At 33.0% G+C, this 144,179-nt stretch overlaps 1 protein-coding gene, 1 long non-coding RNA gene and 1 pseudogene across 2 annotated transcripts in view; 1 reads left to right on the top strand and 2 right to left on the bottom strand.

The window, feature by feature from the left end:
• Positions 1–11,900: 11,900 nt before the first annotated feature.
• On the bottom strand, positions 11,901–41,243 carry LOC127724864 (uncharacterized; annotated as a pseudogene).
• Positions 41,244–58,144: 16,901 nt separating this feature from the next.
• LOC127724014 (uncharacterized) lies at positions 58,145–62,627 on the bottom strand. The gene is made up of 4 exons (XR_007992296.1): positions 62,611–62,627; positions 60,469–60,615; positions 59,482–59,629; positions 58,145–58,225 (listed from the first exon to the last, which is right to left on the bottom strand). It is a non-coding gene; the product is annotated as an uncharacterized LOC127724014 (long non-coding RNA).
• Positions 62,628–137,255: 74,628 nt separating this feature from the next.
• The window catches only part of LOC127724006 (uncharacterized), a 9,471-nt gene continuing 2,547 nt past the window's right edge, over positions 137,256–144,179 (top strand). Inside the window, exon 1 of the mRNA XM_052230741.1 lies at positions 137,256–137,398. The gene's annotated coding sequence lies outside the window, so the exon portion shown is untranslated. The remainder of the gene's footprint in view (positions 137,399–144,179) is intronic.

Here is a 144,179-nt window from a genome sequence, read left to right on the forward strand (position 1 = left end):
CCTTGGAGTTCGGTATTTTTGTTATTTTACTTTTGTTCAGGGGAGACAACTTTTAACACGATAATTAACATTCAATCTTTCAGGGGTAGAATTATATAGGTTAACTTTGTATACTTGAGAGTCGAAACAGTAATTTGATCATATTTAATATTTCTTTTCAAGCTTTGAATAATTTCAATTATATAGTTGAATATTAAAACTCAGTCACCAAAATTAACATATAATATAATATTTTCCCATGGATGCATTGATTCCTCTTTTCATGGAAAATGTGCCACTGATTTCTTTTAATGTGTTTATGTTTAAAAAACCAAACTGGTAATTTTTAAGTTAATCATTTGTAGTAAAGAATTAAACAGGTGAAGAGTGCGATTACTGTATTAGTTATGTGCCTTAACGTCATTAAGGGAGGACAATTTAGAAAGACTTAAAAATATCCAAAACTACCAGCTCTGTACTTTAAGCATGATGAAATTGAAAGCGGATCATACGGTACAATCCCATGAGTGAGTGTTATTTTCTTAAAGTCCAGTGACAAATATTTCATGCATGTTTTCAGGACGGAATGTCCGCTAATAGAGGCAATCCTTTATGAAGTTGGGGACATTTTGGACTTCCACTGGCAAATGTGGGTGTTTTGGACGCCCCATTTAGGCAAGATTTTAACTCCCGGTCGAAAAAGGAACAAAAATTATGAAGAACATTAATGCATTGTTCGTGTTTTACTTACAATATGCAAAAATTTTAATCCTTTCTTAAACTTGTAAATAACAATATTCATCAAGATGTCTAATATCTTTTTACCATCCTACAAAACAAAAGGAATATCATATAGTATAATTAATAAATTCCCAATTCAATAATATAAGTTAAAGACAAGTGAGATTACTTCAGTTATTATGTAGAGTCTGAATGGATTTACAGAATAAAGATTAATAGATAAAATATGGAAAGTTAGTGGCAAAAAATAAAGAATAATTGGGTGCTAGAATATAAAGAACAGAGAATGAAAAGAGAATAATTGGGTGCTAGAATATAAAGAACAGAGAATGAACCCCCTTCCATCCAGACTCTCATTATAAAATCAACCGTATGGTAGTGATCGACAACATCTGATTTATATATTACACACTTATTCAAAGTTTTTTTCTCTCAACAAAATCGTCCTGTATACATAATCAAGTTTTTTTTTACATTCGTTTGACTCTATACATTAGTATTAATTTTTCAGAAAGCAAGAAGAAAGTGCAAGAAAATGAAATGAAAATCTCCTTTTCTTTATTTTTGAAATGTTCCAAAATGAGTTTATCGACAAGAAAGGTCGTCATCAGCTGATGTGGCAATCGTACCTATACTTTTGGGATTACTTGTTTGGTAATTGCGCAACAAAGGCTCGTATGGCCGAGAACGAGGAACAATATTATGATTATTGCGACTTTGACAGTGATTTTGATGAGAAATTTTACTAGCTTGTGTGCATGTGTTCGGTTGGTGTAAAATTCTTGTTTTTTTAGTTTGTATATGTAGATATGGGTGTGTGCATGTTTGTTCTTGCTTGAAAAAAAATAAAGCAATAGGTTTGTGATTTTTCCAGACACAAAAAGAGAGGCGTAAGATACAAAAGGGATAGTCAGACTCTCAGGTAATAAGGCAATGCCAGGGCAAATTACGCAAAAACGACCAAAAGACAAACAACATCCCAAAAAACACAAAATAGAAAACTAAAGACTGAGCAACAGGAACCCACCAAAAATCGGAGGTGAACTACGTGCTCCGAGAGGGTAAGCAGATCATGCCCCACCCGTATCGTTACTCCTATGAAATACGCTGATAAGTTATATCAAGTGAATAGGCATCACTTAATAGCTATGGTAAATTTTTGTATTCTTGTCTTTCATTTTTTGCTAATGTGCCTTGTCTATATGCCTTTTTGTGTTTCTTTGTTAAATATGACGTGGTTCTGTACTTATACATCCCGTCATTGTGTTATTGTGCTATGGTAAAATTTTGTATTCTTGTCTTTCATTTTTGGTAATGTGCTTTGTCAATATGCCTTTTTGTGTTTCTTTGTTACATATGATGTGGCTCTGTACTTATACATCCCATCATTGTGTTATGTTAATTTGTGTATATGTGCTTTGTTTATATTCCTTTTTGTGATTCTTTGTTACATATTTGTTTGTTTTTATAGTGATTAAGATTATAACACAATGTTGACTGCTATACTCCCATTTTTTGACATTTTTACCTATTGTGTGTGTTTGTTTTGTTCACACATCGTTGTCAATATAGTGGAATTTTATGCGACTGTCATACAAGTGCGAGGTGCTTGCTATAAAACCAGGTTTAATCCACCATTTTCTACATAAGAAAATGTCTGTACCAAGTCAGGAATATGACAGTTGTTATCCATTCGTTTGATGTGTTTGAGCTTTTGATTTTGCCATTTGATTAGAGGCTTTCCGTTTTGAATTTTCATCGGAGTTCGGCATTTTTGTGATTTTACTTTTTGGTATTAATCTGACTCTTATCAAACCCCAAGACATATCCAAGTTAACAAACCATAGGTTATGTACATTTTTAACCTGGAAACACGTGTTTCATAACAAAATATAGAAAAGACTGTTACCGGTATTAATAACACAGACATCGAAAAATTAAAATTACAAATCTAAAGCAGGAGCAACATGAACCACTATTTAACAAAATGGGTCATCTCAGGTGCTCCGAAAGTGTAAGAAGATCCTATCCGCAGGTGGCACCCCTCGTGTTGCTCATGCAAGTGCGAACCCGGTGATAAGTCCAGTTCGGTATGTCACATTCGTGGAGAAGTGGACGGGATTGTGATTAAAACGTTTTTTTAATAAATGCAAAAGTGTTGTTAGTTGTCATCATGAGATTCAGATAGATGACAAAGTTATAACCATTGTAATTAATGAATGCCACATATATAGCTACGATTGATGATTGTTAATTTTATGGTTAACTGAACGTCATACATTTGAAATAGAATACCAAACAATCCAATGCCATAGATTTTCTTTTGCATACAAAAATTTTCACACTGCAAAAAATAATATTTGATATTTATCTAGGCATCAATAATGTTTTAAAAAGTTCTTTTTAAGTACATGCCAGCACATATCAACATCATCATAGTACACCTCTTAAACAACTGATGACCCTATATATAAATCATTTTAACATCCTTATAAAAATAAGACAAAACAATGAACGAAAAATAAATTTTATATACAGCATCAAACGACAACCACTGACTTGGGACCAGCACATACAGAATGTGTCGGGGTTAAACTGGTATGCTGGAGCCAAACCCTCCCCTAATCCGAGACAGTGCAGTGGTGTATCGGTACAGCATAAGAAACTATAAACATCAGTTGAAATTGGCTGAAATCATCAGATCTATACAAAGCAGAAACACATCTAACAAAACCACAGACTGGGCGTCGCAGGGTATTTATACATCCCCACAAAAAAAAAAAAAAAAAATGAGCCCAAGTACAGATCTGAGAGTACTCGCAATTACTGACAGCTAGTTCAAAGCCAATAACAACTAATAAAACAATCCTGCATCTAAGACTATTTCAAGATTTCCCTTTAGTTTTGGCATTACTAGCTTCAAGGCTTATTCCTTTTCAATTTTCGCTTACAATAAGCTTTAAATCAATGATTAAGATGCCGCCTGTTCTAACATGTCATTGTAAATCAGTCTCCATAGTACCATTGCAGTACACCACTTAGGAGTTGTTGGATCAAATTCATTTGGTGTTGGCCTAACTGGCTTTAATTCTTATTTCAATCAATGTTGGTTTTTTTTTCATACCACGCAAGCATCAAAAGCGTGATTTTTTTTTTCAAATCTCAACGCATTGACATTTATAAAAAAATTTACATTATCTGTATGAAATACCTATGTCCTTTTTTTCAGACTGACACTGTGCAAAAATTATTACACGAGGCAACATTCGAACACGCATGTGGCATCGAGAAGGGTGACAGGTTTTTGAAGATTACAGCGTAGTGCGATTTACATAGATATTGAACACTCCAAACGAGTTTGAAGCGTCCCGATAGATTTACATTTCAAAACCTACTAAAATTGATTGTAAGTTATACAGAAATGTTTATCAATTACGAGTGTTTTAGTCGTAAAATGAGTGTATTACACCTTATCGCTATTTGGAAATCTGCGCCGGTTGACCATAGAATATGCACAACTTTAACTTTTGACGTCATACAACAATCACTTTTCCATTGGGGCGTCAGATATTTTCTATTGTGACGTAAAACTTTTACGCGAACCTGTGTGATGTCCAGTAATAGCGATAAGGTGTATACCATCACTGGAGCCTCACTTGCGTTAAATACGGTATTTTATAGGAACAATTTAGTTCGACTTGAATAAAAAAAATACTACTTTCAATAATATAGGACAATTTGAAATATATTTTTTGAAACTCAATGCTTTAAAAGCATTTTAATTTTTTTATTCTGCATCATTTTTTTAGAATTTGTTTTAAAGAATGTGTGGCTTTCGATCATGAAGTTCAGGATTGACAATTGCACGTTAAAACGCGCGACTGAGTTGCAATGACTGGAACAAGACTGACTGAAAAATAAATATAGTTTTGAGTATCAAAGAACTCTGTCCATCAATGTTATTACATACATGGTTCAAGCTGAAAAGTCTCTTCTTCTTCTTCTGTTTCTTCTCATTTTAGGATGTACGAGCCCCCATCTTTATTTATAGTTGCTCTGCAGTTATGGTCTTGAGCATCTCTGGGTCTACAATATAAGGGTTATAACATATGTTTAATACAACTAATATGAGGTGGTTTATCTGTGAAAGAGGATGAAGTCCTTTAATATTAATCTCATGGTACTATTATGGTAATCAGATATAAAATTTGCAGGAAATCAGATGCTTTATAGTCAACAGAAGTATGTTCAAATTCATATGCTGTATGTCGTATGTGAAGTTAATCAAAGTTACATAAAATATCTTTGAATTAGTTTAAAATTAATAACACTTGAATACTAGTATTGGATTAAAAAAAACCAATCATATGGGATCTCTTGAACTTGGCAAACAGTATTGTCAACAAATGTGTGTATCGGTTGTTTTGAGGGTGAAGGTATATGTATTATTTGTTACAAAAAATGTTAGACACAATAAAAAAATATCATGTATAATAATAAAAAAAGTAATTAAAAGCTGTCACAAACATGGTCTATTTTTTCTCAAATGCAATTAAAAACAAGTCTTAAATGCATCAAATATTTGTCAAATCTTTTTTATCTCTCCATGAAATAGCATGTCAAAAATATATGATAGGGTACTATGTACTTTTTGTGTTTTAAAATATATGATAAGGGTTGAGCACTGGATGTCTCAGCTGGTCACTCCTAAAATTAAAGGATTGAAGTGGCCCCAGAGAAATAAGTTAAATGGTGGTTCTCTAAGGCTTATAAAAATACTTGTGGTTCCGCTATTCATATCCTAACTTCTAATGCCTTATTAACATGTATTATTCTCAAAAGTTTAAGGTCATTTTTGGACTAGCACTATTAAAGTCAGACTATTTATCCTGTTTCAACCAGTCAAAATATTTATTTTCTCCATGATAGAAAAAACACAGGTATAATTTTTTAGGATCTTATACATGTATTGTCTGGTGAAAGGTTCTCAATAAACATGTATCGTGCTCATGAAATCGGTATCATACATGTAAGTTTGGCCCCAGGGTTTTATTTACTTTTAGGCTGAGGGTTAGTTTAGTATAGCTGTATATGGGTTGGAACCGTAAAATAAAAGAAAACCAGTATATCACAGTCCGAAATAAGTCTTTCATAAACTATCCTTAGATAAATATGGCTTGTGCATCTTTTTTTTCAGGGCAACTTTACTGGTTTATCGTCAAGATATTGTCGCCTACCCAGTTTTCATATCCAGCAATAAATCCCAATTAAGAGGGCCGTCCGTTTGGATATGCGGGATGGACAAATACACAATCGTCCGGTCAAAATGAGGACGTGAAATCTGATGCATCATGTTGAGGAGTGTCATTGACATTGAACGTATAGAACTCTTGCATCAAATCTAAGAGTGGTCCGAAGGTGTCCTGTTTCCAGACGAAATGTCTGCTAAAATCAAACATACCTTTAATGTCCAGTTGCAGTCGTAATTATCGTCCTATGTGTAGGATCTACCTTCTTCTGGATATATTGTAAATGTGTTGCTCCGAGAATGCATGTTATATTTTCCAATGGATGTTGGCAAATAAATATTAATTTATGTTGCAGAGTGTTATCTTTCTTCATACGAAAATACACCCAGGTGTCATGGAATTTTGCGACGCTTAAATGTACGTGGTTAAGTTTACGAATTGATCATACGTTAAAAAAAACAGAACTTTCTTTACTTAATTAACAGACAATTTAGACTAACTGGACAGGTAGTATCATATACTCATGAAATCTGTTCAATTCCAATGTTGGTTGATTTTGTCAGCATTTATGTACGAACTTAACTAATAACCAAATAGAGAAAAGTCTTTTAATCGTTATAAATCAAGTGTCCATTGTAATGTTTTTTTTTGCGTCCGGAAACCGTAAATATCGACATCTCGGTTTACGATGTGAGTTTCTTAAATGAAGTTTAATGTTTTCTGCATCCAGATACTATAAATTATCAGTCAAGTAACGATATGCAATACAATAAATTATCAGCCGAGTACCGATACGAAATTTTCTCATATTTTACTTTATGTTCTAAATCAGATATTGTTAGTAACAAAGAAGGACCATCGGAAGACGATACATAATAAATGGGCTCTATGATGACGCATTGTTTGAAAATATAATTAAAATCAGACTGTCAGTAAATTTAACATGAGATGAGAGCGTAGATGTCGTATAGTGATTACGGTTCCTCTAAAATTAGATGTTTGTCAATTGTTTGCAACTCGAAACTATTTAGGTCAAAATGTTTTAGTGACTTTTTATAGTTTTCTTCCCTAATATTATTTCTAAACCATTCATTTAAGAGACATTGGGTCTTTTTGTTTGAGATCCAGAACTCTGATCTAGAACCCCCCAAGGGTGACTGGGGTATAGACATTGGTTACTCTTGGTCTTCTTCCGATCGACAGTAAAACCCTTGCCAAAGTGTAGCGTCCGTTTGGCTGTGCGGGATGCACAAGTACGCAGTCAGAATGGGGACGTTAATCCGATGCCTCGTGTAAAGAGAGTGCTACGCTAATAACGCCTATTACAACTGTCTAGGGGGTCCGTAGGTGGCCTATTGCAAGCAAAATTTCTGCCCCTATCCAATATACTCTCATTTTCTAGTGGCAGTCAAAATTTTACCGACCTTTATCCCGCACGGCCTCTATTAAAGGACCTACCAATTGTATTAATTATTAATTTGTTCTCGTCTTGAACATGCATGAATTATTAGCACCTGGACGTTAAGAAACCAACAATAAATCAATCAATTGATTTCGAGGTTTAAGTAAAAGGTCAATTTGATGTCCCAGATTTTGACTCTCTCTTGAAACTATAACATATAGCTATAAAAAAATTAATGCACTATGATCAAGTGTGAAAGCAATGACTTATTAATGGAGTAATTACCCCCGAAATATTTAATTTTAAGGTAAAATATAAAAGAGAAGAGAACCCAACACCTTTAAAAAAGAGGCGAAAGATACCAAGGGGACATTCAAAACTATAGTCGGGAGGGAAGCTGACAACGGTAAGCAGATCCTGCTCTACTAGTGTTACCCGTCTTGTTGCTTATAGGTAGCTCAAATTCGGTAATAAATCTCATTCGATGATGTCACAATTAAAGAAAGGAGGACTGGTAGCAATAATAGAAGTCTGTCCCGAGCACTGTTTTATCTATGTTGTCAACATCGCGATGTCTACTGTATCGTGTCATTATTGTGTTTACAAAGTAGACATTGCTATGTTGACAAAAAGTGAGTCAACATCGTGTTTATATTGTTTAAAAAGTCTATACCATTAGTTTTACATTGTAGACATCTCGATGTTGACAATAGCCATCGTGTTCATACCAAGTGTACACTTTAGTGTACATCGTTCACATCGCGATGTTGACATTGGAGGCAGAAACGGTTTTATCTTGATTCGTTTTGTCACCTTCCTGTCTCAATCGGCAATGTGTTATTAGTTGTTCGAAATCGACAGAGAACAATAGCATCATTAAAGCCCAAAATATTAAAATATTCCTCAAATTCCCAGTCTTTCTTAAAAATTTTGTAGTTAATACCTTTTGACGAATTTTGGATAAGCGAATTCCAATTCTGAAGAAACTGGTCTAACAATCTTTGCCGTTTCCAAAACGGCAGTAAAACCCACTGAAAAGGAACGTCTATATGGCTATTCGGGATGTATAAATACGTAGCCACGTCCGGTTAGAATAGAGTTTGAAACGATCACTGAAAGTTATAAAAGCCATGGAACATTTCTTAATTGTAACCCGAAGATGACTCGTTTCAAGGCGAAACTTTTGAGATACAAATGAATAATGGCCTATTTGTTACTAGTTTGATCTACTAAAAAAATGTCATAACGATATTGATTTGAAATTAAGCAGTAACCTATATTAAAAAAAAAACATGTTATACCACATACCACATCTTCCTATATCTATTCATAGACAATATAGCGGTAAGTCTTAATAACAAAAACTGTATGCAAAGGGAATTAACTGTTACTGTTCTAAATTGACTCAAACTTTTTTTTTGTATGCTCATTCAATTATATTTCCTTAAAAAGCTTGATGCATAAGTTGAAACTTATATGTAATAACACATTGTAATAATTTTTTTTCAACTCCTTAATTTTATATTGTGTTTATTTTCAGGTTTAATATGATGACTGCAATTGTTCAAATACAACACGAACCTAAATAGCCTAAATTAGAAGTCATTTTCTCTCCTTTTAGAAAATACTCATTTTGGGTCCGGTTTGTACGCCCTTGTTCGTCCGAAAATTTGTTTCCGTTTTCTAACTATAGTTTGCCTCAACCAAATGTTATGAAACTTATACACAATGCTTATTACCTCAAAACACAGATCAAGTTCGAATTGGGTGGCGTCAATTATACCGTTCTCGAGTTATGCCCCTTATAACGTTATATACAAGCGGGGAAATCATCTGTGTTAAATTGTCACACTCTCCATTTATTTAATCAGGCGAAACTCATTTTACTTATGTTTATATAAAATAGTTTGATAAACAGTTGAATGGTACATAAAGGTTTAGGCTGTTTTGAGCAATATTTGCATACCTATGTTATCTTATCATGCTGATGACATGCTACGATTATTCTTTTTAGTATTTCCTATATGATTTTCACGTTTCGTACCAAAAATATTATTAGATGTAGCTAATTGACCGTCTTTGTGTACCACGTAACACACATTACCTCTCTAAACGACGCAACGCAAGTTAGATTAAGGTCAGGAATTTAAGCAGGTTTATTATCTCCCGTTATTGTCCTCTGGCCGTAGTTGAAGTTTTATTATTCGTTTTGTCTAACAGGTTTATATTTCAAGTAAAAGGGATAACCTTGACAAGTATTTGTTACGTACATAACGTTGATTGTCGTTGAACTGTTGAGAAATTATTTAACTTTTAAGTCGTTTTGGAATTATTCTTCCTATTTAAATCTTCTGGATGCTTGTTTAAACGTTGTTTGAATATGACATTTTTGTTAAATTCATCGCTCTGTGTTGTATAGCTTGTAATTTAAGCCAAGCATACACATTATTTTGGTCAAAAGCACAAATGGTGACGTCGTTCATCATAGTTTACTGGCAGTAAATCAGATTGCATGTCGTGATTCATTATTGATTAGCAAGTGCGTTGCTACTTATTATGAATAGACTCACCACAGAAACCAGGAGCATAAATAAACGCATTACAGAAACTAGGAGCATAAATAAATTCATCACAGAACTTAGGAGCATAAATAAATTCATCACAGAAACAAGGAGCATAAATAAATTCATAACAGAAACCAGGATTACAATTTTATACGCCAGACGCGCGTTTCGTCTACAAAAGACTTATTAGTGACTCTCGAATAAAAAAAACTTTTAAAAGGCCAAATAAAGTACGAGGTTGAAGAGCATTGAGTACCCAAAATTCCGAAGGGTTATGCAAATTACAGCTGAGGTTATCTATTCCTGGGGTAGAAAATCTTTTATATTTCACAAGTTCTAATTTTTGTAAACATTCAATAGAGAAGATGTTAATTTGTCTTTAGTCATGATCAGACTCTCGATGTACACAGTATACTCGACAAAAACATCTTCAAGATGCTTTGGATAATCAATTAATTCACTAAATGTAGCTGTTATGGGGTTCATATAAACAGCAATTATTGGCATATTACATGTATTAATACTGCATTTACTGCCTCGATTGTCTTATGTGTTGCTACACTGTGTTATGTTAAAAGCATGTTAAAAATCATGCTTATTGTGTGGGTCTTATACAAAGCAGGTTTCATATTCATATTACAATAACATGTTCTAGCCCTAATATGAATGTAATGTTTGCCACTTGACGTTAAATACCATACCATAAAGCTAAGAAATTTTCAAATTTGTTTGAACTTCAAAAATATATATATTACAAAAGTACCTGATACATAACTTACTTATCTTAAATACATTGTATGTTATAAGAAATAAGTTGAGTAAACACATGTAGTATGTTTAAAATTCAGATCATTCAGTGATTGGTTTTTCTCTAATTTCTTAGGTCGCTAAGTGACCAATAGCTACTTACATCCATGTCATTTTGATCAATTAAAGATAGTTGTATCATTGGCAATCATACCCCATCTCCCTATGTTTATAACTTTAGTAGGTTTGATGACATTTGGTATAATTATTTTGTATCAAGGCTTGAAGCTAGAAATAACATCCGAGAACTAACATTTGGTGCAATGGACATTAAAGTAGTACATTCCACAGTGGTTAAGCAGCTTTTGTGCAATCTCTTTGTCAGCTAACAGATTCACCCTGTTCTTTCCATCAACTTTTGTTGTCTCTTCTTTCAGGGTAAAATATTTCTTGCTGACCTGAATCTGTAGCCTAGAGAAAGATTGATCAAAAACCGATAAAAAGGATTTATGACCGTTTTGTTTATCTTCAATTCCCTGTACTTAATGCAGTCATCCACATCTGATGGGCCAAGAAGTTGAACAACCATGTCGAATGTCGTCTTCTTTTTACATGATGCTGAAGCATAAAAAGGGTATATATTTTAAAGAGTTTTTTCACTCTTGCTCTCACTGTGATTTTTCGATTTTATTTTAACTCCTTCAAACTAAAAGAAATTGCTACAAGAAAATTTATGTTTTATTACCAAAATAACAGACGCTGCATGCAGTAGGTAACTGCAAGCGTATGATAATAATTATAATCTTTGAAAATTGCACAAAATAATATTGATTAAAAACATGCATTATATAAATATTGTATATACAATGACATATTTGATTTAAATATAACACTTCTGAAATTTCATTTCACATCTTATTTTGCTCTAATGAATTAGAACAAAAGTTCAGCCAATAATTCTAATACTTACCAATTTCTTGTTTTGTAACTTCAGACTCGAATAGTTTCCTTTTGCATGTAAGTGGCTTCTTTACACTGTTAGCTCAAATCAAAAGTTTTGTTTTGAAAAAGGAGTAATGAATAGTAAATAACAACACAGAGAAGAAGAATTTGGCTTCTGTATATTCGATCAATATTAAGAATGAGAATCTGAAGATTGTGTTAATACCTGGTATTTTTTTTAGTTTGGTGATCAGACTTTCATGGACATCAATGTTGCTAGGTTGTACAGCCCATCTCAAAACTGAAATAAAAACACATTTACATCAGTATAATGTGTAAACCTGTTGTATTAGATGTAATGGTCAACATATCGTTAAATGTTGTTTTTATGGTAAAATATAACATGGAGTGTGTGCATAATGATAACGACTCTTTCCAGATGAGCTCGCAGAAAGGCTGGTTGTTTTGAGACGATATGACCGAATTGGTAGAATTTGGACATGTAGCCAGAAGGCGAGCTTGTTTTCTAATTACAGATTCCTGCATGGTGAAGTAGTCTGATCTTGTAACTTGCTGACTGTTGAAACGATGCATAGCATTGTCACAGATGAATAGGGCTTGCCTGTTGGTGGTATTTTCTGAAATTTTTCGCAAGTCCCCATAAATGCGTTCTTCTTGTTTAGTTAAAATTGATATCAAATTAAAAATTCTCAAATATTCAGGTAGATGGAAGGTTACACTTTTCGTTTTGTCATTTTAGGGCGAGACTGAATTCCGCTAACAATCCTGCAAGTAACGGCAAATATGAAACATTGATTAATAGTCTAAGAACCTGTTTTGGTGAACGACATTCGTATTTTGAATAGCAAATATTAGTTATTTCAACTAGGGATTCAATCATCTGGATGATGTTTTAATAATCTTCTTTTGTTCATATAGATTTGCTGCCAATTTTGATAATTTTAACGAGATACAGGCGTGTATCTGAACATTTTACTTGATTCTTATCTCCAATTGTTATTTGGGATAAATTTTGGAACTCTTTTTGTGCTTCTTTATCCTTGGTATGGTAGTGAAGTTCTGTTATGTTCTGGATAACATTGGTCAGGTCATGTAAAGGTTCAGAACGCTAAATTTCGGGAATTGGGTTGTTGATATTTTCAGTTGGCAGATGAGGTTCGGGTATTTTTAAAGCTTGTGGTCTGCATGGAGTAGTTGAGTAAGGTCCACTATTAGTTGTTTACGGTTTTTCTCTGTTGTTTCTATGTTCCTTGCTTTTAATTCATTTACCAGATCTGCTTTTTCAAGATTTTGAAAAGGGTTTAGAATGCTTTCAACTTTCGAAGACTTGTGTTTGAATTAGATAGTTTGCATCGTTCGTGTAGACTCAGAGTTTTCATATGAAAGCATCTCATATAATTGCCATGTTCTGCTGGTGGAATGCCACATAGACGAGAAAAATTACCCCTCCCCACTTTGTTGACCCTAATGCTTGGACATCTAAAGGATTTTTGTCGGGATGTTTTAGTTTAAACTCTTGGTCGGTATAGAAGATATCATAGAGAAAAGAGAAGGTAAAGCAAATGTAGTTGTGGTTCAGAATATCGCTATGGTCCTGCCAAACTTTCTAGTTCTCTCCGTTGTTTTCAAATGATCTTGTCTGGTCTGCAGATTCAGGTGGTGTAACACCCACTTTGTCATATTCTTCGTCAGTTCTGTACTTAAATAGACCTTGAAACTGGTCTTTAAGGGATTGTTCTCGGATGTACGATAATGGCATTTTTCTAGCAAAAGTCGTATGGGTTTTTGTATCAGCTCACCTGCTGGACTGTTGTTATTTTGGTTTTCTCTGCTATCTGGACGCCGATGTAAAGTTCTCCAGATTGTAACTTTCTTCTAACATCCTTTTGGATGGCTTTACCTGTTCTTTTGTTGGCAGACTGTGCTTTTTGTTCCTCAAGTGAATTGTATTTTTGGCCCTTCTGATTCTTCGGAGATAGTCTTGTGAGCTTACCTTTATTCTGTATTATAAATCTGTGTGTCGATACCCTGCTTCCTTACATATTCTAATACGACTTGACAAGCATTCACAGGAAAGTTACCGTTGATTTTCTAGTTGAATTTGCCATTAGGGTTCAGTTGATTTCATTTCATAAAGAAAACCTGTTCAGTCGAAGGAGTAGTTTTAAAAATTTCCATGGTGCTGTTTTGATTTCTTCTTACCTGATGATTCTTGACAGATTAACTTCTCGGTCCTCTCCTCTGCTCTTACTTTCGATTCATAGAATCTGGCCATTCTGTCCTGATAATATTGGTTAAAAGATTTTCCAGATGAAAGAAAATTGATCACATCATTTCCATCATCCTTCATCACTTCCTCCAATTTCCTTTAGCTTACCGTGACTGTTTCCTTAATTTCCTGCCGATGTTCTGCTGCTGTAACCGCTAAATGGAGATAACGAGTCAGCTAGTTTATGGTTGAATTTCATGTCGACTTTCTCTTCTATGAATGGTTGAACGATACTGATGATAGACTTGACGATTTTTACTCCTTTCTCCTGTGTCATTGATGTTGGGCATACGGTATTTATTATATGGTCGGTAGCTGTCTAGCATGTTTCAATAATTTGGCGGGAGTCTTTGACAAGAGATTTGTTCAAATAAGACATATCTATATTGGTTGATTTATAAGGATTGCAATTTTCAAGAGTATGTTTTTGTTTTTTCTAATTTTTGAAGGTTGTAAGCCAAAAATTATCCAGAAATAAATTTCGTTTTTCATATTTCCACCACTTTTCCAATATTTCTTCTCTGTCAGATATGATTGAAGTCGACTTATCCTTTTTTGAAGAAATCATGTTCCACATGCATACTTGGATATCCATCCCTTAACATCATATAATTCTGGTGTCTTTCCATTCAAACAGGAAATGTTCTAAAACTCTAGCCTAGAGTCTGGTTGGATGAAATTTTTTAACTTTTGAATTACAAAAAAAAACCTTGCCCCCACCACACACACACACAAACAAAAAAATGATAGGTGTTTAATGGCAGTGGAATAAAGGTTTTAAAAGGTGTATTTCCACCAGGGCAAACGTTATTCCATCGAGTCAATGTTCCTAGACCAGAAGGTTCATTTAATTATCATCACAGACAAAGAAAATAAAGAATACAAATGATATGAGTTTCTTAGAAAAGTAAGAAAACTCGAAATGGGACCATTTATACTTGCCGAGATAAGGGGATAACCATTTTGTTATCGAGGGCTTGGTGTGGCGGGCAGGATTTCTAAAATGAATAACTTTGCTTGGTAAGAACAGAAAATAAAAGTAAAAAACTTTGCACCAGGCTGCATGAAATGAATATTCTGCAACACAAAATTCAGGAAACAAATGCGTTCAAGATGGAAAATATAAATTTTTTTTTGGCAAAGCCGCGGGAAATGATAAGCATGCATAACAAAATAAAAATAGATGATCAGTTTGGAAAAATCCTCCTGGCCTTCACCTGAATGTCAAAACGTCGTCGCTTAAACTGAATACAAGTCCACAAAATATAGAAAACTAAAGAATGAGCAACCGATACCAAGTAAGTCTTACGATTGTGTGTTATAATGCACAATGAGTTGATAATTAAAAATCTTTCATAAATTGTGGTGTAGATATGCAGTGTAAAATATTCTGTAGGCAAGTATCGATAGATTTTCACAAACAATAAAATTGTATGGTAAAATATTGGTGGTTTAAAATTTTGCATAGATAACATTTAAACTACCTACAATCTTTATCTTCTTCAGAACAATGAAGGAATGGTCTACAATGGGGGCAATGCACCAATTTACATTGCGGCAACTGATTTACATAGGACAAACTTCACTGGTGCTAGCCATTTCTTACGGTATATGGCCTACAATTTGGAAAGACCAAGAATAATAGTGATTTTTTTAATTTTATTTTTAAAAGATCACACTACACCTCATTAAAATTAAAACCGGTTACAAAAAGCGTCCTTAACATGCATGAAATATTTGCCACTGGACGTTAAGCAACCAACAAACAATCATTACAAAAAGTGCCTTTTTTAATCGAAAAAATAAGATGACTTAATTCAAGGCATCGTTTAAGAGAGATCTTGTATTTTCGCACTATTGAAATTTCCCACTAATTAGACTTTTTCTCCCGCAGTAAAGTACGGAAATTTTACGTAGTCATTCCGTACATCGATCCTGTTACAACTGGGTCATTTGAACGTTTATCCTTCCACCATTTATGTAATTCTGAAACGAGAATGCAAAGATGCATTTAATAATTTGAAAAGGGCAGGTGCAAGAGCCATACCAAATTTCTTCATTTAGGTATAGACGGAAAGAAGACATTACGAAATTTCAGACAAGTGCTGTGCATAGTTATAATATGAGGCAGGTGAAACCTGTGAATGGGGACGGTCAACAAACCAGTTACCTATAGAATACTTTACAATATCCGTTTTCAACAAATTTATATATATAACATGTATTGTAATCGTAACTTACAGTTGTAGATGATCCAAGTTGTCACCAGGTTCTGTGATTCAGGTATAATTTCTCTCAGCATTCCAATGATTTTATGTAAGTTAATTCCCTGTTGATACACATAAAACCGGCAAGTTATTTTGTGTCTACAAATTGAAATATGTTTAAAAAGGAATGTCTTCTATTTGTTTATATTCACACAGGGACTTAAAAATACATATGCCACATATCTATTTAACTGATATTTAATGATACCCTGTTAATTTTATTGATAAAGTTTTAAGTTAATTTAATGATTGACTCCATCGTACAGATTTTGGAAGTTAAATCGATATTTTTTGTTTCTTCTGATTTTTATGTTTGAAATTGTTTTGTCGCATCTGATGTTTGAAACCCCCTTTCTGGTTGATGTAGTATGTACCGAGTTCAAGCTCTCTCTGCATCAGGTCAATTTCAACATCTGAAAACACACTGCGCCTCAGTCTGTACTGCTGTTTCTTGTATTCAAATTGATTGAAGTTGAAATCCCCATATTTTTAATGCAAGTTCGAACAATTGAAACAAAGTGAACTGGTATTTTATTCTCTGAGAAATCGGAATAATTTTTTTAGCTCAGAGACAATATTGACAACATTGCTGTTGTCTCTTGAATATGTCAACTCTGTACCATTTTCATGATTAACCTTTTCTGTAAGGTTGCACAGTCCAGCTGCTAATACAACCCTAATGTTTGTATGTTTAATGGAAGAAATTTCTTTCTTGATATCTGGAATTAGATTTATCCCCCCCCCCCTGGTCTCACAAGTACATGGGATATAAAACGTGTCCCAAAGGACATGTGTTGATCCATAAAATCCTTTAAACACCCCCCTCGCCCTCCTCTCCCTAGACATACAACCAAAAACTATGTTTCCAAGTTCAGTCATGATATGTAACCTGTAAGAAAGTATAAAAAATCATTACTAATACTGAAATTAAATAATTTTTACAATACATAAACATTATTTTTCTGTGGGATCATTTCCCATCTCCAGCTACTAAGCTAAGGTGATTTATCTTAGTTGAGTAGATTCAGAACATAATGATGTCATTAGCCAACGCAATTGAAGTTGCCTAGTGATAAACAAATATAATCTTGTGTCTTTCAATTATATAAATCCCTTCTTGTTTTCAGAGCAAAGAATATTCTAAGAGTGGTCTTTCAAATGGAGGAAGTTTCTTGGCTACATATCTCATCTCATGGCTTATAATTGCCCTTTAAAATGTAGATGGAAACTCCCTCTCCTTTTAAATATACCAACAATATACATTCAGCATATGTTTTTTTTCTCAAAATAGCTATTTGATGAGTAAAAGTTTTGTTCTCCGTTAAATATATTACTCCTGCTGAAGCTTTAAAAACACAAACATGTTGTAATCTGTTAAAGAATAGTATATCCCCCTATGAATAGGCTGTTGCATAACACAATAGTAGATTTTAATTCCAATTAGATTTTAGTTTACTGGTATGTCCCTGAGCAAAACTGGTATTGTTCGTTAGAGACTGCCCCTTTCACTGGCATGTTGGATAAGCAAAATTATCGTTTTGGTTAGGGACTGGTATGTCTACCACTGCATTGTTGGATGAGCAAATATATTGGTTTGGTTAGAGACGGGTATGTCTCCTACCACTGGCATGTTGGATGAGGAAAAATATTGTTTTGGTTAGATAATGGTATGTCCCCTACCACTGGCATGTCGGATGAGCAAAAATATTGTTTTGTTAGAGACTGGTACGTCCCCTACCACTGACATGTTGGATGAGCAAAAATATTGTTTTGCTTAGAGACTCGTATGTCCCCTACCACTGACATGTTGGATGAGCAAAAATATTGTTTTTGGTTAGAGACTGGTATGTCCCCTACCACTGGCATGTTGGATGAGCAAAAATATTGTTTTGGTTAGAAACTCGTATGTCCCCTACCACAGGAATTTTGGATTAGCAAAAATATTTATTTTGATCAGAAAAGTTTTATACTGTATTTATTCTTCATGTTGATCATTTCCCTGAATTTTTGTAAAATTTTACTGTTAATTATATATGAGTATTTTGAAAAAGTTTCACTAGATAAATTTTTGATTCGTTTCTCTTGCTCTAGTTGTAGGAGTGTCAACTTTGTGACATAATCTGTCTTGATTGACTAAGACTGCAGGGTGCCAGGCAAAGTCTGGTGGTGTTCTATCGCCCCCTGCAGTCTTAGCGCGTGACAGTGCTACAAGTAAAGCTCCAGGGGTAAGTGATTCAAATTTCCTTGTGCCCGGATTAATAACAATATATCTGCATGATTCACATTCTCCTATAGTCATACCTTGGCATCTGTGTATTGTAGTGCCACAGCCAAACCCGAGTGGTATTTGTGTTATAGAACAGGATTAGCAAAAACAATCAACTTTTCGTTTAATAGGTGTAAACGGTACAAAAGGTGGTCCAGTATATTTTTGAAACTTAACCATGACACAAACCGGTTGACAATCTTTTGGAGTTTTGCCTTCTGGGTAAATAATTTCGACAACCGTCCCAGTTGAACCATTGCAGAGGCCACATTTCACATTAAAGTTTGTTTTCAACATAACTTTACAACATATGCATAAATAAACAGTAGGAAGTAAGCCTTTAGCATTTGCTTTTAAAATATTTGTTTTATTATGAAGCCATTCTTCGTGATGGGTAGGAAAACCAATAAGACTATTTTTATTCATGTCGTCTATAAATGGTTGACCATGTGACTTAAGAAGGTCCCTCCATTAGAATTTTTGCAGCCAGGTTGCATGTTCTTGAGTTAGTTATATTCTCTCAAAGCACCAAGGACATTTTTGAAATAAGTTTGATCCTCTGCTTGACGGAAAACAGTTTTTAATAAAACTGCATCATTAAATTCCTTCCAAACAATTGCACCATGCATACCTGCTGGGCTTTTTGAATATCCTTTATATACAGGAGTATCTAGATCTGGGGGCAATTGCACATCGTCAGCAAGAAAAAAATACAACAGGGAGACCTCCCCATGAATTAGAAGCATTTTTTTTTTAACTGCACATCTACACATGAACTCCACCAACCTAAAGTTGTATACTCAATTAATGAACGCTCATTCACTATAAGAACTTTTAAACCTTCAGTTTTTTTGTAAAATTTCACCAGTAGAACCATCAGGAGCTTTCATTTCTTTGTACTTGTATGTTGTAGGAATTTCAAAAAATATGAATGTTTACACCAACTATCAAGTTAGCACTGTTACAGAGAACTTGTACACATTTATTTGATTTAAAAAACATTTCACTGCTTTTACCAAGCACTTAATTAAATATGTTTTGCCACCTACAATCAGTCTTTAGGGAGTAAAATTAATTGAGTTATTTTGAAAATCAAATAAAGCTTTCATAACTAAATTGAAGGCAAACATTTGGTCTTCATTTTAAGATGAAATATTGATATCAGTTCATCAACAGAATTGCTTTCATCAATTTTCAAGTTTATTTATAAATTTAACTCCCAAGTCTGCAGGATATTTATACTTTGTGACAGACAGTTATAATCTGGTCCCCCATCATCAAACTTAAATTCTGAATTGTCGGTGAAATCTGCATTAGGTTTTACAACTTGGATCTAATCTGGCTGAGACATGTTTTCAAAATCAGAATTATCATCGTCTGACTCGTCTTCCAAAAGTCCATTTTGTGCCGCATTTCTTGCTCGTTCAACGTCTGCCTTAACAAAGTTGGACAATAGCCAGTCAATAAAAAATGCATGAATAAGTCATCTTTAATGTCTGAAAATTTTATACAGTCATGCCAATAAAGAATAAGGATATTTTTACAATAGTCATCTGTAAGGGGACATGTTGCTCTGAGACTTCCACCTGATATAACAGGGACTTTGCCAGTTTTGCAAATAAAATTTCACCACGAACAGTGATCAGTTTCTGGATAAATATTTATCTGAAAGGGTCTGTTTTGTAGCAGTGGATCCATTTTTTTTCTCATATCCGTGCACCAGTTAAACTTATATTTTGAAACGCATGACTTGATCTATAGAGAAGCAGAAAGTTCAAAAGAGGTTTCAACAGCCGAAATATCTCTTTTAACAGTTCCCATTAATAATTTTTGTACAAAGTGACTAGGTAGTAGAACCTGTGATTTCATCAGCACTACTTACCATATCATTAATTAAATCTGCCACAGCCCCTGTAGGTTCATTGCCTTTACATGCATAACCACTGACATATTTTTCTACTGTAATAATTTCATTAACAGAGAGATTTTCGGGTCCACTCTTTGAAAGAATCAGAGATATATCCCCATTTGCTCTCCATACCTGTTTATATATTTGAGAATGTTGGACCAGATTAGGGTGGTCCCTTTCCATCTCTAAACGTAAGGGTCAATTTTTGTCTTTTACAATTGCTGGACAATCTCTAAGGGTTTTACCTGGATTTAATGATGTGCCAAACTCCATACGACACTGTTTTACAGAAGATTGTTTATTTCTAGGGGCGCAAAAACAATAATCAGAGCACCTATGCAGATTTATTCGGTTACATAGAAGTAAATGATCTTCCAATATATTTTCTTGTGATTCACTTACATCCATGAATAATTTAATTAGTGGATTTTTTTTTCGTCAGGAGGGGTTGGGTCAGTGCCTTCTGATGGAGGCCAAAGATTTTTTTCCTCTAACCTTGCAGGATTGTTTGCAGTCATTTTATATTGTAGTATAGCCCAGTCAGAGAGAAGTTTTGCACATTCATCATCTGTTTTTCCATCAATAAAAGCCTGGTGCATAATGTTGTGAGGTTCTTTGTCAAATCGCCAAACCAAAACAAGCCAGTGTATCATAATAATTGACTTTGAAAATTCTTGCCTATACCAAAAACTATTTACTACAAAGGCAGGTCCCATATTCTCTTTAAAATAGCTTTGAGTTCGTTTATCAAAATAATCACCAACACTATGTGTATTATCTCGTACAGCTTTGAACATGTTGTTGTGGTCATTTAAATCAATTTCATTGCCAGTTGTTTATTTTTTAAAAATAGAAAGTATTCGTTTCAGCGGTTTAAAGTAAAATTCTGCACAACTGCCAGTGGTAAAAAAAGATGGCAATACCTGACCTTCATTTATTTTATACTGAACAATGGCTCTTATTTCTTTCGATCTTTGATTCCAATACTGAGAAGTGCCTCTAAGGTTTGCACTGATATAAAGAATTTTTTCAGCTACAGATTTTTCTCCATTTTGTTATTTAGCTTTCAGATCTAAAAGTGTTAACATAATTTCACCTAGTTTTTGTTGAATTATACTATTATCTAGCACACGTTTTCTATTTATTATATTGTGAACAATAAATTAAAAAAAAAATGCTTTGCAAAGCGGCCATCTTTATACCAGATTAAATGGTTTGCCCAGTCTGACATTGAAGAACATTTAATGGGCGATTCATATGAAAGTCGGAACAAGCATTAGGAAATAAACATGGAAAGGCTAGCGTGAAAAAATGTCTTGTAGTGAACTCAGAAAGTGGTATCTTACCACGGGTTGGCCAAGGAATTGATGATCTGACCTTTTTTATTAATTGAAATATTAGTATTTTCTTCTTTAGCAATTTCCTCTACAACATCTTGATTTTTTTGTTTAATTTTAACACATGGTTCTGGAAGCAAAACACTTGAGATAGTTTCTCCTTCAACATTACCTGGATCAGTTTGCTTTGGTGCTGGACCGTGATCATTTAAATGTCCAACATCAGAGTTATACTCTAATATATTGATGTTTTATATTTGCCCATCCACTGGTAATAACTTTAAGCGGTCTTCACTGATTTCAATGTCAGAATAAGTATGATTATTTTTTTGTAACCATACAAGGGTTATTTGTACTTTTTGGTGACTGGCATTGAATTCTTTTGATATATCACTTTTTCCTTTTTGCCTAAATCTGATTATATTAACTTCTGAAGGAAGTTTAGGTAAAATTCATTTACCTCCTGAGGAAATGCCACACAGTGGCCATTTGCAGCAATACCCCCATGTTTTAACATGTGAATATGTATGCAAGGTGAAATTCGTGAAATTAATTGCTCTTCAACAACAGATAAGGTTGCTAGTTTAAGGGATACTTTTCCAGGATTCATATTATTTTCAGCTGAGAACATTTTGAATATAGATTTATCTTTAAAACACCATTCGCATACACCATTTTTTAGTTTTAAGTTTATTTTTCTTTCAAAACAAACTGAACAAACAACAATTGTATATGATATATCTTGCAATTCAAAAGAACGATTGCAGTTCACTGCCTTATTAAAATGCTCATCATCGGCAAATGGGGGTGGACCTGGTATTGTCTCAAAATTTATATTGAGTTTAATAAGTTTGTATTTAATTTCATTGTAAATTTTCAAGCATCTTTTTTTATACTCATCTGGAGTTTCATTTTCAACCGGTGGGTCATATGTTAAACCCAGTTTTCTGCATTTAGTGTTGAGATCTATATTTTTTTTCTGTTTGATTGTTATTCAAATTGATTTATTATGGGTTTCAAGTACTTGATTATCAGAAATTGTATGTGATGACAAAGTGTTTTGGCTATTTTGAGAAACTTCAGTGATTAAATGTTCATTGTTATCAGGTGTTTAAGGGACTTGTATTTGATTTTTTTTATTAAGGATGTATCCGATCATATTTTTAATTTTCTTGTATCTTTTTTTATATTCTTCTACAGGCTCATTTACAATTGGAGGCTTATATAAATTGATACCTTGCTCTATACATTTGACCTGCAGTTGTTGATCTCGATGGATTGTTTTTAATGACTTTTTATCATTCAACTTTGTAATTGGCATTTCTTTGAATTGTTCACAAATTGGATTTTCTGAAAAAGACATTTGGTAGAAAATCAGTTTTTTGCTTTTTTTAGGAATAGTTAACTTTTTAAAATCAACTTTCCTCTTACTGGCCTTATTATCTTAATTTTATATTGCAGATTTGTTTTGGTTAAATTGTGACCAATTAACGGTTGTGGAATTTCTCTCAAGAGTTGAAAATGATTATGGTTAAGTAAAAGGTCTAGTGTTCTACTCTGAAGAGAGTGGTCATATTGCTCTTTTGTAAAAACTGTTTCATTTGCCAGGTTTGTCCTTTGTATCCAGATATTAATATTACTTTAAGTAATGTTTGATGCTATTGATATCTCGCAAGAGGTTGCTTATCCTCTTCCATTGACCATTGTCTGTAAATAAATATCCCTAGTGATATTGTTATAATGTGATAGCCTTAATGTATCCTCCTAGATATGAAAAGGGTTGTACATTTCTGAGCATGATAATGAACGATAAATCTGTTTTTTTGGAAAATCCCCATTTATGGCTAAACTAAGCGATGAGAAAAAACAGTTCCCATCTCCAGGAACATCATATGTTAAAAAAATATGGTTTTCAATAGCTATCAGTCCTTTGTGGGGCACATTTAAAACAGATGGTTTCTGCAAAGATTTTAATTGCACTGAATGTTTTGTGTCATTTTTGTTAAGGCATTCTGTAAAACACTCTTCAGCTTCAGATTTAAAACCTGAAACTAATTTAGAAGAAATGTATTTAGTGTTTACACTTTTGGACTTGACAACATCTGCGTATGTTTGCGCACTATTTTGTGAAGACCTTGAAGCATAAACATGTGTAGAAGTTGGAGTTAAAACTTGTATGATTTCATTCTTGACAGTGGTTTTCTTCGGGACAGATTTGACAACATCAACAAAAGATAAATGGGGAACTAAATATGAAATAACCATACTAACACTGTCAGGGTAATTTGATTCTCTTTGCAATAATAACGATCTAAATTTATAACTGCACTGTCAAAGAGGATTGATTCTCTTAAAATATCAGTTTTGTTTTGCAATAATAATCATCTAAATTAATAACAACAATGTTAGGATTGGTTGATTTTCTTGAAACATCATCAGTTTTGCAATAATAATGGTCTAAATTCATGTGTTTTGTATCAAAAGAATGACCATTGGCTGATGCATAACTCATATAAGAATATGAATGATCACTGGATCTGGTAATTTTCTGCATTTTAACCTTGTTTTCCTTCTTAAAATAGAAGATAAGTATGGTGTCAACTATTGATTCAATTCACACTTACACGAAGTACGTACGTTGTTAATAATATATTCTGGTCTGTTTGTCTTGAAACGTCAGGGGGTGTTTGCGAGACGACTTACACGAAGTACGTTGTTAATAATATATTCTGGTCTGTTTGTCTTGAATGTCAGGGGGTGTTTGCGAGCCGATAGTCGTCTGCTTACAAACGTGCAGCCGAATTTTTTGTGAGATTTAGAAAAAGGTTCATGGCAAGTTTAAAAGCAGAACGAAGTGGCCATGTACTATTAAAATCTTAATTTAAAAAAATGTATATTTTAATGGTGACAGAAAACTCTGTTATTTTAATGTTAACAAGAAGACGTGTTTCTATGAAGCATCGGCAATTTTTCAAGTTGTCAAGGAGCGGATCTGCATCATAACCGACAAGTGTTAAAATAATCCTTTATCATGGCGGTCACTAATTGACAAATATTATATGACTTCATACAACTTTGAATCTTCATGTCGTTTTGTTAAATGTCAAACACAAAACAAAATTGCATTAAAACAAAGTTTACCGTAAATTTAAAAAGGACATGAGCCACGTCCACTCTGTGTTTTTGTTAGATGTATTTCTATTTGTATCCGTCTGATGAGTTAAGCCTTTTTCAACTGATTTTTATAGTTCGTTCTTATGTTGTACTGCACCACCACTGTTTCAGGTTAGAGGGAGGGTTGGGATCCCGCTAACATGTTTAACCCCGCCACATTCTGTATGTATGTGCCTGTCCCAAGTCAGGAGCCTGTAATTCAGTGGTTGTCGTTTGTTGCTGTGTTACATATTTGTTTTTCGTTCATTTTTTGTACATTGATTAGGCCGTTAGTTTTCTCGTTTGAATTGGTTTACATTTGTGATTTCGGGGCCTTTTATAGCTGACTATGCGGTATGGGCTTTGCTCGTTGTTGAAGACCGTACGGTGACCTATAGCTGTTAATTTCTGTGTCATTTGGTCTCTTGTGAAGAGTTGTCTCATTGGCAATCATTCCACACCTAATTTTTTATATGAAAAGAATACAAATTTTATTTTTATTGCCTTGTTGTCTATATTATTTTTGGTAATCATATATATATAAATTTTGGGTAAATCGTATGACTTGCATGGCATCGTCCAACAACAGAACCGGAACAGGGCAAATGCAACTGTTAGAAAAAGTTAGAAAAAAAGTTTACGAATATGATTTCATTAGTATATTGATTTTTAGTTTTATTGATTTGCTTACTGTTATAAGGGACGTCCCCATAACATTTTACTCAAATTCCGAGCTAAACGATGCCGGAAAAGATTTCTGCGCAGATGCGGGAAACTAAAAAAAAAGCCTGGAAAAAAAAGTTAACGATTTTGATTTAATAGAGGATTGATGCACATTCACCGATTTTTATCTTCAAAGTATCAACATAAAAACTAGGCACAGCACTTTTTCAGTCCGGTTAGTTTTTCCAAAGACGAGACACAAAAAGTTAAGTCGATCCGAATTCATCTTGCACCTGTCCTACTTTCAGTTTAAAGTCACGTGACTCAAGTGTATTTTATAGTTTCTGTAAAAAAAATGTAAAAAGGCGTTTCAGTATAGTCAATTTAACCACCGTAAACGCTTTTGACATGCATTTAATCAAACAAATTGATAATATTTACCTTGAGACCCATATCATATTTCTTGGGTATTCAAAAGGAAATTTTCTGTTTACTCCATAAATATTCCTGCGGATTTGGAATTCCTGGAATTCTCTCGTTTGGTAAAAAAAGACACTTACAAAAGTGATGCGTCAATTTGGATGTGGGGGAAGTATAATTGGAAGCCCCATCAGGTCGGAATGATGATGTTAAATCAGATGTTGCATGCGAACAAGAATCTTTGTAACAACACTCTGAGGGGTCCGTATATGATGAGAGAATTGAACGATCATGGGTTTAGGAATTTTGTAAGGGCTTGGAGTAAAATAGTGACATTGCCCAGTCCGCTATTCTGTAATGCTTAAACAAGATTAACCCCGCCACATTCTGTATGTGCCTGTCCCAAGTAAGAAGCCTGTAATTCAGTGGTTGTCGTTTGTTGCTGTATATCATATTGGTTTTCGTTCATTATTTTGTTCATAAATCAGGCCATTAGTTTTCTGGTTTGAATTGTTTTACACTTGTCATTTCGGGTCCCTTTATAACTGACTGTGGGTTATGGGTTTTCTCATTGTTGAAGGCCGTACGGTGATCTATAGTTGTTAATTTCTGTGTCATTTAGTCTCTTGTTGAGAGTTATCTCATTGGCAATCACTTAGTAGTAAGAGCAAATGCTGGTTGACTCGGAGACATAAGAATGTTTCGGGGGTAAAGTGAAATGTCTTCCTATGGACTGTTACCTTGTGATCTAGCATATTAAAATTTGTCTTAGCTTATCGGTCTTCTACAAAGCAGGGTCAATATTCATTTCAGCGTTCATCCATGGACGGTAGTAAAAGAGGGACGTCAGTTTGGCGATTCCAGATGTATAAATACGCAGCCACGTCTGATTTGAATTTGGATGTAAACTCCAATGCCTCCTGTAGGGGGAAGGGCCACGGTAACTTTTATTATCCAGTGGCTGTTGTTACCCCCGTCCTAAGTACATGTCAACTAACTGTGCAGAATCTTTTCATTATATTTATTGTTATTTTGTTGTTCTGAATATGCATGTTAAACTGTAAGCATATACCTAGGAAAAGATAAACATATTAAATGTATTAATGATTTATCGTAGATTTTAAGATGGGTGTATCATTCAAATGAATCTGTTTGATATTTGTCTCATTAGCAATCATACCACATCTTCTTATTTTTTATTATGCTGTCCTTTACAAATATCATCTTTTCTTTCACACATGTGGATCTTGGATGAGGAATTAAAAACATTTCTCGGCTAATAGAGGTTATTTAGATTTCTTTCTCAGAAAGGACTGTTTAATTTCCGGAAAAGAAGGTATAGGAAACATTTGCATCTGTTTCTCCTCAATCCCTTTTCATAATATAATTTATTTTGAGAGTTTCCCGAAGCAAATCACGGACTTTGCAAGAGGCTGAGGATACAATATTGTTTGCTTGTAGTACCTCCAGTTTTAAAGTGAAAATATTGGTTATCATGACAACGAGAATTTTAAAAAAATATTTTATACATAAAAACTATGATTACTGAACGCGCTCATTACTTCAACATAACAACTTTATATTGCACTAACCTCAACTATAAATTTTAATTACAGGGTGTTACTCACGAAATTCATGCCTTTTTTGTTTTGCTCACACATTGTTGGAATTCTATGCGACTGTCATACAAGTGAGAGGTTTAATTAGCTATTAAACAAGGTTTAATCCACGATTTTCTCTATAAGGAAATGCCTGTACCAAGTCTGAAATATGACAGTTGTTTTTTTTGTAATTTTACGTTTTATTCGAATAAACATCTTTAAAGGAATGATGCAGTTGCCATCGTACAAGCTATACTGGAGTATCGGTCCCTTTCTAGCAGACCGTGGTATGAGGAGTTTGATGACTGAAAATTGATTTTCCAAACTCTACAAGTATATCCATGTTGACAACAATGAGACAGCTTTACCAAGAAACAATGCAGAATTTGACGTAATGCATCAAGCGTGACCAATGGTTGATATTGTAGATCGTACGTTCAAGGATTATTATAACCAAAATCTGAACCTGACAGTTGATGAAGTCATTGTCAAATATAAAGGAAGATTTATTATTAGAAAGAACATACCAGTTTTATTTTATTTGTAGATATTGCTATACAACCCTTGTTGTCCTTTTATATCGAAAGTTGAATGTTTTTTTTAGCTGAACTGATAACTATATGATGATCGCATGATCTGTACTAATATTTCGTCAATTGATATGCCAAAAGATTAAATTTCATCTGCTATATGTAATATAAAACAATTTATTAACGTTCTAAAATGGATCTCTTAGATGAGTTATTACCTTTTTAATTTTAACATCACTCCAAAACAATTCTTATCGCTTTGGATTAGAGGTTGAAAACACAGGGCCTTAACTTGAAGAAAAGTTTGTTAAATTATTATGCAAAGGCCTGAAATGAAAAGGACACCATATAAATTCAAATATTAAGCATTAATCAACCAACGACATGATATGATAACACGTTAGAATATGCAAAATGAGTAGAATACATGCAAATAGGTCAATGGACATATTTGTCATATTCATGCTATCAGTGAGATGTTGTGATGATTTTTCTCAATCTTTAATAACAATTAACAAAACAATGTGTCAAAAAACAAGTGGATATAGATATTTACATAAAACAAAGTTCAAAGAACAAACAAACTGTGTCAAAACAACGGGCGTACGTTTGGGAGTGCGGGATGCACAAGTACACAGCCACGTCCGGTACTGGACGCTAATCAACCGAATAACTATAATAATCATGTAACTAGCATAGATTTGGTTAATCTCCGGATATACAGTGTGAGAGGAATTTGAATTACTGACTAGTCACTTGTTTACCAATCCTGGCATTGTTGATATATACCTGCGACCGTGCTAGATTTTGTAAATAAAATGTTTCGGTGGACCGACGGGATAAAGCTATGAAAGGCTTTAAATAGAAAAAAAAACAGATGTCGTAACTGGACAGAAAAAAAATACGAGGTTACCAAGAGGGTCCCAAATACACTGGAAGAATGTGATGACAAATTAATGTATTGCACGTACTGCAAGGTAAATAAAAGAACAAACAGCTTTGTTAATGGGTCATCTAAATTTAGACTTGAGGCAGTACAAGCTCATTAACACTCTGAGCAACACAAAACAACCACTCTGATTTCTGAAAGGCCAGCTCCTGAAAAGTCCGAGGCAGCTAAAATTGTAGTAAAATTGGAGGCACAGGAATATTACAGGCTAACTGTTCTGTTTCGCAATGCTCATGCTACAGCAAAATATCCATTTAGCATTTATATTTTACCAAATTCTTTGCCAGCTTGACAGGGCTAAAGGTCCAGACGTCGGCGAAACGTATTTAAATGACAAAAAAGCAAGAGAATTTGTTCATCATATTGCCAATGTGTATAGAAATGACGTTTATCAATTGTTGGATGACTCTTAATATCTTAGTGTTACTTGTAATAGTAAAAAAACTATTCTTCTAAACTTGTGGGGACTTCCAATCTTACTGAGTATTATAGCACTGAAACAAAGGACACATATTGTGGTCATAAGCAGGTGGCACCAGAAGACATCAACTCTTCTGTTGTTGAAGAAGGAGAATTAAAAGCCTACAGACAGCAGCTGCTTATGATAAGGTATTTTATAAGTATCACTATGTTAATTTACATATTTTGTGTTATTCCTTTATTTTCTATCCAGTTGAAACTTTAAATACTAAGTTTTATGATGTTTGTTTATATCAGATGCAAATCTAAAAGTGTATATAAATTTACTAGTTTCACTAACAAGTAATGCCATTTGGAACAGCCATGTTTAAAACAGTTTATAATATAATATTTTAATGATTCCATGATTAGAACTATGAAAGCAAACCCGATAAAACATCTTGCAAAAATAGTATGCATAATCATTATCTATTTTACATGCAAATGTTTCACTTAGGAACAATCATCTTATTTTATTTATACTGTTCTCCACTAATATCATCCTTACTTTCAAACCACTGGATCTGGAATTGGGGTGTAAAGAAAATGTCTAGGCTAGGAGGGGCTATTTAAATTGTTTTCTCAGAACGGACTGTTGGATTATTGGAATTAACATCACGATATGGGTGATGCATAAAAATAATTAACAAAACAATATGTCAATAAAGAGCTGCGCCATGAGCGCATGATACGCCCGTCGCTTTTTCAAAGAATAAAGTTCCATAACTCCTCTATGTTATATTAGAAATTTATAAAAAAAAAAAAGAAGGGAGGTTATTGTAATAGATATAAACCAGACACCAAAGTTTCATGAAAACTGTTCAAAGCACGTTTGGGTTATTGTCCGAAAACTGGAAAAATTCCCCCTTTTTAATGAATAAAATCCCATAACTCGGAAACGTAAAATCTAAAATATATAAAAATTGAAGGTGAGCTTACGTCAATAGATATAAACAATTCACAAAAGTTTCACGAAAACTGCTCAAAGCGTTCTCGAGTTGTCGGAAAACTGGAAAATCTTTTTTAATGAATAAAACCCCATAATTCGGAAAGGTAAAATCGAAAATTTATAAAAATCGACAGGGAGCTCACGTCAATAGATATAAGCAATTCACTAAAGTTTCATGCAAATTGGTTAAAGCGTTTTTGAGTTATTGTCCGACATGTTGATGACAGATGGACAAACGGTATACAATAATACGTCACGTAAACGGGCGTACGTATACAAACTAGATAGTAAATAAAGACATTCACATATAAACGAAGTTCAAAGGACAAACAAAATGTGTTAAAAGTACAGGCGTCTGTGGGATGTACAAGCACAGCCACGTCCGGTACTGGACCTTAACCAAAAATCAATCAATTAATATTAGTTTTATAATGTAACTAGCATAGTTTAGGTTGATAGTCCAGATGTAGGAGAGCAATTTGTATAATTGACTAGTCAGTTTTTTTCTAATCTTTGCATCGTATGGCTGTACGTGTTTTATGCATTTCTTTTTTAAATAAAATATTGTTATAATCATCGATAAAATATACTAATTTTACATTAATTTTCTTATGAATTTCTTTTTTAAATAAAATATTGTTATAATCATTGATAAAATATACTAATTTTACATTAAATTTGAAATTATTTACAACAGTACCACTGTTGAGGTTTTTGGAAAGGAATAGAATATTTTGCTGTGAAAAATAACAAAACACAATATCAGATCCTTCAAGGATGACAAAAGGAGCGAGTATTGCACGTCAGAATGTCAATTTGGTAGCTACAGTATTGCAAGTTAAGAAAATGTAAGTGAATTAAAAAGTAAAATGTAAATGATTAAGTGATAATATTTAACAAATTAATCACTGATGTCATACTAATAAAACAATATGGTTTTAATAAACATGTTAATTTGTGAAAACTGAAAATCAACTTCTTGAAAACAATATGGCTGAAAAAAAATTTAAATATTGAGGTATTTATATATTATTCATGCTTTCTTGCTAAATGATATATATCTTATTGTCACAAAATAATTAAGAACAGCAATCACAAAAAAAATTTCTGTTACTTAGTTTGTTATTGTACTTTAATTGATGACGTTCAAAATATTCAACCAATTTCTTTTCATGTACATGTCCTGTTTACCTACTAAAATCAGATAGGTGATGGCACTAGCTTTAGGAAATCAGAGAATGGCACAAGGATTGACATTTATAGGTCATAACCAGTTGGAGGATATCATAAAAACATAAGAGGAGTAGATAAAAATAATCAGCTTCGTGCAAAAACACCAATTGGAAGACCAGCTAAAAATAGTAATTTGTTATGATTAATTTATGTATCACCAATGCATTAATTGTTATTAATGAATAAGCTAAAGCTTGACACTCAAAGGAAGAAAAAAAACGCTATTCCGTTCTGCATAACCGCATTGAGGTTGCCAATCAACTTATCGATGATTTTACACAAATAAACAGCCACATGCAAAAAGTAAAATCACAAAAATACCAAACTCCGAGGAAAATTCAATCGGAAAGTCCCTAATCACATGGCAAAATCAAATGACAAAACACATCAAACGAATGAACAACAACTGTCATATTCCTGACTTGGTACAGGCATTTTCAAATGTAGAAAATGGTGGATTGAACCTGGTTTTATAGCGCTAAACCAGTGTCACAAAAAAAGTGCGGGTGCATAACTTTGTCTAGTTTTAAGATGACATAAAGGGGAAACCGGGATGACAATAGAGAATGTGATACAGATACCCAGATGCAACAATTAATAAACTTAGTTACATTAGCAGAAGAACAAGCACTATGCTATGTCAATTATATGACCAACATCATCGTTAGATGAAAAATAAATTCTTGATGACCCATAGGTTGTAAATGAGCAATATCATCGATTGACCTGAATCCTGATGACGTCCCTAATGATACAAATTAATTCCCTATTAGAGTTAAAACAAATAGAGACTGCCTCCCAGCATCCGGGTGTGTCGTTCATTACTTGAGAGATGTGTATCCTGAAGAAGTTCGTTTGAATATCATTAAAGAGCTTGTTCTGTATAAAAATTTATACCTTAATGAGGAATATTTATGCCGAGGTCTTGCAAATCTCTGTCTGATTATTTAAAAAAGTTAGGCAAAGTATTCCGACGGGGATGAACATGGAACCGTTCTAAAAGACAGAGTCATTGAAGACAATTATGAACATGAAAGTCAAGAAACCAAAATCGTTTATTGGAATCTGGCAAATGGTTGCCTTTTCAAGTATACTGAAAAGATCGGTATTTTCTGTGTATTAGATAAGAGGAAGTCCTGTTGTTCGCAAGGACCACCACGGGAAAATTGAATAATAAAATGAAGCATTTAACAAACCACTTCATATTATGTGGATAATCACTAGACAGGATATGACCAATGCACAGTAGGTCATCTGTGTGCCTGTTCTTCAGATTCAGCGGTAGACAAATAGTGAACATGTATGAAGTGAGGAAAAAAAACAAATATTACAGAAGAAAAGCAGAAAATTGGCACATTCAGTATTGTATATCCGACAAATAAGCAATATTTAAAATAGATACTGAAGTCACCGCATAGACATATACTAGCAACTATCAAGATGTAAACAACAATGAAAACAAAGTGGCCATAGGCAATGAGATTACAAAGAACACGGATATCGAATATCTATAGAATGAAAAGCACGAAGAAAATACACACGAGAACACAAAAGCTTGTGATACAGGCAAATATGACAGGATTGAGAACAGTATACAGGATCTGAATGATACCTTTGATAACAACTATCAGCAAGAAGACACAAAAGATAAAAAGAAAGAACATGAATTAAGGAAAAACGAAAATAGATTCAATGATGAAGATCATGAACAAGACAAAAGGAAGAATGAAAACAGATTCAGTGAAGATCACAGTGTGTGCTATAAACAGTTTCGTATACAATACTAGGGGTTATTTTCCAACTTAAAATAGCCTTGGAGGGAAATCCCTTTTTACATACATAGTCGGTGAAAAAGGTTCATGTTATTTTTGTATGTGATAGTAAGAATTATTTAGCTAGCTATCAATTAAAACAGGTTGAATGATCAAAATGATTTAAAAAAAATAGAATATTATTCTTGTTTTAACAGGGACAACACTTTCTGGTTTTTTTTTGTAGTGAAAATTGAAAACTTATTTGTAGCTATTATAGCTCTTTCCGGAGCAAACGAAAGTAGTTTTTAAAAGACAGGTAGAGTGGGTGACGCATATTCGCCGCAAAATTCGTTCATTTCCACCTACATTCGAATATTTGAAACTTTTTATGTAGGTTTCAGAAAGTTTACTATATGAAAAAATTGTTTGATAAAGGAATTCTCTTCAAAACATTGGTTAAATGTTTTAAAAATGAACGCAAACTCAAGAGGAAATCAAGTTGTGCTTGTGCCATGGGGGACACATTTTCGCCGCAATGTATGATATGACCATCCTCATTATCCTTGTATATTATAAAAACAATTGTTTGCAATTACATGAATAAGCTTGAGAGATCATTCCTATACGATTTTTCTAACAAATATTTACTTAATGACTGCGCATGCGTGCCATATAAATTTTACATAATTGCCAAAATCGTTCAAAAACACCTGCGTATTTCTTTATATGTGCGAATAACATTGGAAATGGGGTAAAGAGGAATATCAACAGTTTGAAAATTACAAACAGCGTTTAGCATCTATTTAGGCAAGTATTTGGTAAAGGCACACGAAATTTACAGAAAAAATTGCAAAAACGCCGAAAATGTGTCCACGGCGAATATGCGCCACCCACTCTAAACATATTTGAAATTCATACAGTTTTGAATATATGAATGATGCCTATATGGGAAGAAATGTTTTATAATGTTAAAATTATACTCTTTAAATTTATTTCGTTCAAAACTAAAACAAATTCTGATTCCAGTGATATCTAGTTTAAATACAAGTATCTTTATATAAAAAAAACCCACTTAGGGTCACATATGCATGGTCCCTCAAATTATGACGTCATTTAGAAAAAAAACTGTTGATTGCACCCAGTAAATTAGAAACTGAGACATTTTCATTGAAATTTGGACAATAGAATGTAACACAAAATCAACACTTCAACATTTATCTCTTCAAAAAAATCCGGTCAATAATCCACATAACATTTGGAAATGTGTTAGAAATAACCAATATGACATAAAAAAGGCAGAATTCAAATGTAAGCTAGTAACTGGTACCTACATGCTCCAAAGTACTAGGGCAAAATTTAGTAATAATGCTATTCAACCAAATTGCAAGCTATGCAATGAATCTGAAGAAACCTTGGAACATTTCCTACTACATTGCTTAAGCCTATCTGATGTTAGGCAGCGATATATGGATAAATTATTCAAAATGCTACGAGAAATAGAAAGGGGTGGTACAACAAATGTTATTAATAATGAACTATTACTCAAAATTATATTAGACTGCTCAGCACTAGACATAATGAGTAATCAACCAATAGACAAGTTGCTAGATATAGAAAGGAAGACACAAGATTTATGCTACCATTTACACATGAAGCGTACACAACTTTTATGTGATATCAAGTGACATGAAAATATAACTAATATAAAATATAGTCTGAACAGTCTGCATGGGATGCCAAGCTAACTGGTTCAGTCTATAAATATCAGCATAAAAGATAATGCTATATAATTTTAACATTTGCCTTGGCAGGGCACCGATTGACTAGAAATCATTAGGTTGTAAATTTTTTTATTTATTCATATTGGTGAATCAAAGTGCCGTAATTTGTGATGTGTGAATAATATTTTTTTTTTTATTAATATCTTTTAATATATCATCAAAGACATTATAAACTTTTATTTTATTCACTTTAACTAACTAATTTTATTTTTAAATTATATTTTTCATATCGTTAAAATATAAAAATATCCGCTTTTTCGGTTAAGTATTTAAAATTCTAATACTCATTCGATAAGTGGAGTGCTCCGATAAAACGGAGGAATATACCAGAACAGAACAGAACAGAACTGAGACCAAAAGGAAAGTTCAGGGATGTATTTTTCAGGAAACAGTGCATGACATGTGAAATACCCGAGGCATCAAAATGCATTAAGAAATACATAATTATAATAGGCCTCATCCAGGCAATGTTGAAGATGGTGATTCTACGGATCTGTTTGTTGTTTGTATACATAGACATGTTAGAGTGGGTAGAAAGGTGAAGAAAAATGTGTTGTTCTGGAAATGCTGGTATAAACACGACAAGATTCTAGCTAATATTCTAGGACAAAAGAAGATAAAAGATTCAAGCGATAGTTTTGAAGTTGACCCTCTGATCTGGTCGAAGATTTTGACAAACTTTAACTTTTTATTGATTGACCTGGTGAGGTTTGTGTAACAATTTTGGTTACGGAAAAAATTAAACATTCCTAAAAACTCCCAAAACAGAAAGCTAATTTGTGTTAGATGTTAAATATATTACTTTGTGAGTTCAGACTTTTCAAAGATTCACTGTCTTCGTCATTTTAACAGAAATGACAAACATGAACTTTTAAAAAATGAATGGAGATCTCGTCTTGGATGCCACAATTTATCCAATCTGATTTTAGTATCCCTGGAAACACTACCTGTTGATAAATGTCATAAATATGATAAAACAAATAGTTATAAATGCCTAAAGCACTGGAGGGGTTCGAACTAGAAGATCCTTTTATAAAGATGCTCTTAAAGAGGTTTAATGTTTATAATGACATTAATTATAACTTCATAAATAAATCAAATTAAACTTATTTACTTTTTACAGATTTAGAAAATATCACCAATTGAAAAAATGTGACAGCAAAGCAAGACATGCTACCCCAGTCATAGCAGGTAATTTCACTCATGTTTTGTGTCCCCCGCGCACGCTATTGTGGGGGATATAGAAATACCGGGCGTCCGTCAGGTCTTGTTAGCGCTCTCACAAGTACAATTCTTGCCAGATTCTTATAAAACTTATAATATAGGTTAATATCAGCAATATCTCGAACACGTTCTATAATGGTGGCCGATCGACTTTTTAAAAAAGAGTCATATCACTTGGAAATATTACATTTATGGAAAATGGCCTCGTAAGCGCTCTCACGGGTACAATTCTTGCCATATTTCATAAAACTTATACTATAGGTTAATATCAGCAATATCTCGGACAATCAGGGGTTTATCTGAGTATTTTGGGAAAAAGAACCCTGGCCAGCTTTGGGAATTTTTTTACGCGATTTTCATTGAAATTGGGAAAACAACAAGTATACCAGAAGTGAGTTTTAGTGTGTATAATTGATTAGAAATTATCTTTTTTGTGAAAAGAAAGAAAGAAACTACATGATTTTATTTTTCTGTCGTTTTTGTTTTTAAATGTCTCAGGAAGACGATCAAGCTTATCCTCTAACAACTCTGCACTGCAACTGGTGTCCTCTAAACAAATTCTCATAATATATTCTAATGTGCTCTGCCCGAGTCTAGATCTCAGTGGGCTGCATACATCATTCATAGTACTAAAGCTTCTTTCAACTGCCACTATAGATGCTGGAATAATGTTCATTAATTGTACTAAAACCGAAATCCTTGAAACACAATTACGAGGGACATCATCTTTTGTCATATTATTAAGGATGTCTCTTGGAGTTTTAATTCTTCCAGTTTGCCTACAAGGAATATTAATTGGATTCAAAATGAATACTGATACTTAATTGAAGAATGAATGAAGAAAAACTTTGGTGGATAGTTGTCTCATTGGCAATCATACCTCATCTCCTTGTTTTTATTCTGTACATAACTAGTACATATATAAAAAATAATGTCTGATAACTATCAATACTACATGTCTCTGATTAATTTGATTAAATTAATATTGTGTCTAGCTTTTCTTGTTCAGTTCAGAAAATCTGATTCTTGTAATATAATTCTATTATCATAAGAAAACTTGTTCAGTTCAAGTGAAGCTGTTCTTTTTTACTTGTAAAAGTTGTAAGTTTTATCACATCATCAATCTGAAACCTAATTCATTGTAAATGTTGCTATTAACTGGAATAAGCACATTATCTTAGTTAGCTATCCAGACCAAAGTTTACAGAATACACACCTCAGAATAAGCCGTCACTTGGAATCAATGCTTTATGAAAATATACAAAATATATTTAACAATAATCAAAACAGAAAGGTAAATTAAAACTTGATTTTTTTAAACATAAACAGTCTTTTAAAGATATATGATTCAACTATTGAACTAAATCACTACTAAAAATTAAAAGCTATACAACAATGGCTGCCACAGCCCAGGCAAGATGTGAAGAGTATAATTCATTAATTTATTGCCATTAAAACTAGAAATAGTTAAAAGATGAGATTCACTATGCACGATTTACAGCTGGTTTGTATAACAGATCAACAAAAAGTTGAATTTTAAGTATGATAACTTACAACATTATACTTAAAACTCACTGCAAAATTAACACAACAAACGAGACAAATAAAATTTCAAAAATTGTTTAAAATAGTAACTGTTTTATTTAAATTTGTAAACTATTACCTCATCATCATAAACATCTGGTGCTTAAAACCAGCATACTGTGCCCTGGTAACATCAACCATGTCTATTGCTGCATCACACCTGGTCACATGTCTCTTAAATTCATCCACTTTTGGTACAGCATAGTGGTGAAGTAAAATGTCTATTTCACCCTGAAATATAAAGAAGTCATTAAATAATAAAATTTGTGATTGGTGTTCAATAAATTATTTACTATTTATGTTTAATAAAAAATACTTCATACAGAATCTAAAGATAATGAAGAGCAGACCAGCAATCTGGTATAAGCTATTTCAGTCTTTTTATATCATGTAACTTGTTACAGTGTAATAAACTCATACATTCTATTATAAAGAATTGTCTTACTCTTTGATTGAAATTAGTACATGACGTTGTGACATTTCCATGTATTAAAGTCGTTACTGTAATAAACTAAAAGTGTTTCTTAATTATTATTAACAATAAAAATTACTTTTCCATACTCAGTTAATTCTTCTACTGTGTCAGGCAAGCATCTTGGATCTAGAGCTTTAAATGCACTGAAGACGGGATAGCAATGATATGCATCTGTGATTTCATTAATCAAAATGTGAATGAAAGGTATTTCGACATTTTTCAGAAATGCATCCGGGTTTACATTAATATGGTCACCTCGTAACCTCCTTTGCAAATCAGTACGGTCAGTTATTTCATCAAAAATATTATTGATTTAGGTAACGTACAGATCAGGATCCCTTCTTTCAAGCAGAGTTACAAGTTTTGACAACTGATTAGTAGTAGTTTTGACCTTCTCTGATACATCATTAAGACAAATTTCAGAACCCTGCAGATACATACTCAGAATATTTACAATCCTGAGAACATCACAAAGTAATAAAATCATTGCCATATTTTCTTTTTTTGTAACAGCAATACGCAAGCTAAACACCTCAGGTTCTTTCTTCTTGGTATATTTAGCATCTAAGGTATCAAGAATTTGTGTGTATATATCAAGAAATCGCACACAAGCTTTACCATGGGAAAGCCATCGTGTGGTTGCTGCACGAATAATGGTTAAAGTTTGTCACCATAAGCTTCTTGGATGCCTTTCAAAACAGCAAATCTAGAGGGAGAATAGTTAAACAACTTCTAAACAGCTAGAAGAGCAGCATCAACATCTACCAAAACCTCGTACTGAGACTCTTTCATAAGGTGCTTCATGCAAAGTGCTAGTCGGTGATTGCAACAATTAATGTACAGGCACATTGGTGACAAATGTCGCATTCTCCTCTGAAGACCTACAATTATTAGTAATATGAACTGTAATTAATAAGCATCAATATCATAATCCTGCACTTGCCATTATAAAGTATTAATCTCACAGGGCCACTAGTGGAGCAGGGAATGCTTACCTACATCATTCCCACTAGTTGCAGTTGGATTTAATTTTTTTTTTAAATATTTTTTGGTGTGGGTGTGTTACCAAATCTAAGGGTTTTTCTTTGTCGTGTTTAATATGACAGACTTTTTTTTTATCTTATTCAATTGTTGCAATACTTTTTTTTTTAATTAATAACATGACGTTGTATTCATTTTTAATCACATATAATGTCTTCTATCAATTTTATACTAGTAGTATTTTGATTATGGATGTCCCTCCGGAATTATTACATGTATCTGTTAATTCTTAAAAATATTCATAAATTCAATAAAATCATGATATGAATGAAAAATATTATAATCACTTCATTCTTGCTTCTTATATAAACTAGTCCAGACAACAAAGAACAATTAAATTTCAATGTTATTTTGTTAAGTAAAGAATGTTTATGTGATGTCTAAGAATAGTGCTTGAATAGTTGCTGTTCATTGTGAATAAACTACTAAAAAAGTAAAAGAAAAGTTTGATTTTTTTTTTAAAGTCTTCAACAATGAGTCTCGGCCTCCGCTTAAAAAATTTATAAAAGAAGGCAATTGATGTTATGAAAGAGTTACTGATTGAATTGATAATAAAAATGTGTACCTGAAACTTGACCACTCATAGTGTTTGTTCCATCCGGTCCAATATACCGGCACTTTATAACATCAATTTTCTTGCTATCTAAAAATTCCTCCTGTATAGCTATCAGGAGGGATTCACTGTCAAGTTTTTCAACATTAACGAGTCCTAAAAATGATCAACAACATGGATATTTGATGTGTTGGAATCGAGCATTGGCCAACTTGCAAATATGCTCAGTTGTTCTCTGTTTGCTTCATCAGCACTTTCGTCAGCAAGGAGTGAATAAAGTTGGCTGCTTCTCAACAAACTTAACGATTCAACCTCAAAATCATTCCCCAATATTTCAATACTTTCGGTTACAGTGGTGCTAGACAGGTATTTAGCTTGTGGTTGAGCAAATTCTAAGTGATTAATCAAGTCCTGTACACCTAGGGAGGCAATAAATCTGACAAAATCCTAAAAGTTTGACTGGGCCCAATGTTTTTGAACTATGAAGTTTGTGCATTTAAAAAGGTTTTTCATCATACTTCTGTTTAGAGTATATCAACTTTCTCTTTTTCCTCACTGGAACTTTTTATCATTTGTAACACAGATGGCTTACTAGTTGTTTTCTTATGTGCAAAACTGATATTGGCCTGAACACATTTTTCAGATGATTGCTGGTGTTTATTGCTGATCTCATGTTTTTGTATTTGTCTTGTAGGATGATCCCCTAAAACTACCCCCTTAGTACTAAAGTCAGCACTATCAAACGGAAATAACTCAATATAAAAAATAAAACAATATTTGCAAACGTATCCCTCTAAGGAATTTATTATAGTATAACCACTTATATGTCATTTCATATCTCCTTCTTATCAACAAGTCTTCTGTCTGATACATGTACTTTTTTTTAATGTATCACTATCAACAGTTTTCCTGTCAGTAACCAACACATTTATGACATTACTAGGTTTCATTGTTATTGGTATTTCATCATCTGCTTTACAGCTTTGAGTTTGAGCTTTACAAGCTTGATCGTCAGGTTGTATCAGCAGAGAATCGGCATTTGTTTGACTTGGATCATGTAAATTGTTATAAGAAGAAACATAAACAACATCGGTAGCATTTTCAATTGAATCAGATAACGCTGCATCATTACAAGCAGTTGCGACATCAGCGGTTATAGCTCTTGGTTTGAAAAAGCCCATGCTCATGATTTTACGGGATTTGTTGCCGTCGGAATTTTTCAATTTCTTGACATAGTATTTGCTATTGTGAGATGATATGTTTACAATAAAGAAACACGTCAAAAAATATTTTATTTTATTCTCAAAATAACCGGGCTTCTTAAAGCGCACATGTGATAAGAATTTACCGCTTTTTTTAACTTCAAAGTGAAGAGCGTAGTTTCGGTAAGGATATATTCCGGATTTTTCTCGTATGAAATTTTGAGTACGTTTGGGAATTTTCACACCTGAAATTGGGAAAAATGTAGGAGTTTTGCCATTGGGAATGGGTCCGAATACCTGACCTGTGGAATGCTAGAAAAATCCATGCAAGTTCTATAATGGTGGCCGATCGACTCTTTTTAAAAGAGTTATGCCCCGTGGAAATATAAAATTTATGGAAATGGCCTCGTTAGCGCTCTCACGGGTACAATTCTTGCCAGATTTTTATAAAACTTATACTATAGGTTAATATCAGCAATATCTCGGACAAGTTCTATAATGGTGGCCGATCGACTTTTTGTAAAAGAGTTATGCTCCTTAGAAATATTAAATTTATGGAAAATGGCCTCGATAGCGCCCTCACGGGTACAAATTTTGCCAGATTTTTTTTATAAAACTAATAGTTTACTGTAAGTAATGCCCTTGAAGGTCTTTTTGAAATGTAATTTATTTTCCTTAACAAGATAATCAGGCCAAGACCAAAAAAAAAGTGGTTTTTTTTAGTTATTGCCCTTGTACTTTCGATACATAAAATATGTGCAACGCGGGGGACATTGGAACTCTTTAATTCAAATATATTTTATGTGTGTCGAATTAACAAGAAACTTTGATGGAAACAACACATTCTCCACAAAATCATCTGGGTTTCTTGTTACTAATTTGACTTTTACAAAATTCCCTACCAACAGGTATAGATTTAATTAAAACAAGTCTTGGCCATTTTAAATCCATCAGTAAAAGTATTTTTTCCATTCTTATTTTTCAGTACACAACCGTTGATAACATTTTAATGATTGAGGAAGCTGAGATCCCAGAATTTGAGTCTGCTTATAAGCCTGATCAAAATTACTTGTAAAATGGAAAAGACGTTTACATGTGTGCTGGGGAACTGGAAAACGAAGATAAGGAGCTGTGTTACATAACTATATTTGTTCTCTTCTCTCCAATTGAAGTCATACAGCCTTGTCAATCTAGATCTGATAAAACAATAACAAGTGAAACTGCGAGCTACTGCTCACTGATTATACCCCCGCGGCAACTGGATAATTTTAAAAGTGTAAAAATATGCACGTAAACAGGAAGTTGTTGAGTGATGAATCTGAAAAAGCATCACACGGTATAGCTGACTTATATAAACCCTGAAACCAAATTTCAGAAATCCTCATGATGTAGTATCTGATAAAGATGCGACGAAAAATATTCATGGGACGGATGGACGGACGGACGGACGGACGGACAGACAGAGGTTAAACAATATACCCCCACTTTTTAAAGCGGGGGTATAAAAATTAGAATCATTCAACATTTTTTTTATTTTTTCATTATTCTGGAGGAAATATCTATTCCAAAAAGCCCAAAAGCACAAATAGCTCAAATTGCATGATTTTGAATCTCATTTAAAAACAAATCTTTAAGGGCAATGTCCCCAAACCCACTAGCAGGTTCTAGATGCTTCGCGGCCCTATGGACTACCATATTTTAGACTCCGATCCACCTAACGCTACCCTTAACTCCTCGCTCAGCTGTTCAAATTGCAGCTGTAATTCTGCATACTTTTCCCTTAATTTATCATCCCCAATCCCCTTATCTGCCTTACCTCTCCTCTCAGGAGATTTAGGTCTAGTTTCTTAATTTGATAACGGAACCCTCATTTGAACTTCTCCACTTGGTGTGCCTGCTACAAGTTTAAAGGGGTTGAGTTCCAGGTCGTACCAACCCCCGGTATAACTTTGAAACGGCCGAGGCGTTCTGTCTGTTATCTCTCTTTACAAATGTGACTACTCTTTCAGCAGTGTGAATCGCAAAAATAAAAATTAAACAATATATTTATACAGGATATTTTTATTCCACTTTGAAACTGTAGAATCCTGTCGACGACGCCAAATGTAACATATTCGCGAACCTGTGAGAACCTTTTCCTCCAACTAAATCAACCACAAGACAAGACAGACACCAACAGGAACTAATAACTGACCAAAATAATTTAATAGAAAAAACAAAACGCTCAGGATTTCAATAAATCACAATTTTTTAACCCTTTTTCTAGATTATTAAATAGATTAACAGCAATCCAACTATTTAAAACAAACGGACACTTTTAACGACTTCAGGCACCTTTATCCTATTTAAAGTTAAAGTTCATTTTTAACTTTATTCTCAAAACTTAGATATTTAAGAAGACAAGAAAACTATTAAAAATTCTGACTCCGTTGATAACTGGAAACTGGAACAATTAGAGTTCTTTAGAGGAACTGCTATAAATAATTAAATTGCATTTATAACGCAATATTCAGGAACTTTAACCTTCTGTATTAGAGAAACTGTACCTTCAAATTTAGAAAAAAGCAGACACGTCAATATTTATTAGCTGCGAACAGGCGATAGGGACAAGCTGGATCTGAAGTAAACTACTATTAAACTTACGCTTTTGTTTTGTATTTCGCGCATGAAATTCCAAATAAGGTTAAAATGTATGACCAAATAAGAAAACCTTAACTTCAAAGTATATGACGTTATTCCAACCCTATAACCGCAAAAAGGTGCGCAACGTCTGTGCAAAAATAGATCATATAGAGTATTTTCTCTTATTTTAATAAAACTCCATTCTACATAAATTTTACATAAAATACTGTTCAAAAAACATACACAAATATAACTTCAGTAGTCTAAAAATTATACGATTCCTTTCAGAACAATACCCGTTACTTCCGGTAAAAGCAAAAGTGAATGTAACTCTCTTTCTAATGCTGCCGCTAAAGAAAACACACGTTTCCTATCACTCTGAATCATACAATATCAACATGATTATATAATAGGTAACTATGTATTAAAATACACAAGCTATTGCTATAATACAAAGTACAGTTGGCAAAAAAAGAGACAAATAAATGTTAACACACTTGAAATTAAAATACAAAGTCTTCATTATACATAAAGTATTCACAATGTTACATAAATATTTGACCCCACAAAAAAAAAAAAAACAATATCAACAACATTTTTGGCACTGCTATCATCCAAAATCGCCACAATATTAGACATTCTTCAAGACATATCCAATAATAATCAACAAGTCTTCTAATGTATTTCTTGAATGTATTTTCTGAATTTTAATGAAAAAAATCATTTCAAAGTTAAGCAAACTGTGCATTATTCGATGTCATACGTCCTTATTATGTGAGTGACCAATACAGTGTATGCAGGACTCAACAGTTGAAAATACACTATTAACATGATTAACTGGAGCCAACAAATATCAAATGGCAACAACTTAACAAGTTCAACTCTTGTTATTAGTGGAAACAAAAGTAAAGAGTAAATAATGTATCAGTCAGAGACCAGATACTGGCAGATAGTATTTTTTTAGTTAAAATTTTTGATACAGCTATGTATTTAAAATTATCATGTTGGTGATGTGAGTGATACCATTGAAATTTAGAAATTTTAGTTTCATTGTTGTAAATAAATTTTGTAATTATAAGACAAAATATGTTCAATCTGAATCTGGTCTCTAATTGGTTCACTGTTTTTTTCACACTAAAATATGAAAAGTAACAAAAAAATGTGAACAAATAAATATAAAAATAAGGAGATATGGTAATTGATTGCCAATGGACAACTATCACCAGAGTTCAAATGATGTATATATAAAATAAGGAGATGTGGTACGATTGCCAATGAGACAACTATCCAACAGAGTTCAAATGATGTGGATGTACAATGTATAAGCAATAGGCCAAAGCTCTGCAATGAAATAGAATATATACATTGTACAATGTGGCTGAATGCTTGATTTCATATAATAAAAAGGGCATGTAATAATGATGCGACTATAACCGATAGTCGGTTGGTTGCTGCCAATCGATAGTAATTGACAATGGGTTGGTAATTTCAACCAAATATCCAACACTACTTTATACTTAATATATATATATATTATTAATATTAAATTGACTTGTTTAGAACTTTTTTTCATGTATTGTATTTCTCTTGTGTACATGTCTGTTATGTTTGCATTTTAACCCGTCATGGTTTTACTTTTTGCAATAAAGTTATATTTTTTACACAGTCGTGACTGCTGGATCCCAATTATTGTCACATTAACCTATTATGTCTGTTTGGGTTACTTGCCCATTATTGTCAATATAACGGAACTATAAACAACTGTCATACAAGTGGGAGGTCTAGCTAGCTATAAAATCAGATTTAACCCACAATTTTCTTTGCAAAATGCCTGTACCAAGTCAGAAATATGGCAGTTGTTTTTCGCTTGTTCCGTTGATTAGTTTAAATTTGTCTGTTTTTATGGACCTTCCCTTTTTTGAATTTGCCTTGGATTTCAATATTTTTGTTATACTTTGTTAAGTTGATTAAAATTTCTAAGCAATACATTTTTTACTTATACCATACTTTTTAAGGTTAAAACAATCTTTTAAAATTTCTCAGATTTCAACATTGTTTTCATACTTCGACAATATAAAATCCAGTATTTTCTCATTTAATACCTTTTAAGTTTTACCATATTTCTCTTACTCTTTAAAAAAGATAATGTCAACTTTTTAGTTATTACTGTTTGTACCAACTTGTTAAATGTATCTCTTTATTTCAGAAAAATGACTTGAGATAATTTTGTTCTGATGAATTTCTATGAAAATCATTTAGCTAAAAAGTATGAATAAATGTAGTATAGATTATCATGAAAAATGCAATTAAAATCTGTATTGAGATATCTTCATAACTTTAACTTTATGATGAAAATTTTAGTTTCTCAAAAATTGAACTAAATAAGTTACTACTGACAAGCTTAAAATACATCCTTAAGTTAAATTTACTACTTTCTTTTCCTTAAAATCTCTTAAAATATCAAAATTACTTTCATAATACTTACTTACCAAATTAGAAATATAACAATAAAATTATAAAAATACAAACATATACTGTTAATGATTGTTCATCTTCTTTTCTTTGCAAATCGTGATGGATGTCCAATGATTTAACGGTTGCGTGGTGTAGGCGTCCGGTGCCATTGCAGAATTCTAGAGCGGTTGACAATGGGGTTTTTGTTCGGTTGGTCATTCTTTCACCTACGGATCTCTTTCCCCTGTTCTCTGACTACTGATCTCAAGCCCTGAAATTGAGATACAAGGGTGGTGACGATAATGTGGAGTTGACCTATATCTTCTCTTGTCTTAGCGTGTTCTGCGGCTGTATTCTCCATTAGCGTGGATATAGACTGCATCAACTCTCTCAGTGCCGAACAACCAAATGACGACGACGATGAAGGACACTGGAGGATGTTCAAAGAAACATCATTCCACTTAGCTGAATGATGGTGAATTCTGAGCTTGTGGAGTAGCTCCCAAAAGCTGATGCAATAGGTTTTCCTCCTCTATCTCATGCTCTCTGCGGAAAACATTCCTTACTGGTGAAGCTTACTCAGCTCAGGAGTACCAATCAACAGTGAATCAGGAAAATTAAAATAACCAACATCATTGAAGGTTGTAGATCCACACCAAGTGTGTAACGAATCTGCTGCAGTAATTCCTCAACGATATCAGATTCAGGTGTTGGCAAAGCTGTAGATTACAATATGGAAGAGAATAACCATCGTCCTGGCAAAAAAATCAAAAGGTGGTGGAGGCAGTTAGGAAGAGGTATCTATGACAGGTTCATTTGTAGTAGCATCTGACCTAGTTTGTTGATTACTCTTTATGACTGATTGTGCCATTTAGGTAGGAATGTAAACAGTTGCCCGTCCCACTGGCCGTTCAGGAAAAGGACATAAGGCAAATAGCGAGTGTTTCCAGAAGAACTAACCATAACAGCATAAAATGAGGTTCCTAATCCTGCTCTCTGTCTTGAAATCCTTCCCTGCTTCTAGATAATATGGATTCTTTGATCCCAGGAAGTAATATTTGTTCTCTTTGTTTTCTGTTTAATTGGCTTTCAGAGACTGGTGAGGTTTTTGGAAGGTCACATTTGCTTGTGCTGTAGATCGTTCAGTGTGGTACATCTAAATTGACCGAGTGTACAATAGTATGGACATCTGGCTATTGAAATGTGGTTCACTAAGATGTATGTGCTTCTGTCCAATGTAAACAGACTGGTCATTGCACATTAGGCAGATTGTGGCTCTCATTTTTACTTTGGCAGCATCATATTGGAAACTCATCTGCAAAGAATATCAAATCTTTAGAACTTTGTCCATTAATTATGAATTATTTGCAGAAATAATCTTTGCAGTGTATCTGAAGTTTGTTTTAGATTAATGAAGGGAAGATAATTAAGCCAAGACAAGGTAAGTTATTAATTAAATACTCAAATAAGTATATAACTTAAATTTGAACTTCATTACTTAATTATTGCTAAGCTCAAATATATTTCTAACATGTCAAGCTAAGTTATTTTATAAGTTATCAAGTTTGTCTTCGCTTTTCGTCCTGTTTCAAAAGCTCATACAAATAAATTTTATATTTTCCGACAATGTAAATATATTGTTTTTATCCTGTAATTTACACCCGGCACTTTAAGGTTTAGTTGTTTTATATCAAATAGTTCAAAGAAATCGAAATATTTTTTGGTTTGATCCGCTCTTCATCATTTGTACTAGAGTTTGTATAATCCAATATATTTTGGCCTCGAGCATCACTGAGGATACATTATTTGTCGAAATGCGCATCTGGTGAATCAAAATTGGTACCGTTCATGTTATTAAACGCGGAGCGCAAAGAAAACCCCAAAATGAACTGTTATCCAAAAACAAATGTTCTCTTATTTGTTATATTTACAAGAAACCTACCCGGAAATTTGTGTTTAATTATAGCCAAGTCTGTAAAGATGTAAATATCAGTGAAAATACACCTACATCATGTAATTGTAGTAATTCCGAATACACTTATGGCCCCATTTCCCATGTTATACCAGGAGACCTTAACATCGTTCGCGACCGAGAGTTAAAATCATTCCTCAGTAAAGGACCTAAATATCGCCCCCCGTCAATTATTAATTGGAATGAGTGTCGTAATATCATCCACGACTCACTTCGTGCTTACTGTTTGAAATGGATAAAACGGGAAAAAAGCTGACAAAAAAATCTTTGGACTCTTTTTTTTAAATTCAGTAATGAAGATAGTTGATATACGTATACAACATTTTAAAGAACATTTTACTCTTAACAACAACCATAAAAATCCTATTTCTCGTATCAAACATAAACTAAAAGAACTAGCCAAGGAATTTGTTTTTGTCCCGGCTGATAAAGCTGCTAATAATATCATTATAGTTTGACGTAAATTTTACATTGAATTTCTGCAAAAGGAAATGACGAATTCACCAACATTCCAACTGACTTCATTTTTCTCAAAACGATATCTGTAACAAACATAAACTGTTAGCTACTTCTTTACAAGCAGAACCAAATACAATGAAAGTCCCAAATATGTACTGGCTTCCGAAGCTACACAAATCACCTTACAAATATAGATTTATTTCGTCTTCAAGTCATTGTTCCACTACTAAATTGTCTATTCTACTTACTAGTACACTTGGTACAATCAAAAACCTGATAATAAATTGTTCAAATAAGGCCTTTGAAAATAGTGGAATTAATTACTTTTGGAGTGTCAAAAACTTGATAAATTACATGCATATATTGGTGATTTTGAATCTGTTCAAAGTTTTGATTTTTCTACCCTATATACCACTTTGCCTCATATTCTTATTAAGAAAAAATTCACACACCTAATTAAATGGGCATTTAAAAAGTCGGAATGCGAATACATATGTTCAAACTCTTTAAGGTCATTTTTTAGTAGCAACAAACAAAAGAACTATGTCAATTGGACATGCTTTGATACTATATCTGCCCTTGAATTTTTACTTGATAACATTTTTGTTCGCTTTGAAGATTCCGTATATCGTCAAGTTATCGGAATTCCAATGGGGACTAACTGTGCACCACTTATTGCGGACCTGTTTTTGTATTGTTATGAGTTACAATTTATGACTGAAATCAGCAAAGACCCATCGAAACAACATCTGATACAAAAATTTAACAATACTTTTAGATATTTGGATGATATATTGGCTTTCAATAATGACGACTTCAGTATGTATACTAAAGAAATTTATCCTGTTGAACTTACTTTAAATAAAGCTAATACTAACAATGACCACTGTCCTTTCCTCGATCTTGATATCTATATCATTAACGGGAAGCTTAATACAAAAATTTATGATAAAAGAGATGATTTTTCATTTCCTATCGTTAATTATCCATTTTAAATGGTGACGTTCCCTTGTCACCATCTTATGGTGTTTATATATCTCAACTTGTACGATTCGCTCGTGTATGTAACAACGTATTAGATTTTAGCGAGAGAAATTTATGTATTACTGAAAAATTATTACATTTTCGATATCATAAACTAGTAAAAACTAGTAAAAACATTTACTAAATTTTATCATCGGTACAAGGACATCATTCGTTAATATAACTCAACATGCAGACATCTTATACGTTCGGGTATTTCACATCCAATCTTTTATGGTAATATTTTTTACAAAGCACAAAAATTTCAGTATTCACCTCAAAAGCTAACAAAACCTTTAAACAGACTTATTAAGAAGGGATATAGTTACGATACTGTTGTCAGGTCATTAAAGATTGCATATTTTGGCTTTAATATTGATTCACTTATAGGGTCTTTGCATCGGAATTAAACACATTTATTCTAAAACCAGTTGTTGGCATGACACGGGTTATGTTCTTCTCATATATTTTATGACGGTATAATACTAAACCCCTAACAGGAGGGATTGTGCCTGATATTCATATGATGAAGACATCATCTTTCAATCAGTTTAATTGAGGTCTGGAGCTGGCATGTCAGTAACTGCTAGTAGTCTGTTGTTATTTATGTATTATTGTCATTTTGTTTATTTTCTTTTGTTTCCTATTCTAACATCGGACTCGGACTTCTTTTATACTGAGTTTTACTGTGCGAACTGTTGTGCGTTTGTTTTTACTACACTGGCTAGAGGTATAGGGGGAGGGTTGAGATCTCAAAAAACATGTTTAACCCCGCCGCATGTTTGCGCCTGTCCCAAGTCAGGAGCCTCTGGCCTTTGTTAGTCTTCTATCATTTTTAATTTTAGTTTCCTGTGTATAATTTGGAGTTTAGTATGACGTCCATTATCACTGAACTAGTATACATATTTGTTTAGGGGACAGCTGAAGGACGCCTCCGGGTGCGGGAGTTTCTCGCTGCATTGAAGACCTATTGGTGGCCTTCGGCTGTTGTCTGCTCTATGGTCGGGTCGTTGTCTCTTTGACACATTCCCCATTTCCATTCTCAATTTTATCATATAAACGTTTGCTAAAGTCGGAGTAACAGGAGACTTTATTTGTACAAGTTTACAAAATATATCAAAAATGTATTTGTGTACATGTTATTTGTACAATCGATGACCAATTGGAGGATAACCTTTTCTATTTGGTTGATATGTATAACTGTTACTAATGAAAAATTATTGTATAGCTTCCCTAAATATTCCTAATATAAGAGTCAGCTTACATATTAAAAGTTTATTATTTCAAATTTAATCAACATTATTTTGACATAGTTAACAGAAAAAAAACAACGAATCTAAACCAAATTCACTTTTCGAAATAAAAGTGACCATAAAGGAGAAAGCATGAAAATAAAAAAAAATAATGAATTTAAAATAAAATTAACATAAGTAACACGACGGGTGACACATGTAGTGCAGGATCTGATTATACTACTGGAGCACGTGAGATCATCCCCGCTTTCTGGTTAGGTTCGTGTTGATCAGTCTTTAGTTTTGTATGTTGTGTTTTATATACTATTGTTTGTCTGTTCGTCGTTTTTTGTGTTTTGCCATGGTCAGTTTGTTTTCGATTTATGAGTTTGAACGAGCCAATCCTCATTTACCAAAAATTCTCTTTTCCAAGTTGTTAATGATCAACAGAAATTAATTGCAAGTTATTACAGCGGGCGAGACAATACATGTGTTTCAAAATACGAGTTCATACAACGAGGATGAGCTTACCAATCCGCATTCACTCGTAAACATTTTAAATTTCATTGTCGTTTCCATTCTTGAAAACACATTTATAAGATCATCCCGTTGTCTCATCTTTTTTCTATTCTTTTGCCATGGCTTTGATAATTTGTTATCGACTTGTGAGTTTGATTGTCCCTTTGGCATCTTTCGCTTCTCTGTTTTAACAAATAGTGATTAAACTAATTTATGTTTTAATAGGACGATCCGACAATTCTAATTCACTTGAAAACTTAAAACAGTAAAGGCAATTGGTTTTATGGCTAAAAATATACAGTAACTATTTTGAGAAGATTACAATTATTGCTTTATTGATGGTGTATATGTATCAGTGTCGGTTAGCTTGTGTTTTCATATGATGTATTCCCCGAGGATGACTGGGGATTAGAAAAATTGTCACTTAGGTCTTCTTCCGGTAGTAAAACCCTTGCCAAAGTGGGGCGTTCGTTTGGCTGTGCGGAATGTATAAGTATGCAGCCACGTCTGGTCAGAATAGGGACGTTAAATTTGATGCCTCGTGTAGAGAGGGCGCCACTTTCAGGAAGTCCTTTATAAAATGGCAAATTCAAAAGCTCAAACACATCAGACGAATGGAAAACAACTGTCATATCCTGACTTGGTACAGGCATTTCCTAATGTAGAAAATGGTGGATTAAACCGGGTCTTATAGCTAGCTTAACCTTTCACTTGTATGACATTTGCATAGAATTCCATTATATTGACAACAATGTGTGAGTAAAACAAACAGACGTAATAGGTAAAAATGTAATAAACTGAGGGTACAGCCGTCAACGTTTTAGTATAATCTTAATCACTATAAAACCAAATAACTATTTCAACAAAGAAAAACAAAATGGCATTTACACACTCTATAGACAAAGTACATAAGCAAAAATGAAAGACAAGAATACAAAATTGACAATAGCACAACACAATGGCGGGATGTATAAGTACCGAGGCACGCCAAATGTATGAAGAGTGAATGTGTTCTAATCCTGAAAATGCATGCAATTTCTGCCACCGGACATTAAGCAATCAACAACAATGTAGTGTAAATGTGTACCGAAAAATTTGTCGCTAAAGTCTTGATATCATGCAAACATTGTATCAACCAATCAATCAAGCAATCAACTTATAATCATCTTTAACTTACAAAATATGGGAATGACATTCGCTAACATTTGTTTTCTAAAATAAATATTAGCTACAACAAATATTTTATATTTATTGGTAGCAACTAGAACACACCCGCGACATCGCGGGTCCGTGACTGAATTAAAGTATCTACGCCTTATTTTTAGAGTATAGTTTTTGAAAAGTAATTTGATGTCTCTGAATGCCGTCGACACCTATACGTTGGTGTCGTAAATGGATGACAATTTATGTAAACAAAAGTCAGGATAAACTAAAAGATAAAAATGCAGGACAGAGATAACAACTTAAAAAAAATGCAGGACAAATTTTTTTTATCCTAGCCCCCCCCCCCCCCCCCCCCCCCCCCCCATAAAATTCAAATGGTAGCTCCCTTGTTTAAATGTCTCAACTGTTGACTCTCGACTTTCAATTGTAAACATTTATCTAACATGTCTATTTACATATTTTCTATAAGCACTCCCAAGACAAACCAATACTGTTGAAATATGAAATCAGAGTATAGTTTTTGAAAAGTAATTTGATGTCTCTGAATGCCGTCGACACCTATACGTTGGTGTCGTAAAATGTTGTAAGCACGTGGTTATACTTAAGAACCGTCCAATGGTTGTCGTTTGCCACAATTGTTTTTTTGTTTAATGTTATAAGCTTTAATTTGTGCCGTTTGAATTCTCTAGAATTGTTTAACATTTTAATATCCTTGGTGACACTAAATAATCTCTCTTAAGGATACTTGGTCCAGGGGGAAATTTATATAATGAAAGAGTCGTGACAATTGACTATGTTACAGATGAAATAATGCGGCTGTTACCGACGAATCCCATGAATATCTCTTTATCTCTGACAGGAACCCACTTTTGGCATAATACCTCAATGTTGTTAAATCATGTTCCGTAGATGGATGGCAAAGTTCCTCTACGTTGCTCTTTCCAGGCGAGGGTTAACGACAGAAACCAGCTCAAAATGCTCTGCCGGTGAAGTCGATATCTATATATGATATCAATCTCATTAAATTTTCCATTATATTGGTGCTGTCTCGGACAACTCTTTCTCTTATTGCCCTGCGTCCATTGTGTCTCAGTATGTAAGTCGACAAGTTCAACTACACGCAGAAAGTATTTGCGAATTACACGCAATGCACGACCATGTTTGGTCAACGATCAAACGTACGCTAACGGTTTTACATATGAAACAGCAGCCAGATAAACATAGCTTACTTGTCTTGAAATCTATGACGTCACTACATGCATTCCCAGTGCGAACGTGTCTTTTTATACACTGTAGATTCATTGCATGGTTGATGTGTCTTCTTTAAAATGTGAATCAGTTGATTGAAAATCCCCTCGTCTTACTGTGGTGTCTTGTCCTATCTGATTTAGTTGTCAATTGATTGATTACTGTTTGTTTAACGCCCAGTTGCAAATATTTCATACATTTTTTGGAAGCGATCAAATTAATTCTAGTTCGTGTGTTCTGCAAGGTAAAGTGCAGGGAATTTAATGTAATATGTGGGACCTAATTTTTTCTTTACGACATGCGACCTAGTCGGTTGTTTCAGAGGTTCTCTAATGTGCAGACAACTGACACTCTACCAATATAAACTCATCTTTGATATCAGAATTAAGATTATTAACGCCAGACAAGCGTTTAATCTACAAAAGACTCATCAGTGATGCTCCAATCAAAAAAGTAAAAAAAAGCCAAATAAAGTACGAAGTTGACAAGTATTGAGAACCCAACATTTCAAAAGGTTTTGAAGCTAAAGGTAATCTATTCTTGGGATAAAATATCTTTACTTTATCGAAAAAAAAACCCAGTTAATTTATAATTATGACAATATCAATGCTAATTCATGTCAACACTGAAGTGCTGACTACTGTCAACAAGGCATCAGATTGATCATCCCAATTCTACATGTAACTGCTATGTATTTATGTGGACGCCATTCTTATAAATGTTTACTGTAAATTCAGAAATTATTGCGATTTTAGAAGATTGAACAAAAATGCGAATTTTGTTAGTGCGATTTTAGGAAAAGCTATATTTATAGATTATCGTTGGTTATCTCAACGAGATTGATTTTCTCGCTTGAGCCGGTACGGCGAAAGCGAGAAAAGCAATCAAGTTGAGATAACCAATGATAATCTGTTTATCGCTATTTTACCCATGAAGACGTTGTAAATTTCCTTGACAACGGCAAGTGTTCCCCTAGTTTCTAGCGATAATTTTCATATCACTCGACTCCGCTGAGAACGGAAATTATCAGTCAGCACGATCAAAGGAAAAATTCGTAAAATAGCGATAAACAGATATTTATACCAGATACCAGAATGAGTTATTATTATTGCGATACTCAGTGAGACAAATTTTTCGCATTAAAACAAACTTTGCAATAATTTCTGAATTTACAGTAACTGTCTGATAAATTTGAATATATTGATTGATTGTTGCTTGTTTAACGTCCAGTTACAAATATTCTATGCACATTTAGGACGAGAAAAAAATACTTATTGAATTAGGTAGGTTCTGCTAAGTCGATAAGTGATGTAAGCCAAGATGAGGTGAAACAATTTGCTACCAACGACCCCTCGAAAGTTGTCTATGTGTCCTATAATGCAAACATACCGTGAAAAAGTCCGGATTTAATGTACCGTCTTCAACCGGTCGGGGCTGTGTATTTATACATCCCGCACATTCAAACTGACGCCGCTGTTCAATAAAAGAATACTGTGTGTACGCCTACTTTAAGTTTGGCAAGCCTGATGTTTATTTTGCATTATCTTATATTCGAAATTGCGTTTACCTTACTTCCAAAAATCAAACTTATAGATATCCGATCTTAAGACATTTTTTCTGTACGTAGAATTTTAAAATATACAATTGCGTCAATATAAGAATTCGATATTTATTATGGTAGTTGAAGAAAAGAATTATAGTTTAGTTTTCAATCCCCTTTTTTAACTCAATAAAATTTGGGATGGAAACGGGGAATGCGTCATACAGACATCAACCCGACCAAAGAGCAGAAAACAGCCCAAGGCACCAATGGGTCTTCAACAGAGCGAGAAGATGATCCCGCACCCGGAGGCGGGCTTCAGCTGGTATACTAGTTCAGCGAAAATGGACGTCACATTAAACTCTGAAACATATAAATGACCCAAAATAAAAAAAAACACAAGACTAACAAAGTACAGAGGTTCCTAACTTGGGACAGGCGCAAAAATGCGGCGGGGTTAAACATGTTTTGTGAGATCTCAACCCTATACCTCTAGCCAATGTGGAATAAACAAACACACAGCAATATGCACAGTTAAATTCTGTTTAAAAGAGGTCAGAGTCCGATGTTAGAATAAGTAACAGAAGAAACAAAGCAAAATGACAATAATCAACATAAATTGACAAAGGACTACTAGCAGTTACTGACATGCCAGGTCCAGACGTCAATTAAACTGATGAAAGATTTGGTCTTCATTGTATGAAAATCAAGCATAATACCTCCCGTTAGGGGATTAGTATCATACCATCATAAAATATACGAGAAGAACATAACCCGTATCATGCCAACAACTGGTTTTAGAATAAATGTGTTTATTTCCGGTGCAAAGAACCTATGAGTGAATCAATATTAATTCCAAAACATGCCATCTTCAATGACCTGACAACAGTATCGTAACTATATCCCTTCTTAAAAAGCTGGATAACAAAAGGTACATGCTTTTGGCAGCTGTTCAAAGTAGACAAATTACCGTCACTTGTCGTGTCAGTTTTCCTTCAGTTCTCTCTATCATAATAATAATAAAAACATTTGGAAATTATTTGAAATTAAGGAATACATATCCCTCATGAAGAGCCCGGATTTGGTTATACTTTTTGTTCTTTTTAGTATATACGGAATTTTCAAATATTTTGGCCTCAAGCGTCAGAGAAGTGACATTTATTGTCGAAATGCGCATCTGGTTCAGAAAAATTGGTACCGTTAATGTTATTACTGCTGAATATAGTAGTGATGTCAATCTCTCTTTCATATGTCAGGTGATTTTTCAGATATCTATATTCCTAGGTATTTGAATTCTTTCATAGTTGTTTTTTTATTATTTTTGCAGATCTTTGGTCGTCCCGGACAGTTGATGCGACTTGCTTATTTTAAAGAATAATCCGCAAAAAATAATAACGACCCCATTTTGAATTTGTTAGATGTTTCTAGGACAGGAAATCAATTATTTTTTTAAATGACTTAAAGATGTATAGTTTCTTAAAATACAGATTTTGTTTCGGTTCGATGTGCTCCTTTTCTCATTCTCCGGTTTCATTTCGTTTCGCCCTGTTTCGTTTCTGTTCAGTACTCATAAAATGTATATCGAGAAAAATTAGTTTTTTGTTATTTAAGATACTTTTAAAGATGTATACCTCAGACTTTATCCCATCGTATCTTTATTTTTTTGTTAATATCAAATTGTTTATCTGCTTTGGGTCATTAAGGCACAATTTTAATAACTCTACCTAGCTGCCAAATCCTTATTCAGCAAATAGTGTCTGGTATATCATGACATTTTCCCGTATATTTCTTTTTAACAATATACCAAGTGGGCAGTCAGAATTGTTAGTCTTAAAAAACCAACAACATATTGGCAGGAAGTAAAATACAAACTCCAATTGATCCCAACAGTAAACTAAAGAGTGAACAACGCGAAACAATTAGTAACACCCGTCCCCTTACTCCTGTTTAGGTCTATTGATGACTCATAAACTTTAATAAGTCAAAATAAACTTAAAACATTAACTTATTCATAAAACATCTATATATGTAAACGTATATCCCTCATTCCTGACATTATCTATAAATTTGAAATAAAAACACTTTTTTATACAAGGAATATACAAAACAATAATAATTATATAGAAACAGATCCCGTTTGAATGGTTTTACACTAGTAACTTTTGGGGCCCTTTATAGCTTGCTGTTCGCCGTGAACCAAGGCTCCGTGTTGAAGACCGTACTTTGACCTATAATGGTTTACTTTTATAAATTTTGACTTGGATGTAGAGTTGTCTCATTGGCACTTATACCACATCTTCTTATATCTATTGAAAAATCAAAATATTACAAAATTAAACCTAGAAAACTAAATCTAAAAAAAACCAACGCAATAGAATTTATATAAGTTGCGAAAGGACTCGATCGAAGATTCCATAAAAATCTTCCGTCAACACTTAGCTCCTAAATGGCAAGAATGCATAAATACGGGGACCTATAGTTGTGAACTTCTATGTCATTTGGTCTCTTATGGAGAGTTGTCTCAAAGGCAATCATAATACATTTTCCTAATTTTATATAAGGTATATAAAACAGAAACATCTAATGTGTTGTAATTAAGCTAGTTAATACAACAAAATAAGATAAATATAATAAAAAATAGCTCGGAAAGTGATTTTATTTACTTAAAGCTAAGCCACAGAAAAAAACCTATCATGAACGACAAATCTTTTATCCGAAGATGCTGATTCTGAAAAAGAAAAAAAGTGACAAATTAATAAATATCTAGAAATATTGGATAGATATAAGAAAATGTGGTATGAGTGCCAATGAGACAACTCTCCATCCAAGTCAAAATTTAAAAAAGTAAACCATTATAGGTCAAAGTACGGTCTTCAACACGGAGCCTTGGCTCACACCGAACAGTAAGCTATAAAGGGCCCCAAAAATTACTAGTGTAAAACCATTCAAACGGGAAAACCAACGGTCTAATCCATATAAAAAACGAGAAACACTTATGAACCACATCAACAAACGACAACTACTGAACATCAGATTCCTGACTTAGGACAGGTGTAAACAAATGCAGCGGGTTTAAACGTTTTAATGGTACCAAACCTTCACCCTTTTTCTGAAACAATAGTGTAACATCACAACATAGAAAGACATACGTAATTTTTGGGGCCCTTTATAACTTGGTGTGCGGTGTGAGCGAAGGCTCCGTGTTGAAGACCGTACTTTGACCTATAATGGTTTACTTTTAGAAAGATACATAATACGTTTTGTATCACTGCAATACTATTTGAATTTTCTGTATTCACCTTCACTTTCAACAAAGTTTTGACCAATCAAAAGCTAGAAAAGAAAATCATTGACTTCTTAATGTTATCTTGGGCTAGGCTTCACCGTTTACTTAGTTTTCGTACATTTTGCAATCACATGTATGTAGAATCACATTTTTTAATTAAAAAAACCACACATATGAAAGTAACAGAAACTTTTGTAGACAACGAACTAAACATTATCATAATAATATACAAATAACATTACCATAGTTTTGATGTTTTCAATTTCATGGTTAAATAATAGATAAAAGCAAATTTCTTCGATTGCTCATATAGTCCACTGTTATTTCATTGGTTTATTAGATATAAGAAGATATGGTATGAGTGCTAATGAGACAACTCTCTATTCAAGTCAGAATTTATAAAACTAAACCATTATAGGTCAAAGTACGGTCTTCAACACGGAGCCTTGGCTATAAAGCTATAAAGGGTCCCAAAAATTACTAGTGTAAAACCATTCAATTAGTTTATTGCATACTTTCAGGTTTCATACAATTAAGAAATCAGACTCTTTCACCGCTTCACATATGGCAACCAACATTCTAGCAAACGATTAAATACAACAACCAAAATATAAGTGAAGTAAGCGCATAGCAGCTTAAGGATGCACAAAACCAATATTTCCGAAAATTTTCGCAATTGCGAGAAATACAATACTTACAGTCCACAAGCAGCTACGCATAGTGGGGCCGATAGTCCAAGTGTTTCCAAAGCAGTGGCACTAGCACAAACAATTGAGCATGAGGCTCCAGATATTTCTTTTCCGTGGCCCCCGAGAAAGTTTTTCACTTTTTCATAAGCGTCATGAACTGGTAAAAAGAAAGTCAATTTTTATTTTAATAGAATATAAACTATATATGCTACAGTGTACTTTCCTTGAGTTTTCTATGTTGTGTTTTGTATATGTTGTTTGTCTTTTCGTCGTTTTTTTCATAGCATTCTCAGTTTGTTTTCGATTCATGAGTTTGAATACCCCATTGCTATATTTCGCCTCTCTTTTTCTACAATTAGACTGAGCAACACGAACCCCACAAAATGTGGCACCAGTCGTGTCGCTCATATAAGTGCAGAGCCGGTGATAAGTCAAATTCGGTAGATCACATTCGAGGAAAAAGAGGACAGGATTGTTGTTACACCAACTAAAACATATCGGATAACAGATAGTCAATAACGGTCAACGAACTCCTGATAGCGTCCGTAAAATTTCAATTGCTTCTTTGAAAGCAGCAACCCTCTATCAAGAAAATCGTGATAGGAAATGCAAGCTTGTATCAACTTGGAGAATATACTCCATATGCAGGCACTACTGGAATGTTGCTAGAACAGGAAGGCTGGCCAAAGCCTTAAATTGTTTTTTTTTTCTTACTCTGAGAAAGTGTCATTAAGAAGAACGAATTACTGCGCTACAAATGTGTTCAGATCTAGATAACGCCTAAAAAATTCAAAATTCATAACTTGAAGATATCACGTTAAGAGTTAAAAGTACATATTCTTAAGCATTAAATTTTTTCCTCGATGTTTTGCTACTGAGGGGTAAGCAGCAGTTAATCAATCAATCAATGAATAAATTTATCCTTGAAAATTATTTAAAGATTTCCTGAAGAACGTTAATAATATGTGATCGTCCTTCTTAATAAAATATACATACCTGATATTCGGTCTTCGTGGGACAAAGTGTTGTATGCATCCTTGTAAAGTTGATGTTCTTGAAAGCTTGCAGACAGGATAATTGGTAGGATTGCAAGTAAAACGATAGCAACTTTCATGATTGGAGACTAGATATTACACTGTAGTGCTGATAAAATAAGACGCACAAAATAAGGCGACGAAATTATTTTCGAACTTTACTGCCACTAAAGCTATTCAACATGTTACAAATTTAAAATAAAGGACAAATTTAAGCATGATAATAATCATAATAATTTTAATGTAATTAGTAAATATCGTAGATACTAAAATAGTGTAATATAAATGTACTATGCCGATTCCAGTACTAGTGCGAACAGTGTGTTTTCTTGAGTAACGTTTATAGCGCTGCTCTCCAGATCTAAAGCATTGAAAGCAACTGCAAATACATCGAAGCGCACAAAACATAAAATAGCTATCCAGTCAGGATACAACGGAGAGAATCGATTTCTCATATTAATGTATATGAAAACACGTGGAGATAAATGTTATTTATTACATTAACTAAATGGATAAACTTAAAACTAAATAAGAATGAATCCATTGAATCATGCTGGAGTGTAAACTACTCTTACTTTTATCTTTCTAATACAAATGTTAATCAATTAAAATTTTATTTAATCATTTATATATAAAAGGAGAAACGGAGTACTTTGAAGGTAACATAGCACTAATAGCTTTAACTCAGCATTTACAACCAAGATAATGTATTCCACATCGCAGAAGACTATTATACACTGAAAAACATATACATTTTGAAAGTATCAAATTGTGTTCTACCGTGAAGTATCGATTCTAAGGAAATACATTTCATCTACTTTCAGTCGATCAATATTTGCTGCTACTGCTGAATAACATCATAATTTGCAGAAAGTTTAAATGTGCTACGGGGATAGACTAACAATTTCGTTCACAGTACTTATCTTTAAAATAGTCCGTAGTATATATTTAGTCTAGAGCTTACCAAACTTTGTAATTGGTGAAAAGAATGATCCTTATCTGATTTATAGTTAACAGGTTAAACGTCAAAGTCACACAAGTTATTTGTGTTTGTGTTGAAATGTTTTCACGATTAAACTGGTTATTTCTTTTCTTACTGGTGACAGTAAATCGTTAGGACACGCGCATGTAACCCAAATTTTGAAATCATTGAATTGTCTAGGGACATATTACATAATCTTACAAACAATTTGGACCCGTTGAATGTATCACAAATCGTGTTTGTTATAGGTTGGCGCATTTAAAATAATGCTTTGATCCTTCAGTTTTTTAAATAAAGATTGAAAAGGCGAATTTACTTAGCAGAAATAAATGGACACAGTTTATTTTTCTGATAGCAATAAACTATTTAATCCCAGCTTATTAACAAAATTAAAATATCGCTTTCTTTACACTGATGTACTGTGCTTTATCAAAAATATCACTTTCTTTACACTGATGCACTGTCCTTTATCAAAAATATCACTTTCTTTACACTGATGCACTGTCCTTTATCAAAAATACCACTTTATTACACTGATGCACTGTCCTTTATCAAAAATATCACTTTCTTACACTGATGCACTGATGTTTTTTTTTTATCAAAACCACCGAGATAATTGTTTGACAAACGTAGATAACATAGCGAAGCATTAAAAGAAAGACTTAAAAGAACAGCCAACAAACACATAACAATAAGTAGACTAGTATTGATAACAAAAATTACAAAAATACTGAACTCCAAGAAAAATAAAATCGGAAAATCCCTTATCAAAGGGCAAACTCAAAAGCTAAAAGACATTACACGAATGGACAACATATATGCCGCATTTTTTTTTAAATATCAATTACAATATCAATTCCGCCTTTGCTGTTTTTCAATTTTTTATTCGAAGCGTATTTCTGTTTAAAGCATTACCACGAAGTGAATTTCACTAAGTAGTAAAAGGAAATAATAAAAAAAGCAAAAAAGAAAGAATAGAAGAAGCGGCCAAAGTAAGGAAAGTATACATTCACACTTGCACAAGCACCGATAACAGAAAAACATAGAAAAACAGTATCCTTAACTGTCGAAATAAATTATAAAATACTAATAACATGAGACTGAAGTACCGTTACACCTTACCCCTTGTTCAGTTGTCTATGGAGGCAATGACATACGGCGGTCCTGCACAATTTATACCAATAAATGTAGGTCAGCAGATTTTATTATCAGAAAAGCAAGGAATCCAACTAATATACTAGTTGACAAAAGAAACACTCAAAAGTGCAGCATTCACATTTTTTAAGTAGCTTTAAACACGTTATATGTATCCGACAGATATGTATTCGAAACATTATTTTTGTTTGTTACGATGCCTTAGATTGCTTAATTAATCTTACTTTTTAACTGCTCATTTCGATTTATTTATCCTACTGTAGGTTTTTAAGGCTCAATGTTAATTACTTTTAATAGCTGCAAAATACGCATTTGGTAAAATTACGTCTTATATTTTTATCTTCAGCTTTTAAAAAAAAAAATTTAATGAAAAGGGGTTGGCCATATAAGCAGTTCCTCTAAATTGATCACTAGCTTATAAACATTAATGTTGTGAGTTCTAACCAGCTTGTGACAAGGTGAATTCGATCTTAATTGACTAGTATCGTCGTTTTCCTGCCACGGTTCGATAATTTTCTCCTGTGTTCCATCAATATAAACCGGAGGCGCCATGATATAGCCAAGTTTGATAAAAATTGCGTTTAACGCCAACAATCAAGCAGTCAAAAGAATATACTCCTGGGGGAAACCGAAACCATAAGTCAAGTAATGACAACAACATCATAGGAAATATGAGAAAGTAGAACTAACACTATTCATACACTAAAGATTGAGCAGCACAACATAAACCAGAATCCGGAGTTGAACCACGGTGATTCGGAGGGATCAACAGTTCCTGTTCATCACGTGACACACGTACCCTTGACATTATTCAGTTGATGAGTTACAATAGCGGATTGGTCAATGTCTATTTATAAATATCGGTACACGTAAATTCTATGGTCCCTTTTCATGGCAATATAAAAGTTTGCAATGATTACATTTTTTTAGGACAAAGGATAGCATATAATTATATATAAAAAACAAAAACTGAATTTTACGAAATACTACGGATTTTCTACTCCAGGAAAATATTACAGAAGCTGTAATTGGCAAAACCTTTCGGAATTTTGGGTCCTCAATGCTCTTCAACTTCGTATTTTATTTGGCCTTTTTAACTTTTTCTATGCGAGCATCGCTGATAAGTCTACTGAAGACGAAACGCGCGTCTGGTGTTCAAAATTTTAATCCTGGTATCTATAATGAATTTTATTTATAAAGACAAAACAGACAAATATAATTCATCACAAAATGTAACACTGATACCAAAGCTAAACCAAGACAAATCCTTTGAAAACAATTACGTCTGCGTGTGCTCCGTAAGGGTAGGCAATTTCTATTCCATCAGTTACATCCGTTGTAATGCGCATGATAACAAAGATTTTAGTGATAAATCACGTTCAGTAATGTCATAAAGAAGGGAAGGAAGATGGTATTGTGACTAAGACAAATGGAATATATCCGCGGTAATCTGTAACATAGATACTAATAACGGTCACAAAATTATAATGGCGTCCGTAGACGTTTCAAAGAAATGTCTTCACTTTACAAGCTAGATCAAGTTAGTTTTCAATATATTAGTAACAAATGTTTGTCCTTCTCAGTAAACAATCGATACATTCAGCCCTACTTTTATTTGTTGGCTATTTTGTTACTGGTGCTTGTGATGATTATGAAACACTTTCCTGTGAGTTTTTTAAATATTTTAATGAGAGTGGCTTTGATGTTGAAAGTTATAATGTTAATATTTATTTTCATCTTAAACAATCTTTTTATTTGCCTCAAAAATTCTTAAAATATATGTATCGTTTCATTCGTTTATTGGTAAAGATATATACGTGTATGCACTGAATAGGTATAACAAAGATCATCTTCAAGTTTGTAATGTAGGACGCAATACTGTGCATTGTTGAATAAAGGATCGTACCTTATATCATGTAGTGTCAGATAGTACTCATAAAGTGATTCGCCCACTAAAAAGACCTAGTATTCGACATTGACTATGATAAACATTACATTATTGACTCAAGCATTAGTGCAAATTAAAAGGTTACCATATCAGATCATAAATTTTCCCATACTATAATAAGGTAAAAGGTGTTGAGAAAATAAAAACAATTTTCACATTTAACCAAGTACCTTGGCAACAAACCTTGACGAAATGTGCATATTTTGGAAAAAAACTGGATTTTCCTCATTTAACATAAAACTTTTATGTATATCTTGGATCGGAAAAGTATGTGCGCACACAAGAAACAGCTTTATATTTGAAGAGATTATGTACATATCTATAATAAGGCTTAAAATTATTTTGTTGTTTCTTGGCTGCACACGATGTTTCCACAAAGGAAATTTGGATGGTAAACTGCATAAATTCGGCAATTTTTCTTCGTTATTATGAAAAGGTGATGTACAGATCTTTCTTTTCAGGAATAGATTATCTTAGCTGTATTTGGCAAAACTTTTAGGAATCTTTGGTCCTCAATGCTCTTCAACTTCGTACTTTATTTGGCCTTTTTAACTTTTTTTTTATCCGAGCGTCACTGATGAGTCTTTTGTAGACGAAACGCGCGTCTGGCGCAAATACAAAATTTCAATCCTGGTTTCTATGATGAGTTTATTTATGATATTATTGTGACGTCATAACATTAAAAATCATATTTAGTTATATAATGTCAAATCATTATGTGCAAATTTAAAATAATCCTCAAACACTTTATTTCCGTGGGCTAAAAATGGGCCTAAATTGCCCCTACTCTTTCCGTATGTTAGTTTTAGTAATGTTGAAGTTATTTCAACACGCTTTGAAGGAGATTTACATTTGTTTAAGGGCTGTACAGATCTTTCTTTTCCTAAATGGCCACGCAGTCTTGAACATCATATAGGAGGGTAGCAATGCACTTTACCGTCAGGCGTCAAACGGTCATTTTTGGCTACCGTTAGCGTTAAATTGGTAAAATTTTTATTGTGATTCGTCAAAGGTCTCAAATAATTATCCGTTACCGTTATTTTTTGAAAGAATTTAACGTGCTTCGTCAAAATCAGTCGATTATTTTTTATCGTCATAAATAAATTGTACATTTTATCGTCATGCACTAAAAATTACCGTTTACGTCATTTAGCAAGATTTTTTTTTACCGTTATTCGTCATGAAGGTAGTACTACCCTCATTACGACCCCCATATAGGTATCATGATAAAAATTTTAATCTTTAGTTTACTATGTTGTGTTTTGTATGCTTTTGTCTGTCAATTTGTCGTCTAACGTTTTTTGTCATGACATTGTTATAAATATAAAAATAAGGAGATGTGATATGAATGCCAATGAGACAACTATCCATCATAGAAAGTTTGTTTTCGACTTACGAGTTTCCATGTCTCTTTGATGTATTTCGCCTCTTTTTTAATAAGTTTTAAATTGATAGGGTACAATGAAAATGCATTTTTTACTTCAGACAATATAAAAATTTAAAGAAATAATCTAAAATGAACATTTCAATATAAATGGGTGTTTATCAATTGCATCTCTTGGCATTAATCAATGATTTTCTCTTTCATATTAAAAATAATAGAAAATGATGCAATGGCAGGAAGACATCACCAAGTCTGCTCATTTTTTTTATTGACTCGTATATAGCAGAACTGGTTTAAGTAAGCAGATCTGCTTTAGGACTTAGTTCAGTTACAGTAGACCGTTATGCAATTGAATCTGAACGGACCGGATTTAAAACAGATTTGTATAATACGAGATATTTGTATTGTATTTGTGACCAATTATGCTTTTAGGACCTACTTTTAAAAGATTTAATCCTGGAAATTTTTAAATACCAAAAAAATATTTGGTGAGATTAGTGGCCAAATGAAAAAAATATATAATATTATATGTATACAGAATTTGATTGACTTCATAAAGGAAGCCATGTGTTTCTGTCCTATTTATTTTGTAACATTATGTGTTATTAACAATATCATTTTAAACTGATAAAAATAGATGGAGAAATATTTTGATATACATTTCAGCAGTAAGTCAATTCAGACAATGACATGGAATACAGCAGCAAATGCTTTTATGTCAACATATCCATTTTTGTGTGTGTGTGTAATTGGACTATTTATTGACACTGCTATCATCTTCAGTAGATGTAGAATGAGGATGTGCAAAGTCATTAAAAGAAAACTCGTAAAACTTTTAAGATATGTTGCGTGTTTTAAGATGCAAGACAAAACTATAAATGCTTAAGAATTCTCATGTTCTATAAAGGTTGGTGGTCCCTGACTGTTAGACAAAGAAGGTAAACAAGAAAATAAGCTGATTGAAGAGATTTTGTCCCATGTAATAGTAAATTTTCTGTTCCATTCTTTTTTTATTGAACCAAAGCTTACAAAGCAGTACGCTAATTTGTGATAGATAGGATAGATAATAAGTATATTACTTTTTGAGTTTAGACTTTTTCCACATTTGTACATTTAAACAATTAGGAATCTCAACAATACATGACAAAAAAACGAATTTTTTACAGCACAAATGTAATAAAAAAATGATTGGATATCACGTCTTGGATGCCAGAATGTATCCGATCTTATTTCAGTATAACACAACCTGTTGATAAATATGATCCAACAAATTCCATGAATGCATGTCACACTAGAAGGATTCGAACAAGAAGACCCTTTTATAAAGACGATCTTAAAATGTTATATTTGAATATCATGACATTAATTATTACACCATAAATTTATCAAATTAAACATATTTACTATTTATAGATATTAAAAATATCATAACACCAATGTAAACAAAACTGACGGCAAAGCGAGACATGCTAGCCCAGTCAAAGCAGGTAATGTAACTCCAAAGTTTTCGAAGAAGCTGGTTTGTTTGGGTTTCAGTTTGATGCACCTTGTCATATAATTTTTAAGGGTGTCAAAATTTGTAAGAAACCCTGATGGAAACGACACATTATCCCCTAATTCATCTGGGTTTCTTGTTACTTGAATACTGATTTGACTTTTACAAAATTCTCTACCAACAGGAATAGTTTTATCTAAAACTTTAAAACAAGATTTTACTAGAAGTCTTGGCTCTTTTAAATTCATAAGTAAAAAATGAAAACAACACGTTATAAATTGCATGCGTCCGAAGCGCTTTTCTGGATTTACCTTCATCAGGAACGCTCAAAGCTGAATATTTGAAAGCCAAGGATGTATAAGAACCTAAACAGTTTTTTTCACTTATATTTTTAAGAACATACATATTGGTAATATTTTGATCATTGAGGAAATTTTTTTGAGCCTGCCCATGAGTCTGATTAAAAGGACATGTTAAATGAACACGATGTTTACATGCGTACTGAGGAACTGGAAAACGAGGATGAGGAAGAGGTTGATAAAGAGCTATATTACAGCAACAGAGACATTTTTTTTCTCTTCAAATGAAGTCATACATACTTTTCCTTGATCTGATGCAAAAATAAAAAAAAATAGATTCATTGAACATTTTCTTACTTTTTTCATTATTCTGGAGAATATGTCCATTCCAAAAAGCCCAAATTGTATAGTGCTCAGATTGCATGATTTGCGTATCATTTAAAAACAATTCTTGAGGGGTCATGCCCCTAAACCCCTCACTAGTCTTTGGACCACTAAGTTAGTGTCAAACCCTGTACTAGTAGCGTATGTCTTGTAATACAGACAAAAATAATAGTATTAGCGTTGGTCTTGTAATACAGACAAAAAAAATAGTATTAGCGTATGTCTTTTAATACAGAAAAAAATAAAATTATAACAGTGAACACTCAGATATACCTTTAAATTCAAATAACTGTAAATGATTTGATTAACTAATGAATCTTTACTGGAAAAATCTAACTTTCGAGTTATAATTTATTTTAGTGAACCTTTCCAATTCAAAAACAGTGAAAATTCAAAGATTTCTCGAAATCTTAAAATCTTAAAGAAGTCTTGAAAAATAAATAACTATTCAGATGAAAATCTATTTCTAAAAATTTGCATCTAAATCTCCCTAAGTTCCGTTTTCCAATTATGAATTTAGTTAACTGAATAAATTTCTTAAATCGTCAATAATGGTCTTACTTTTCTAATAAAATTTTGACAGGGATTCGCTCCAAAATAATTGGCGTAAAAGTGACGCCAATACAGTGTTTTGGAACGTTCAGTGAAGGTAAATCAAAAAAAGCGCTAAGGACGCATGAAATTAGTAACGTGATGTTTTCATTTTTTACAGCACTGGATCGATATCTCTGCCAGTCCCCGAGTGTATCATCAGCTCAGTAGTCAATTCGTTGGTACTGATATAATTAATAACAAACCTTTCTAAAATTGTCCGATTTAAATTTTATAATGATAAAGAAACTTAGGTTTCAACTCTCTCAGGCAAAGTTGGCCTTAGATGGATTTGGCTATTTTTTCTAGGTCCTTTTTGGTCATATAACTCTTCAACTGTTTCGGTTCTTATACATCCTTGGCTTTCAAATAATCGGCTAAATTGAGCGTTCCTGATGAAGGTCAATCTAGAAAAAGCGCTTCGGACGCATTAAATTTATAACGTGTTGTTTTCATTTTTTACAGCACTGGGTCGATACCTCTGCTGGTGGACTATCATCAGCTCAGTAGTCAGTACTGCGGTACTGAAATGATTTATAACGAACCTTTCTAAAATTGTCCGTTTTAAATTTTGAAATTATAAAGAAACTACGGTTTCAACTCCCTCAGGCAAAGTTAACCTCAGCTTGATTTGGATTTATTTTCCCAAGTTTAATTTTTGGTCATACAGCTCTTCAAATGTTTCGGTTCTTACACATCCTTGGCTTTCAAATATTCGGCTTTGAGCGTTCCTGATGAAGGTAAATCCAGGAAAGCGCTTCGGACGCATGAAATTTATAACGTGTTGTTTTAATTTTTTAGACCCTTTTTATATAACCCGTGCAAGACTGTCCATGTGCCGTGCACGGTGCCCCATCTGTGAACTAACGACCAATAGCCAATCGAATCGCTGGATTCTTTATCAATTTTAAGCGACAAAGAATACAGAATTATAAAAATACTAAATATTTCATAATAAAATAAAACAATTCTGTAACATTTTCTAAAAGAATTAATGTTAAATACTTTATTCCTACAATTAATCAAAAATATCTAGCCGCTCATCTCAAGAAATGGCGGATTGCGATACACACTGTTTGCCACAGAAACGAAGATCGACAGGTTTAGCAAATCGAATAACCTTCAGTGGGGAAAAGGTAAATTCTAGATGTCGTATTTGACTTAAGGCTCATAGTCCAAAACTGACAGAAAGTTGGTCTTAAGTGAGATCTATCCCGCAAAACTGAAAAGTACGGGGACTATCTCAAAATATTAACAAGTCCATAAATCTACAAATCACAATATTTCTCATGTTACACTCATTTACTAGTATACCGTTAATAGTAAACACAATAATTTAACCATACACAATGGCTAGTAAAGCATAAAAATGTAAAAGCGCGAATTTAACCTAAATTCTACATTTTGACAATTTCAGCAAAAATGGAAACATTTCTGACTTGAAATAGTTCAAGAAAATTTATCTGCATTGACTAACAAACAAACAATGTAGTCCTATACGCATAGAAACGTAGTACCCGTTTAGAATAAATAACATTTTCATCAGTTATAAACAAATATTTTATCTATAACAAGAATATAATATAATTACAGCACAATCAAAAATAACAAAATATGTACCGTGGGGGTTACTTGTTAAAATTTACCCCCTGTTAAATTTGTATTCTCACACATAATGATGACTCATATATTTCACACTGTTATTCCAATAATTTATCCATTTACGAAATGTTCCATTCTCACTTTTTCCAAATGACTACATTCAACCAAAAAATGTCACTTTTTAAATTTTCAGGAATCCAATATTTTAAGTTTTTTCCAGTTTGTAATCCAAAATATGACTTAGCTTCTTCAACTCTTTTAAATTTTGTTGCGATAATGAAATCATACTTATTAACTTTTTTCATACCTGAAGGGTTTGTGACTGAGGTATTGGAACCTGATGGGACTGGAGTTGGTATGTTGCTTTCACCAGATGTATTGGTCTCCTCTACTATGTATTCTTCCAAGAACATTTCTGGTGTTGCTGCTACAAAAAAAAATCAGTTTTAACCACCAGACCCTTTATTATAGGATTAAACTATTTTTTTATAGAGGTTATTGATGTGTAAGATAATAGCCAAAAATGCAATTAAATGGTAAATTTTGTTATTCAAGGACACTAACTCATATAAAGCGATGACCAAAAATTTCAGCAATGTCGACTTATTTTGTGATATTGCTCGTGGATCATTATTCTATTTTAAGTTTCTCTCTATGTATTATAGCCCTGGTCAAGATTTTCTTAGGCTATCAGTATTTTCTAGATAATAGACAAACTTCCGTTTTATCCCTTTGTAATATTTCTAGACATGTCTGCCATGTTGGTTGGCAGGGCCATCTGACATATTTTTTAAAACTAGATACCCAAATGATGATTGTGGCAAAGTTTGGTTAAATTTGGCCCATTTAGTTCAGAGGAGAACATTTTGTAAAACCAATGGACAACGAAGATGAGAGATAACAGACGCAAAGTTATGGCCAAAACTCAAACTGGCTTTTTGGCCAGGTGAAGTAAAAAGAGGAATGTTCTCACATTTACAAAATTGAAAAATAATGGACAAACAAAACCATGGTCCCCTTTTGAATGAAATGTTATTTTGTGAAGAGGACATGTTCAAAAGTTGACTAAAATTGACCATACTAATAAATGATTGTACAAGATTTGGTTGCATACTATAAACATACAACCAAAATTTAAGGTCTGTGGTAGATATTTTGTAATAAATTATTTTTTATGTCTTTTTTTCCCTCAGCTTTATACTTTTTTTGCCATTATTTTCTTAAATATATATTTTAGCACTCCATTATTCTGTATTATTTTTCTTTTGCCTTATAAATTATTTTTCTCTATTTTTTTTATTTTTTTAAGCCCATTTTTCTGTACATATGGCCCATTATTCTCTGTTTGGTAATCAGTCCATCCACATCCTCTGACCTCATATATGCAGTATCTGGCAAATCCACGAAATCAAATATTCAAGGAAATACAAATTTCCATCAATCCACGAAAATTGGTATCCAAGAAATAAAATGAATCCACAGTACCATGTACAATGTAAATAAGTGAAACTGAAAATGTGATGATGCACCAACAGCATCATACCATAAAATGTAATAAAAAAGAGAATAAGAATTAAGATTTACCATCTGTATCTAACATACTACCAACTCCAGTCATTGATGGTCTACCTCCAATTCCCTGTAGAATCAACTCCTCTGTCGGAGTTATTGTGGGTTGAGCTGGACCACCTCATGTTTTCGGGTGCCTGAGGTTAACTATTTTCTGTTTGGCTGAAATATTGGTAGTAGTTAATTTTTTCAGGTGCTTTAACTAGACGAGTAAACAATGTTTTTAAAAACAGTATATGTTTGACATCGTCCAATTTCCTATGGTTATTTTTAAATATATACTTCAGTTGTAGTTGATGAAAATACATAGTTTTCTATAAACCCAAGTAATACCCTCTTAAATGCATATATCAATAATATTAATGTTTTTTTTAAACTATTTCTAATTCATTTTGCTAAATTATTTATTTGATGCAGAGCATGCACTTAGTCTTGATGGCTGGGATGGTTTTTTTCCAGTCACATTCTGTATGTGTTTTCGCATTTTAATTGTTTTACATTTGCCATTTCTGGGCCTTTTATAGCTTACTATGTGGTATGAGTTGTGCTCACTATTTGAAGACTGTATGGTTACCTATAGTTGCTAAACTTCTATATCATTTGGTCTCTCTTGGAGAGTTGTCTAATTAGCAAACATACCATTTCTTTTTAATTTTATAATTATGTAATAGTGTTCAGGAATCTATAAATTATTAATCATCATAAAAAATATTGGCTTTACAACATTTATCAAAATGTCTGTAGGAATGGTTTCTGTATTCTCCTGATTTAAGATACTGATTAAGTGTTGATTTATAAGTGCAAACACATCACTAACACCATAGTACACATGTACATTTATTTTTTGTATACCCCCCCCCCCCCCCCCCCCCAAAAAAAAAGAAAAAGAAAAAAGAAAGAAAGAAAGAAAATAAATCATTAAAACACAATCATTTTAAGCAAATTATTTGTTGTTTTTTTCAATTTATTTCATTTCATTTACATTATTTAAATCAAGTGAGTAATGTTATTGGAGCTTCCGAAAATATTTACTAAGTTTTGTGATAAAAAATGAATTGAGAATAAAGAACAAGTTTACGCTGGATTTTAAATTTTAAATTAATTGTTTTCTTCGATTTTATAGAAATCAAACTAGTCATACCTACTAAGAATACCTTTTCTTGATAAACAAATTAAACTCTTATTGTTTTAAAATTCTAACTATCTTCTTTCCATTATCTCAGTTCATTAACTAACATACAAGGATATTTATAGACAATCTATATGGTTTTAAAAACTAGAGGGAGTTGCTCTGCTACAATTTGATCAAAGGAAATGGTGATAATTTACATTTCATTGCATAGTAATAGTTTCTTACAGTCAATTTCAGACAAAAGTCATTATCAAAGAATTCTATTTCTGTCCAAATTTTTTATAAATAAATAGTTGTATAATTATTTTCCGATATTTCGCATTTGGTTTAAAAAATGTATGCCTAAAACATTATTCAAAAATTATCTACTTCTTTGTTTCGAATTGTTCCACTTTTTTTAGCATTCATGCCAACTCCTCTTCTTTGTTATAAAATGGCTACAATTGAATAATTGCAAATTATTGTGTGCTTTAAACATTAAAAGTACAATGTACATGTATTACATAGTAGCCATTCTGTTGAATTTTGTGTCAATTTCTTTCTAAAACAGTTTTATCGCTGCAATGTTTCCGGTACATAATCAAACTATAATCTTGAAATCAAAATTAAAATCACATAATTTCCAATTAAAAGTCCACTTTATTATCCCCATTATTTATTGTTGTAAAAATGTATTTAAATGTATTTTTTTAAACAAAGACAAGACAAAAATTTTGTAATTCAATGTTACTAGATATATAAAGATCTAAAGATTTGGGCAACAGTACCGCTGCGCAAAACTTTAGACTTTTATAATATTTTCCTTATCTGCGCAGTATCATCTATTCTTGACATTCCGGTGCATATTAAATTTGCTGGTTGGTCATTTTCATAAACGTCTTTATATTATTGCGGGTTTTATCCAACGCAATCATAGGTTTGAACGTTGTTTTCAATTTAGACTTGTTTAGCAGAACAATGTAAATCAATTGAATTGTTTTTCTTTGTCTGTTATATGAATATATCTTCCATTCAAATAATTATGGACTTAGACCACAGTTATTTTAAATAGTGCTTTTTATGTTGCATGCTTATATATATATATATCAATAAATGTTTGATATAAATGTAAATCACATGATTTTTCTGCATTCACAGTATCACAAAGTCAAACATTACCATAATTACACACAGTAAATGGTACATGCAGCCTTAGTTTTATGAACATAACAAGGCTCTTTTATAATTTTACAGATAATTAACAGTAAAACACTCATCTGTGGTCTGTTACATGTAATAGGGATTACAAGTTGTGTAAACATGTAAACAATAAATTCCTAATTGTTTTCCTTTTTTGTCTAAGAGCTTAAACTGAATACTATTAATAGACATGTTCACCATAAGCCGATACCGAAACCGAAACCGATACCGAAACCAGAATAGAAGTGAGGTAAATGGTAAATGTTTATAATGTTAATTAACTCAACCCTTTTACTCCATTATATTGTTTGAAACTGAATACACTAGATGGAGTATTACTTCAATTCATTAATTCACATGAATCTATCAAAAAAGCAAAGTTAAATTCAACCATTATTAAATACACTAATGCAAGTAATATACAATTTAAGATGTTGATACAATTAATTTATGATGTACATTAATCATGAAGCAGGTTTCGTCGTAGGGAAAGAGCTGCACATAGTTCTACAATATGTGCAATATCGTTCCGACTATGTCTATAAAGAGAACCTACTATTTTATAAATTTTTATTCGTCTTATGGAATGTTCTACATAAACTCTTTTTGCACGAATCTTTTCATTGACAAATTTGCGTTGATGGCGGATTATTGCATTTTGATTGCGTAGCTGCCTTACAGTATATGGTTTTGCAATAAGATGTTCAGATGGATATATGGTATCGCCAAGTAAGTAAAAATCACGAGGAAACGGTAATATCTCGTGTGGGCCGATCGCATTCATCAATCTGTAAGTCATCGCGTCATTGTTATGACCTAGGAAACCATATTTGATATATCTTATTTTTTTTCCTGTGTCTATTATGACTTGCGTATGAATACAGTGTATATGACGATGTCCACTTTAAAACAATGCCTGGTTTTCGGTTGGGCGATTTATTCTATGGGAGGTCCAATAGATCCAACTGCTTCTTCCAATTCTTGCCAATCACCCTTCATAGATTCCCATTCTCCAGCTGAAGGCCATGTTATCATTGATCTGAAAGCTTGATGAAGAATAGGCCAAATTTCATGGATAGCTTTATGAACTAAAGTTTTGCTAACATCAAACATCAAAGCCATTTGTTCAAATGTAGGGTAACATCTTAACCAAATCAAAACCATTAAAAGTTTATTTTTCCAGCTTATAAGTACCGCTTCTTTATTCCCCTGTCTTATTCTGCTTAGCGCTCTCATGAGTATCAAATATACTTCATTAAAACTATCTACTGTTTCACCGGTAATTCCGAAGAAGTTGAATTCATGTCTTATACATTGCTGGTAAATATCATTTCCTTGATATGGGTATAAACTTTCATCAGGTAATAATCGGGCTCGAAAGTCTTTCCTACATCCAATGAATTGGGAAACTATTGAAAATAACAACATCAGTCTCTGCATTTCCATTTGCCTTTTTTTTTGTTTAAAAAAAGCTGTGGTAGTAACGAAATTAATTTAAGACCTTTTCTTATTTTCTTTTTGGAATGTGTTGTTGTTCTTCTCGTTGGTGGGGCTAACAGCATCAAATAAAACATTCTTTTCCTCTGAAACCCAAATAAAACCAATATATATTGTTTTCTTTGTCTCAATATTATTTTGAAAATCGAATATATTATATAAAATAAATATAAGCATTACTGCACATCACATTTTAGACATTTTCGATATAGTTTTAATAACATTTAATGGAATATATCCGACACTTGTTACGGAATCAAACAGTCCTTGTTTGGATGCGAATAGTCGAGCAAACATTTCAACAAAGTTATATATCGAATTGAATTTATATTTCAACACGAATTTGATAACGGAAGCAAAGCGTTCAAAATGAAGGATAAAGCATTACCTTCTAAAGGTAACAATTGTTTATATGTGTCAATTAATTTTAATTATTAATTAATTCTTACTGAAAATAATCTTAATATTTTCGTAATTTTGATGATTTCATTTTTACTAATCAATCTTACTAACCTCTTTTTTGTTTAGTTGCTTCTTTTTCATTCTGGAAATACAGTGGCAATTGTAAAATCACACCAGTATTTAAAATATATAACGATTAAGTAATAAAATCAAAAATGTACGTGGCACAGGTAAATGTCCTAATTTTTGAACCAAGGGCAACTGGTTATGAATATAGCAGATGTTTTAATTTCCGTTACTGTATTCAAATTAATTTTGTTAATGTTTCTGATTAAAAAAATAGTAATTTAATTTAATGTTCAGTTATCACATAATTAATTATTTTGATAGGTTCTCGGCAGAATGTAAAGTGTGAGAGGACTGAGCTTTTGATGATTTTGAGATGCTATCAGATTCATCCAGGTGATTATAACATGATTGTGGATGAAATAATTGAAAATAAATCACAACTTAGTACAAGAGCAGCTGAATTCTACTCAACAGCACCTAAAAACAACTTAAAATCAAGAGTCAGATACCAAATTTTCCCAATGCTCACCAGGAAGAAGACTATTCAGGATGACGAAATCAGGTATCGTTTTACATTTTTCTGCTTTGGAAATGATAAAGTAAATGATACAAAAAATGTTTGCAATTTAGAAAAATATCAATTTTAAAACACACATTATAGCATATACATTCAATGGCACGACCGTACCCACATAAAGCAAAACAGAAACTAGCGTCTGGCGTACCGAAATATTAGCCTTCTAGTATCTTTGATTGTGATATTTGATTCTCTTAATCGTAAAATGACTATTGAACATCGATTTACTACTGTTGTCTATATGTTCTGAATAACAACTATACGCTTCTTTTTACTTAGGCATGGAAGTGACAGCTGTATGTGAGATGCAGCAACTGATCAGTAACAAAACACTGAATTCTACAGGAGAAAAAAAGCAGAAAGAAACTGCCAAAACCCCAGATAACTAGGTGCAGTCTGATGTCCGTGATAAATGGACCGATGGAGCAACTGGTATGTTAAGAATTTAATTTATAGCAGGGTAATATATTTTTTATCAAGTGAAATGGCATGCTGGTATGTTATTTTCATTGACTTTTTTATCAAGACTGATATCTACACATGAAAGTTCTGCAGAATTTACCTTCAACATATGGTTTTCATTGGATTGACAGATAATTGTATACCTTGTAAAAAAATCTAGAAATTGTGTTTTTTGATTCTTTTGATTTATAAAAAGTTTGATATAGCTTTTTTATTATAATTTTAGGAGGTGAAAAATCCCAAAGCAGTGACTCTGATTTAAACAGTAAGTTAATAAAACATTGTTTTTATATATAAATATTGGTTTATAGCCGGGGTTTATAGATGCTAGCAGGGTATTAAGGAGTTAAAGTCAGTTTTTATTTTCTTGATAACAATTGAAACTATAGTATAATTTGCTTAACAGTTGAGGATGAAGATGAACCAGAAAGGTCATCTATTCCCAAATCTAGCACCGCAAGAAGGACAACCAAAAGTGCTTCCAGAAAAAGAAAAGAAAAAGAGATGGAGGATGAAGATGAAACAGAAATGCAACCTAGCACATCAAGAGGGACAATCAAACGTGCTTCCAGAAAAAGAAAAGAAAAGCAAATGGAGAGAGAAAACATAAAAATGTATAACAAACTGTAGAAAGTAATTTTGCCGAAAGCACACAAGCTTTTTGGATCCTCCTCTTCTGATACAGATTCACAGTAGTCACTTTTATACTGAAATAAAAATGTTTGCCTTTATAAGTATTTGTTTTGGTTCATTTGTAAATTAAAGGTTGTCTTTATATATATAGTCGGAACGATATTGCACATATAGAAGAACTATGTACAGTTCTTTCCCTTCGAGGAAACTTGCTTCATGATTTATGTACATCATAAATACATTTGTATCCACATCTTAATTGTATATTACTTGCATTGGTGTATTTAATACTCGTTGAATTTAACTTTGCTTTTTTGATAGATTCATGTAAATTGTTGGATTGAAGTATTGTAAATTCAGAAATTATTGCGATGTTTTTATTATTGCGAAAAATGCGACAGGGTAATAATCGCAATAATTCAAACTCGCATTTAGAAATTTTTTATATGAATTAAACGGGATTTTTCTCAATATCGCAAAATTTAAAATCGCATTTTAGTCTAAAATAACAAAATCGCAATAATAAATGCTCTCAATAATTTCTGAATTTACAGTAATACTCCATCTAGTGTATTCAAATTTCAAACAATATAATGGAGTAAAGGGGTTGATTTGATTAAACATTATACACATTTACCATTTACCCCACTACTATTTTTGGTTTCGGTTTCGGTATCGGCTTATGGTGAACATGTCTAATAACACACGATGCAGGTTCCTGTATTCATATATGAATTAAACATGAGCAAAAATAAATAAAAATGAGTTATGTCTGTGTGATTTTTTTATATCAGGCCAGCTTCAACAACATCAACATGACATAAAATGTTAAATATTTGATGCAGAAAAAATAAGAAGATCCCAACAGGAAGCATGGAATATTGGTCAGGATAGACCGTTCACCATATAGATGTAAAATTAACATTTCAGGACATTATTTTTATTTTTACTAGGATAAATAGAGAGGGTCTTTCTACAGTGAACCTACAACCTAGTACATGTATGGCCTGAATTCAGAAGAGTGTAAACACATTCCAACACTGTGAAAATATTGTTAAAAATTATACTGAAATGCTACTTTCTGACGGATACAAGTAAGAAAAAGGTCAAAGAAACAGAGAATTTAGTAAATATCCACAACATTCTTGATTTTTTTTTTATACTAGAACATATGATGCCTTTATACTAATATTTTACATCATTGCGACTTTTCATAAATAATAGACTTTTTCTTATATCTATTTAAAACCCATCACTTATGCAAACAATTTGTCGGCAATATCTTGCATGGCCCTCCTCTTCAGGGCGTTGATGTTGCAATCTCTCCCGTCCCCCTATGCCGCACTAAATAACGTTTTCTCATTCTCGAGAACGAGAGAGATGAGGAGGGCCTGCTCATCGGTGCCCCAGAGTGTTCTCTGTTTATTGTTTTCGACATTATTGTCGTCCACCGCTGCCGGCTCCTGGTCGTCTGCAATGGTATCAATTGTAAACAAAATAGCCGGAAATAAGAGGATCGCATTAAGGCCCCTTACAAATGAGAAAAATGTTCTCGGACTGAGAACGTACTCGAAAAAGTTTATGACCGCGATTCTCGAGAACGATCTCAGTGGAGAATGTATTCGAGTACTGAGTATGAGTTATTTTGGAGTCGAGTATAGTTTTATGACCGAGAGGCCTGATGCAGGTGGGTCCTGAGGTGTAATTTGGACACAACGGGTTTTAAGTGTTGTTTCTATTTTGTTTACCGTATTTCTATTTACTTAATTTTTACTTTAACGAGAAAGATATAATATCACGACATACTATATACGGTATGTATTATCAACGACAAAACTTTTCTTTATTAGTAACGTCATTGTATAATTTACGTCACTGATTAGTCTTTTGTAGACGAAAAAGTAAAATATCAAAAATACCGAGCTCCACTGTGCTCAGCCCAAGATGGATCCGCCTGGCGTCGGCAAGAAACTTCTCTCCTATATGAGAACAATACCATGAATACATCACTTACAATACGAATATTTAGAACTTAAAAAGTTGTATCAATCTTTTAGGGAAACTCCTAAACATAAAAAGGTGATTAAATACTATAAAATAAACGATCACAGCACGATTTGCGAATTCTACATTTCTTTATTGTTAATTGCGAATAATAATGATAGGTGATTAACACATTTAATCTGTTTATCGAAGACGCGTGTCAAGCTATAAATGATTTATTATGTACAGAATTCATTAAACATCTTTTATTATTTTAGGATACATTACCTGTTTTTGGCAAAACTTTTCGGAAATTATGGTCCGCAATCCTCTTCAACTACGTACTTGATCTGGCCTCTTTTTTTTCTTGGTAATTAATTGGGAAAATGAATTTAAAGTTATCAAAAACTTTACGAATGTGTGCTCGTACAGTTTGTACACCTCAGAGGCTGTCTTCATGGACACGGTGACTACGAATTAATCTTTAGTGAAGGACATTATATGATTTCTGTCCAACTATGGAGGTGCAAAACCGGAGAAGAAAAATCTACAATATTTGAAAACTATTTACTGGACAAGAAAAGAATAAGGAAAATAACAATGATAAGTTCCTGCGATGGGAAAGTTTCTGTTGTCAATAAGGCTAAAACCATTGCCAAGAAACCTTGCCAAAAGAAACGACCAAACAATGAAAGGACAGAAAAACGAGAAATGTATCTCCAAGTATACGATCTTGCCGCAACTTTTTTAAGATGATGAACAACAATAAAAGTGTTTTGATTTGTGTCCAAGTAGTTTCAGCCGTATCCTTTCTTAATCATAATATACATATAACTAACTTGCATTGAGGTGAGAATTTCTCAGTGTTAAAGATCTCACTGCAATTATCAAGATGAAGAACAGCAATTAAAGTGCTGTTTTTTTGCTGCAACTTTGTTATATACATGTTTCGATTTTGTGTCAGGGTTATGTTCACATATCCTTTCTTACATATTATCTTAAACTTTAAAGGTTATGATATATATTCATATTTTACTTTAATCTGTATACTTTTATATAGGTCTCATCCTTTCGATATGACAGCCCGTAAAACAAAAACACAAAGAAGAAAGATTGGAACCATCTCTTCGTTCGGACAACCAAGCAAAGGTGCTGAGGGATGTCGATCCTACCATACATCAAATGAGGAAAAAATATTGCCACATCGGAGATACGGACTAATGGACAACGAAACTGACTTCTTATCAGAATTAATGAAATGCAGAATTCTGTTTTTTTTTGATAGTTTAATTGTATATTTCAAAAAACTGATTTCATATGCCTGTTGAGATTTGTTTTATATTTGAATGACACCGCGCAGAGCTCACACACAATCCTTTTTCCACACTGTGGACGACATCAGCATGTCTCCTCATGGACTTTTAATATGAAAATGTTAGATTGCATTTTTCACATGAAAAAAAAAACCTTCTCCTGGTGCTGTGCTGTAATATGATTGTCAAGAACCTTCTTGTGTATATATTTCTTTTTGCATTGTTTGCATTTATAATTTGTTTTTCCTGAAATTATAAAAAAAAACAAACTAAAAGACTGTTCAAGTTGAACTGATTGCGTTTTAAAAACACAAGAAATTTCTAGTTGCCGTGTGAAGTATTCTTTTAAAAATGTTGTTCCATATAATTTAGATTTAGACAAGATAATGGCTTTAAGATACCAGGTCGAATCAATGAACAAGTCAATGTTTTAGTTGTATCATTGCAAGAGTTAAAACGTAGACAAAGTGTTTGCTATATGTGTTGGGCTGTTGATCAATGTTGAAGTCCACATGCCGACACGTTCATGATACCTTTTTTGTGGCATGTTCTTTTTTTAGACATGAAACCTTGATCACATTGCCCACATGTACCAGCTGCTCCCCGTGTTTCCTCTTTTTGTGCTTTCTAAGTCCAGGCATCGATCTATAGGTTTTACTACAATCATCACACGCTGGAAGATTAAAATAAAATATGATTATTAATTTCGAAAAAAAATGTGCAATGGAAAATGTAAAATAATGCAGTTTACAACAGCTTATACCCTAGTCAGTTGATCACTTCTTAACCCATAACACATAATAATGTATACAATGAAGGTCGGCGTGATCTATTTCATACAAAGACCTGAAATATCTTTTACATCTCTAAAGATCTGACAAAACATTCAGATTTGTTCATAAAAACGCAATGTCATTTATGCGTAAATACTCCTTTATGGTTCGGACAAAACACATACGGTCCAAACACGCCGGTGACACATATTTTATTCCTGCATGGTTGAAAATAAATATACATGTAGTAAGTGTTCTTAGCTGTCGATTTTAGCCATTTCAACAATGGCTTTATTTTGGAAAGGAACAGTAAAATATTCAAGGCTAGTTGACATTATTATAAATTGAAGTGAACAAAATATATACCTTTTAATTCTAGAATAATTTTCCCGTCGTGGTTCGGGGTGCTGTTTTCAGTCGGTGAAAAAAACAGGACGGAACCATCCAATGCTTAAATATTATGCCCTAAAACATAATCAAAACTCGTATGTTCACAGATCTATGTTTCCTTTAAATCATTAGAAAAGTATTAAAAGGTATAAAATGTACCGTTGTAAATATGTACATGTTATCTTATTTCATTACTAATATTTTGAAAAGTTGATAATTTGTGAATAAGGTCTATAGTAATTCCATTTTTCTATTGATACATAATATCATATAACAAAATTATAATAATTTTACTAATCAAAAGTTCAAATAAAATTTTTACCGTTATCTCAAAAGAACGCCATTGGGTGTCATCCGAACAAAATCGACCAAACATCTGTATTTTTTTTTAATAATTCAGGTTAAAATGAATAAGTTCAAAACATTGATAAAGTTCAACATCATGTTCCTTCAAAATCTAACATGAAATCTAAGTACAGACAGTGGCAGGGACAGAAGAGGAGTCCTTGGTGTTGATACCCCCTTTTTGTGTGGCAATTTTTAAACAAAATACACGTGAAATTGGACACAATTTGGAGTCGGAACCCTTTTATTACATTAGAACTCCACTCTTTAAGAACTAATACGCAGAATTGTATAAAGTTCTTTTGTCTATTTGGCAAAAATTTCCCTTTTAGCCATTTTCATTGTGATTTATACGTAACTGCATGTAAATTTTTGTAAACAAATTTACTGTTCAAGCTATCAATTAAAATGTCAAAATACTACTTGTGATTATATCGTGAGAAATTTAAGACACATAAAAAGAAATTTTGGCCTCATAAACTATTGACAATTCTGCACCTTTGATACTAAGCTGATAAAAACATCTGATCAGAAATGACCAACCCCACCCCTCTTTAAAAAAAAAACTCTAGAAAAATAACAAACTCCCTAGGCCACTGAGTGCATTTGGAAAGTTTAATAACAAGAAACCAATGAACTTGTATACATATCAATTATACTGTTTAGTGAAACTTCCTTTAACATTTGCATATTTTAAATTACAGTAAATCTAGTTTTTATTCAGAACTTATTTAAATAGAAGTTTCAGGAGTCTGATAACAAAGGTTAGGTTATATAACGAATATTGCAATAAAAACAGATTTTTCATTGAAAAAATTTATTCAATTATTTCTTTGCCTTTTCACGGCACATTTTGAGTAAGGCTATTTTAATTTTTTGCTGTGTGAGGAAGGCGTCACAGCAACGAATTAAAATAGCCTTTCAAGACGTCATAATTATTTGGACTAGTTAGTAGTTTCTATAAAACTCAATATTGGACTGTTTATCGGTATAGAATACTCATAACTCAACTTATTTAACGTGTGAATGTTAAAACAGGTTTTGATATAATAAATGTACTTACCACTACAATGGTGTCAGTAGGAACTATTGCCGATTCCTCAGTCGGTTCTTTTAATACTTGCGGCTCAGGATCCATTGTATCGGCGGAAGACGAAAATCGGGAATAATTTTAAAAAGATTAACGTAAAACTCGGGTCTGATTTTTTATAGCTATGTTCTCTTTTTTCTTGGTTAATTTGATGCATATCATAATTGTATAAAACTAGGTAATAAATAAGGGGTTTTCTAGTGTTTACTGTCCTTTAATTGTTGAAATTATCAATCTTACAGTTTTAAAAACAAAAGTTACCCACATCCGAAAATAAAGTTTTGACCAAAACTTTACGGACATCTTATACATTTTTTTAAAGTTGACCTTGCGCTTAAGCGAAATGAAAATTAACAAATTTGTGGTACTGGTAAGTGATTTCCTTATTGAAGAATTCTATAAATATATACATAGTGCATGAAATACGTCACAAAAAGTAGATTCTGTATCAATTATATATCAACGAGTTTAGAGTACTCCATCTTGGGCTGTGGATAACTTAAGTTACCCACAGCCGTTTAAGCACGGTAAACTCAAAGGAAAATTCTTAACGGAAAGTCCCTTACCAAACGGCAAAAGCTCAAAAACATCAAACGAATGGAAAACAACTGTCATATTCCTGACTTGGTGCAGACATTTTCTTGTGATGAAAGGCGAGTCTGGCGTACAAAATTTTGGTCTTCTCATCTATGATGAGTTATTACTATTTACTACACCTTTTTGTTGGCGGCTTTGTTAGATTAATTTGTATGTTTGTTTGAATTTTTTTAGTCAGTTGTGTTTTATGTCTATGATGTATGTTTACACAGTTTTGACTGTCAATTATTGTCAAATTAACCTATTATGTCTGTTTAAGTTGCTTGTCCAATATTGTCAATTTAACGGAACTATAAACGACTGTCATACAAGTGGGAGGTTAAGCTAGCTATAAAACCAGGTTTAACCCACCATTTTCTTCGGAAAATACCTGTACCAAGTCAGGAATATGCCAGTTGTTTTTCACTTATTCCATTGATTAACAGCGTTTGATTTTGTCAGTTTTTATGGACTTCCCCTTTTTGAATTTGCCTTGGAGTTCATTATTTTTGTTATACTTTTTTAAGTTGACTAAAATTTCTAAGCAATAAATTTTGTAATTATAAATATCCTTTTTAAATAAAATTTCTCAGATTTCAACATTGTTGCCACAGTTCAACAATATTCATCAAATATTTTCTTATTTAATACCTATTATGTTTCACCATATTCCTCTTTCTCTTTAATAAAAAGTAAAATCACAAAAATACTGAACTCCGAGGAAAATTCAAAACGGAAAGTCCCTAATCAAATGGCAAAATCAAATGATAAAACACATCATACGAATTGACTACAACTGTCACATTCCTGACTTGGTACAGGCATTTTCAAATGTAGAAAATGGTGGATTGAACCTGGTTTTTTATAGCGCTAAACCTCTCACTTGTATGACAGTCGCATCAAATTCCATTATATTTACAACGAAGCGTGAACAAAACAGACATAATAGATAACATTGTCAAAATATGGGTACAGCAGTCATCACTGTGTCACAATCTCAAAATAAACAAACATTTAACAAAGAAGCACAAAAAACATCTATCAAATTAAACAACCACATTCATTGCTTACTTATATATGTATTTTAAATCAACCCTTAAAGGATTGAAATATTTAAAGTCCTGTGACTGCATTCACATCTTCTCTTAGTGTAGAGTCGCGTGTTTGACGCCAGAAAATGTAAACTTCAAACAGGAAGAAATATAAAATAATTTTGTCCGTTCAAAGTATTTTCAAAATTATAATTTCACATGGGGAATGGTGGTATACAGGGTTGAAAAATCAAAAGTTTTTGTTAGAACTAATTTCAGAAAAAGACCGAGATTTAAAATTATCCAGTAGTTCTTTAGAATTTTTAAGAATCCACATATGGTTAATACCACTACGCAAGTAAAATAATTTTGGCGTTCAAAGTATTTTCAAAATTATAATAGAACAATAACATAATGGTATTATAATAGAATAATAACATAATGGTATTATAATAGAACAATAACAAAATGGCAGGATCTTTAAAAGTACAGAGCCACGTCATATGTACCAAAGAAACACATAAAGTCACACGTACAATACGCACCAGCAAAAATGAAAGACAATACAAACACATTGACGGGATGTATAAGTACCGAGCCACGTCAAATGGATATCACAGAAAACAGACCAAACAGTAAAAGTAATAATAATAATAGAACAAAGACAAATAAAAGAACAATATAACACGTTATTAAGATGATAAGTATCGTCAGTACGCAAATCTATAATACATCAAGACCATCATGTATTATTTGTGAAGTTGATACGGAATATTTATCAACAAGGTCTTGGTACATGTACCTTCCGATGAACTTTTAAAAAAAAAAAGGACGAGACGTTCTTTGACATACCCCTGGTTCATCAACTTTCTGCTCAGACACTGGTGACGTTTTACAAAGTCTGAGTAGGAGCTGCAAGCTCTTGAATATCGAATAAGTTGGGAAATGTATATCCCATATGCAGGTGAAGTTGGTATATTGGTTCTAAGGAGGGGGAAATTGATAATTTCAAAATTAAAATCGTCTCGTTTGTCATAGATTCTGGTACTGAGCTGACTGTGTATGTCAAATTCGAGGTATAAGTCTAAAATGAGGCGGAGGAAGCCGTGTCTGTTGTTTCTTTAATTTCTAGTTCGGGGGGGGGGGGGGGGGGGGGGGTATATTAATGGAACCCAACCAGAAAAGTTCGTATTATTAATGGAAAGAACATCATCAATATATCTGAAAGTGAAATTAAATAATCTGGCTTCTTTGATCTTCTTGTTTTTGACAAGTGTCTGAAGGAACTCCGATTCATATGAAAATAAGAAGAGGTCGGCAAGGAGAGGCGCACTATTCGTTCCCATAGGAATGCCGACAATTTGTTGAAAAGTCTTCCTCCAAATTCAACAAATATGTTGTCGGTAAGAAACTCCAGCATACTGATCACTTGTTCCTTTGTGTAACATGTTTTACCCTTTTTTTCACTATTAACAAAATATGCCTTATGATATCCCAAAGTAATAAATTTATAGCGTATGCTACCATTTTTATGTTGAAAGGCATTGTGGATTATTTCTTTTAGGCGATTTTTCAATTTTACATGGGGAATGGTGGTATACAGGGTTGAAAAATCAAAAGTTTTGATAGAACTAACTTCAGAAAACGACCGAGATTTAAAATTATCCAGAAGTTCTTTAGAATTTTTAAGAATCCACATATGGTTAATACCACTACGTGAGTAAACAGTTTCACAGTATTTCTGAAGACCCTCTTTTACTGCGTCAGAATTTTAGTCAATCTAATGGACAATTCTTTAGTGGAACATGCAGATGAGCCGGCAATGTACCGTTGTTTGTACGGAATTTGTGAAGCTTAGGTATCCAATACAAACAAGGTAAGTCCTCCGATTTGTTGTTCAATGTAATGTTCATTGAAGCCATGAAGGACTTATGATTTGCCAAAATCTCATCCTTGTCAAATGATATGTCTTTGTATGTGGGATTACCTGAGTGCTTATTTATTCCTAATTCTTTTACAAGACGTTCGTTGTAATACGATTTACATACAAAGACAATATTATTTGAAGCTTTGTCCGCAGGAACAACAACATACTTATCATGAAGAGATGATAGACATTTCACGGCCTCTTTGTCTCTGAAAACGGACTTTGGTCGATCATTCACACAGTTTTTCAACTTATGAATGCGACGTTTTATCAGAGACCTGATAGTTTTGACCCATTCTGTAACTGTAGGATACAATAGGAACAGACTGATTTTGAAAATAAATAGGAATTTTAGATGTTACCTCCTTGTGATGTAGAACGTTGCAGATGTTGATTGCATCAATTCCTCTATTGGTAAAGTGAACAAGAAGGAATTTCCTCTTTTCCTCATGTAAAGGTTCCGATCTTTCTGGTTTGAAAATACGGAAAAAAGCCACATCACAAATTATACTGACAAGTCTGTATATTGAAGAAAATATATTGATGCATCCTTTATCAAGTGCATAATCTCTCAAACATTTAAGAAAATTAACAGGCAGTGAAAAAAGAATAGTTCTAATGTAATATAACCCTAGTGGGTGATGAAGGTGTAAAAGAAGGTCATCAAAGCTCCCAGAGGGCGATCTAGATTTGGAAGACTTTTTTACATAAGGCCGATGGTAATGTTTTTTTGCCCGTGACTACGTTGTTGTCGTAAGGTAGTATTAAATAAACTCATTACATTAACATCACTGCAGGCAGGACTTGACCAATTTCCTTCTCCTTTGACATTATCATTGCAACCATATTTCAGTCCCTAATTCCCTTATCCAGAAATGTTATCTATCTTTACGGAAAGGAGTACTTAGTACTTAGTACTTAACAAGATGATTGTATACACAATAATGAAACCTTTTAGTAATTAATATATGTAACAAACTGTTTAATGTATCTCTGTATTTCAAATATGATCTGAGATAAGTTTGATCTAATGAATTTCTGAGAAAATCATTTAGCTGAAAGTATAAATAAATGAAGTGGAGATAACTCTGAAAAATGCAATTCAAATCTGAATTTTGATATCTTCATAACTTTGACTTGATGATGAAAATTTTAGTTACTCAAATATTGAACTAAATAAGTTACTATTGACAAGCTTAAAATACATTCCAAACATAAATTAACTACTTTCTTTTGCATTTTCTTAAAATCTTTCAATATCGAAATTACTTTAATGATATCCTATTTTTACTTACTTAATTATGACAATAAAATTATAAAAATACATACGTATAATCTTAGTGATTGTTCATCTTCTTCTATTAGCAGATGGTGATAGATGTCCAAAGATTTGACGGTTGTATGGTGTAGGCGTTCGGCGCCTTTGCTGGATTCTTGAGCGGTTGACAGTGGTTTTGTTCAGTCGGTCATTATTTAACCAAGGGATCTCATACCCCTGTTCGCAAGCCCCGAACTTGAGATAAAGGTTGTGATGATAGTGTGGATTTGACATTTATTATCTCTTATTTTGTCGTATTCTGCGGCTATATTCTGTATTAAGATGGATATAGAGTGCCCCACCTCTCCCAGTGCCTAACAATCATATGACGACGTTGACAACGACGATGAAGGAGACTGTTAATGATAACCCTAGCTCAAAGGGACATCATTCCACTCAGCTGGAGGATGGTGTGAACTTAGAGCTGGTGGATTTGCTCCCCACGGCTGAGGCAACAGATTCTCCCCTTTTTTATTTCACTCTTTCTCAGGATAACATTTCTTGCAGGTGAAGCTTACTCAGGAGTACCAATCAATTGTGATTCAGGGAAATCCAAAAAGTCCACATCATTGGTATATTGTAGATCTACAGCAAGTGTTTTACAATTTTCCTGCAGGAATTCCTGAACGATATTAGATTCAGCTGTTGGCAGCTGTTGGCAAATGTGTTGTTCCCAGTATGGAATGGGATGACCATCGTTCAGGTGGAAAATCAAAAGGTTGTTGAGGCAGTGAGGAAGAGGTATCTGATAACAGGTTCATTTGTAGTAGCATCTGACTTAGTTTGTTGATAACTGGTTAAGACTGATTGTGGCATTAAGGTAGGAATATAAACAGTGTCCCGTCCCAGAATATGACTTCAGGCAGTACTGCTCCCTGAAGAACTACTAGTAAACATAACAGGGTAAAATGAGACTCCTAAACCTGTCATCTGTCCTTCCCAGCTTCTGGATAATATGTAATCTTTGATACCAGGAAGAACTCTTTGTTCTCTGTGTTTTCTGTTGAATTGACTTTTAGAGTCTGTTGAGGTTTATGGAAGGTCACATGTGCTTGAAGAGCGTTTAGTGTGGTACATCTAAATTGACAATAGTGTGGACATCTGGTTAATGAAATGTGGTTCACTAAGATGTGTGTTATTGCTTCTTTCCCATGTAAACAGACTAACAATTGCATAGGAAGCATATTGTGGCTCTCCTTTTTGCCTTTGGCATGATCATATTGGAAACTTATCTGCAAGGATCCGACTTTTAGATCTTTGTCCACTTATTATGGATTAGTCGCAGAAATAAACATTTGCAGTGTATCTGAAGTCTGTTTTAGGTTAATGAAGGGGAGATAAATATGCCTGTAAGCCAAGAGAATGTAAGTAATTAATTATATTATTTCTATCTTGTCAAGTTAAGTTCTTTTATTAGATAAAATAAATTTGATATTTTTACTGAAATTTACAAGTTTTATTTTATATTTTCAGATCATCACTCAAGTTTGGTACAGATAAAAGGTGTAGTCAATTCAGAATTATTTTCATCCATGTAAGGTTTTACCTTGTTGTGATGATCTTTTTCTGGTTCCCTTAGCATAAAGCTGTACTTGATAGTTAATTTCATTTAACTTTTTGTTAGTGAGACAAGGTCCCCAGTATAAAAGTTGAATTTTTTTTAGACTTATTCTTTCTTTCTATACCCTGGGGGTTACTTGTTACAATATGTATAGTTTTCTGCAAGTGTATGATTTAAGATTTTACCTTTATAAATGATCATATATACAGACTCTCTTTTTTTTTTGCTATTCAAAGAAACTGTAGCTAGGGGAAAAAATTAATACAAAACTTCCCTTAACATTTTTAGCTCACCTGCCCCAAAGGGCCAAGTGAGCTTTTCTCATCACTTGGCGTCCGTCGTCAATCGTCGTCGTTAACTTTTTACATTTTGAACTTCTTCTAGAGAACCACTGAATGGAATGAAACCAAACATGGCATGAATGTTCCTTATGAGGTGCTGACCAAGTGTTGTTACTTTGCAGTCGGTCCATCATCTAAGATGGCTGATAGCGGGGGACTTAGTTTAACATAGGACCCTATGGGAAATACATACAAATGTCTTCTTTTAGAGAACCAGTGAATGGAATGAAACCAAACATAGCATGAATTTTCCATATGAGGTGCTGACCAAGTGTTGTTACTTTGCAGCCGATCCATCATCCAAGATGGCCGCCAGTGGGTGACTTAGTTTACCATAGGACCCTATGGGAAATACATACAAATGTCTTCTTTTCGAGAACCACTGAATGGAATGAAACAAAATATGGCATAAATGTTCCTTGTGAGGTGCTGACCAAGTGTTGTTACTTTGCAGTCGGACCATCATCCAAGATGGCCGCCAGCGGTGGACTTAGATTAACATAGGACCCTATGGGAAATACATACAAATGTCTTCTTTTAGAGAACCACTGAATTGAATGAAACCAAACATGGCATGAATGTTCCTTATGAGGTGCTGACCAAGTGTTGTTACTTTGCAGTCGGTCCATCATCCAAGATGGCTGACAGCGGGGGACTTAGTTTAACATAGGACCCTACGGGAAATACATACAAATGTCTTCTTTTAGAGAACCAGTGAATGGAATGAAACCAAACATGGCATGAATGTTCCTTATGAGGTGTTGACCAAGTGTTGTTTCTTTGCAGCCGATCAATCATCCAAGATGGCCGCTAGAGGGGGACTTAGTTTAACATAAGACCTTATGGGAAATACATACAAATGTCTTCTTTTAGAGAACCACTGAATTGAATGAAACCAAACATGGCATGAATGTTCCTTATGAGGTGCTGAACAAGTGTTGTTACTTGCAGTCAGTCCATCATCCAAGATGGCCGCCAAAAGGGGGGGGGGGGCTTAGTTTAACATATGACCCTATGGGAAATACATACAAATGTCTTCTTTTAGAGTACCACTGAATGGAATGAAACCAAACTTGGCATGAATGTTCCTTATGAGGTGTTGACCAAGTGTTGCTACTTTGTTGCCGATTTACTGTTCAAGATGGCCACCAGGATATTTGAATAAATAACGGTACCAATAGTAAACAAAATTTGGCCTCAATCATTATTTTGGTATCTGTTATGATTTTTATCTATCTTTACATGATTTCTAAAACCAAAGTAGAGTCAGGTGAGCGACACAGGCTCTTGAGAGCCACTAGTTTATATATGAGTCAGCTAACATATTAAAATTATAGTATTTCAAATTTAATCAGAATCATTTTGAGAGTTAACAGAAAAAAAACAACAAATCGAAAGCTAATTCTCTTCTCTAAATAAAGTGACCATTAAGGAGAACGACTAAAAATGATAATGGTAATACATTAAAATTAAAATTTACATGAGCAACACAAAGGGTGCCACATGTGTAGCAGAATATGATAACCCTTTCGGAACACCTGAGATCAACCCCGGTTTCGGGTTGGGTGTGTGTAGTTCAGTCTTTAATTTTATATGTTGTGTTTTGTGTACTGTTGTTTGTCTTTTCGTTAAAAAAACGGTGAAAAAAAACTCTATATAATATATATTCAATATAAAAAACAGCATCTGTTTACAATTAGTTACTGTATTCTTCACACTTTGAAATCTTGCATTTTCATTTAATTTTATCCTTTTAAGATACAATTATAAAAATATAGATAACTGTTATTTATATGGTTTTCTTTCTAACCATTTGCACTGTTTAAAATTCAAATCCGAGCTCATGTAAATAAAAGACAACCAATTAAGAAATCTTTTGTTATTTAAATTGTGTTCCCGTTAAATGCCTGTTAGATATTGACATAAACAAAACACGTGCTTCAATCACTAGAACTTTAAGCAGCATAAATTGATTACTAGCTGTAAGAGCAGCCAAGGCAATAAATACCTTTCCAAATAAGAGTTCATACAACGGTGATGAGCGAGCCAATAGTCCTCATTCACCAAAAAATCTCATTTACAAGTTGTTAATGATCAACAGATATTAATTGCCAGTTGTAAGAGCGATCGAGCTTAGCCAATCTTCATTCACTCGTAATCACTTTAAAATTTATTGTCGTTTACATTCTTGAAAACGCGGTTTATAAGATCACCCCGTTGTCTTTCATTTCTTTCGCCATGGCTTTGATTGTTTGTTTTCGACTTGCGAGTTTAATTGTCCCTTTCGTATCTTTTGCTTCTCTGTTTTTAAAAATGATGACTAAAACATGTTTTTTTATAATTGGACAATCCGCCAATTCTAATTCACTTGAAAACTAAAAACAGTAAAGGCAATTGGTTTTACGGCTACAAATATACAGAAACTATTTGTAGAAAGATAACACTAATCTTTATTGATTGTGTATATGTATCAATGTCGGATAGCTTGTGTTTTCTTATCTTGTATTCCTCAAGGGTGACTGTGAAATAGAAAAATTGTCACTTTGGTCTTCTTCCGATAGGCGGTAAAACGCTTGACAATGTGGGGCGTCCTTATTGGCTGTGCGGGATGTACAAGTTCGCATCCACGTCCGGTCAGAATGGGGACGTTTAATTCGATGCCTCCTGTAAAGAGAGAGCTTCACGCTCTGTGCACATTAGGAACCTTTGCAACATCTCTTTGAGGGTTTCGTCGGTGGCCTGTTTGAAAGCAAAGTTCCTATCCAATAGACATCCATTTTCGAGAGGCAATCCAAATTTCCCCGACCTTCATCCCGGGTGACCCCTATTACAGGACCTACCTATTGTATATGTATTGTTAATGAGTTTTCGTCCTGAAAATGCATGCAATTTTTGCCACCGGACGTTATGCAACCAACAATCATTCATCCTACAGAGCCGACTATAAATATTACCGTCGAATTCGTTTAATTCACGCATTCTTAAAAATATTGAATCGGCACATGTTTAGGTGGCGCATTTGAAGTAAAATAATGAGATAAAAATGTTTGTCGGCTCAGGATAAAAAAAAGGATGGATTAGGAATATAAATGCGACAAGAGATTATTTTCATTCATTTTAAGGGGGCATCGTTTAGTCTGAGTAGTCCTGACAGTGTAATAAATTGAAGAAAATGCTACTAGAAAATAGGAACTTCCGATAAGACTTAAATATAATTAGCCGGCAAAAAACGATATAGACCTACGAAGGCTAACATTATACAACTAGACAAATCCGTTACCATAGCAGCAAGATAAAAATAAATGTGTTTTGGTAAAAATGAATATAGATATATAACTGATCCGAATTATCATAGCAAATATATATACGAGACACAAAAAAAGTTTATTATATGTAGACTGGTCTGTAGCTGTGTTGCTGTTTGCTGATGTATCATTCGTATATTGTTGCCTTGATATGGCCAAGTGTATCTTCCTGTCTGTAGCTGAAGTGAGGCTCGCAAGGTGGAGTATGTGCCCTCGTATGTAGTTCAGTGGGATGATGTCGTAATCCATCGACACCGATAATGACGAGAACGGTTGTAGTACATCACCTGCGTTCAAGTTGGACTGAATATCTTCCAGAAATTTGTCTACAAAGTTTTAAGTTCTTTTTTTCGGTTACTTTAACAGTGCTGGATTGATATATTAAATGGGATTGCCCCATCTCGGGCGAAGATGTAGGGCCTGTCGGAGTCTGGTCAACTTCTGATGGTGGACACTTGGTATTGTTCGTCCAAGAGCACGATGCAGCTTGGTCATCCACAACACATTTTTTTAATGTCACCCTGGTGGCATTTGTGCTGGTGTCGTGATCTGATACTGACATTTTGCATTTAAGTCCTCCGTGGAACCGTCTTCTGTGGTTAAGAAGACTATCCGATCTAGTGAATTTCACGTCGCATATTTGACAGTCATACTTTTGTAGGCTGTGTAAATTCATGTGCCGACTGAGGCCGCTCTTATGTTTGTAGCTGGCTTGGCATATATCACAGAGGTAATCACGTCCTGTCATCTTGAACGGTTAACAGAATATGGAAAGTCTTCTATGATATTGTGACGTTTAAACGAATGAAAACGCAAATGAGATTATTGTTCTCTTAATGCGTCAACTGCTATGTTGTATATGCATTATAGTTTACAGGATATCGCTAGGCTTCATTTAGAGTTCCAAAATCAGTGAGTTTAATTATAGAGAATAGAGTGAGAGGTGTACTGAAATTTAAAGGTTTCTAAAGTATTGATTCCAGTTCAAGCGCTCCGAGTTGGAGGATCCAAAAATCCTCTCTTTAACTTCTAAGGATGTCCGACCCAGGGTCATTTGGATCGTTCTAGAGAATTTTGATGATTTCAAACGATATATGGTATATGTTGTGCCCTGTCTGGTTGGAGTGTTTGCTGATTTGTTCTTGTGTCTTATTTTTAACATTTCTATTTATTATTTCGTTTATAATCTATAACAACAAACGAAACTAAAGGATGATTATTTGTTGATTGCTTAACGTCCAGTGTCAAATAGTTCATGCATGTTCAGGACGAGAACAAATTAACAATAAATACTATTTTAGGTAGGTCGGAAAAATTTGGACTGCCACTGGAAATGAGGGTATATTGGATAGGGACAGAAATTTTGCCTTTCAACAGGCCACCTACGGAAAATAGTTGTAGCAAGAGTTCTTAACGTGCAGAGAGCGTGACACTCTCTCTATACACGAGGCATCTTATTTAATGTCCCCATTCTGACCGGACGATGCTGCGTATTTGTATATCCCGCACAGCCAAACGGACGCCCCACTTTTTCAATGGGTTTTACTGCCGGTCGGAAGAAGACATAGAGTGACCATATTTCTATTCCCCAGTCACCTTTTGGGGTGAAACTAAAGGAAAAAAGCTATATGTTGTATTGAATGCTGATGGTTCAAATGTATCAGTATTATATAATGAAATAAATATTATCTATATAAAAATACCAAAAAGAACGAAAGACAGTGAGTGGACACGTGGTCTAAAGATGATAGTATTTTAAGTTCCAGGTGGACAAAAGCTTCGACACGGGCCTATATTTTGAAAATTTGCATGTGATATTTTTTAACTTAATTAAAATTACAGTTAATGCTTCATATGTTTTAGCAAAGTTAATATTTAAATATCAATATTACCTGCTAAATTTTGTAAATTCTAGTACTTTCGCCTGCAATGACTAAACATTCTGAATACTCCAACCGGGTAAAATCTTAGTTTGTATCTTAATATTCGACTCAAGGCACGTAAGTTTTTTTTTATGATTTTTTTGTTTTAATAATGCTGTATCCCGTTGCTAGGGTTTCATTAACGCGCAGAGAAAAAAAGATTTAACATGTTTGATGTCTTCATTCCGACCGAAAGTGGCAGCGTATTTATACATCTCGCAAAATCAAACCGATACTCTTCTTTAGCATTAGTTTTAATGTTGGATAGAAGAACTACAGGTGTGACCATACAGTTGTTTTGTATATCTGTGATGTATGTTTACACAGTTTTGGCTGATAGATCCAACTTATTGTCACATTAACCTATTATGTCTGTTTGGATTGCTCATCCAATTTTGTCAATTTATCGGAATTTTAAACAACTGTCATACAAGTGGAAGGATAAGCTAGCAATAAAACCTGGTTTAACCCACAATTTTCTTCGTGAAATGCCTGCACCAAGTCAGAAATATGACAAATTGTTTTCCATTCGTTCTGTTGATTGATGAAGTCGCGTTTGATTTTGTCAGTTTTTATGGATTTAACCTTGGAGTTCGATATTTCTGTTTATAATGTGAAACGGCATTCATATGTACACAGCTTACGTGTATTGAAATCCATGACGTCACCACTTGCATGGGCATAGTTAAAGCGTTGGAAAATATACACATTGTAGATACATTGTATGGTTGACGTCATGGTTGCTGCGTCTTATTTAAATTGAATCTGTTGATTGAAAATTCCCTCGTGTTACTGTGTTGTCTTTTCATATTTGAGTAAGTTGTTAATTGTGTTTGTTTAACGCCAAGTTGAAAATATTTCATACAGTTTCTGGACGTGAAAAATAACATTAAATATAATTCGTGTGTTCTGCAAAATGAGTCGACCGGGATAAAGGGCAGGAAATTTGATGGTGTAATGGATGAGGCAGACATTTTGCTTTACAAGATGCGACCTACACGGTTGTTACAGAGGTACTCTATCGTGCAGTAAACGTGACACTCCCTTCACAAGGCATTGATTGAAAATCCCAATTCCCTACCGTCATTGGTGTGTATTTATGCGGATATCACCCTTCTTGCTGTCTGGTAAATTAGTTAAATGTATATATTGATTTATAGTTGCCTGTTCAACATTCAGTTACAAATATTTTATGTACGTTCAGGACGAGCAAAAATATATTGAATTAGGTAGGTTCTACAAAGTCGAAAGGTATTTAAGGATGAGAACAAACATTTTGTTACCTACGGACCCATTAAAAAGTTGTCTACGTGTCTTTTTAAGCGAGCTTGACGTCTTCGTGTCTTTTAAAGCGAGCTTGACAATCTACGGATTTCATGTCTCTTTTCCGAGCAGACATGGCTGTGTATTTATACATCCCGCACATTTCAAAGTTGCACCCTTCTTTAGCATGGATTTTACTGCCGGATAACATCAGCATAAACTATAACAATAATATAATAAACATGAATTTAGATAATGTTGAGTGCATGTAACTAACGTGTAACATTATAGTTGTTTCAGTTTCTGGCGTACTGTAATATATATTAATATATACATTTAAAGGTGCTATGGGAGTATGAACGAAACATCAGATTTTTTATGCGTTGCAACAGAATTTCATAGTAGGATCTAAAAAAATCCTTTGTTCCTATTATGAAGCGTATATCGTGTATGGCTCCTAGCATTTTATAATCTAATATCTTACCGAGTAGGAGGAAACACGAGCATGCCAATTAAAGGAGGGCAAAGTAATAGAATGTTGAAAGAAGACATATATATGACTTGATCGTGTGGCAAAGCTAAACTATTTTCATCAACTCCTTTTTAATTTCGATCACTACAACAATGAAGGATAATACTTTAAAACTTAAATAAAGCCCTTAAAATATGATACCAGTATTAAGGACAACCAAAAACGCCAGTTTGCCAATTAAAATTGTCCTTCAGTTTCCTAATGTTTAATTGAAAAAAACATTCTTCCTGACGTAAGTTTTTTATGAAATTTGTATATCTCAGATTTATTACTAATGATGCACCATTGGTATTTGGTATACAGTTGCAATTAGTATCAATGCCTTCCTACATGTAAAATTTGCGCATAGTTGAAACAACAAGTTATGCGATAATGTGTTTTTGAGTGAAGAAGTATTAACAATAAGGATGAGTGTCTGGTATGAAGTCGTATACTAGTATATAGATTCTACCACTGCATTAAGTGTGATGCGACATTTATCCACTCGAGACAGTTAAATTTTCAAAACAAAATTCATAACGCGAGGCTTCCCGAGTGTTTTAAATCTTTAAAATTCGAGAGTTGATAAATATTGTATTGCACAATATTTGTTGGTGGAATCTAGTTCTCTAATGATTTTTAGACGATATGCAGACAATCTTACTCATTCTTTTCGAATGGTCTGCAAAAAGATATGTTCTTTTCAATGTGACGTCGTCAGCCATATGTGGATTCTAAAAATTTCTAAAGAACTTTTGGATAATATTAAATCTCGATCTTTCTCTGAAATTAATTCTATCAAAACCTTTGATTTTTCATCCGTCTATACCACCATTCCCCATGTCAAACTAAAAAATCGTCTGAAAGAAAGAATCCACAATGCTTTTCAATATGAAAATGGTAGCATACGCTATACATTTAATGCTTAGGGATACCATACGACATATTTTGTAAATAGTGAACAAAAAGGAAAAACATGCTACACAGAGGATCAAGTGATCATTATGCTGGAGTTTCTTATTGCCAACAGAATATCCTCCAGAACTAGAAATTAAAGAAACAACAAAAACGGCTTCCTCCGCCTCATTTTTAGACTTGTACCTCGAATTTGTCATAAACGGTCATCTCAGTATCAGAATCTATGACAAACGAGACGATTTTAATTTTGAAATTATTAATTTCCCCACCTTAGCAGCAATATCAAAAGATCAAACACATCAAACGAATGGAAAACAACTGTATACGTTGTATAAAACGTCACCAGTGTCTGAGCAGAAAGTTGTTAACCAGGGATATGTCATAAAAGGTCTCGTCCTTTTTCTATTTTCTAAAAAAAAGTTCATCGGAAGAAACCAAGACCTTGTTGATAAATATTCCGTATCAACTTCCCAAATAATACATGATGATCTTGAAGTATAGATTCTAGTTTCTGACGTTGTTCATCATCTTAATTACTTGTTATAGTGTTCTTATTATTTGTCTTTGAATATTTTTAACCTTTACTGTTTAGTCCATTTTTGGTAATATCCTTTTGCGTAGCTCGGTATTTATGCATCCCGCCATAGTGTTATTGTGCTATAGTCATTTTTGTATTCTTGTCTTTCATTTTTGCTTATGTTCTTTGTCTATAGAGTGTTTAAATGCCATTTTGTTTTTCTTCTTTGTTGACATAGTTGTTTGTTTTTATAGTGATTAAGATTATAACGCAATGTTTACTGCTGTACCCCAATTTTTGAAAATTTACCTATTATGTCTGTTTGTTTTACTCACACGTTGTTGTCAATATAATGGAATTTTATGCGACTGTCATACAAGTAAGAGGTTAAGCTAGCTATAAAACCAGGTTTAATCCACCATTTTATACACAAGGAAATGCCTGTACCAAGTCAGGAATATGACAGTTGTTTTCCATTTGTTTGATGTGTTTGGGATATTGATTTTGCCATTTGTTGAGGGACTTTCCGTTTTGAATTTTTCTTAAAGTTCGGTATTTTTGTTATTTTACTTTTTAAAGGAAAGCAAGAATATTTGACGTCATAATATAATTTTGACCAATGAAAAATTGAGATCAAAAGAACCACACGTTGATTAAATATAAAAAATCAACAGGTCAGGAAAAGGATACATCGGATATGAATTAGAGGAAATTATATATCATAATTTCAAGCAGAATATAGTGATCCGCCGATGACAAATCGTGACAATGTGGATGCATTACCATCAAGGTATCTCAGTTCGCCGTAACATAATCTAATGAATTCTAGGAAATACGAAAAATGAAAATACCATCAAACTATTAGATTATTAACTTAACGGTAAATTGCATGCCTAATACGAGGTCCTTCTCTATTTACTCTGAAGTGTTGTCTTCGGATTACGTTTTTGTACAAATATTTATGATAGAACATTTTCATATTGAAATCTGTTGCATTTGTATGTATGCCTTCAGTTTCCAACATAATATGCGTCTATCTACCTATTCTGTAAGGAAAACAAATTCTGATTAGATATTAGTACAGAGCTGATGGCTACATGTGTATTGTAATCACGTCCGACCGTTTGTCCAACAAATATATTTGTCATACTTTTTTACTACTTTCAGTATGACTTCAAATAAGTTGTGACGTATGGGCACTTTTCGAATCCGTCAGACACCTTGTTTCAGTTTCCCGATATTGAATGAAGTTGATTTTTTCATCAAACATTTCTCAAGTACCACAGGACAGAATGATTTCATATTCGGTCAGCAGCTTGACAATGATGAGTTGTAAAGTATGAACGATTGGTGGATTTGTCCGACACATCCTTCCTGTTTGTCGGTATGTACATTTTAAATTGTGTTGAATGAACTTTATTTTATCGTTTATCGTCACATTTCACCCGTACTACTAAACAATGACTTCTTATTTTGTCAAATGCTTAGGATTGATAAATTGTAATGTGTAAACACTTTTTAGTTTTCAAGAGCACCTGAGATCACCCTCGGTTGGTGGGGATCGTGTTGCTCGGTATTTAGTTTTCTATGTTGTGTTTTGTGTACTGTTGTTTGTCTTTTCGACGTTTTTTCGTGTTTTTGCCATAACATGGTATTGTCAATTTGTTTTCGACTTATGAGTTTGAATATCCCTTTGGTATTTTTCGTTTGTCTTGTAGTATAAACTCATCATAGATACAAGGATACAAATTATGTATGCAAGACGCGCGATTCGTCTACACAAGTCTCATCAGTGACGATCGAATCAAAAAAAATAAAAAGGTCAAATAAAGTACGAATTTGAAGAGCTTTGAGGACCTATTGAGACATCTACAAAGTCGTCACCGAAGGTATGACTACTAACCTAAAAAATAAGTTTTTAAGTAAACAAAGTATGAATACTTCCTTTAAAAACTAAAATTTGTTTTAACCAAATCCCATAAAATTAAAACGGAACATTAGGATTGAAATACGAAATCTTTCTTTTGATTTTAAAATTCTTATGTGGCGTCATTCCAGAGATACCGTTTGAATTAAAAAAAAAAATCTGATTTGTCATTCCACAGTTATGGAACCTGTGGTAGTATTCTACATGGAATACTCTAGATCTTCAATGTTTGGATTAATACAAATTTTACACTGTTGGTATTGACGAATTCGAATCTAGACTCGCTTTGGATTTTGAAAATGTTATAGTTTGTCGTTCCATAAAGTTATGGGACTTTAAACAGTCATGTTTGACGCAATATTTATTGGCATATGGGTATCCTCATAATGATTTCTTATACAGCAACGTTACTAACTTGTTATTATATGCCTCATAAATATTTCAGATCATTCTCACAATAATTCTAATGCACAATTCGGGGTATGTGGTTTTATAACATGGAATAAACGTATTCTGATAATTTTCCTGGAAGATATTTGGCAGTATGTATTTCAAGTGTTGGTGTATGTGCATATATAAAGTCAGGTGAGCACTCAGAAACTTGTTCATCTTTGTCCCTCTTCATATCATCAACACGAAGTGACGCGATATCATGTAGCAAGGTAAACCAGTAAATACAAACTTTTTCATTGATCGGGTACTAGTATCAGATCGGATCATACTGTAACTATGTCCGTATTTAATACCTTCTCCTGTCCGGGACATGTTCCCAATTATTTACTTCAATCTAGCCAATAGAATTTTCCCCTCACCAATAGGCAACAAATGAGGACCGATATTAGTTACGTAATAATTTCAAGATGGCACGAATATCGTTTGACACTAATAAGCAAAAAACAAAAACAAAACAAAAGAATCTAGATTAGTTGCAAGTGAAATTGATCGAAGTTTCAATAAGAATCTGCCATCAACACTAACAGTAGTTCCTAAATGACAAGAAAGGATAAAGTTTATAAAACAGGAACATCGAATGTGTTGTAGTTAAACTAGATAATACACCAAAATAAGAAATTTTAAAAAAATCAACTAGAAAAATTATTTTATTTAGTTAAAGCTAGTCCACAGAAAAAAATCAATCATAACAGACAAATTTTTTATCCAAAGATGCTGATTCTGAAAAAGAAGAAAAAAGTATCAAATTAATATAAACATCTGAAAATATGGGTTCATACGTTTTGTATCAATGCAACAATATTTAAATTTTCATTATTCATCTTAACTTTCCATAAGGTTTTGTCCGAGTCAAAGCTAGACACAAGAAAATCGTTGACATCTAAGTGTTATACTAGTATTTAGGCTTGTCAATGTACTGCACATGTCGTACATTTTTCATATACTTGTATGTGTAAATCCTGTTCTCACATTCTAGTATGTTGATTGGAAAGATCATCAATATGAAAGCAAGGGAAAAAACAACAATTTTATATATAAAATACAACACAAAATAAAATTAATTTTATTATTTCAATTAATAACCAGAATTACTATTACAAGTGCTCATTAAATATGCGCGAATTAACGTGTTCCTTCATGAGGCTATAGCGAGAATCGATGGTAAAAAAAAAACCGCACTGGTTTTAAGTGCTTACCAATGGTCACGTGTAATAAACATACATGTACGAACAACGCACTAAATTTTATGTATCTATATCATCATATTAATATATCTATAAAATCAACATACTAGTATTTTTAAAGTTTTGCATTTGGATGGCCAAATAATAGATAAAAGCAAATCTCCTCAATTGGTCATATAGTCCCAAGATTACACTGCTATTGCATAGGCTTATTGCATACCTTCAGATTTTATACAATTAGGAAATCAGACATATTATTAAACCTTTTCTCCGCTCCACATCTGGCAAGAAAGCAAGTATTCTGGCAAACTGTTGAATACAACAGCCAAAATGTGAGAGAAGTAAGCGCCGTGCAACATATGAATGCATAAAACCAAAACTCCCGAAAACTTTCACAATTGCGAGGAATAAAATACTTACAGTCCGCAAGCGGCTACGCATAGTGGAGCCGATAGTCCCATTGTTTCTAAAGCAGTGGCACTAGCACAAACAATTGAGCATGAGGCTCCGGTTATTTCTTTTCCGTGGCCGAAGAGAAAGTTTTTCACTTTTTCATAAGCGTCATGAACTATGAAAAAAAAAGAAGAAACTCAGTTTTAATTTTTAAAGACTATATACTATATATGCCACAATGTGTTTTTGTTTGATATATTTTGTACGATAGAAAATAAATCAGCATTTCTTTCGGTATGAAAAATGAAAAAATAACTGTTTTAAGATCTGAACGTATGACGACGTGTAGCTAAACAAAATCTATAGAAATAGAACATGTATCTTTTACAACATTATAACAGTAATTTTCAATGTACAAGTTAACTATTACACATTGCACTAAAAATTTTAGGATTGGTTAGTTTTAATGAAAATTTTTCATTAGCAAAGTGTTTCTGTCTGTCGCCAGCCTGGAACGACTGCACAATCGGACTTGCTAATATAGATGTTATAATGTTGCATCAATTGAAAAAATAAATACTTCGTTCAAATATTGTAAACGTATCATTATACTAGTACCCCCTCCCCCTCCCCCTCCCCAATATTAGACATTCATTAGGGCGCCATCCTCCAATATTTAAGAGAATATATTATTAATGTGCCGTGTTGTGAAAAAGACCACTATTGACGTTTATTTCACTAATGTCAAAGGTCAAGGATGCCATCATTTTCCTCGGAAAAATGCCTATATCAAGTCAGGAATATGAGAGTTGTTTTCCACTAGTTCCGTGATTTAATAACGTTTGATTTTGTCAACTTTTATGGACTTTCCCGTTTTGAATTTACGTTGGAGTTCAGTATTTTTATTATACGTTTTTACAACAATTCATAGACCGTAAGAAAAGGTATGATAAGGCCATTTTTTGGCCTCTAGAATTCGAATATCAAAAAGTAAAAAAAAAAAAAATACTATTATACTATAAGGTATTATAATTCTACCGAAGTATATCCTTCAGATGTGACATTAGTCAAACAGATATCAGTCTTCAAAAGTGAAAAAGTGCAAAAACTGCCGAAATAGACTCATTTTTGGGTCTTGTCATTGATATATTACACATTAAGATTTTTTTTATCCAAATACATGCAGCATGTGAAATTTATCAACTGGAAATCGATTGCATATATGATAAGAGTGTTAAGATATTTCAAAGAATGTCAGCTGAAAAGGTAAATCTAGGATAGCCAGCAGGAAGACTGATTTCACAAAAAATAATTCTTGTACAGTTAAAACGATGATTCATAATTTATATACATCAATAATAAATTTGCATGAATATTTGTTTTCCTAAACAAAAACCAGTAAGGACTATTGAATATTAATAATTAAAAAATAACCAACGAAATTAAAACGTATTAACTAGATCTAATAATCATACATTAAATAATGAATATTTCGTTAAGGAGCTACATGTACCTTGTACAGCTTGTTTACTTCAAACGCTATAATTCTTTATCGTTTTGAGGTTAAGTGGCATAATGTACTATTTCGACCATATTAGTTGAATGAATATTTGTTTTCCTAAACAAAAACCAGAAAGGACTATTGAATATTAATTCGCTATTAGCGGTCATCTTGGTTCAATTTTGTCGAATTAAGCTCAAGAATTCGGTGACACATTAGTGTCTTTCAAGTCAATAATTCGGCCTCATTTTGATCTAAATACATGCAGCATGTGATATTCATCAACTGGAAATCGATTGCATATATGATAAGAGTGTTAAGATATTTCAAAGAATGTCAGATGAAAAGGTAAGTCTAGGATAGCCAGCAGAAAGACTGATTTCACAAAAATAATTCTTGTACAGTTAAAACGATGATTTATAATTTATATACATCAATAATATGAAATCAAACCGAACTTATATCTGATTATTTATACTTATAACGGGGTCACATGCAAATCGGCAATCTTCGGAGGTCAGTTGTGTGGATTGTTCATTAGATGGTGTACAGTCCAACAATACAAACGAAATGTAGATGTTTAAAAGAGATTTTATTCTTGTTAATTGTTTTCTATTGAACTTTTATAATTTGAATACTGTATAAAGTCAATCCGATTGGCATAAATTTGGAAGCATATGTCTGTTTAACTTTATTACATTGAGTATTTCAATAAGATAAACAACGCCTTGGCAGCTTATTGAATAGTACTCGCAATAATAATATTAATGGGGATTGGGTTCGGTTCCCGACATGTCGGGGAAAAAAAGGGATATATGCAAATTTACTTACCCTAATGTATAACCGAAATTGCACATTTCTTATGTAAACCACATATGGATATGGGATTAACAAGATAGTTACAAAAAGAAAAGCTCAGATACTGAAAAAACACAAATAATATAACAGAATACAGCACATGAAGTTAAATCAAAATCAACACGAACCCTATTCGACATGATTTGGGAGAACTCAGGTGCTTCAGAAGGTTACTCCTTGTAAAATCCAAAATGAGTGGTAACGCATTATACAACAGCAGATTGGTTCGTGTATATTGTCTAACAGTAAAACATTGGCAAATTTATAACCATAGGTACACTTAAATTTTATGACCCCTTTTCATGGCAACATGAAAGTTTTACAATGTTTACACTTTTTTCAGGATAAAGGAATTGGTAATATGTATTTTCATCTTAAGCAAGTTGTTTTACTTGCTTGAAAAATTCTTCAATACTTCGTATCGTTTCTTTTGTTTATTCGTATAGATATATACGTGTATGCACTAAATACATATAGCAAAGGTCATATTAAAGTTTGTACTGGTACTGTTTATTGTTAAATTAAGGACGTTTGGAAAATGCCATTACGGACAGTGTAAGTTTGTACGCCTACTAGCCTACCAGCCCAAGCGCTCGACATTGACTATGATAGAAATAACTTTTTTTTAAAATAAACTATTTTTGTTCGTTAGTTTCAGTAATGTTGAAGCAAAATGTTTTTGGAAGAATGAATAACCTCTCCCTTTTAAAGTTTTTAAATATCTTACAGTTTTGGATTTGTTAATTTACTTATTGTACTGTTAGCTTTATGCAAAATGGTTCATTACTCCTCACCTGTACTACTGAATAACAACTATTGTGCCTAGAGCTTACAAAAAACAGCTAGTGTCCAAAATTTATAATTGGAGAAGGAATGATTCTTATCTCATATATAGGTAACAGGATAAATGTCAAAGTCATTCTTGTTACTTGTGTTTGAAATGAAATGTTCCAACAATTAAACTAGTTATTTCTAATCTTACTGCTGACAGTAAATCGTTAAAACAAGCGCATGTCAGCAGAATTTTGACATTAATCATTGATCTAGTGTCATATTAAATGATATATCAGTCAATTTGGACTCGTTGAATGTAGTGTGTTTGTTAGATTGCATAAATATACTGCATTTAAAATAATGCTTCATACTTCAATTTTTAAATAAAGATTAAAAAAGAGAATTTCCTTGAAAAATATAAAACCCTACTTAACAGAAATAAAATGGACGCAGTTTGTTTTCCTGGTAGCAATACATAACATTTAGTCCTAGTCAAAAACACCCTGAGATAAATGTTTGACAAACGAAGTTAACATAAAGAAGCATTAAACGTACACCTAACAATAAGAGACTAGTAAGGATTAATGATAACATATATGCCGATTTTTTTTATTAAGCACAATATTAATTCCGCTTTGTTTTTTTTTGGTATTTGGTTATTGTTTATACGAAGCGTATCTCTGTATAAAGCATCACCACGTAGTGAATTTCTCCATGTAGTGAAAGGAAATTAAAAAAAAACAAGAAGGAGGAATAGAAGAAGCATTTAAAGAAAGAAAAAGGAAACATTCCCATTTGCATCAGCAATAAGAAAAAAATGTATCCTCAATTGTCGAAATAAATTATAAAATACTATTTTCACGCGAGACTGAAACACTGTAATACATTACCCTTCGCTCAGTTGTCTATGGAACTAATAACACACGGCGTCTTGCACAATTTATACCAATAAATGCAGATCAGCAGATTGTATTATCAGAAAAGCATGCAATCCAACTAATATACTAATTGACAAAAGAAACACCCCAGAGTACAGCATGTTTCATATTGAAGTAGCTTTCCACACTTTAAATTTATCCGATAGATATGCTTCTAGAAAACTATTTTTATTTAGGCAACCTTATTTTGCATAATTCATCGGACTATTGCATCTTATTTTTGTAACGACTCTCAAATTATTTATCTCCTGCAAGTTGTTAAGGCTCAATTTAAATAACTTTAACTAGCTGCAGAACACATTTTGGTAAAAGTATTTCTCATATCTGTATCCTCTGCATTTTCAATTTTTCTTTCAAAGAAACTATTGTGGCTGAATGGTCATCTGAATTTACCACTAGCTTGCCAATAATTAAGTTGTGAGTTCAAACCCATTTTTTGGCAGGTGCGTTCGACTCCGATCTTAATTGACTAGTCTCGATATTTTTTCCTGTCGAAGGTCGGTGATTTTCTCCGAGTTTTTCCATCAATAAAACTGATGCCATGTGTGCTGAGAGTGGCGTTTAACGCCAACAATCGAGCAGTTTAAATAATATACTCCTGAGGCAATCACCACCCACGAGTCGAGAATGAAAACACCACAGGAATGTGAAAAAAGTAGAACACACACTAGAAAACTTATGACTGAGACGCATAACGGAAATCAAAATCTGGAGTTGCCGGTATATGCAAATTTACTTACCCTAATGTATAACCGAAATTGCACATTTCTTATGTAAACCACATATGGATATGGGATTAACAAGATAGTTACAAAAAGAAAAGCTCAGATACTGAAAAAACACAAATAATATAACAGAATACAGCACATGAAGTTAAATCAAAATCAACACGAACCCTATTCGACATGATTTGGGAGAACTCAGGTGCTTCAGAAGGTTACTCCTTGTAAAATCCAAAATGAGTGGTAACGCATTATACAACAGCAGATTGGTTCGTGTATATTGTCTAACAGTAAAACATTGGCAAATTTATAACCATAGGTACACTTAAATTTTATGACCCCTTTTCATGGCAACATGAAAGTTTTACAATGTTTACACTTTTTTCAGGATAAAGGAATTGGTAATATGTATTTTCATCTTAAGCAAGTTGTTTTACTTGCTTGAAAAATTCTTCAATACTTCGTATCGTTTCTTTTGTTTATTCGTATAGATATATACGTGTATGCACTAAATACATATAGCAAAGGTCATATTAAAGTTTGTACTGGTACTGTTTATTGTTAAATTAAGGACGTTTGGAAAATGCCATTACGGACAGTGTAAGTTTGTACGCCTACTAGCCTACCAGCCCAAGCGCTCGACATTGACTATGATAGAAATAACTTATTCATATTTTTGTTCGTTAGTTTCAGTAATGTTGAAGCAAAATGTTTTTGGAAGAATGAATAACCTCTCCCTTTTAAAGTTTTTAAATATCTTACAGTTTTGGATTTGTTAATTTACTTATTGTACTGTTAGCTTTATGCAAAATGGTTCATTACTCCTCACCTGTACCGATACGCGTTTTACATTTATTATATTGAGATAGAGCTAGTTGTACATTATTTTAAATTATATGAATAAAGGCTGTTCAACTTGTATTTGTTAATATACGTTGATTATAAGGTTTTATTCAGTGAAAGTATAATTGACCTTCAAAAGATGATCGATAGAGTTATTATGCGAAAATAACAATTTCAAATATAAATTGAGTATGTTCAAATCGCTTTCCTTGATTTAGTTAGTTTGAGAGGGTTTCATCAGCGCAGCAGCCAGTACCAAAATGAAAAAACGGATATTGTGTTATTAAAACTTGCTGTTACAAAATTTGGGAAATTGTTTAAATTAAGGCATACAAATGAACGAATCAATGACATTTCATATCAACATAAAAGTGATGACTCCTGGACCGGTAATACCCTCGGGAATGAAACGTCCATCAGCAGTGGCATTCAAACCAATAGTTGTAAAAATACATGAAAGATGCAAGCCTTATAATTTGGTACGTCAGACGCTCGTTTCGTCTACACAAGACTCATCAGAGACGCTAGAATCATAACAGTTAGAGGGCCAAGTAAAATGCAAAACACCGATAATTTCAAAAAATCATGCGCCTAAGGCAATCTATGCCTGGTGGTAGAAAAATCTAATTTTTCGAGTAATATAACATTTCATAAAGAGTCAACTTACAGAAAATTAATATATCGATCATATTTCATGTCAACATCATAGTGCTGACCACTTGGATGGTAATACACTCGGGGACGAAACGTCCAACATAATTGGCATCGACTCGGTAGTGTAAAAACTCATCAATAATACCAGGCTTATAATTTGGTACGACAGACGCGCGCTTCGTCTATATAAGACTCATCAGTGGCGCTCAAATCATTACATTTAGAAGGCCAAATCACATAAGAGGTTAAAGTGAATTTAATCCAGATGAGCAATGGTAAATAAATGGTCATTATATTCAAATATGTTATGAATGCATGTACCTACACATCTTATTTTATTTATTCTTACGGTAATTTTGCAAATACGAATAAGAAACTATTAGAACATGGTAAAAAGACTGTTTTTAATACTCGTCCTATTCCCGATTGTGACATTTTGGCTGAATGTCGATCTGCATGGCGGGTAATTTTTGCATAGCAAGAGATGTTTACCCAGTTGACGCACCCGTGGCGCTCCTTTAAGAGTTGAAGCAATTCTCTCAGATTTTGTTTGGCACCTTGATTTCTCTTCTTAATAGATGTACGAGATTTAATAAAAACATGATGCTTATTCTATATGTGTTAAATCTAGTTGACACTTATTCAGCAAGTATGTTATGTTAAATTATTGTTCTGAATGATGGAGGTCCATAAGGCATCAAATATCGAGAAGATTCATTTGTATTATTTTAAACATGTTTTACAACTCCAAATAAATATTTTAATTAAAATGATTCGTTGTGAGTTCCGTAGATTGCCTATGATCATTGAAAAGCAATATATATAATGATTAAATATTGGTTGAAAATTATTATATGTACAGATAGAACTTCTATCATGGTGAAATGTTTGAAAGAAGTTGTGTAAAAACTTGATAAGCAAAATTAGTATTGCAAAATTAGAGATATTTTGTTCAGATATGGCCAAGATTAGGTTGAGTTAAGCGAGAGTGTAACGTGTAAGCATATTTTCTATTACAGTTGAAAGAAATAATGTACAGCTTAAATGTATGAAGTAACAGCTTAAATGTATGAAGTAACAGCGTAAATGTATGAAGTAACAGCTTAAATGTATGAAGTAACAGCTTTTTGGAAAACTCAAGAAAAAGAGAGGCGAAACATACTAATGGGATATTCAAAATCACAGTAGAAAACAAACTAACAACGCCATGGCAACAAAAACGAAAGACGACGAAAAGACAATCAACAGAACACATAACACAACACAGAAAACTAACGATTGAGTAACACGAACCCCACCAAAAACCGGAGTTTAACTCAGGTGCTCCGAAATGATAAGCAGATCCTGCTGCACATGTGGCCCTCGTGATGAGTCTAATTCAATACGTCACATTCGAGGAAAAGAGAATGGGATTATTGAACGACATTTGGGACATAAGCGTCGTCATCTGTGAAACAGATATTCCATTATGGTCAACCAACTAATGATGGCGAGCGTAAAATTTTCGAAGCTTTGGTTCAATAGCTTCCTTGTAAGCAGCAACCCTCTATCAAGGAAATAATGATAGGAGAGGCGAGCTCTGGAATATCATATCAACTAGGAAATATATACTCCATATGCAGGCGCTGCTGGAATGTTGCTACATAGAAATGGAAAGTGCACAATTGGGAAGCTGAAATCATTTCTTTTGTCTTAAAGTTTTGTTTTCAACAGACCTTCATTGTCAATTTCAAGATGGAAGGCAAGATATGAGGCAAACTTAACTGTATCTTTATTTCGAGTTCGATGGAATAGATGCGTTCTACATAGTCACCAAACTTGTTTAAACTATTTAATGAGAGGACACCATCTATATAGCGGAACGTAAAGTAACAGGATAATACTAGCTTCTTTTCATTCTTCCTAAGAAGCTCCTGTATGAAGTTAGTCTCAAATAAATTAAGGAACAAGTCGGCGCAAAAAGAAGCACAGTTGGTTTTTATATGAATGCCGATGTTCGTTGAAAACACGTCCTCCAAACGTAACAAGTATGTTGTCAATCAAGAAATCAAACATCTTGATAATATCAGTTTCAAAGAATTTTTTGTGTGAATAAAAGTGATTTTTTACAAAGTACAAGTTATCCCTCCCTAAAACAAGATACTTTTATCTACGTTGGCCTTTTTTTTTATGAAACGAAGTAGGACCAATTATTTCAATTTGTCTTTTAGTTTGAAAAGGGTAAACTAAGTCAAATGTTTTAATACTACTACAAGAGGTAAGAGACTGAGATTGTATGTACTCTAACAGATCTTTCGAATTTTAAAGTATCCACATCTGATTTTGCTATTTGTGTGAACTAATAAACGCCAATTCTTCAGAGTAGACTTGGGGTCCCTTCCATGAGTTACGTCGTTACCATAAGATTAGCGGTGCAATATACATATTCATGTAAATAAATTATCTTGAAAAAAAATGTTGAACGAGCAACTATGAATGTCTTCAACAATAGACAGATTTTTAAACATAATATAAAGTTCTGAATTGCAGCGAATCGAAAAAGAAACTGTGAAATTTTAAAAGGATTATCAAAAATCTACTGTTAATACCAAATTATCTAAATAATAAAAAAATCATTAAGATCTAATAAGAGGCAATCATCAATGAGGTGCATGACTTTGAATAAGCACATACACATGTGACGGGTCACTAATTACTAGTTAGTTGATATTTGAACAAAATAGTTAACTCGCCAGATGTTAATGTGCTTGTTTAAAGTCAGAAACCTCAGCGATGATTGCCTCTTATCACATCTCATGATTTTTTATTTAAATTATTTGGTGCTGCCGATAGATTTCCCTGTTAAAATTCACAGTTTCTTTTTCGATTCGCGGCGATTTAGAACTAAATATACTGTTTATACATCTGTCTATTGTTGAAGACATTCATAGTTGCTTTTATAAAATCTTACTTAGTTTACTTAAAATAAGAATGTATGTCATTTACAGGTCATGATCATATGAACATTTCTAGATGACAATATTGTGACTGTGTATTTGTCCTCACAGCTACATGTTACGTACAAAATCATTAGAGAACGACAAGTAATATTTTCCCTAAGTTATGATTCAGAATGATTTATTTATTTGTCATTTTTCTATGAAAGTCGACAATATGAAAATGTATTAATGAAGTATCACTTTAATAACATAAACGGTACCAATTTTAATGCACCAGATGCTCATTTCGACAAATAAAGTCTCTTCAGTGATGTTCGAGGCCAAAATATTTGAATATAACAAATCTTATACAAATGTTGAAGTGCGGAGAAAACCAAAAAGGACCCAAAGTATTGCTAAATTAGGACAAGGAATAGAGCTTTGCATGAAGGAGATATAATCCTGAATTCAAAATAATTTTCAAAATTTTATAGCACCAAATTTTAATCAAACAATATCCGTATTTTCATGCCAGTACCGAAGTCATCGCCACTGGGCTAGTGATACTCTCGGGGACTAACAGTCCACCCGCAGAGGTATTGAACTAGTTGTAGTAATAACATACATTGTTGTAAACGGTACTAATTTGAATGCACCAGATGCGCATTTCGACAATTATTGTCCTTTCAGTGATGCTCGTGGTCAAAATATTCGAATATCCATAATAAAAATATTGAAGAGTGGAGCAAATCAAAACGAACCTAAAGTATAGCCAAATCTGGACAAGGAATAGAGCTTTGCATGAGAGAGATATATTCCTTAATTCAAAATAATTTCCAAATTTTTATAACAGCAAATTTTAATCAAACAATATCCGTATTTCCATGCCAGTACCTAAGTTCTAGCTACTGGGCTGGTGATACTCTCGGGGACTTACAGTCCACCAGCAGAGGTTTCGATCCGGGGTTTAAATTTGTGCGTCTGAAGCGTTTTTCTGGATTATCCATCATCAGGAAACTTCAAGGTATCATCAGCTCAGTAGTCAGTACTTCGGTACTGACATTATTTAACAAACTTTACCAAAATTGTCCGTTTATAAATTTTAAAATTATGAAGAAACTAAGGTTTCAACTCCCTCAGGCAAAGTTGGCTGTAGATGAATTTGGCTATTTATTTTAGGTATTTTTTGACATATAGCTCTTCAACGGTTTCGGTACTTATACATCTCGGATTTCAAATGTTTGGCTTTGAGCGTTCCTGATGAAGGTAAATCCAGAAAAGCGCTTCGGACGCAAGAAATTATTAAACGTGTTGTTTTCAATTTTTTACATCACTGGGTCGATACCTCTGCTGGTGGACTTTCAGTCCCCGAGGGTATCATCAGCTCAGTAGTCAGTACTTCGGTACTGACATGATTTAACGAACTTTACCAAATTGTCCGTTTATAAATTTTGAAATTATGAAGAAACTAAGGTTTCAACTCCCTCAGGCAAAGTTGGCTTTAGATGAATTTGGCTATTTATATTAGGTATTTTTTTGACATATAGCTCTTCAACGGTTTCGGTACTTATACATCTCGTATTTCAAATGTTTGGCTTTGAGCGTTCCTGATGAAGGTAAATCCAGAAAAGCGCTTCGGACGCAAGAAATTATTAAACGTGTTGTTTTCAATTTTTTTCAAACTCAAACAATTGAAAGCCAGGGATATATAACTACGTAGACACATTTGGAGCTGCATGACCAAACAGGACCAAACTCTTGCTTGCCAGATGATAGATACTTGTCTATCATCAAGTACGGTAAATGTACAAAAACGTATGTACAAAGAAAGATTTCTTTTATTGGTCATTGTGTTTTTAGGTTGGTATCTTACTGACATTCATCCTATACTCTTATTTATATCAAAGCACAGAAAGAAATTCTCATGTTCAGGTATGCAAGTTTGTATGTGAATAGTTTGATATGCCAGATTTAATCAACCATCTATAATGTTTCTTTATTCTACATTGGCTAAAGGTATAAGGGGAGGGTTGAGATCTCACAAAACATGTTTAACCCCGTCGCATTTTTGCGCCTGTCCCAAGTCGGGACCATCTGGCCTTTGTTAGTCTTGTATGTTTTTTTAATTTTAGTTCATTTATATGTTTTGGCGTTTAGTGTAACGTCCATTTTCATTGAACTAGTACAATTTTTTGTTTAGGGCCCGCCTCCGGTTACGGGATTTTCTCGCTGTGTTGAAGACCCATTGGTGGCCTTCGGCTGTTTTCTGCTCTTTGGTTGGGTTGTTGTCTCTTTGACACATTCCCCATTTCCATTCTCAATTTTAATCCTTTATTACTGTAAATTCAGAAATTATTGCGATGTTTTTATCATTGCGAAAAATGCGACAGGGTTGTAATCGCAATAATTTAAACTCGCATTTTGAAATTTTTTATTTGAATTAAACAGGATTTTTCTCAATATCGCAAAAATTAAAATCGCATTTTAGTCTAAAATGACAAAATCGCAATAATAAATGCACGCAATAATTTCTGAATTTACAGTATTAACTTTCTGTTTTTACATTATAACTCCATTCTCCAAAGGTTCAATTTGAAATTGTGCTTGAATGGGCTACTTCTTTTTGAAACAAGTACATCTACTACAAGATAAATTTATTTATGTCACATAATCTTTGGACGTAATATCATTTATGACATATACAGTAGCTTCGGCTCCGTGTTAAAGGCCGTACTTTGACCTATAATGGTTTACTTTTACAAATTGTGACTTGGATGGAGTGTTTTCTCATTGGCACTCATACCACATCTTCTTATATCTATAGATTATGCATTTTTATATTTCTGCTTTAATTTATTTGTTCGTAATGCTTCTTTTCAAAGTCGAGAAATTGGAAGGGCCAATTTTCAATGTATATGTTTAAAACACAGGTGTCTTTAGGTGTGCAAATCCTACATAAAATAGAATATTGTCATATACTTTAAATAGTTTTTCAACAATTTTACATATAACCATAAAATCAAAATGTTATTCAGCGCTACTTTATGATGTTATAGGCATGTTGGTATAAATAAAATGTAAATCTTACAAGTGTTTGTTAATTTTTGCATCGAAGGACATCCAAAATTATTTAATTTGTATTCGAAAGACAATATATATAGCTTTATTTGGAACAGAATTTTAGTTTTGGTTAACGATGTCAGTCTACTATATTTTTCGATAAATACTCAAAATGTGACAAGATCTGTCAAAAATGCGGGTTTGTGCTATCTTCTGGTTTTTATAATATTAAGTTAATCCATTTAGAAATAAGTCAAACTATTGTTAAAATCTTAGAGTTAGAGTGATACTGTGCATTTCAATAAAGATTGACAGACGTATTGTAAAATCAATACATCAATACGCATTTTGTGCCTGTCCAGAGTCAGGAGCCTCTGGCCTTTGTTAGTCTTGTATCATTTTTAATTTTAGTTTCTTGTGTATAATTTGGAGTTTAGTATGACGTCCATTATCACTGAACTAGTATACATATTTGTTTAGGGGCCAGCTGACGGACGCCTCCGGGTGCGGGAGTTTCTCTCTGCATTGAAGACCCATTGGTGGCCTTCGGCTGTTGTCTGCTCTATGGTCGGGTTGTTGTCTCTTTGACACATTCCCCATTATCATTCTCAATTTTACCATAAACCATTACACCACACGCGTTTTATCGGGACGTTTACACAATTCAAGGGCTATGTCTGTGTCTCATACAGTCAATCACGTAGGCAAACCGTTTGCAAACATGTGAAATTGACCATATTATATCGTCATTTTGATTTGTCTGGAGTAATTGGACTTTCACCAGACTTTAATCATTGCTCCACATGCATAATTAATATAAAAATAAGAAGATGTGGTATGATTGCCAATGAGACAACTCTCCACAAGAGCCCAAAAGCCATAGAAATTAACAAATATAGGTCACCGTACGGCCTTCAAATATGAGCAAAACACATACCGTATAGTCAGCTAGAAAAGAATCCAAAATGACAAATGTAAAACAATTTAAACGAGAAAACTATCGGCCTGATATGTACAAAATAATGAACAAAAAACATATATGATATACAGCAACAAACGACAACCATTGAATATTAGGCTCCTGACTTGGGACAGGCACATACAGAATGTAGCGGGTTTAAACTAGTTAGATGGCGCCAAACCCTCCACCTAACCTGGGACAGTGGTGCAACAGAGCAACACTAAAAACACACTATAGAAAACAATAAACGAAGGTCAGATATGATAAACAGCAACAAACGACAACCACTGAATTACAGGCTCCTGACTTGAGACAGGCACATGTAGAATGTGGCGGGGTTATCGAAGGACATCCAAAATTATTTAATTTGTATTCGAAAGACAATATATATAGCTTTATTTGGAACAGAATTTTAGTTTTGGTTAACGATGTCAGTCTACTATATTTTTCGATAAATACTCAAAATGTGACAAGATCTGTCAAAAATGCGGGTTTGTGCTATCTTCTGGTTTTTATAATATTAAGTTAATCCATTTAGAAATAAGTCAAACTATTGTTAAAATCTTAGAGTTAGAGTGATACTGTGCATTTCAATAAAGATTGACAGACGTATTGTAAAATCAATACATCAATATGCATTTTTGTGCCTGTCCCAAGTCAGGAGCCTCTGGCCTTTGTTAGTCTTGTATCATTTTTAATTTTAGTTTCTTGTGTATAATTTGGAGTTTAGTATGACGTCCATTATCACTGAACTAGTATACATATTTGTTTAGGGGCCAGCTGAAGGACGCCTCCGGGTGCGGGAGTTTCTCGCTGCATTGAATACCCATTGGTGGCCTTCGGCTGTTGTCTGCTCTATGGTCGGGCTGTTGTCTCTTTGACACATTCCCCATTATCATTCTCAATTTTACCATAAACCATTACACCACACGCGTTTTATCGGGACGTTTACACAATTCAAGGGCTATGTCTGTGTCTCATACAGTCAATCACGTAGGCAAACCGTTTGCAAACATGTGAAATTGACCATATTATATCGTCATTTTGATTTGTCTGGAGTAATTGGACTTTCACCAGACTTTAATCATTGCTCCACATACATAAGTTAATTTAAAAATAAGAAGATGTGGTATGATTGCCAATGAGACAACTCTCCACAAGAGCACAAAAGCCATAGAAATTAACAAATATAGGTCACCGTACGGCCTTCAAAAATGAGCAAAACACATACCGTATAGTCAGCTATAAAAGAATCCAAAATGACAAATGTAAAACAATTCAAACGAGAAAACTATCGGCCTGATATGTACAAAATAATGAACAAAAAACATATATGATATACAGCAACAAACGACCACCATTGAATTATAGGCTCCTGACTTGGGACAGGCACATACAGAATATGGCGGGTTTAAACTAGTTAGATGGCGCCAAACCCTCCACCTAACCTGGGACAGTGGTGCAACAGAGCAACACTAAGAACACACTATAGAAAACAATAAACGAAGGTCAGATATGATAAACAGCAACAAACGACAACCACTGAATTACAGGCTCCTGACTTGAGACAGGCACATGTAGAATGTGGCGGGGTTAAACATGTTTGAAGGCGCCAACCCTCCCACTAACCTCAGTTACCTGGGACAGTGGTGTAACAGTACATCATAAGAACAAACTATAAAAATCAGTTGAAAAGGGCTGAATTCATCAAATCGATACAAAGCAGAAGTACATCTAACAAAAACACAGACCAGAGGTGGCAGGGCTCTTATACATCCTCACAACAAAAAAGACAATCCTATCTCACTTATCCAACTGATATGGCATCATTTTGGATACATCAAAACTTTTGATACAAAACCAGGATAGTACTTCTTCACTGTTTCTAAAATAGTTTGAAAAATATGGATGTTCACAAAAATATAAATATATCTTAATTGCAAATTACATTACGCAAATGTTGCATTAATTTAAGTAGATTACACTCAATTTCATACATAAACAATTTTAATTTGCTGTGATATGCTCTGACCTTTTGCACCAGTATCAAACTCTCTACAGGAATAACGCAGGTTCTGAAATAGGGAATATCGTAAGTATTGACAAAGAATTCCAGTCATACAACATAAAGACATAGAAGATCGGATGAAAATTTTCCGTGAAAATGATCATCTGTAAAAAGCCGCAAATTCCAACAAATCAATAGAACTTATCTTACATCTGTTTTGATTGGTATGTAATCAGTTGGCAGTCACGACCTTTGTTTAAAAATATTATTAATTTTAGAAACGTTATAATCTTCAATATGCAATAATCACCTAATTTATAAGTTCAAAATATTTTTAATTTTATATATTATTAATGCGATTATAAATAACAAAGCGTACGATCTCTCTGACTTTAAAGCATATCAAATATCGAAGTACTTTCAGCTCTAAAAATAATTTTATAAAGGTAAAATGTGTATCGATTGATTAAAGATACTAATTACGATTATAGATTAACGAGATTAAAAGGCGAAATAATTAAGAGCTTAAGGATACTCTATCGATGGTCTTGAACACCTTCTCTAAATGTGAAAATGGAAGTTTATCTTAAACAATGATCATTTGAAAGTAAGGAGGAGAGAGAAATATTCACTGCGGTAAGTTTAAGTTGTGACATTGGCTGAAATCACTACGCTTTCTAAAAGAATAGCCACATATAGCTATCTAAAAGTAGGATCAGTGAGACAACCCTTTGGCATAAAAATGTTCTAAATGTCGACCTCATGATGGCTTTTTCGGTTAAGGAGCAAAGCAAGGTTCTATATCTTGACCTCGTGATGTTTTTTTCTTTCATTTTAGGTGTTGATTTCAATATATTTGGGTTCAATGAATATGCGTATAATACATCAAGGGAACTAGCTTATAGGATTTGGTTGTGGAATCTTTTACTTAACCATCTTTAGAGAGAAAACAATCTATTTGTATACACAATTTAGACGATTGAACAAGTAGCGAAAGAAAAAATAATTAAATTTAAAAAAAAATCGTCAATAGATAAATATAAATATTTAAATGAAAATATAAATAAGTAAATCAGACCTTATGAATAATTTGATATCTATTTCGTTGACCTATTCTACCATCTTCTTTTAATAAAATATGGACTAAATACTTTTCAATGACCAAAAGATAATTAAAATTAACTACTTACTTGATAAGAGAACACAATATTATGTTAAAAATGAAATTCTGTTTAAAATTTATTCTAATTATTGCACAATATTGTGTGACCCTGTTCTGTTTAAAATATACTCCGAAGTATACATGTAGGAACCGATATTACAGTTTCTCTAATTCGTACCCTATTTATCCTTTTCCTGACCTGTTGATTATTTTTATTTAAAATCAACGTGTGGTTCGTTTGATCTCGGTTCTTCATTGGTCAAAATTCGATTATGAAATACCATATCGGGATTAAAGATAAAGTCATCATAGATACCAGGATTAGAATAAAAAATAAAAATGTTAAAAGGGGGGAACTAAATTCCCAAAAACTAGTTTAAAATAGTGTTCGTCACAAGTCAGGAACCGCTTCGGTGGTTTCTTTTGTTACTTTTCAAAGTATTTGTTTTTGCTATTTTGGAAAACTGGCTATCTTTGCAGATCTTTCTTTGTCTTTTTGTCTTTTAACCTATTCATAACAGATAATAAAAGATCTCACAGAATGTTGGAGACAGAAGAATTTCTTCACAAAATTAAAGTTATACAAAGCAATAAATGTACGAACTGTATGAACTCAATTGAAACCATATAATACATATTCTGCACTTGTCCAAAAGTATTTGACGTATGGAACAAACTAAAAACTTTTTTTAAGATAGATGAATACAAAAGTGCAAATTGAACTACCACCTAACTTAGAAATAATTTCATTTTGGGATCTTGAAGAGAAAAAAAACTACAATAGAAACATCACAATTTTGTTTACAGAATATTATATATACAGAACAAAAAATGCAAAGTGAGCAAGTAAATAGTGTAGCATTAAAGAATTATCTGAAAGAAAATTTCTTAACCGAAAAAAAAAAATCATATTTCATAAAAATAAAGTATTGCAAATAGCTTACTCCTGCAGGAACCCCTGGCTCCAACTAATAAAATAATTAAAACAAGTACACTTTCAAGTATTATAATACCCTCCAAATCCAAACTAACTAGATTTTTTTTATTATAATAAAATTGAGAATGGAAATGGGGAATATGTCAAAGAGACAACAACCCGACTAAAGAGCAGACGAAGGCCACCAATGGGTCTTCAATGCAGCGAGAAAATCCCGCACCCGAAGGTTGTCCTCAGCTGACCCCTAAATAAAATTGTGTGCTAGTTCAGTGAAAATGGACGTCACATAAAACTCCAAAACATATAAATGAACTAAAATTAAAAAACATACTAGACTGTAGACTAACAAAGGCCAGATGCTCCTGACTTGCGACAGGCGCAAAAATGCGGCGGCGTTAAACGTGTTTTGTGAGATTTCAACCCCCCCCCCCCCCCTATACCTCTAGCCAATGTAGAATAAAGAAACACATAGCAATACGCATGTAGTAAAACTCAGTTTAAAAGACGTCCGAGTCCGAGTCCGATGTCAGAATAGGTAACACAAGAAACTAAGCAAAATGACAATGATACATAAATGAACAAAGGACTACTAGCAGTTACTGACATGCCAGCTCCAGACCTCAATTAAACTGATTGAAAGATTATGTCTTCATCATATGAAAATCAAATACAATCCCTCCCGTTAGGGGTTTAGTATCATACCTTCATAAAATATATGAGAAGAACATATTATAACCCGTATCATGCCAACAACTGGTTTTAGAATAAATGTGTTTATTTCCGATGCAAAGACCCTATGAGTGAATCAATATTAATACCAAAATATGCAATCCTTAATGACTATTATAATGTATTTATAAGTTTGTCAAATGATTCATTTAAAGAATAGATAAAAGGAAACAAAAACATATGTACTTGTCTTGCCTTGTCAGATGTTACAATGGACAAATTATCGTATTCTTAATTTATAAAGAATACAGTATACATATACTTTGCCAATAAACTCATTAGAAATAAAATAAATTTGAATGCAAGTGAAATCAGCTATTTCATACTGAACTATATACAGTCAATAATAGGTCCAAGTTTCGAAAGTAAATTTTAATTGTTTTTGTTTTCTTTGTGTGAATTCTTTTTACATTTTTAGCTGCAAAATATCTTCCCTCTTTCTAAGCATCCACATATCTAGAAGATACATTGGACTTGGAAATATTATAGTATCTGCGTGAAGTAATTTTACTGCAAGTAAGACACTTGCACCGTGAATATCCATTTGGCCTATCGGGTTAAATGAATACGAAGTCACGCGTGATCTTATTGTTAGTTTTATATCTAAAAGGGGAACTGAAGATACCAAAGGCTAAATAATCAAATCATAAGTTGAATAAAAAACCGAGAACACAATGGCAAAAAAACGAAAAACGATGTAAATAAAAAATAAAGGTTTACAAAATACTACATAGAAAACCGACAATAAAGAGCATATATACATGCATGTGTCTAAAGAAAATTGTATCTGCAGGTCTAGAATCCGAGCCTCAAATATTTGTATGGTCGATTGTGACCTGTTGTGAAGCTACCTAATACGATGATTAAAATATCGACTGCTTATCATGCATGTATTGTTGATTGTTTTTATTTTTGTCATGTCATGTCTTTGTTTCTTTTTCTATATATATTATCATAATTTTTTGTCTTAAATGATTTTTTATCTGAGGTATTTTAGCTTACCATAGGACGAAAAAATAAAAGATTTGTCGTGAATGCATGAAAGGAATTAAGCTTTATATTTTATTCACGGTGATCCCTTCTTCAGTTCTAATCCGTATCTTAAACGTATACAAAGAATATTTTTCATTGCTGCTTCATCTACGAAAAATCCTTGACACACAAAAAAGAACTGCTGGTGGAATTCTCGCTTAAAACGAAATTTCTACATACATATATACACATTTTTTTCTTTTGTAAATTTAAATAATTAAAAACAATTTAACTGCATGTATCTGCATTAGTGTTATTTAAAGTTTTACCTATATGCCCCTAATGTCGCGAAATGCTTTACTTAATTCTTTAAATGCAAATTTAACACGGTTATATATTTCATTATGTGTTACATTTCTGATACATATATAAGCATATATAAAACGCAGTGAAATCCAATACTTACATGAATTGAATTTGAACAATAGAAGTGTAATTAAATCCTAATTAAATGTAACAATTATTCGTTTGTACTTTTGATAAAGACTTGTGCTATTTAATCAATACGTGAATTGTTCATTAATAAATAGGACTTCAGATTTTGAATGATAACATGAGATTTTCTTGATACACCAGACTCATTTCAAATCGTTGCTTTGAAAGCAAAAACATGAAAATGAAACTTAAATGGTAGTAATCAATAATTAGCACTCTCCGTGGATTACAGCAGAGACTTAATTTCATGTTCAATTGTGGAAAACAAATTCATTGAGTAGGATACAAATTATTGTGTATATTTACGGAGGTAAGCATTGTTTCTTTATCTCTCTTTCTCTCTCTCTCTCTTTCTCTGATTTATTGGCACAGATTCCATTGTTTTCATATAAACTTTTCAAGGGACTTGATATCGCAAGGAGTTGATAATTTGAAAAACGGGGGAATAATTTTATTCAAAGTGAATAAAAGGGTAAAATGTAGTCTTGATGCATACACAGTACAGTTCGAAAGGTGAAAGATCTTTTTTTGTAATCCTAAAAAATGTGTATATGTTTTGTCTACCAGCCCCCTTTTACTTGTATTTTTTTAACCCACGATCCTTACTACAATGCAGTGATATCCGTTGCACAGTTAAAGCAAATTATCTTTGAAATGTAGCATGAAAGGATTATAAACACAAACAAACCGTATGAAGAATGAATAATTAGACAGTCGGTTGTCTCGTTTGAATTGATTTACATTTTTCATGTCGAAACCTCTTATAGCTGACTAAATGGTTTGGGTTTTTCTCCTTGTTGAAAACCGAACTGTGACGTATTTTTGCTTTGATCTTAGTTATTTGAACTCTGGTGGATAGTTGTCTCATTAAAAATCATACCAAATGTCTTTATTTTTATATCTATATGTACCAATTAGAATTTCTTTTCGGCAATTGGCTATACAAAATTTGGCAATCTCCTATACAAAATCAGTAGACGTACCTATACACTGATGACATGGTCACTCCTGTGATGTATTATTTTTATATTTCATTTTCTGGTTAATATTAATATATGCTTTTATTACATACTACGTCTAAGAACTTAAGTTTTTATTATTATCATTTTGTGTACCTTCTACTGTTTATTTCATAAACGTTAACTGCTTATCAATAGATATATATATATTTAACAAACAGATGTTTAACATCAAACTACGAAAATCCACACACACGTACTTACACGGTACAGGGCAAAACCTGAATGAGAACCATCTATGATCATTGAACAACCACGATACGAAATTTCAATATTGAAAACTCAGAAACATGCCAAATAAGCAGGCCGTAGAAAGTTTCCCCGTGCTTGAGGTGTATGCTCTTATGGGATTTTTTCTTCTTTTTTCCTTTCTTTTCTATTGCAAAAACAAACAACTGTAGCGAATTCAATGGTAATTTTCAGAAATGAATAAAACAGCAATATCAAGCCAATATATTTTTCAGATCACGTTCGACGATTGCAAATTGATTAATTTAAAGCTGAATCAACAAACTCAGATGTGACTTTAGGACTGTTTCCTTTATAATCTATATATCCACTCCTTTTTTTACAAAAAGTACGCAATTAGTAATGTATTATTCATACTTTTTATCAATAATCATGCAAAACATTTAAAGTCAATCATGATAATATATATTTATTGCATAATACAAATGTAAATCAATGACCTCATGTTGGTTTTTTTGTGATTCTTTGAAACATTGCGTCGCTAGAAATGAAGATATTGTAACTAGGCGTTGTCTAGATACAGAAGTTGGCGTTGTGTAGATACATAAGTTGGCGTTGTGTAGATACAGAGTCACTCCTAATTTGATCTTATAGAGTCTAATGCAATCCTTTCAAAGTATTATTCAATGCATGCTAAAAATGTAGTAGCTATTTTTATAGATAATAATACAAACCAGGAGCATTATACTCATCAGAAACCTTAAATCATATTTTTTCTGATCGGATTTCATTGATTCATTATTTAAGGTGGTACCTAACACTACAGGGAGATAACTCTGTAAAAATCAACTAAACGTTTTAATTACGTTGTATTGTTAAGGAAATATTAAGCTTCTCAATGATCAAAATTAGTGTTTGTCAAACTGCTATATAACCAATGAAATTTTTCTGATAAAGTGGTTGGTTCAAATTTTTTGAAATTTTTATATTTTTGTCAAAGGGTCAAAGTTAACATTTTGTCAAATTTTTATGAAAATTAAACGAGCCAAATTAATATTAGTCAAGGTGTTGGGTACCACCTTAAGAAACTACAGAACCACCTTAGCTGCCTTATTCACTTTGATTTCCACAAAAGCGGACGTCTTCAAGTCAAGCTTAATATGACAACCATATCAATTGTAACTATCATTCTCAAAATTAACAGGGATAAAACATAATCACCGACACTTTGCGTAAATTGTATATTTCACAACTTGTTCATATGTTTCCTCTTTCAGTGGCTTAATCATATGTTTTACGCTACACAAGTTTTACTTCGAAATTACTTAATCAGAGAACATCTCATCCTATTTCTAATTTTGTATTATTAATACTTCTAAAAATTTTGAAGAAAAGTATTTAATATACTCGACACAAGTCATGCATTCGATATGGTGTATTGTATCATTACAAATACTTTTACAAGTATCGAATTGGGAGAAATTTTTTAAGTGTACCCAATTACCCTTACAAAGGGACCACGTGGTGGATGTATTTGGTGTTGAAATACCGAGTCATGTCCAGTATTACTATGATTAAGTGTACCAGTGAAACTACTATTAACAAGGAATCAATAGGCTGTTTGGTCGTTTAATTATGACACCATGTCCTGCATGAATATGACATAGTGTATAGTCTAACACGTACCCTAACGAAGGAACGTTTGGCTGTTATAAATGTAAAAACACGCACAAGCAGCTGTAGATAAAATATCTAGTTCTCATTTTTTCATTTTTTTTCATTTTCAATGCTTTAGTTAGGTATCCATTCATTTTTTTATTAGCTCATCTGGTCGCCTGTTACAGTGCACCAATATCACGTTTGAAAGTGCATGTACTAAGCCAGGACCATGCCAATAGTTCTCCTTACAATCGATTAAAATATATTTTCTCATTACTAACCAGTATATACGTTCACTGATATTTTAGAAATATTACATTAGGAGTTTATATTTAAATGCTGGAGATATGCTTGTTAATGAGACAATATACACCAGAGACCAAAGGACGAGGTTGTAAAGTGCATTTGTACATTTGTCATTCCGTTTTCTTCGCACTTATGGAAATTCGACACAACCCCTACTTGTACTAAAAAGACCTATGATTTAATTTTATCTCGAGTACAAAATTTTATCCATTTAGTATAAGATATTTATACATTCACTCCTGATACTGTAGTATGGTTCCCATCTGGTATTTGGCTAGTTTGTAACATCCGAAAGCATACTGTATATTTCAAGAGAGAACTAACCTAACACAATAGATGCTGTCGCGAGGAAAATACTGTATTTACAATTAAGTTCACATTTGAACGGACAATACTGAAAGGGGAAATAAAATAGGAAAAATGACGCATTTACCTTGTTGCAGTCCTCTATGCGCATCCTTCAAAGCACAAACGGGTATATTCAGCACAACAGAGTGTTTTATATTAAAGGGGCACTAGCTTCGAGATATATAAAAAATATAAAATACGTTTTTTTTTGTTCAATCATTAATGAAAGTGAAATAGTGAAATAATATATCGATTTCAGCAGCCATTATGGTTCAATTTTGTCAAAATAAGCTAAGAAACATTGAGGATGAATTATTCACTTGCAAGTGAATAATTCGACCTCATTGAATCCGTATTCATGTGAACTTCAATTTAACCCCTTGGCTAGAGATGGATACCGCATGCATTGTGCGTGTTCAATTATTTAAAGAAAAAGAATGTCAACATTGAAAGTGAAACAAAGGTAAATCATTTGATTGACTGGTTCGATCCACAAAAAATCATTCTTATAGAGGTAAAAATGATGATTAACATATATTTTTAATCTATAATATGTAATTAAACAGACATAGAAAAATCCAAATGCACGCGTCTGCTATCTATTTATATCTTTATTTATGTTTATATCGGTTATATGGCAATCGGAGGTCTTCGGGGTCAACTCGACAGTTAATTAGATGGCGTCTAGACTAAAATACACACGAAACGAAGCTACATATTATCGAGCCCATGCCCGGAATATTGTTTATTTTAGACTTTTTATAATTTGGATAAATGTTTTACATTGTTATAAATCAAATATGAGAATTTGAGTCGAATCGGTGAACATGAATTTGACAGCTAGTATCCCTTTAACGTATTGTCTTTCCATGATAAATATTTTTTAAGAAAACTTTAGGTTTAAATCAGCGAAGGCAAGATTCACTAGAAATGCAGGAGAACAGCGATGAAATAAATATTTTATTGATCAAAACTGGTTGAAACACACATAATATAGACCAACACAATACCGTTACAAAACAAAGCACACAATCTAAACATTTTGGATGCAAACGTATATTTAGCTAAAATCTCTGTAATTTATTTTTATTTCACTTTATTTATTCTATACAGTTATCAGCTACGCACTACCACAATGGAGGAAGACGGAAAAGAACACACCTTTAAAAATAAAATAGTCCAAGCCTCGCTCAAAAATGTTCAAAAACAAAGACAACTTGTGATGGAACTGAATGATATAGATAAACAAATGGAAGTGGAGATGAAAATCTTAAACAGAGATAAACTTGACGCTTTAAAGGAATATTGTCGTTTAGAGGAAAATAAACGCAGCGTTGAATACTTAACTGATGACATGAATGGGGAATATCTACAGCGATACAATCAAAACAGACGAGGAAAAGATGAATTCATAAAAGATGAAAAGGAAAATAAAGAAAAGTTTAACTTTGGATTCAATACAAATAAGATATATGTGAAACTACCTCCATTAGAATTTCCTGAAATTTTGAAGGAAAATAACCCACCGGTACCACCGAAAAAGCCCCGCCTTTACCGATCGAACTCTTTGATTAGACAACGAAGTGCTTCTGAAAACAGTGTGCTACTTCCTGTTCAGTTCTCTGCTTCTTTAAGAAGAACGAAAACTCCAACACACTACATGAGCCTACCAGATATTAACAAATTTGACAAAAGTAATAAGAAAATGCTCCCTAAAAAGAGTATGCCAGACATAGATGAAAAGTCAGAAAGCATTCAATCAATCAACATGTCTGAGATAACCACAGTGCCGCTTCCTCAATTAGGAGGAAGATCTCGAACAATTTATTGACATTATTTGAAAAATACAAGTATTGACACAGACTTGTGTTAGCTGATGGGCAAATTTGGATAATAACTTGTGCAGGGGTAGATTCCTGTATAAATAGCAAATGTTTTTATTTTCTTTTACAAAACGTAAAATGTGTATCTGCTGCATTTAGTGTAAACGGTAACATCATTTGGATGTAGTAAGCGTCTTAATAAAACATTTTAACGTTTCAACAGTAAATGATCTAGACAGGTTTACAGCACTATGCGGGTTTTCACAGTGTTGTGTTGAACACAGGGTTTATTTCAATTATGCGGTTTTAACTCATCTAACATTCTGAAAATTGCAATTGGATTATATGATAGTCAGAGAAAAATTTGACTATGCAATTTAATTTATTTGATAATAACACCTCCCCCAAACAAAAAATACAAAAAAAAAAAACAATCAAAAACAAGAACCTAAAATATAAACACTTTGTTCAAAACATATTAGGTTTTATCTAAGAATTATGCAAATTAATTAGTACCGTTCGCTGTTCTACTTTTTTCTTTGGAACAAATCTATCAAAACTTTTACTTATTGCTACCAGTAACTGTTTTGTTTTCTGGAAAATTGAATTTTATCTGTCTCGGACTTTCCCTTTCGGGACAGTTTTATTTTGTAAACGAGATATTTTTTTTTTACTTTTGAAAAATCAGAAGGAGACTGTGTTTTTCTTCTAGAACTAATTAATTATGACTTTTTTTTGTATCTCTTTTTGCATGTCGTAAAATGCCTCAAACGTTTTTATTAAATAAATTCTTTATCTAAGTTGCACCCTGTGTAAAGAAAATCATGCACTGTCGTGTTACCTGCTCTGTATTTATTAAATTGGGTGATCTTTAACAAATTTCTGATATTTATACGCTGTTAAAACCGAGCATTCTAGCACTTTGAAATTTATAGACTACATAGGGAAATTTCACTCACGTAAATGTTTTTTCGTGAGTTTCACGTGAATCTCATCTGGAACTCACGTGAATTTTCAAAATAAAGTTATTCAAATAACATCTGAATTTCTAAATTTAATTAAAATCATGAAAAATACCATTTTAGGGTAAATTTCACGTGAGATTCACGTAAAAATTCGTTTGAGGTGAATTTCATGTGGAATTTATCACATGAATTTCACGTGAGACTCATGTGAAATTCACATGAGCAAAATTGGCCTGTGTAAATCTTCATACATCATTTTTTTTAAGCAAATGTGTTTAAAATATCGAGTATTGATAGTTGTCATTCACAGAGTAGCTGCAATTTTGATTTTCAAAGAGTCAAAATACCAGAATTATTTTACTTTACATTTTGAAATGTCTTAATTTCCTTTAGGAAAGTAGTACTGATACTCGCTGTGCTCGCTGTGCTAAATAGAAATGGTACGATTTTTCTTTGTCGGTTTTCTTTTAATATTTCAAATTGGTTTATATTATCCGGAGTCTTTGGACCCTTCTTAGCATACGACAGAGGAGATATTATTTACTTTCCTTTTTTCGACGTTGATGTCGCTTTTGTCCCCTCTTACGGTGTGTATATTTCCCAAAACTCGTTAGCTATTCCCTTGTCTCTAGTGACGTTTTGGATTTCAATGAACGTAATTTATGTACAATAACTTGTTAATTATTATGTCGGTGATTTCGTTTCCATAAACCAATTAAAACTTTTACAAAGTTCGTTCATAGATACAAATACTAGTATTTGATTTTGAAGTTTGATTGTACCTGTAGAATTCTATAGCTTATTACATAAAGAGCTGCGCAATGAGCGCATGATACGCCCGTCGCTTTTTCAACGAATAAAGTTCCATAACTCCTCAATGTCATATCAGTAATTTATAAAAAAAAAAAAAAAAAAAACTAAAGGGAGGTTATTTTGATAGATATAAACCAGTCACCAAAGTGTCATGAGAACTGTTCAAAACACTTTTGAGTTATTGTCCGAAAACTGGAAAATCCCCCCTTTTTTATGAATAACATCCCATAACTCGGAAACGTCAAATCTAAAATTTATAAAAATCGAAAGGGAGCTTACGTCAATAGATATAAACAATTCACCAAAGTTTCATACAAACTGCTAAAGTCGTTTTTGAGTTATTGTCCGACATGTTGACGACGGACGGAGAACGGTATACCATAATACGTCCCGTAAACGGGCGTATAAAAACGGGATATCACGGGACATCACATCCTAATTTTTACGACAATGTTGTTTTATCAAAGCAGGTAAATTTGAATACGGTCAATGTAAGCTTATTAATCGTTGTATAAATTTCTTCTTAAAGGAAACCATTTTAAGACCGTAGTAAGATCTTTGAATATTATTCATCGGGACTAATATTATTTAGTTTTTTATAAATTAAAATATACTAAATATGTATTGCTATACATTATGAAAACTTATGGTCCGACATCCTGTCGATATTTTGTACTTATAGTTTGGCATTGCACAAGGTCATGACTACATGTATCTCAGATAGATTATGATGACCTTATACTTAATATATTGGATGTGTACTGATTAATACGTTAGTCTGTGGGAGCATGATTTGTTTTTATTTGTTTTGGGGTTAAACTAAATGTTAGTAACTGCGGGTACTCTAAGATCGGTTCTTTGTGTCTTTTTTTTTTTTTTTTTTTTTTTTTTATGTCAGTTGTTTTTGTTTTTCTTGCCAAATTAAATCTCACGAGTCAAGCTATTTGCAGTGGATGTGTTCTTCTGTTAATCATTTACACCCATGTTTAAAGTTAGGGAACAGTGGAGCGTTACAAACATGTTTAACTACGCCACGTTCTACAAGTTCGTGTTCCAAGTCAGGAGCCTGAATCAGTGGTTGTCGTTGGTTGCTGTTTGTTCGATTTGTTTTTCGTTTATTGTTTTTACATACGTAATGCTGTTGTTATTTTCGTATGAAAGTTTTCACATTCTGTCAATTCGGGTTATTTTATAGCTGGGTTTTACACATTGTTGCATGTCACACGGTTAACTATAGTTGCTTGAATCCACGTAATTGCAATTTGTACTCTGTAGGATAATGTCTTATTGGCAATACCACATCTCCTTACTTTATATCGTTCATAGTTCTCTCTCGTAGATTGAATTCTATGTTTCTAGATTGATAAACTCTTTTGATGTTTAATGTACAATTTCTAAAGATTGCTTATCATAAAATGAAAATATAATTCAAATTTATAGAAAAAATGCACACTAATGTGCACTTTATCTTTCTAGAAAACACATTCCTCACTTTCAGAACAAAACTAAATTTTGTGATGTATAAATTGTATGCGTATTTCTAAAGAATCAATTTTGTTCATATTATGCAGCCAGTGTTTCCGTACAAAAGGTATTCATAAATAGCCACATTTAGTAAAAAGTTAGGGTACATTTTTATGACGTTATAATGCGAAGAAATAAACTGAATGATCTTCATTTCAGGATCTTATTAATTGTGTATTAATCTTCATCGGGACCGCTCAAAGCAAAAACAAAAATTAACGATAAGTACATGTATGTAAAATACTTGAGAAGCTAAATGCCCAAAGGGGGCATACAATGAATAGCCAAAACCGCGCAAGGTCAACTTTGCTTGATGGAGATGGCCCCTTATAATCAATTTAAAAAAAATGATTTTCAATTGAGGTAAAAATCATTAAATGACTATTACGGCAAATGAACCAGATTTATCAGCTTTTTGAAAAAAATAATAAAACAAGAATGTACCAATACATTTCGCCGAAATCGATTGATATAGAAAATGTACCTCTAGTCTGAAATTTGTACAGATGATTTTACATTCATTTGGTAAAGAATGTTTGCCTCATATGGATATGTATAAAAACTTTGGATTTTAAACCCCCATTTGTAAAAATAAATACGTTGGCCTTAAATTCTTCAATTACATTTCGAATAAACATACCTTAATTTAACTCTGTTTCATGAAATTGAAGAATATATATTTAGCTCACCGGGTCCGAAGGGCCATGTGAGGTATTGCCATTACTTGCCGTCCGTCGCCAACATTATCAAAATGACCTAAATGACGAATTTTGAAAAGTTTTAATGTTTTTACAACTGTCTCAAAACTATAAATATAGGTAAGTAGAAACAGTACCCAGCAAAAAAAAAAAAAAAAAAACAAACCAAGATTTACAACAATGAAAAACAACCAAAACCATTGTTTAACCCCTTCAGGAGTAAAAGCCTTAAATGACGAATTGTTTTAGTAATTATAGTGTCCGTCGTATACTTTTTTAAAGATCTTATCCTCTGAAACTACTAAGCCAATTTCAACCAAACTTAAGGCTTATGATCCTTTTTGTACTTAGTATAAACTTCGTGTTTTTTTTCCGGTCAGTCAACTAACTCGGCCGCCATGGATAAAAATAAAACATCAGGGTAAAATGCATTTCTTGTCTTATGTCTAAAAAACTATAATGGAAAGAAAATTGATTGGGGCAAACATGCACACAAGATGCCAAGATCTACCTACTTCCAATTTTCACCATCATTTTATGATGACTTCTTAAAGAGTTATTGCCATTAAATGACGATTTGAAAATTTTTTTTTTTATAAAAAATAACTTTTGGTTTGATTTCCAATGTGTCAACTTTCTATCATAAAACAAATGACTTAGAAAGTAGCAATTATAGATCACCGTTAAAAACAATGAACGAAAAACAAATATGATATTCAGCAAAAACGACAACCACTGAATTACAGGCTCCTGACTTGTGAGACAGGCACATACAGAATGCTGTCGGGTTGAACAGTTATCGGAACAGCGCACTACAAGAAAAAAAACCCATTTAAATCAGTGGGAAAAATTTTTAAAAAAAAGACTTCAGATACAAAGAGTTGAGAATAATCGCAGTTTTTGTAAACTAGTTCAAAGCCAATATCTACTAATACAAATCATGTATTCAAGACTTAAATATCAATCAGTACACATCCACTTGACTTGGTCAGAGAAAAACATGATCTTGTATAATATATATATGTATCGATAGAATGTAGGACAGTAAATGTGTATTTTTATATAGCAATAATACCTAGTTATATTTTAACTGATTGATAACAAAATCAATGTTTGGACTTTTAAACTTTTTTTTTTATTTGAGCGTCAATGATGGGTCTTTTGTAGATGAAACATGGTGTTTGGCGTACACAATTTTAATCCTGGTATCTATGATGAGTTTATTTGTACCGATGATAACAATATTAAAAGATCTTGATACAGTTTTAAATTGATAACCTTTTTGGAATAAGTTAATATAAAAGTCTATTAATGGGCCTATTTAAAGTCACTGACTGTTAATGACGTCTTTATACTAAATCCATTGGATGTTGGATGTGTACTGATTGATATTTTAGTCTTAGATACATGATTATTTTTAGTTGTTATTGGCTTTGAACTAGCTGTCAGTAACTGCGAGAACTCTAAGATCTGTACTTAGTGTCTTTTTTGTTGTTAGGGATGAGGGTTTTGTTGTTAGGGATGAGGGATGGATAAATACCCTGACACGTCCGGTCTGTGTTTTTGTTTGATAGTTCTGCTTTGTATCGATCTGTTGAGTTAAGCCTTTTTCAACTGATTTTTATAGTTTGTTCTTATGTTGTGCTGTTTCACCACTGTCCCGGGTTAGGGGAGGGTTGAGCGCTCACAAACATGTTGAACCCCGCCCCGTTAGTTCATGTCGGTCATATTTTTTTTTTTCGTAAATTGCTTTGTTATAAATTTGGCCGTTAGTTTTCTCAATTGAATTGTTTCATATTTTCTTATGTCGGGGCCTTTTATAGCCGACTATACGGTATGGTTTTTCTCATTGTTGAAGGCCGTACGGTTGCCTATAATTGCTTACATCCACTTCATTTTAATTTTGGTGGATAGTTGTCTCATTGGCAATCATACCTCATCTCCTTATTTCTATATATATTTACACAGATCGTACCTAAATTTGCGGGCTCTATAAACAACATTACAGTAACAATCAGGATGTGATATCCCGTTTTCAGCCGAACGTACAAAACAAATATTTGTATCCATGAAAAATTTAGTAAATCCATTAATTAATTTGTGATAACGTCACGGGCATTGCGAACGAGCTGGAATAAACACCGTCAGATGGGACCAAAGGAACATCACTGTCCACAAAAAGGAAAGTTAACAATAGGGAACGAAAAATCGTCCCTTTTGTTGTAATTTTTTGTACAGAGAGTCCCGTGTGATCCCGAAATATCTTAATCTAGCAATGGACAGTTATTGAAGTTTATATTTTGATTTATTTAAAGTAAGCTCCTTTGGGTAAATTTCGACAATATATTTTAAAATTCTTGATCATCTAGCTATACTAATCATCCATATAACAGTAATTATTGTTGTATTTATCAATTAAATGGAATTTAGACGGGTCTTTACAAAGTTTGGTCATCAACTGTGATTCATAACAAAATGGGAAATAATCTGCGTTTAAAAGGGCGCAAATGGTGACCTGATGACATTGTTTTCAATCAATTTCCATCGAAACGATATGTTGGCCCCTTTTTAGAAAGTTTTTAACCATGAGATCTTGAACGAAATTGTGGTATCCTGTATAGACAGCCTGGGGTCTTTCGGGGGGGAGGGGGGGGGGGGACGCGTCATAGGATATTGTGACGTGAAGATATTTGCTTAGCTTGGCATCCTGGTCAAAACCTTCTCATCGCATCCCTTATCGAGCAGTGAGCCATGATCCCAGGCTAATATTTGTTGCTTTTTTCCTGCAAAAAGCACCAGTTGGAAGATCATGTATTAACATGCCATATGGATCTTATTTAAAGTTCGATGATTCACAGTCTCCAGTTGAAGAAACATTATTTGCTATACTGACGTCTGATGTACCTAACGTATAATTCAAAATACGAAATAACAGGTGATTCTATGCAACCAAAATAGGCAGGTATAAATTTTAAATGGTAGAGTCATGAATTATACTAGGTAAGTTGAAAAAAATCAATACCTCTGCTAATATATTTAATTTTTAGAAACAGGCCATGGTGACACAAAGATGACCGTGAACGTTCATAGATTTGGCTGAAAAACCAAACTGTATCACATTCCTAGAGCATATCATGCAATTTACTTATTGGTATTTGACCCAACTTGCATATTAATTGATGCCTACGATCATTGACCGAGTATGAATAAAACATCGCATGGCGTTGTCAGTTTATTTTCGACTTATGAGTTTGAATGTCCCTCTGGTATCTTTCGCCTATGTTTTTATTCACTTCGTTTGAACAAAATTAAAATATTCATGTGCTAAAATGCTCCAGCTATTTTGAAACCATGTGAACATAATTGAGCACAGGCAGTTATGTACACTTTTCTTACTTAACACAATAGAACAAACACGATATTGGGTACTGACTGGCGCAGTGACCACCTCGATTGTATTGTATTACTATGTATTGACAGTTCAGCAGCTTTCAATTCTCCACATGTGAAACCTTTGATTGATTTCATATTGTAACAACTATTTGAACATAATATAACCAGAATGAGCTACAAAACCTGCAGCTGTACTATATCTGGCATCAGTTAAAGCTTTGAAATTAGAATGTACTCGCAACATTGACGCAGACTTTTAACTTGCAATGTCTTGCCTCCAAAATAAAACCTCAAACCAGAGTGAAAATACTGGTTTACAAATGTGATATATGCTTTTTTGTGCTTCTTTGTCAAATATTTGTTTGTTTTTGTTGTGATTAAGATTGTGACACGGTGTTGACTGCTGTACCCCTATTTTGACATTTTTACCTATTATGTTTTTGTTTTATTCACGCATCGTTGTCAATATAATGGAATTTGATGCGACTGTCATACAAGTGAGAGGTTTAGCGCTATAAACCCAGGTTCAATTCACCATTTTCTACATAAAAAAATGCCTGTACCAATTCAGGATATGACAGTTGTTGTCCATTCGTTTGATGTGTTTGTGCTTTTGATTCTGCCCTTTGATTAGGGACTTTCCGTTTTGAATTTTCCTCGGAGTTCAGTATTTTTGTGATTTAACTTTTTACAAACCAGCTCACTCATTTCTGCAGTTAATCGCTGAAAAGGTTTATCCAGTCATAGTCTGAATGAAATTTATTTTGACCGGATAAAATGAATCATCTTATAACAAAATCCTTAAGATATTTTTCAAAAACTGTTTGAAAGGAGCGTTACTATCCTCTTTGGCCGAACAGATTTTTATACATCCAAATTATTAAACAGTGTAAATGTCACGGGTAGGTTTTTAATAAAATGATAGATTAAACTTAAATAATTAGCAAATTATGTAAAAATATACATAAATTTTCAAACGTGATACAGGTATAAGACATAGATTATTACAAAGTAACGAGGAAGGGGGTAATCTTTGTAGGAAGATATTTACTAGATCATATCATAAATACCAGGTGAATGTGTTATGTCTTTAATATTCAAAAGTGATACAGTATAACAAATCAGATAATCATAGGACTGGTATGTTTTGTGTTTTTAAACATTTACATTGCCCCAAAGTTAAATTAATTTTCTTACATCAAAAGATACTCTTTTGCATTGTGGAGATTTCGGAAGAAGTTAGTGAACAATCGTTTCCCTTTTAATAATTTAGAAGTATATAAGTCGTTTACCGTTATACTCTTTACAGAATAACTATTATGTTTTCAGTGTTGCCGCACTCAACCAACGTTCGTCTTAAATAACTTTTTGAATTGAAAAAAATGTATATCAGTAAAAAGTAAAATAACAAAAATACCGAACTCAAATGAAAATTCAAAACGGAAAGCCTTTAACAAATAGCAAAATCAAAAGCTCAAACACATCAAACGAATGGAAAACAACTGTCATATTCCTGACTTGGTACAGGCATTTCCTTATGTAGAAAATGATCGATTAAACCTGGTTGTAAAGCTAGTTAAACCTCCCACTTGTATAAGAGTTGCATAACATTCCATTATATTTATAACAATGTGTTAGCAAATCAAACAGACATAATAGGTAAAAATGTCAAAAATTTGGGTACAGAAGTCAACATTGTGTTATAATCTTAATCACTTTAAAAATAAACCACTATGTCAACAAAGACAAACAAAATGACAAAATGAAAGAAAAAGGTACTATCCTCTTTTAGCCAAACAGATTTTTCATACATCCAAATTTTATTAAACAGTGTAAAAACGGAGATTTAATAGTTCACGATTAAATGAATTAAAAATAAATGTCACGGTAGGTTTTTTAATAAAATAAACTATAACTTAAGTACGTAAATTTTGTAAAAGTGTACATCAGGTAATGGGTTTTCCGTTTTTTTTGTATGTATTTTTAAACGTGATACAGGTATAAGACATATATTATTACAAAGTAAAGAGGAAGGGGGTCATCTTCGTAGGATTTTTTTTACTAAGCATGATTAAGCTACACAACATCATATATACCAGGTAAATGCGTTTTTTCTTGAATATTTAAAGGTGATACAGGAACATAACACATTGAATTAAACAATACACAGACAGAGGAAGACCTTCGGAGGAATTGTTTACCATTACATGGTTTTCAAATAGGTAAATCATATATTAGAGATATTTGATTCTTTATTTACTGAAATTATTAATATAAGCCATAGAATTGTTTTTTTTTAATCATATACAGTTAATTCAGTTATTTCGGCACCTCGACAGATTTTCTAAATGAGTTTTGACCTTAATAACAAATTAGATAATCCTAGGTAGGTCTGGTGTTTGTAAAAAAATATATTGTCGTTCACCTTTCTTTTGATACCTTAATTACTAAAATATATTCCACATAGTTTGATATTTACACCAAGGCGTAGGAATTATTTTGTTTTAAATATGTACAACTTTCCAGTATGTACTTTTTTGACTGGGCCCGATTTCGTTGTGTTACAAAGTCTATCCGAATCATTTTGCAAAGAACTCCGCTAAAACCGGTGATAGGGGCCGTCTTATTTATTCATTGAGGTGAGAGTTTTTTGCTCAGTGTTGATAGCCACACAGTGAATTTGAGATGAAGAACAGCAATAAAAGTGCTGTTCCTTTGCTTTTTGTGTGTTTTTTTGCTAAGCATGTACTGATTTTGTGTCATGGATGGATACCCCATATCTTTTGTTGTTCTATTATATTTCCCCATAGTTAAAATGATGTACTTACGTAAACAGATTACTCATTTGCATTGTGGATATTTCAGAAGTTAACGAACAAGCACTTCTTTTTTTAACCTAATATGTAGTTTCGCTTTATACTCTTTTTAAAGAATAATCATTATGTTTTCAGTGTCGCCGAATTAAAAGAATGTTGGTTTCAGATAATTGTTTTGATTTGAAAAAAAATAGATATCAATAAATTAGCTCTTTCTTTGAAAAGGATTAATACATTTATCATAATATGTAGCTATATATAGGAAGCACAAAATCAGATCATTAAGGTCATGGCACAGTAAATGATGTATGTGAAGTTAGCACCGGTGTCATATGGTATTTTGAACCCCCTGAAAAGTGAACCCGGGGTCAAAATACCATATGGAAAATTGACCCCGGGGTCATTATGATGATACCGCATGGTATTATACCATGTCTAACAGGCTAAGTAAAATTTTCAAAATATCTTTTCCAGCATTTTACTTAGCCATGGTATTTTGACCCCCTACCATGGCTTATTGAACCCCCTACTATAGACCTTTAACTACAAAAAAATCTAGCTATTCTAACTCCTTCATATAGTAATAATACTCCAATAAGTAGTTTGTATGTATTTAACATGCTGGAAAAGATGTTTTGAAAGTTTAACTTTGCCATAGTATTTTGACCCCCCTTTGCCATGGTATATTGAACCCCCTACTATAGACCTCTAATTTCAAAAATTCAAGCTATTCTAACTCCTTTACATAGTTAGAATAGTCCAATAAGTAGTATGTATGTATTTAACATGCTGGAAAAGATGTTTTGAAAATTTTACTTAGCCATGGTATTTTGACCCCCCTTTGCCATGGTATATTGAGCCACCTACTATAGACCTCTAATTTCAAAAATTCTAGCTATTCAAACTCCTTTACATAGTTTTAATTTTCCAATAAGTAGTATGTATGTATTTAATATGCTGGAAAAGATGTTTTGAAAATTTTACTTAGCCATGGTATTTTGACCCCCCTGCCATGGTTTATTGAACCCCCTACTATAGACCTCTAATTTCAAAATTTCGAGCTATTTTAACTCCTTTACATAGTTATAATAGTCCACTAAGTAGTATGTATGTATTTAACATGCTGGAAAAGATGTTTTGAAGTTTTACTTTGCCATGGTATTTTGACCTCCTGCCATGTTATATTGAACCCCTACTATAGACCTCTAATTTCAAAAATTCTAGCTTTTCTAACTCCTTTATGTTGTAATACTCCAATAAGTAGTTTGTATATATTCAACATGCTGGAATAGATGTTTTGAAAATTTTACTTAGCCATGGTATTTTGACCCCCCTGCCATGGTAAATTGAACCCCCTACTATAGATCTCTAATTTCAAAAATTCTAGCTTTTCTAACTCCTTTATGTAGTAATAGTACTCCAAATAGTAGTTTGTATATATTCAACATGCTGGAAAAGATGTTTTGAAAATTTTACTTAGCCATGGTATTTTGACCCCCCTGCCATGGTTTATTGAACCCCCTACTATAGACCTCTAATTTCAAAATTTCGAGCTATTTTAACTCCTTTACATAGTTATAATAGTCCACTAAGTAGTATGTATGTATTTTACATGCTGGAAAAGTTTTGAAAATTTTACTTAGCCATTGTATTTTGACACCCCCCCCCCCCCCTTGCTATGGTATATTGAACCCCCTACTATAGACCTCTAATTTCAAAAATTCTAGCTATTCTAACTCCTTTATGTAGTAATAATACTCCAATTAGTAGTTTTTATGTATTTAACATGCTGGAAAAGATGTTTTAAAGTTTTACTTTGCCATGGTATTTTGACCTCCTGCCATGTTATATTGAACCCCTACTATAGACCTCTAATTTCAAAAATTCTAGCTTTTCTAACTCCTTTATGTTGTAATACTCCAATAAGTAGTTTGTATATATTCAACATGCTGGAATAGATGTTTTGAAAATTTTACTTAGCCATGGTATTTTGACCCCCCTGCCATGGTAAATTGAACCCCCTACTATAGATCTCCAATTTCAAAAATTCTAGCTTTTCTAACTCCTTTATGTAGTAATAGTACTCCAAATAGTAGTTTGTATATATTCAACATGCTGGAAAAGATGTTTTGAAAATTTTACTTAGCCATGGTATTTTGACCCCCCTGCCATGGTATATTGAACCCCCTTCTATAGACCTCGAATTTCAAAAATTCTAGCTATTCTAACTCCCTTACATAGTTATAATACTCTTATAAGTAGTTTGTATGTATTCAACATGCTGGAAAAGTCATACCTATTCAAATTATTTTACATAGTTATAATGCTGTAACTAGTATTTGGTATATATGAAACATGATTTTTTAACCATTTTTCTTAGATATGGTATTTTGACCTCCCAATCCCCTCCTTTTGCCATGAACCCCCTTATCTTTACACCTCAATTTTCAAAAATCAAATTATTTCAAACTACTTTTCAAAGTTTTAATACTCTAATTAATATATGGTACATATAAGTCATATTGTAAAGATGTTTTAACAATTTTACTGAGCCATTGTAATTTGACCCCCTCCCCCTTTTTTACCATGGGAAATTTAACTCCCTTTATATTTAAGGATTTCAAATAATCAAAACATTGAAGGTTCATGTTCTAGTCATAATGCTTCAATAAGTATTTTGAATGAAATTTTATTGGTAAAGACTTCAGCATGTTCAGAGCACCTATACCAAGCCATGGTATTTTTTTCCTACCATGGAACATTTACCTCCCCTTTTGGTATGTCTGATTTTCAATCTATAATAAGCTTTTAAATAATGTATAATGTTCTAATAATTATCTAGAATGAAAAAAACAGGGGCTTCAATTTACCATGGGGAGGTCAATTTTCCATACAATGGGGGTTCAATTTACCATGGTGGGTTCATTTTACCAAAGCGGTATTTTGACCCCGGGGTCAATTTTCCATGGGGTTCAAAATACCATATGACACCGCTTTGTTTTTTAAAAAATCAGTCAAAAATAATTTTTAAAAATGTACAAATTATATATCCGTATTTAATAATGGATATATACATTAAAAGAGACGTAATGATTCTTTTGTGACCCTTACAATTGATCGTAAGTTCTCGTTGTTTTCAAATATAACCCTTTACATCGATCACGATTCTGTCTTTATAATTTATCAATCGTTACTAATAAACAGAATAAAAATATTATTTTACAACATGACCACTCCAAAAATGCATATATAAAACACGAACTCCGGTGCATGGTTGTCTCATTGGCAATCATACCACATCTCCTTATTTTTATATATAAAAGAACTAATAACTATGGAAAGTCATAATAGAAATTTTATACAAAATATATTGCATTAGACCGTTTAAATGAGTGACACCTTCCTGATCTTTCAATCTGCATTAAATCGGTCATGGAAACCTGTTATCTTTGGTATCGACGGAGGGCTCAAAGTGTCACGTGTATAATACAACTGAGAAACAAAATCCAGGATAAAGGGTTCAGGTCTCGACCTATTAATAGTCATTACATTGCGCCTAGAGTAAGATACCATAGATATAAATGTCACAGCGGAGTTAATGAAATTTTTTCTGCGATGTGTATTGAGGACTCAAAGTGCCAGCTTGATATTCAAAATATATTGCAAAAAGGCACAGGCGACCGCTCAACTGACAATGAAAACTTCTTGATCTTTTAATTTCTTATAATTTGGTTTGCACTTTAAAGGCTAGTATACATATACAGATTTTATCGAAAAAAATTCTTTGAATACTATTTTTCGGAATGTACCGAGAGATAAAAATAATTAAATATTCAAGGTAAATAGCATTGACTAGACCTTCCTGATCTTTCAAGCTTCAATATATTAGGTCTATAGTTCGATGATATAATAGAAGCAAAAGCTATTCAGAGGAATTCACGCAAAAGAGATGCGGAAGATACCAAACGGTTATTCAAAGTCATCAGTCAAGAACGGACTGACAATGCCATGGCGACAAAAAAACGAAAAACAACCAAAACACAAACAAAACGCAACAAGAACACCCAACTAAAAACTCTGGATGATCTCAGATGCTCTGGAAGGGAAGGCAGATCCTAATCTACATGTACTACCTGTCATGTTGCTCATGTTAGTCCAAAATTGGTGATAAGTCTAATTCGGTAGGTAACATTTGAGGAATAGAGGACTGTATTGTGACTAAGATCTAGACAATTGGAACATATCCGTCGTCATCTGTGAAACAGATAATCTATAACAGCCAACAAACTTGTGATGTCGTTCATAAATTTTTGAGGGGAGGATTTCAACTTCACCACTTGGAACAATTGGTTTAATAGCTGCCTTGTAATCAGCAACTGTATTTAAAGGAATTCATGATAGGAAATGCAAGCTCTGGAATGTCGTATCAACTCGGAGATATATAGTCTATATGCAGGCGCTGCTGAAATGTTGCGATATAGAAAAGAAACGTTTACAATTGGAAAACTGAAAAAATCTTATTTCTAGATGTAGGAAACATTTCGGTGTGTATGGAGGGCTCAAAGTGACAGATTGCTATTTAAAAATGAATTGAAAGACTTAAGTTGACCGCTCAAATGATAGTGAGTCCGTCTTGATCTTTCAATGTATAAAAGAGACGGTTTACAATGGAAGAAAATTGGCCCTGAGATTTTAATATTTAAAAAAATATTTTAACAGAGCACCACAATATTACATATAAAAAGTTGTGTGATATAACTATCGATACAAAGTTACTTCGTTTTGATACACTGCATTATATTTTACGAAGTAATGACGCATTAATTATGAAATATTTGTGCTGCAATGATAATTTTTTCCATAATTATTACAGTTTTTGGAAAATTTAACTTTGGCCACAACCCTCGATCCAGAAAAGTGTTGTGTCTGTGGTTTCAATATACAATGTAAACCTTGCCACTTTTTAGTAACAAAACATCGTAGATCGTAGGATGCGATCAAGATTTGTCTAAAGCTTTATTGTCAGAAAAATGCACAAGATTTCCGTTTTCTACAATATCTCCAAAACATTTGGATCCTCTAATGAACTTGGATGAAAGGATGAATTTATGTGTATTATTTTTACAATGTTTTTATTCACTCATATTAAAGCGAAGTGTATGTATAACAAATCTTAAAATAGATGCACATTTGTATAGAAATCGAATACATCGATAACAATGTAAAAGTTAAATCTTCGTCCTACAAACAAACAAAAATAGTCTATAGATATTTCTTTGTCATCCATATGCTGTTACCAGAAACATTTCAGTTGTAATGATTAAAATAATCAAATGGTGACAATCTTTGAATTAGATCTTTTAATCATCGAAAGTTGAGTCATTGACAAAAAAAATCATCAGTATAAATGCTACACCAGGATTTCAAATGAAAAATTAAAAACATTCCGAGAATCATACATATTTCAGGGGAATATCCAGTTGAATTAAACAAAAGAAATGATGCTTCATATTATAAAAAGTAAAAGGGTATATTTATGAATAAATAGAAATGTGGTTTATATATCAGTATTATCTTATTTATGACAACACATACACTGTTTATTGGCACCCTCAGGACAAATAAGAGTATTAACAGACAAATAATTATGGATGTTGAAACTGAATCATATAAAATTTATTATTTCAAAATATTATCGGTTTTCACATATCTTATCTGCATTTTTTTTGTCTTTAAATTCTAGTTATTTCTAGTTTTCCCTCTTTAGAACTGGTACCCGTTCGTCATTAATAAATGCAGCAGTTTTAATGAAGAATTGACATGACACAAAGTACATTGTATTCAGAGACTTTAAGTGGCTATCATCACAATACATACAAAACCTCCTTTTTAGTGGCTTTTATAAAATCGATATATTAACGAGGGAACATAATTTCTATTTGGTGCAGGCAAAATTTTTCGTAATGCAAGTTATTTGGTTGTGGGGGATTATTCGACGTTGGACTTACTACATGCGTATAAAAATCAAAATATCAAAGTTATATTAGTATATCATTTGTCAAAGGGCACCTGCTTAGAGAGCTGTTGAAGGCCGTACAGTGCCCTATAGCTATAAATGTCTACATCATTGTCCGTTTGTCTCAATGGCAATCCAACCAAATCAGCTGATTCATATATTTCCAAACAG

This window comes from Mytilus californianus, unplaced genomic scaffold (genome assembly GCF_021869535.1).
Source record: "Mytilus californianus isolate M0D057914Y unplaced genomic scaffold, xbMytCali1.0.p SCAF_14, whole genome shotgun sequence".
Taxonomy (NCBI): domain Eukaryota; kingdom Metazoa; phylum Mollusca; class Bivalvia; order Mytilida; family Mytilidae; genus Mytilus; species Mytilus californianus.